Raw genomic sequence first — 134,374 nt, 5'->3', positions numbered from 1 at the left:
ACTGACTTCAGTAAAAAAGCTTTGAACTTAAGTTTCAGTGCAACAATGCCAGCACGTACTGTGGGTTTGTTCTGGGTATGTAAACAATATGTTATGTCATGGTTCTGGGTCCTTTTGACACAGCATTTTGAGCTTCATATGTTTTGATGTGAGTCTGTGTTATGGGTTATGTTCGGATTCTTTAGTTGTGCTGTGCTGATTATTATTATCCTATGTTTTGTTTCTGTTTTGTGTTTTCAGCCCTTCCTCTGTTCTGTGCCTACCCTGGTCCCACGACTCTGTGTTCCCTCTGTTGTCATGTCTGTGATGTCAGAGTGTCTGCTCGTGAGTCTGTGTCTGTAAGTTCAGTCAGTGTACTTCCTGTTTTACTTTGGTAGTCTTCAGTCTGTGTGCGTCAGGTTCTGTTTTGGTGTACTCCGTCTCGTTGTTGTGTCAGCCGTGTCTCCCAAGTGTTTGCTCTTTGCCCTGTTCCCCTTCTGTATTTAGTGTCTGCGTCTGCTCCTGCTTGTCGTCGCGTTGTAACCTCAAACTCGCCTGTGTGTTCCGTTTCAAGTTCAGTTCCTAGTATCACCAATTAAAGTTGTCTGTTCTGAGTTGTTTGAGTCTTTAAGTTTACTTTTGCCTCTGTGAGTCCTGCACTTGGGCCCTTCATCCTGCCTGTCTGCACACAGCCATGACATGTTATCAGTAACACATTCGACATCATATACCCAGCATTCTTCTTCAGCCATAACTCAACCATAAATGTCATTCCCTCCTCCAGTGAAAGTTCATGAAAAGAGCTGCCCTAGTTGCTGTTTCCCTCTCTGTCGTTGGTTTAGCTATGACTGAGACATTTTTGCTTTGCACCAGTGCATTTCTGGTCTATTCCTTGAGTGAACACATGAGCACTTGATGAATCATATGTGTGTGTGTGTGTGTGTGTGTGTGTGTGTGTGTGTGTGTGTGTGTGTGTGTGTGTGTGTGTTTGACATTATGATGTAAGTCACTCAGTGAAAACCTAAAGGACACAAACCCAATCTCAGCCTGTAGCAGATTTGCTGTTAGCTTTGTCACTACTCCTTTAAAAAAACATCAATGTTTGTTCCTTAAGGTTGATGTTTTAGTGAATACATTGTTACAGGGTTTTGTTTTCCTCTCTGTTATATATGCTGAAGATACATAATGGCTTTGTCATAACGGATGCTGTTGTATGATAATGACGTTTAAGTAAAATAAATAACATTAATTCTGACAATGCAACAATATCACGATTCTTAAAAAAAAATAAGAAAATGATGGTAAAATCAACAGGATAGTATACTGCAAATCAGTCTGTAACATGCACAATAAAAAGGCAGAAAACTAATTTTCTCCAGGCTCTGGTCTGCAACTCTAAAATTGCTTAATCTTTCAAATGAAGAAACATTAAAAGCTTGTCACAGCAGGAATATTTCCCATTTTCCTGTAGAATCTGGTGTCCTGGGATCTGTGCAAAATTAGAAGTTCAGCTAGTTTTCCTCCTCTCAGCCAGACAGTAAATTAGTAATGGCTGCCGTAACACATCAGGACGTTCTACACTAGACTGTTACATAACACTGCACCGGGGTGGTCATGAAAGATTCAGACACAACAGCGCATAAAAAACCCACTCTGACTTCCCACTAGCGAGCGTAACTGCACTGTTCACAAGGAGACAGTCTAGGATTTTCCACAGAGATTAGACTTTCAAAGCTACTGTCTTTTCAAATGAATAATTTTAATTAATACAATTTTAAACAATCCTATAGATTTCTTTTTAAGTTTATTCTATTTTTTACTTCAGCTCAGCGTGCTTTCTCAGGCGAGCTGATGAAATGCATGGAAAGCTTTTGGAAACCTCAGAGGCACAGAAACTGATTCCCTACAGCACACTGTGAGGACAGAAATGTCTGGGACCATCTGTGAATCTCCTGCATTTGTCAGGCCCACTGTGGAGCGTTAGAGAAGAAAAGAGAAAAACTGCACATGTGTTATTTTACTAAAGCCATTTAATAGATAAGAGGTGTGCCAATGCAGCCAAGAGTGTCTGTACACACACGATTGCCTTCCAGTGAGACACATACTAGGAACCATGATGTGTACTACTGAAAAATATATTTCACCAACTATAGCAAAAATGGTACACCTGCAACCATCTGCATAAATGATGTCTGTTTTCAATTTAACTGGTGCAGCAAAGTATTCATTAGCAAGCATATACATTTTTATTTATTTATTCTTGCACAAGAAAAAAACAGGAAAGTAAAAACTGATGCATTAACAGACCATGCTGATTTACTGCTTGGAGACCTAATTAGAGCTTTTGTTAAAGTTATTGGTACGTGTGTGTTTCCAGCAACTCACAATGTATGCAGTGAAAATGGGCCATGGAATAGCTGCAACAAACTGCTCTGTTACCTTAAAGTATGCAGGAAGTTAGATTTGCCAGCATTTTTTTTTTACAGTGCACCATCTACAATACCAGAAAAGCTGTTGCAGACTGTACACTAATACTTTTTAAAAAATGTCCTCTACTATATATCATGAACTCCTCAGCACAGCGCTTTCAGCTGTTTGGTTGACATTACAATGTTGTTTTAATATTTCTGTTCCAACCCCCATAAACAATATGTACCCAAAACATCTACCCAGGGTACAATCTGGACATGTCGCCAGTCTATTGCAGGGTAAACAGGACAACAGTTCACACTTAAAATTGGTCTATGGCCAATTTTAGACTCTCCTATTAACCTAACCCCATGCATGTCTTTGGACTGTGGGAGGAAGCCTGAGTACCTGGAGAGAACCCATGCAGGCACTGGAAGAACATGCTGTCTGCATAGAAAGACCGTGGCCATTTTAACCCAGGTTAGGGTTTGACTAACCTTCAGTCCTTCAAAGCAGAAGATGTGCCTGATGCTTAACCAAGACATTTTAAAAAGGCTGTATGAAAACATGTGGTGCAAATCACGTTTTCATAACTGATTCACTATCACTTGGTGTTGGCAAGTTGGTGTCTTCCATACGAACTGCAGGTGAGAACAGCAAAATTTTTAGCAACCAAAGCAACTGCAAGTGAGATTCAGTGCCTCTTTGTGACCAATTTCCCACTAGTGACTACACAAACCTCCATCAACCACTCACACAGTTAGCAGGGGATTTTTCCCATACAGGCCTCTCTTACTGAATCCTGACAAATTTTACATTACCATAATTTCTGCAAAGACTAAAAAATAAAACACTGTATTGTACTTGAAAAATATCAATATCTAGCTGTAAATATGTTTTCTTCTATTTCTACAGTGTTAAATTTATGGTTGTATCTCCGCAATAAACTGCAAGAAAACAATTTCATACATGTCCTTCTTCAGGTCCATCACGTTGTGGAATAGAGATGTAAGCTGGGGTTTCAAAGTCACATAATTCATATTTAATTTTTTCATAGTGCACCTTGATCCCTCCCATTTCCCTAACATCCTTCTGCAATGAATAAATGATATGAAGGCAGGTGCACATGCAAATAAAAGAGGTGTGGGTTAACGAATGTTTAGAGGATGGAAAAGGCAAAAATGTGCGTGTGTGTGTGTGTGTGTGTGTGTGTGTGTGTGTGTGTGTGTGTGTGTGTTATGTTGAGGGAGAAAGAGAGGATAGCGTGGAAATTTAGAGATGATTGTACACATGGAAAAAACTACTCATACATGAAACACTGCCCATGTCAGCGACTGGCAAGCTGTGTAGCATCACACTTTGTAACATGGATGGATAGATGGATGGAAGCAGTTAATAAAGAATTAAGCATAGAAAAATACATCTGGTTGTGTTATCTCAAAACTGAATGCAATCCCATACTGTTTTTCTTTTATTATGACCAATTTTAAGCTATCTGGTAGAACAAGCAAATACCCAAAAACCCTGCCACACGACAAAAGTCAATAATAGCAGAATTTCATTAGGGAAAACTGAGTTTGTTGGTATGAGACATTGCTCTCCGTTGCACCTGCACTTCATATCCAGGCCCACTGTGGCTGACAGCTGCTTGATGGAGCCCTATAACGATGATAAACCTGTCAAGTGGTTTTACCGAACAATATTGCAGATGTGCAAATGTAATCTGTGGAGGCTGTTTATGAAAATACTCAATGCTATTCATCTGCAGAGAAGGGCATGCTGTCTCTGTGATTATATTCAGGAATATATTTTATGAAATCACATTAACTAGCTCGAATTTTTATACCTCAGAAAGATTAAACAGATAATTTAACGCCTGGTAGAGTTTCAGTGCGATCAACCCGAGACCAGTAGTTTATCATATTTACCTTTCATGACAAAAAACACATTATCCAGGTATCATATTGTACCATGGATCCTCGGGCCATATGCATTACTGACCACAGAGCTGCATAGTCACGCCTGGGATTATTGAGAAGAGTTAGAAAAAAAATAGAAAAACAGACATTGCATAAAAGCTTCATGGTATATTACCACACAAGGCTGCAAAAACATCATTTTAACTCTTTCACCCCAACCAAATAAGGAGGTACACTCTTCTATTATTATAAACAACAGGTGGGTTTTGACATGGAACAAACTGGAGCAGCCAGAATGCCAGTCTCGCTGGCAAACAAACATCTTTATCTATCAACACAGATGAGATGATGCCGCAGAATAACACCAAGGACAGTTCACGTATGCATAACTCCTGTCGTATCCAATGATATCACATCTCACAAATTTGTTCTTAATTTAGTATGTCTTTCACACTTTAAATTTTGGGACCAGGAAAGAAGATAAGACAGGATTAGGTCTCTCACAACTCAAAAGCTGTGTTATTCTATGTTACATTTTGACAGGTGTGTTACTCGTCACTCTCATTTGTCCCTATAATTTTGCCTTGCATTTGGAGGAATGACTCAGAGGCTGTCAGATTATCTTCAAGACTTGTGTGCATAGCAATTTATTGAAGAGGATGGACAGACACACGGGACTAACAGTCCTGTGAAAAAACAATAGCCCTTTTCCAGTAGCACCTTCTTGGTTGGCTTGGTACCAGGTACTTTTTTAGTACCTATTGGCCTCAAGTTCCTAGCAATCTGAGGCAATCCAAAAATGTGACGCCAACTCATCAAATGACTGCTTGCCACTGATTGGCCAGTTAATGATGAGTCATTAAAGCGACTCATTTGAGAAAATTAAGGAAAACAAAGGAAATGGCTGCACAAAAACCCTGTGGTCCTCAAGTCTGACAAAAAGCCACAGACCAAGCAGCAGGTAAATCACCTCAACATCCTCCATTGCTGTGTTTTGTCACATGCAAAAGACCTTTCAGCTTGCAGTCAAGGTACTAAAAGGGCTATAAGTACACCCCATGATTCAGTAGAATGTAGAATTACTTTTATCAGCAATAACTTGGTGTAAGCAATTTTTCTATGACTTTGTCAGTCTTTTCCACTGTTGTTGAGGCATTTTTGGCCACTCGTCTTTAAGATGCTGTTTCAGTTCACTGAGGTTTGTTGCCATTCATTGATGAGGAGCTCTCTAGGAGTGCCACCACAGCATTTCAATCAGGTTAAGGTTCGGTCACTGGTCAATAATATGGTCACTGATTTAGAGGAGTGTATTTAACTGATTTTTTACTGATAATTGTTACGCCTTATTTTGTTTTTTATTCAACAGCTGCAGCAACAGTTGGTTTTTAAGGCTGGCCATTCAGATTATTTGCATTTTTTAAACACATGGCCCTTAATTTTAAACAGTGTAGGCAGCAAAAGCAAACTTCTGTTTCACTGTTGTTGAAATTTATTGCGGATTTCTATTTAAATACACAAAGAAATTCACATTATTATAATTACAAGAAATAAAGGTACTGTCTTTTTGACTGACTCATTTCAAAAGCTGACATCCTACACCCTGTATTTGAGGAGAATTTATGGGATTTCTAGTTAATAAGAGACCAGCAGCTTCAATTATAATTTCTCAGTAGTAGCTAAGGTGAAGATGCATTAGTGGTGTACTATTAACCCAACCAACTAAGACCATTCAAGTGTAAGCCTGATTTATATTTGGGGGAAGGCTTCAGCAGTCACTTTGAATAACAGTTACCACAGTGACAGCGTGACCTTTTCCCGGATCTCTCTGAGGATGGAAGAAGATTAGACAGGACAACTCAGAAGCCTCCTTCCTGTACTTCCTGTACAATATTGGACAACGTGCCTTGTGTGCACCCATGTCACTTTTTTTTAGCTATTAATATAACAACTACTTATAACTTAATAATTCTATTCTCCCTGGAGAAACAAAGAAGGAAATGAACAGTAAGTCTATTCACTCTTGCCCAGCACTTTATTATTCAGTTAATAAAATATGGTATTATATATCTTATTTAATGCTGTTGTGAATATTTGTAAAATCCAGGAGGACAGTGCATCGTGTTTGTCAAGACATATAAAGATTGAGGTGATCGCCAAAGTCAGACAGTGTGATGCTGTTTGAATTATGACTGTCTGTTTGCATTTTTGTGGCAAATCTATGTAACAGTTGCTTAAATTCAGTCTGGAAGTTGTATCAAATTGGCTGGGAGAAAGACAGCTCCATATACAACATGACATGCCCACTATGTGGATGGATGTTTATGACATGATTCAATGACCTTGGAAAAATCATGCATTTATTTATTTTAAATTATAATATAAAATATATACAATTTTAGCAGTTCATTTTGTTATACTTTAAATATAACTGAACTACAGGAAAAGGTGATGTGAAATAAACATGTCACAGCTTGTTGGGGGCTGATTTGATGACTTCAGGCAAGAGTGAAACCCCCCTTTTTAAAGTGAGAACAACCAAAGTATGCAAATGATCATCTCAGAAAACATTTATTAAATAAACCCTGAAGCAGATGGGCAGCAGCAGCAGAAGACCACACCTGGTGTACACCTTAGTATTATTTCTGACCATGTCCATCCCTTGGAGACAACAGTGTATTCTCTTCTGATAGCTGCTTACAGCAGGATAAAGTTTGTTATGAACTCTACAGTCACCAGATCTCAGTCTAGTCAAACAGCTTGGAGAACTGGATATTCCTATTACGGATGAGAGCATAATGGGACAACAAATCTACATTAACTATATGATGCAATCATGTCATTATGAACTGAAATCTATGTGTCTAGTTTCCAGCACTTTTTTAAATCTATGCCACGAAGAATAGGACAATTCTGAAGGCGAGTGGGTCCAGGCCAGTATTAGTGAGGTTTAACCAATGAAAGTCCCAGCTCCACAAAGATCAAAAGAGAAACTCATAAGTGAGGCAACATCATTAAAAGTTCTTGTGAATGATAACAAAAACAAAAACCCAACATGTATATTTTTTTATCGTGTTTTTAATAAAGAAAATGCTTATTAAGTCAGACCAGATGGCTCAGGAACAAATCCCTTCGTAAAAGGCTTAAGCACAAGAACAGAATATGAAAACAAAACTTTGCAAAATAGTCTCTAAAGCGTTAAAGCTATTCCAGACAAATGCTTTGTAATATGTTACTCACTGATTAAAAACATACCAATTTAAGAAAAATAAATAAATCAAGAATGAAGGAGTAATTTGATGTGGCTCCTGCTGTTTTCACAGTTTACTTTCTACAGTTTACTGGATGGTACAAAGGGGACCATAGCAACATAGTCGGCAAAACAGAGAGCTGGTGTGTTGCTCAAGAGTGTGGCAAGAAAAAGACAATCTGAGCGCAGTGGAGAGACTGGTGAGTATGAGCATTTACAGTACATAGCAACCAAAGATCAGAGTTCAGATCTGTAGATGGACGAAGAGAGAAAGCAGAAAAACAAGTTGTGATCAATGTTTGCAAAAATTGCTTATGAATCTAAAGTTTTCATATTACTGATGCAATTATTTTCATGTGTTTAACCAGCGTAACATTGAGTACTTACTCATTTTAATCACTGCTTTTGGCGCTTAGATGTTAATTTTGCTTCCCGTCCGTTAGTCTTTAATCATATCCTAATGACTTCTGCTTTGTAATATTTGTCATAATAATGTCTGTCATAATAATGAGATATATTTATAGCTGTTGGTGCTGCAGGTGGAGGTTGTATTTTAAGACCAGCACATTAGGTCGTTCAAGTCTAACCACTGCCATCTAAATTTGCTTCCAGTCCATTAAACAGATTGTTGCTGTCACTTCGCAGCACTGTTGGACATGTGTGATTAAACGCCCACATATCGCATGGAACTAAATAAATGCATGAGAGATATATTTATACTCGGTTGCCTGGTGAAGCATGAAAACTTCTATCAAATTATCACTTTTTATTCTTCTGTCACCTCTTTATCAACATATCAACAAGGAAAAAATGCACTTCCAGATTCTGCTGACATGCTAATTAACTATAGCAGTAAAGTAGAAGATTCAGCAAGGACAATTCACCATGTGCTACTCATCTATATGTGGGGGGTTTTTTTTGTGTAGTTGATTTTTTTTGGGGGGGGAGGGGTTGGGGGCGTTGCTCTTTTTATATAAATAATATATAATTTGTTATGTATAATTATTTATTTAAATGACTTAGGTAGGTGAAGCCAAAAATGCCTCGCAAAAATACGATATGGTTTCTTGAAAATAACTGAGTGGTTAAGGAAATTTACCTGTGAGTACAACTAGGAACTGCAACAATAATCAATAAGAAAAATAGTAACAGTAAGAGTAGGTTTTGATTTGGCAGAGTTGGCAGAGTTTTGTGTCAAGTGCCTTCCCCGTTTTTGGCCAGTGTAACTTACTAATTGAAACACTTTAATTTGAGTTTTCATAAACCATAGCTACTACAAGTAAAGGGTGTAATTTGATTACATCGGTTCTTTTTCACAGACTAATGTGACTACAGCTGTGGTCAAAGGTGACATGTTGGGCATGTTTTTGGAGTGACTGAGTAAGTCTTTGCAGCACACTGGAAAGTGCTGAGTTTGCTGGTAACGTATTTCACCAGTGCGGTCATTTTTTACCAGAGTTTGTTTCCAGTGAGTGAATATCTTTTTGACTTGCTCTCTGGATTTGTGATGTGTGTGTATGTGTCTGTGTCAAGCCAGCATGATCTTCATATAATTTCCCACATATATGTACAATTGAGTGAGCTTCTTCACAAACACATGCAGCTAAATGCCATTTACGACATTCAGATAATTCTAGCATGAGTATAGAAATCTGTGAAACCAGCTAAAGTGTGATTGATACCAACTTCTAGTCCTTAAAGTGAAACTTCATGCTTCTCATTTGGTGTTAATGTCTGAAATCTATGAAGTCTATTCGAGCTTCCTGGAAATAACACTTTTTGTTTTCACTTTACAAAGTCTGTGTGAAGCGATGGGCAGGTGGTCAGATGCACAAACATGCACACCGTTTGATCAAGGAGCCAAAGTTTGAGTCTTATCTGAGATTATTTTCAGTTATACTTTTACTTGCTGCTTGCATTCCAGAGTGCACAGGTTATATGTAATACGTCACCACTTGCAAAAACCATCTATAGAAAATTTTCTGAGTGCAGGTCTTTTCAATTGATATAATCTGCTAGCACACCAACTGTGTCTGCAAGACATAACTGCATTTCTATTTCTATTTAAATGAAGGCTATGCATGAAAACCCTAAATTAAACATAACTATAGCTTGACATTTACTGAAATTAAGATAATCAAGTCAATGTTAATAAAAGTTGTAATATATTTATATTTATTTTGTTGCAAAGCAGAAAGAAAGAAAGAAATAAAGAAAAATGATGAATAAATACATCCCATCATACGTGTCATTCCTCGCTTTTAAACAAAATTAGTAAAGATCTGAGCCCCCGAGCTCTCCACTTTAATAATTCACACTTTCAGATTCATAGGTGGTAATGACCAGCTATTTTAAACATCCCCTTTGGAGCAGAAGGGGATGGTTCGTGATTGGTCACGACTGGCGGGAAGTCAGTAAGAGAGTAACAGTCCCGCAGGGACATGCTCCACTAAGCATCTCTTTCTCCAGCCAAGAAGCAGCACTTGGCACCACAGATAGGAAATTGATCAGATCCATTGACTTGGGTGTGTAAATGATGGTTTAACCCTCTCAGGCTCAAATTAAACTTTTTGTTGCTAATGCACAACCAAGTCCTGCAGTGGTACTTCTGAGTAAAAAAAAACTCATAAAATATGTATGTGGGGTAATCAAGTTGTTAGTTTTTAAGTGTTGCAAATCGGCAATGCCTGCCTTTAGAGGGTTAAGACTTCAGCCTGTGTCCAGGGGGGCATGTAGTAAATGAGGGAGATGTAGTTGATGTGAAATATGGCCTTAAACTCCCACAAGGGCTTTAGCCTCTTGCTAAGCATGCAGCTCTGTCCCAGTCTATTTCCAGCGGTGACTTATGCAGTCTAGTGTAAGGTACACTGCGCTTCTGTAAGAAGACACTTCTGCTCTGACAAGCAAAAGGCTGCTATGGTGAATATACTGGCTGACAGCAGGACCCAGGTGCATCAGCTGTGGATTGTCTAATAAAGAGTTGTTCATATTTATTCACCTAATAAAAGTCTTCTGAGCAGACATACTCTCCCTCCTCCTTTGGCTGATTAGCAGTATCTCTGGATAATCTATGAGTAAGTGCCTGCCTCAGAGGTGCTTAAAGGAGAAAGGGCTCATTTACTTCTGCTTTCGCAACATTCTGGCTTTGCCTACATTTGCTGTTGCACTTACATCATATGCCATGCAGATAAATGAGCATGACATCATGTTATACCATAATAGATGTTGTTAGACTAAAAGCAATTTGTAATAGGTTATATTTGTACTTTATACAACATTTTAGGCTTAACATAGCTAGAGGTAACCTGTGTGCAGCATTGAATATGGTTAACCACAATATTTTACCAGAGACATTGTAACACACTGTTGGTTTTAAAGGAACTGCACTGCAGAGGTTTGAGTTGTATCTGTCTGATTCCAACACGTGTATGGAAATGTGGCGTCTCAGACATGAAAATTGCAAAGTTCCAGAGTGTGCTGTGCTGGGACGGATACTTTTTATATTGAACATGTGTCCCTGCATCCATTGTCATTGTTATGTAGATGATACCGAGCTTTATTTATCCATTAATCCAGATTATACAAGTCAACTATACAAGCATGTCTTAAAGACAAAGGCCTGGATGACCTTGTATGAAATTCATACAAAACTTATTGTTCTAAAAAAGAGCTTATTTTAGCTACCCTCTTATTCAATCAGAGGTCAACAAAGCAGTAGATCCACATACGTATTTTACACAATTATGCTAAGATGTTAAGTTCTTCGAAGTCTCAAACCAGGGAGCGGTCATGTGTTAGGTCAATGTGTTAACCACTACCCTATGGGCCACTGTGTAAACACTATGAGATCAAAAGGATTAATATTTTATGATAATAAAGGAATAATATACATTTCTTTCCCATTTCCATCCACATCATGGTCATGTGTGGGCTTGCAACCTGTCACAGAGCTAACGCATAGAGTCAAACTACTACACACCAATAAACCTAAACCAAAGCATGTCTATGGGAGGAAGCCACAGTATCCCAATGCAACCTTCACAGATGCAGGGAGAACACGCAAACTCCGCCAGGTCGGATTCCAATCCAAGACCTTTCAGCCCTGGGGTGACGGTGCACCACTGTCCTGCCTCATTCCCATGTGGGAATTAAGAAATATACAGAACAGGATGAGGCACAATGAAAAAATTATATATTTTGCAGTCATGACTATTCAGTATTCGTGAGACTTTAATGTGTAAATCTCGTTGTTTTTTCACCAGATTTTTTGTCAATGTTCTGCTGTTACTTTTGCAAAACTCATATTTTACGTATTCCTACAATGGTTAGCATGGTTGGTGTAGTTCTATGAAGGCTGCAACATCATTTCACCTGAGTTTAACTTCAATAAGAATCCAAGTCTCTCCTGAATGATGTAAGCAGGCAGCTACAGGGGTCAATTAATCAAGTTCAACAAATAATGAACAAATAATCATTATCATCAACCATACCTAAAGGTAGCTGGATTAAATGAACAAGCTGCATGACACAATAAAATGTAAATATGCCATAAGTGTCCACATGGACAGGTTATCCTGTAAGGTCTTCAAAGTTTCAGTTATTTCTGTGAGTTTGTGTGAAGATACATCAATTATGCTCAACACTGAAACTGGAATCATTGTATGATTACCTAATTTGGAAAATAATCTGATAACAGGTGACTGAATGCATGTTAATCCATAGTCTAGACTTCCAGATGAGTACTCCCCTGCATCTTTTCCCCCACATTCTCCATTATGGCTGCCTCTCTAAAGCATTCGTCCATGGGCAGCCATACTCGTGAGATGCCACAATTGAATGATCTATTAATTATTCAACTTGGCCTCACTGAATAATCTGTTCTTTTTTGCCTTTCTTCTTAAATGTCAAATGGGTAATACCACTCATCAATAACCCTAAGTGTGAAAGCTGCGACTGCATCCAGGAACCCCCAGTGTGGTGCCAAATTGCCCATCTGAAACCTTTCCCTCACTCCCCTCCTCCCACCATGCCCCTTCACACCCATGCACCACATATTCATTCAGTGTCATTATTTGGCAGACACCCACCTCCAGGGCAATCTCCTCTATCTGCAACTGCTTCATGGCACTGCGATTCCCATCCACATTTTTGTGGTAGTAAATCACCATTACGTCATACTTCTTCATGATGGACTTGTAGTTCTTGGCACTGAGTTCATGGACCCGGTCTTTGCCATCATACTCAGGGATCTCCAAGCCCTTCTCTCCCCAGCACAGGGTCCCCAAAGAAACGAAGACCCCTAAAAACACCCAGCACCATTTCATGGTTATCGTCACCTGTTCGTTGCAAGAACTCTTCTTCTCAATGCCTGGTGATAGCGGGGTAGAAGGGCAACTAAAATACTCTTAAAGAAGTTAATGTTGTCCCAAACACAACTTAGTGTCTTCTTCTTGTCCCGCAGGCTAGAGAAGAGCAGGCCTGACATTAATACCCTCCTTTTAAAACAGATTTGCACATGGTTTTGCTGATGTCACTAGCTAAAGAGGGTGGTACCATTTTCTGGGGCAGTAAAGGGGGCACAATACTGATCCTGCCCATCCGCAAGCCATTGGTTGTCTAAAATGTAGGAATGACAGTGGTGGGGTCAGTCAGGGTGGATAGTGCTCAGGAAAATAGCAAAGGGGGGGCAACATAGGAGGAGCCATGTTTAGGCTGTAGAGCCACCTGTTTGGAGCTAGAGCTATGAAAAGGGAAAACAGTGTTGCTGGCTGTTTGGAGAGCTGCAGATACCATCCTAGTGTATTTGAGGGCTGAAGGTATGGATAGATGTATGATGAGAGTGGGTAGAAAGGAGAGCTCTAAGATGCCTTTCCCATATTAAGTTTTGCAGAGGAGACACACTCTTTCTAAAAATAAGAGCTCTATTGGACAACACTCTGAACAACATGGTGTCCACAGAGTCCACATAGAGGGTCAGAGAGTAGTTGTCTTTAGAAAAACAGAGAAAATGGGGACACTTGTTTGTTTCTCAGAAAAATAACCTTTAATAGTTCTCCAATTTTCTAGCCACCCTCCACAACTGGTCTCAGTTATATTTGGTTCACTTATTTGGTTCATTTCCAACCATTCCCAATAGGTGGAAAGTCTGGCTTTTTCTCATTGTTCAAACACCAGAATGAACGAATTGTACACGTTAGCTCTACTAAAAATGACTGCTTTGACTTTAAATCAGCAAAGATTACTTCAGCACACATCAGGAAACCCCTTAGTATTTAAACAAATATGAGAGATGCTCTGTAGGAAGTGTTGACATACAGTGGGGCAAAAAAGTATTTAGTCAGCCACCGATTGTGCAAGTTCCCCCACTTAAAATGATGACAGAGGTCAGTAATTTGCACCAGAGGTACACTTCAACTGTGAGAGACAGAATGTGAAAAAAAAATCCATGAATTCACATGGTAGGATTTGTAAAGAATTTATTCGTAAATCAGGGTGGAAAATAAGTATTTGGTCAATAACAAAAATACAACTCAATACTTTGTAACATAACCTTTGTTGGCAATAACAGAGGTCAAACGTTTACTATAGGTCTTTACCAGGTTTGCACACACAGTAGCTGGTATTTTGGCCCATTCCTCCATGCAGATCTTCTTGAGAGCAGTGATGTTTTGGGGCTGTCGCCGAGCAACACGGACTTCCAACTCCCGCCACAGATTTTCTATGGGGTTGAGGTCTGGAGACTGGCTAGGCCACTCCAGGACTTTCAAATGCTTCTTACGGAGCCACTCCTTTGTTGCCCGGGTGGTGTGTTTTGGATCATTGTCATGTTGGAAGACCCAGCCTCGTTTCATCTTCAAAGTTCTCACTGATGGAAGGAGGTTTTGGCTCAAAATCTCACGATACATGGCCCCATTCATTCTGTCCTTAACACGGATCAGTCGTCCTGTCCCCTTGGCAGAAAAACAGACCCATAGCATGATGTTTCCACCCCCATGCTTCACAGTAGGTATGGTGTTCTTGGGATGCAACTCAGTATTCTTCTTCCTCCAAACACGACGAGTTGAGTTTATACCAAAAAGTTCTACTTTGGTTTCATCTGACCACATGACATTCTCCCAATCCTCTGCTGTATCATCCATGTGCTCTCTGGCAAACTTCAGACGGGCCTGGACATGCACTGGCTTCAGCAGCGGAACACGTCTGGCACTGCGGGATTTGATTCCCTGCCGTTGTAGTGTGTTACTGATGGTGACCTTTGTTACTTTGGTCCCAGCTCTCTGCAGGTCATTCACCAGGTCCCCCCGTGTGGTTCTGGGATCTTTGCTCACCGTTCTCATGATCATTTTGACCCCACGGGATGAGATCTTGCGTGGAGCCCCAGATGGAGGGAGATTATCAGTGGTCTTGTATGTCTTCCATTTTCTGATGATTGCTCCCACAGTTGATTTTTTCACACCAAGCTGCTTGCCTATTGTAGATTCACTCTTCCCAGTCTGGTGCAGGTCTACAATACTTTTCCTGGTGTCCTTCGAAAGCTCTTTGGTCTTGGCCATGGCGGAGTTTGGAGTCTGACTGTTTGAGGCTGTGGACAGGTGTCTTTTATACAGATGATGAGTTCAAACAGGTGCCATTCATACAGGTAACGAGTGGGGGACAGAAAAGCTTCTTACAAAAGACGTTACAGGTCTGTGAGAGCCAGAGATTTTCCTTGTTTGAGGTGACCAAATACTTATATTCCACCCTGATTTACGAATAAATTCTTTACGAATCCTACCATGTGAATTCATGGATTTTTTTTTCACATTCTGTCTCTCACAGTTGAAGTGTACCTCTGGTGCAAATTACTGACCTCTGTCATCATTTTAAGTGGGGGAACTTGCACAATCGGTGGCTGACTAAATACTTTTTTGCCCCACTGTAACAGGATTGCTCATGTGCAAAAAGTCCTGAACTCTCATCAATAAAACATCACAATTCATGACAGTTTATGTTTGACTGAAGACGGAGATGATATATTATAGCTACAGTGACTGGCTGACGCATGAGCGTGCTCTGAGCACACTCCTCTGGCCTGTGCGTCAGCTATATTTGAATTGGAGCAGAGAAATTAGATTTAATAGAGGAGTGGCACAGAGAGACTCAGATACAGTGTGAGAGCATGTCAGCTATTAGTTTACAATGAGAAAGGGGAGAGGGTGGCTATTAATAACAGTTTGTAATATGATCGCCCTTCTCATTCTGCCAGCATGGTGGGTCAGGCAGCATGTGTCTATTTAGATGCCAGTGAGGGCCGCCGTAGGGGTGCTGGCACAGCTAGGGCATCATCACAATGAGTTTTCAGATGTAAATATATTTGACTTCATATCTATTGGTGTGTGAAACACCCGATTTTCAGTTTATAAAGTAAGGAGTGGTGTAGGGACATTTTTAAATGTTGTTAAAAGGCTGACTACACTTAGGTATTGATGTTAAAACATTAACATAGAAGATATTAACATTATCTGTAAGTACATTTCTGTGTAAAAAGTCATGATCCACCCCTCATTTCTTTATATTTTGTGAGGAAAATGTGAACAGGTGCAGCGATTTATTGAAACATTGAACAAACATAGAAGTAGTATGCATGCAAAATACATGTACAGTTTGAATGAGCTTGAAAATCAATATTCAGCATGACCACCTTTATTTTTCAACACAGCCTTCTGTCTCTTAGGCAGCCTTATTCTAATTTCTTTAAGTAGTCTTCAGGAATAGTTCTCCGGGCTTCTTCAAGGACATTCAAAGCTCTTCTTTAGATGTCGGCTGCCTTGAAATGATCCCACACTCCTTAAGTAATGTTGAGGTCCGGGCTCTGGGGAGGCCAATCATGACTGGTGGTGTTTTTTTCTATGCAGGTCTGCTTTTACTGCATTGGCAGTGTGTTTGAGATCATTATCATGCTGAAAAAAAACAAGGCTGTTGCCATTCAGATGCTTTCCAGAAAGTATTGCATGGTTGATTATAATCTGACAGTACTTTTTCCATTTAAAATTCCATCAATTTAACAAGACCCAGCACCGCTGGCTGAAATGCAGCCCCAAATCATTATCAAACCTCCATCTGACCTGTTGTCACTGATTTTCAGTCCAGTTATTGTGTCATTTAGCATAGCTCAGCCTTTTCTCTTAGTTTGGTTTGGTTAGACACAACCTTGAGGTACACCTTTGAGATAGGTGAGGTCAGGTTCAGAACTGCAAATGATTGAAAAAGCAGTCAAAGTCCAGAGAATAACTTTGATAGACCTTCAAAGTTTGGCTCAATGGAAGCAAAACATAACTACATGAGGGGTGACTCAAGACTTTCTGCTCTTCAGTATTGCTTTCAATTAACCAGTGTTTTTGTTGAATTTAACAAAAATGTAAAAGCCACAGTTTCAAATTCGTTGGCTGTGGTACCTCGCCTGCCAAATACATAATGAGCAGTCTATTACTGCTTACAAGAGATCCACAGTAACAAAGCAACACAGTCATTAAAAATCCTTTAACGTTCCCACGAGGACGGTAAAATGCCAGACTTTAGCTAAAGGGAGACGTGTCCAATTTGTAGCGCGACAGCAGAGTAAATAATCAGTAAAATGCGCAGTAATACCACCTGACTGGAATATTCTACACACGAACTAGAACAGGTGTTATGTAATACTAGTGCAGCGCCTGCTGGTGTGGCCATATGCAGCTGTTGGTCACTGGCATCTCTGTGAGATCACTGGTGAGAGATGATGTCAGAGCATGCGAGGATTTAATGATGATGCCATCATCATCTGCACATTGATTGCTTACACTCTTAATGTGAGACTGCTTTTCACATGTGACACTGCACTCACTTTAGGTCCTAACAATACAGCTGCCTAGTCTGAAGTGGATCGGTCGAATACTAGTTAGGTTAAAAACATGTCAGGATTAACCTTAATTAATCACCCAACCTTAACTTCAAGAGATGTTGCCTGATGTCTTCATCTAAATACTTTGTTCTAAGACTGAGTTATTACTATACCCTATATAATACTATATTATTACTGTTACTATTAATAGTACATTCTTCCTCTTCATGCTCATCAGGAAGCACATAAAGGTCTGTTGATGAGCTTGGGTTACATTATTATTGATGGAAGATAGCTGCAGGATTTTATATTTCCTAAAGATTCATGTGAGAAGACGACGACAGACGCAGAGACACAAGCAGAGTGAGCGTCTCCTCTTCCTATTCGGCTTCCTGATCTATCATCAGGGAGAACAAGCACTGTAACAGGAACGAGACTCTCGCAGTCACTGAGAGCTTCCTGTTAAATATTAACAGGTGTGTGACTAAGACCATTAGCCCCTGCTGCCTCCTTCATTCAGCCCTAACTGTGTCTGCTAACTGTTGCACATCTGAGGACAGCTCCCTCCTCTGGCGGTTGCCCCAATAACCCTCATCTCTTTTTTGGCTTGTTACGTCCATCTTCTCCCTCTCAGCCCTCTTTAGATTGTCTCAAACAGGACGAGTAATAACAAGCAATCACACGGTTTGTGCCGAGGTCATTAAACTCTGCATGTGCTGTTGCTAAGGCGACTGGCAGGCTGACTCAAACAGCTTGTTTTGTGAGATGAAGAAGGATCACTGCAAATGTGGCTCATGCAGAGCTAAAGTAAATCCATCAGCTTCAGTTAATTATTTTCTTGTACCGATATGTCTCTGTTTGTGAAACAAAGAACCAAGAGTCATTTTCCCTCTTTCAGATTTAAAAAATGCTGTAACGATGTCCCCATTTAAGACTTTCATCGTTTCAGCACAGACTTTGCTGTACTTGTACTTTCAACTCCATATTGTGCGTCACCTCCTCCACCGTGGCAAGGGGTGAAAAGTATGACACATCCAAGTTGGGGTGCTAATGAGATCTAAAGGCTTGATCACAAGGAGAGAAAATGGAAGAAACAAGGGAGGTGAAAAGGTGTGATGGGTAATTTTAGGTGAGAGATCAAAGGATGGAAAAAAAGGTAAGTAACAAAAAGAGGAGGAAATGAATGACACATGGAGGAGAATAAGGACACTGACTCATATAGAAAGCAGGAAAATTAGCTATTGGGGCTAATAACAGGGGAGAATTTAATGTATGTAAAGAGTTATCACAATGGAATAAATATGCACAAACTCATCTGAGGCATAGTCATCCATAACAGCATCCAAGTCAGATGCCCAAATCACTGTCTAAGGGCCACCTAGTGTGCAGCCACACTGCACTTCTGTAAGTTAACCACCTGTGTTAGGTCTTTGTTGGACATGACTTTCAGACACTATTCATCTGCTGTTGATAGCCTTTTACGTGAGCTAATGCTATTTATGTCCTCCACTTATCGAGTTTCCACTCAATTTTAAGTATATACTACACAGCGTGCTGAGATATGCCAAGTTTTCAGATAATAGCTCTCTGGGAATCACCTTGTTGGTGCAAAAATAGTATTTATCATTATCCTCATCTTTTGTGTTTTTTTGCATATTCAGAAGAATCTACAAATAATAAATGAATCATATGTTTTTGCGGCACGCTGCTAGTAAAGTAAAGTGTCTGAAGCATGTGTTATGTGCATTTTTTTTTGTGCTTGAATGATTCATAGGTCAGTGTTAAGTGGCTTAACGAACCAAAAAATATTCCTCTGTAAATTTTTAGGTTTAACAGCTGGACTGAAAGTGATTTAAAAGGCAGCCACTGTCCAAGGAAATCAAACCTCACTTAGGCATAAGTAACAGCTCCCTGAAACACATCATCCAGTCTTCATTTAGTTTGTTGTGATCTCGTCACCCGACTGTAAAAGGAAAATTTAAAGAAATAAACTGAGGACTTTATAAGAAGAAGAATAAGTGCAACACTTGAATGTGACAAAGTAATGCTGTGTACAGTCAGTCAAGTAACATAAATCATAGGAAGGAGCCCAAAAAGCAGGCTCAATTAGAAATGCAATAAAAGGATATGATGGAAGCCGAACTCAGTAGACCCTATGTTTGTAAAACATCTCCATTAAGCATAGATTTATACGAAGATCAGAGTCAGAAAATTATGATGTGTGAATTGATATTTTAAGAAAATTTAAAGAAAATTAGCCAAGTAGAGATGAATTAAGAGGGCAGAAACAGCACTGTTGTTAATCATGCATGATTGCGTCAGAATTTTAAATGCACAAGGTGAAAGAAAAAATGCCAAAAGTTTAATAAAGGCAGAATGTGAAAACTTAATAAAGCATAAAGCAAAGATGGCTTTTTCTTATTGTATGGCAGTATCACAGTGTGTCAACTTAAGCACATTTCAGATGCACTATTGTGATGCCATATGTCCACCACAGCAGGTTATTTCAGATGCAGGTAATGTTTTTGTGCAGAATACCATATCCTCACACTCGACACATGTCAAAACCTCTGAGTGGGAAATGCTGATTTTGTTTTATGTTTTTTCTGTCAAAATATGTCACGATGAACACTGTGGAAATGAACAGCAGTGCAAGGTACTGCCAAATGAAGCTCAGTCTACTGCAAACTTTAACTCAGGGTTATTAGAAAACAGTCAGGTTTGACAAACTTTGATTGTAGGAATTCGTGTTATAATAGTAAATATACAACGTAACGCGTTGGCACCAGGTGAGAAATCACAAATACACATTTAAAGCTACACATTACAGGCACAAGGAGAGCAAACTCTACTCCTATACTAATATGAGGAATTTAATATTATAAACGTAAGACTGCTCCTACAGCCAAAGACAGAAAGAAAGGACCAAAAATAAAAACTGTGTGAGTTGTCTGGTGACCTTAAATGATCTTGGAAGCAAATAAGGAACGAATACAAGAAATGAATTAAAATCTGTAAGAGTGCTTTGCATGTCTGTATATCAAGGTCTACAAGTGCACATCTTTAATGCTGTCTGAGGATTATGTTGCTATAGGATAATTGTGCAATATAACAGGAATTAAGCAATAAAACAGTCTGTGAAAAAAAATTAAATGGGTTCACTGTCCAAGAGACTGATGAGTGGAAAGTTGTTTTGTGAAGATCTATTATCCCAAGTTATGTCTGCATCATAAGTTCCTGTTGGGATGGATGCACCTCAGTAAAACGTTAAGCCTGGCCAGCTGCTTATTAACAAAAATACTGAATCAGCCAATCATGTGGTAGCATCTCAGTGTAATCAGGCATGTAGAAATGGTTCAAACTGAGCACCAGAATGGGGAAGAAAAGTGATTTAAGTGACTCTGAATGTGGTATGGTTATTAGCACCAAAGGTGCTGGGATCTTCCCAAACAACCAGGAGGGAGTAGTGTTTTGAAAAATGAGGACATCTTTATTCCCCTTTATGTCTGACAGTAACACAAAGTGGAGAAAAAACTCAAAGTAGTGAAATATCTGAAAATTCTTAATGGTATCATAAATCTAGGGAATGGTAGAAGGAATGGAAAATGATATCTTTGGGGCTTTTTCCCTCCCTATTTCTGTTATAGATGGTTTATAATAATAGAAAATTTAAAAAGATAGCACAAAATATTTCGTCTTTAAGGTATTTCAGTGTTGCCTTCCAGCCACAGGGAGAAGATATTTAGAGATTGTAAGTGGGCGTAAACTCATGACATCCACCTGTTGCATGATTGCGGTCATATTTATTCATTTGTGAGTCACATCAACATGCAGCAGCAGAGCCGACCTGAGACATGTTTTGGCTAATAAGCTATCAGATCGAAATAATGTTCCAAATCAGACCCAAGTCGCAACCCTCCACACACCTCCTACCAGGACCAGTCTGGCCCTGGTACTCACTCCCTCTCTGTCCCACACCCACGGTCCGTATGCTGGTTTAAATGTTGCTAAGCGTCTCCTCACAAAGCTGGTGCTCTCTCCTTCTCTGACACGCGCACACACATGACCAAAGTTTAAGAAATTCACACAACAAGATGTATGAAAGCAGAACAACAGAAGTTTAACAAGACATGTATGTACAACACAAATACTCAAAATGAAACAACTATACACCCAGAGATTACACACATACACAAACACATTTCTTTTGGTAAAGTAGTGGGTTGGCTCTCTGCGTGAAACACTGGCCAGCCTTTGTGTTCTGGTGTCCAAGCAACTAGAGGGGGCAGAAACACACACAAACACAAACACACACACGCACACGCACACACACACACACACACACACACACACACACACACACACACACACACACACACTCACACACAGACTGATAGGAGGAGAGATTCTGCGATGTGCAGTTTAAATTATTAGGAGTTAAGCCCTTGACATTTCCAGAAGTAAAGGGAAATTGTGTTTGCCACATGGCCTTGAATGAGCCACATTTATTTTTTGTTACAGTTCAGAAATCACAGTCTTTCAGGTGAGGCCCTTTGAGTGGTTGACAGATTTCACCTGTCTCCCAGGATCTTAGCCAGCTGTGAAAGAAAGGCTCGTGAGGTTTGACTTTAGATTCAAATCTAAGTGTAGTTCATAAACAGAATAAGGCTGACAGAAAGAGTGATGGCATGCTGCAGGGGAAGAAGTAACTGAAATTAACATTTAATTTTCAAATTCCAAAAATAATGGGGAACATCGTCAGAGGAGTGGCTTGAAGTAAGGAACCGACAAAGAAATATCACCTCTGTGTGTATCTCTCATGAATCTGAAGGATGTGAGCTTTCTGGGCTGAACAGCCACAATTTTACTCACTTACTTCCACTTCATGGAGATACTTTTACCATAAAAAAATGTATATGTATCTTATCAGTAAAATAAAGGCAGCAGGGGTAACAGGGCAGTTCTGTCACCAGAATTAACAAAAACACCACCAACTTAAAAAGCATATACGTTATTCAAGAAATGATTTTAAAATTAGTCTCTAACACTTGATAATGCTGAGTAACATTTCAACAGAGACTAGAATGTGCTGTTGCTATTAAAGGAAATATGGTGCAGTGGTTTGAATTGTATCCGCCAGCTAGACCTTAATTTGTGCATTTAAACAGAGTATTCTTCACACGTGAATGTTAGTCACAGAGCCTTTTGGGATTCTGTGCTTGAACCAGTACTATTTATATTATTTGCTATTTGGGTTGGGCAATATTATCAAAAGAGAGTATATTTTTTCATTGCTATGCAGATGATACCTGATACCTCTGTCTATGGAGCCAAATGATACAACTCAACTAGTTAAACTACAGCCAAGTCTGAAACTGGGGGTCAGATAGAAATAAAGTCTGAAACTCCTCATTTGACTGGTGTCATCAGCGAGTGCTATTGAGGATGGCATCCTACCATGATGGACGCAGGCATGTTTCAGGTTCTTCTGACATGTTGCACATGTATTATGAGCACTAACCAGGGAACTCCAATGCTTCCTCCAATGACAGCTGCCTCCATGAAAATCATTGTGTTAAGTAAATATAAGTTATGTGAGCATACAGAAGACACTGTTTCCAGAAGCTGCCCTAATTAAACAACAAAATGCATCAAATCCTTTTTGTTCTCCATAAGAATGGTTTTCTAAAGTGCCCTTTCATGAAAGAGTGAGAGAAAACCTGAGGTGGAGCGATTTGAGATGCTAAGACAAGCTGAAGCATACTTGGCCCGGATCATTAAGTACAGTGTGAGTGCAGGCCAGCAGTGGAGTGGAGAGCAGGGACAATCATGCTCAGGTACGATACAAAGCAACTGTGCTTAGTTTGAGTACGTTCTTATTTAAAACCCCTTTTACATCTAGTCTTTCCTCCGGTTATGGGGACACAATGAAATTCTGCACTCTCAATCTCCCATGTTAGACAACAGGCTGCAGGCTGTCCTTGAAGCCTTCAGAGAGGCAAAACAGAATGCGCCAAACAGAAGATAATCAGGTCATTATGTTCCCAAAAGGCTTTAAGAAAAAGAGTGCACTAAAATGCACAACAGGCTGTTTTGAGCAAAAAATCTTTAAAACCCTTGTGTATTTTTCTAGATGGTTGAGAAGGAGCAAAGGGAGCATTATGCATTCATGTGACTAACAATACAGCGTTTTATCGTGTCCATGTTCCATAAATAGAACAACAAAAGTCAAAAAACAACCTTAATGACCTGAATTATTACAATTATTATTACAGTTTTTTACAGACGCTAGGACACATTTCTCAATACTTAGGTCACGTTTGCAAAACTCCTCACACAGTGAGCACAACAGAAGTCTATGTGGGCTAAACTGAGGACCAGTTATCATTGTTTTGACACAAAATGCATTCAATGACTACATCTCTCAAATTTCATGAATTATCTTCTCACTCAGACACAACAACTGCCAAAAATCTTTGTACATACAGGACATTTTGCATGTGCTTACATACTGTTTTCAAAACTGTTAAACTTATGGTCAAAACAATAACACAATGCAAAACTTGAAAAGACAGCAAAATCCAACAGCAATATTTTATTGAAACATATTTTAAATCTAAAATTGCAGTTTAACCAGCCACAGCTGATTCTCATTGTAGATGAACATCTATACAGATGTTACTCCTTCCATTTCATTACAAAAGGAGACAACTGCTGAATAGGTTTTTTTGTGATGTAAACATGGACCCAGCCAGAAATGGAGTAGATTAGCATTACTATTGTATGTGTATCAGTGGATGGTGTGTATACAAATTCTTGTATTTTGGGATTACTTAGTGCAAAAAAATAAAAATACAGAAACAAATATTACCGAATTCTGCATGATGTCTGATTCATTCCAGTAACATGTATTGAAATTATAAAGAGAGATGTGTCCTTGTTTTACACAAGAAAACACTGTGTAATGCTACATGTTGTTAGTGTTTTTTAGGTCATTGTTTTGTGGGTGACAAAGTGTGTTTGTCGGCTGTCAACCTTTGCTAGTGTTCTGGAAGAATGAGTTTATTTGAGACCTGAATGAAGTGTTTTGGTAGTTGTAGTGCATTTTGAATGTGAAATGAACTGCTTTGCCAAGCTGACGGTCAGTTAGGAGGATTGTGTGAAGTGTTTTGCAAAAGTGACCTAAGTATTGGGAAATGTGTCCTAGCGGCTGTAAAAAACTGTAATAACACATCTTTAATTATACATTTTACAACAGTTATTAGTGAAATGCATTTTTTTAGCTATGAAAAATGGCCAAGAACTGCTCAGGAAAAGGTTTAACATTACATTGTTCAATAGTAAAGGTTGTCTTTGAAAGTTCTGCACAGATAGCTCAGTGCAGTCGCTGCATGGTTGTCTTGTGTGGCCTGCTTTGTCAGGCATCGCCTAAACCACCTAAATTATTTCCAGAAAGTGACGCCTTTGAAGTGGATTACTTCCTGCAGTGTGCTACATGTGAGAAAAGAAAACTTGAGGCACTATCTCGACCTGATTCTTTTTTTAACAGAATTCATCCGTGCTCGTGGCTTTCCACCATCCACCAAAGTCCACACCACTGGCTTACTCTAGTTTCTACTACATGCTGTGGATTGGTAGGTAAAGATTGTTACACAGGCTAATAAGCCAATGCTCTTGGCTCATCACTCCTGTTCAGAGAAAATAAACAAAACACCTTTTGTGGCTCACTCAGTTTCCTTCATTATAAAAACAGAAGAAAAGGAAGCTTTTTCAGCTGCCTCCTTGTTCACTACAGCAGGTAGCTCCATTTAATCTTTTCCTGCATTGTGTTTGACTTTAAAAGCAAAATGGCATAACTGGTCCTAGACCTCCAGCCATTTTGTTGTTTTGACGCAGTAGTTGTAGCACAGCACTAAAAACTCCAAGCAGTAAGAAATATAGCCAGGGTGCTGCCATAATTTCCTGCTCCTTCGAGCTCTAACTTTCTACTCATTTTTTTTCTCACCCATAAAAGCAACAGACAGAATTCTCCAGTTTCAGCATCAGTCATGTTGGACCACAATGAAGCTCATTCATATTCACCATGAATCCTTTTAAGCCAGCGAATAAAATGTCGACATAGTCAAATGCAGAGAATGCACACAGAGATCTAATTAGAGGTGCTTTGGAGCCACTGCTGCTCATTTTTATGAATATTTGACAGTAGAGCAGAAGTTAATTTCTGACTCCAGTGTGTATGCACTGTGAGACCATTTAGTCTCTGTCAAGAAATGTCAATATGAAGAGACTCTTTGACAGCTGACTGATGACTGGAGGATGAGTGTTGCTAAGTAACCGAAAACCTGACAGACTAAGAGATCAAGCTTCAGACCGAACAGTTGGAGTGTGTAGGATGGGCATACATGCTGTAGTAAGTGTGTGTGTGTGTGTGTGTGTGTGTGTGTGTGTGTGTGTGTGTGTGTGTGTGTGTGTGTGTGTGTGTGTGTGTGTGTGTGTGTGTGTGTAAATCTGCAAGGGAGAATTAAAATGTCTGAGGCAGGGTCACTGGGTTCATCCTGTTTAGAGGGCGAAAGCAAACTGAAGCAGATGGTTATTTTCTTAATATTTTTTAATACTAAGTCTACCACTATTTTTTAGACATGACAATATAAAACACAATATGATGCTGTATAAAAATAATATGTGCACTGCACCCACAAGATGATGCAAGTATCTTTACAAAAACAAAAAATACACATATAAAAGTACGAAGAATAATCCAATAACTGTCTAGGGCTTCTTGTTTACACATCAAGGAACAACATCATGACTCACTTGCATGCACGTCTCCAGCCACCTGGCAAAATGAAGTCCAATATTCAATGTCTTCAAGCTATCTTTTTAGCCTACATCATCTCCAGAGGGATGTTTGAATCCAGCGAAATGTTCCATTTTGTTCACCAGCCAGGCACTTAGTGTTCCTTTGTCTTGTTTTTCAGTCAGCCCTTCTACTCAAACTAGACTTCCTGTTGTTTCTAAGTCACTAAACAGCTGCTCTCTAAAGCCCGAGTTATGCTACAGTGGGAAATCTACGACTTAGCCTCAACATATAGCCTTAATAAGTTCTAAATAATAATCACAAGAATACACAACTGTAAGCAGATTCCTAGATTGCAATGATAGTAAAGAAACTAAGCTACTAAAGAAACAGATTTCAGCACATATATGGTGCAGTAATCCTAAAAGATGCTGAAAAACCACGTCTGACTGCATGTTTGGTAATGGCATGTACGAAGCTTTGGTATCTCTGGGTCTGAAGATATCTTGTTCCCAGTAGACTGTTTGTAAAGAATGACCAGCACCAAAGAAGATTAATAGAGGGCTTTTGTTTTGGGATGCATCCAATTAAGCACTTTCACTGTTGCTTTCTTAGTGTTTCCAAACCAGATGTGACGAGCCAGGCCTGGATCTGACTGAGAAAATGAGAAACGCTGCATGTACAGTAGCGACATATCAGTCTTGTTTTATCTTTCTTCTTCTTTAACTCTAGTCAGGCTCATATTAACAAAAAATAGGTACATTTTTTTTCAAAAAGACTTGTGACTTCACTTGTTCACGTGTCAAGTGTTTACTGAGTTCAACTGAACTTCTTGCAGAGTCGCCACCTGCTGGTTATTGGAAACAAAACTTTGCACATCTTTCAAATATGTTATGCAGTTGTTAGCTTGTGTTAGCATGTATCTTTCCAAGTTGCTTGGAGACACTTTAAGTCAGTTGTTCACAGCAATGGGTAGTTGTGGGTGGTTTAGGAACAGTTTGCTCATTGCAGAAAGGTTCACACAATAATACTAAAGTAGATTTGTAAATGAAGAATTGTTACCTGCATGCTGACAGAGACTGAGATCATTTCAAGTATGTAAAAGAAGCATTTTCTTTTTTCTATCAGAAGATAATGCAGATAAGTTTTACACTGTTTGGTTAGTAACATAGCATAATGTTCCATGTCAATCAGTTATTCGTCTGGTAGTGGTTTTATGTTGTTTGTGCTATGTTGTTTTAGTAGGAAAAAATGTTTAAAAAAATCAATTTATTTTCACAGATGCTTTTATTTGGTTGTCTGGGATCATTTTTTTATTTCATTTTACAAACAAAGAATGCCTTTGCTTTGATTTTTAAAAGTTAATATCGATACACACAGTCGATCTCCCAAGGCGCTGCAAAAAGTCACGAATTTCATGATGAACAATACGTTTATGTTCATCATTTCATTCACTGCAGCATTTCTCCCTCTCTTTCTAACAAGACCATAAAGCGCAGCAGGCATTTTGTGTTGTGATTAATGAGCTGTAATCAATCCCTCTGCAGGTTTCTGAGCAACACCTAATGTAACAACCCCTTTAGGCTGTAATTTTGCCTCAACTAACGGGCCTTGGGAGGATGGTATAATTAAGAAACGGTGGGTAATGGAGACCAGTTTTCAGTGCACAGTTGTCTAAACCAGACCTAGCCTAATGTTCCCGAGAAGAGACATGGAGGCAGAAGAGTTACAAAAAGCAGAAGCACAAAAAGAAATACATGAAAAACTATTTTTACGTGCCCTTGTTGTCTTAAAATGCTCTTTATGGATATTTTGGGACTTATTTGATACATTAACTAAACAGATAAAATTTTAAAAAGTCTCAAATACAAAGAGGAAAAGATCCCAGGAGTTTACTTTTGCCTATTGTATGTACTGAAAGAGAAACCCTAGAGCGTTTCTCATTTTTATGTTAATATTATGTGCCATTTCCAATTGTATAATGTCCTGTGTGAAGAGCCCGTTTTGTGACATGGTACAAAAATAAAAAAGCCTTTGGTTTGTTCTGTCATTACTCATCATCGCACCAGTCAATGTGAGATGTAATTAACAGACTACATCGAGGAGTCACGACCATCTGTAACATCGGGACACATTTAGATGGGGCTGGAGTATTTCAGGAGCGCCGCAAACAAAGACCCGAATGACTCAAGTCACCCTGAGGAGATCAGGTTTTTGACTCATTGTTTAAGACTCTAGAATTTTACTCATCGGCTAAAATTGGAAAGAGTGGTTGGAATTAATTGTAAGACTTTGCTTTTTCTTATTTTGAAACTTTAAAAATTCATTGTAAAATGTCTACTTTTCTGCTTAGGGTCGATGCCTGCTATATTTTTCTGTCGTTTTCTTTAGTGGTAGATGACAAATGTTGGAGAGCTTATCTGTCGCACCTCAATTAAAGCTGAATTAATGATGCTTGGATGGTTCAAAGGCATTAAATACATCAATAAGCTGTCAGAAAATTATAGAGAGAATATTTAGGAAAACAAAAATTTCCACACACATGATACAGAACGTCAGGATCCATTTGATGTTGTGTTTTTGTCACATGTGCCTAAAGTTCAGTGGGAGATAGCTGGGTTTGGGTTGTTGTTAGCCGAGAGGAGGAAGCACACTTCTTGCTACTTGTCTTTATTTCTTTACAAACTGTAATCCAAGTACCAATCTCACTCTCAATAATTATATAACTAGTGCATACAGTACATACGCATGTTACTGTATTACTCTGTCTCTTCATTCTGTTGGTTAACTTATACTTAATCACACAGAGACAAGAAAATAGGGATAGTAAGATGGTGTTATAGAAGTAAATTGGAGACTGATTTCATAAAAAATTAGGGCATTTCTGCAATAGGTCCTGCTATGCAATACAAATATCATTTGAGTCTTTTGTCAAGGGTTTGCCAGGCAAATATATAGGCAATATAGGCATATATATTGTGTAACATATTATTCAGATTAGGTGGTTGTGAGGCTTTCACATAAATGTGAAAAATTAGGAATTTTAGGAATTTTCAGTAGGTGGTTACTGTGCAACATAGTCTCAGTTTCTTTTCAAAATAAGAGAGAACAAAGTGACACTAACCAATGTGTGACACTCTAGATGGCTTTCCTTTGAAAAGAATCTATGGAAATTCTACAAAGATGTGCCCACCCTACAGTTCCTGTGGTCGAGTGGTGTTTAGGGGAATAGGTTGATGCTTGACTCATGAGGAATGTTAACTGGTTGGCTTTACTCACAAGGAGTGAATCACAGGCACAGTAGGAACAGAGCCATTAGGTAATTAAAAAATATAAGGAAAACACGTATAAGCTTTAAAAAAAATGTTTATTCATTTACATTTTTCTTGATGCTTCTCATAATTATAACATAAATATCAAAGTGCGGTCCTGTCCAGTCAGTTAGGCAGCTTCTTCAGAGTGCTTGGTGACACCGCTGAACGTTCTGCTGCAGTTACACATTACTATTTTTCTTCAAATATTTAAGCTCTTTTGTAAACACTCAATTAAGGCTAAACAGAGCAGCCAAGTACAGGTCTTGCTATTCTGTGGCATGGTATTTGATGGCATGGCATCACAACAGTGTCTCGCTCTCCATGAAGCAGTTGAGCAGACAGCAGCAAAAGATACAAGCGGATATTTTAGGTCAATATTGAGCCCATTTCAAAGATAAACAGTAAAAGTGAAGTTTAGATCCACTGAAAACCAAAAATATTCATGTATAAATGGTAAATGTATATTATTAAGTGAAGAAAAAAACACACTAAGTACTGGTTGTGACATTTTTTTTCTTATGTGGAATAATTTAAAGCTAAATAAATGTCAAATACTGAATTATTTAATCAATTTTTAGCAAAAATAAGACAGCAAAAATAAATACAAATAGTAAAGCTTTCTAGATGCATTTGATGTATGTCAAGAAATGAACAACTCCTATCTCAGCATTTAAAACAACAATTCAGCCACATAATGTGAGAGTTTCAGCAACTTAGCACTGTCATTTTCTATGTTATGAACCATGATAATAGATAGGCAGGACCATAAAAACAAATTTCCCAAATCCAGAAAAACACTGACGTTCAAAATGCTCCAAGCCACTGCTGATTGGTCAGATGCAATTATGTCTCTCTGTGATCTATGCTGATTGGTTGGGAAAAGTTCACGGTTGGTTTTACAACCTGACAGAGATGCATGGTGAGGCCAGTGTTGATGTCCATTGAAGGTACCATTTATGGTTCCTTAAGAGAAAAACTCTAAACCCTGGGGCCAAGGGGGAAACTAAGATATATCTATGAATGGGTATAAAAAGGAGTTGAGTGTAAATCCAAAACAGTGAACTGACATATGGTGGAAATAATAATGATTACATATCAGAAGAACAGCAGACATTGTGGTTATTGTCTGCAAGCCATTTTCTGCACACCTCAATTATCTGTAATAACTTCTGCGTGTACAGGAAAATAACTATGGTAGACACATTATTTCAAAGTTGAACCACAATTCGATAAGTTAAATAAACTCTTTCCCTGCTAAATAAGTTTGACTGATCTGTGGCTTTGTTTGGTTACTGTAGCCTTTAATTTCCAGCCTGTTTCTTACCTGGTTTAATAATGTCACTTTGTTCTAGTAGCGTTGCAATCACGAAGCGTTATTATTACCTCCATGATTGAAAGCTAAAAGGAAAAAGTATGAAACTGAACCAGTTGCCTCAACAAGAATATAAATTATCATCTGTCTGAGCGACTTTTACACATTCTTATGTCAAAGCAACACATTCTTATGTCTTGTCCATCTGTGTGAGCCTTAATTGAAACTATTTAAAAGAGCATAATAATTACTATTATTGATGGATTTTCTGTAGTAGCAGTTGTAATAGCTGAGCTTTTAGTATTATTATTTAATCATAGGAAAGAGCCCAGCAGAAAGCATTAAATGGTCATGGTTTAATAACAAGGGAGGGCAGAGTTGTCTGTCTGCTGGCTGCTTTGTGGCATTTGTCATTACCGCTCTGATCTGGATGCCTATGTGTTTATAATAGGGTTGGATGCCCCGAGCTGTCGGCCTGCACTTAGTGCGGTTGGCGATTAGAGCTCAGCCTTTAATTTCTGCTACAGAGGCAGTGTCATCATGGGGAAGGGTGAGGAAATGAAAAACAGAGGGCAGGGATGACTACAGGACAGATGCTAAACCAGGAAGATAATGACAATGTGGAGGAGACGCTTCTTTAAAGCTGTGTTTACAAGGAGGAGGAAGTGCAGGTAGGCAGTGAGTGATGAGAGAAGGCAGGTGAGCTGGCAACATGACAAATGGGAAAAGATATAAGCTGGAGGACAACGCAGACTGAAAGAAACAGACAGAATCTGTGTTACATGTTGTAGTCTAAGGAGCTTGGAAAGAAAAGCGTCTGGACTTCTTTGAGTTGCTTGAAGACGTTTCACCTCTCATCCGAGAAGCTTCTTCAGTTCTAAGGTCAAATGGTGGAGAGTCCCAGATTTAAACCCAGTGGGAGTTTCCCCCCAAAGAGGGACAAAGGACCCCCTGATGATCCTCTACCTAATCACATGAGCCAAGGTGTGAAAGCGGGTGTGGGTCACAACCAGCCAGGGTTTAGGGTCTTTGGGGGGAAACTCCCACTGGGTTTAAATCAGGGACCTTGACATAAGTTCCAATTTAGTGACAAAAATAAAGGATATAACCTCGAAAGGATCCAAAATTATGAGTTTGTGCAGCTTGCTCTCAGTGATTAACAAAGATCAGACAACACTGAACATACTGCCATTAAAATCCAAAAAAACACACTTTAAACTGTGGTGAGTAAAGCTTTTAAAACAGCAGAAAAGAAAGTTTGGGAGGGTGAAAACAACAGAATATAAGATCTGAATAAAAGGGGTGCTGTGACTCTGCATTTTCATTGTTTCCCTTTCTACTGAATCATCCCTCTCAATAAGCACATTCACACACAGTGACACAAAAGTCCCTCGATATCCCCTCTCTCTGTGTCTCTGTGTCTCTCTCTGTCTCTGTTTCTCTCTGTCTCTGTCTGTTGTCTCTTCTTTCCATCCTTTCTCCATCTGAGTTTTGCTCTTTTTCCCCCTTTTTATCATCCAGTTCAGGTTTATTCAATTATATTTCTTGCATCTTTCTCCTCCTTCCTTTCTTCTTTCCTTCTTTTCACAGCAGCTGAACCCTCAGTTGTTTTATTTGGAGAAGCTTCCTTTCTGGGCTTTGGTCTCCCCTCAAATAAACAAGCCAGTCTTGTGATGGGAAGCAAGAACTTCCCTATTTTAGTTGTTCTGGGAAAAACACACATGCAAACAAAATCAGAAACACACACACACACACATGGGCACATAAATGCCCAGTTTCACACACGCATGCTGTACATTGCATGCATTTTTTTCTGTTAAATTGCAGCTTAACCCAAACCTCAGATTAGTGTTCTTGTGTGTGAGCCTTTTGTTTTTGATCTGGGTCCTGCCTGTCTGATGGCATGTGGAAGTGGCCCGACTGTGCATTTGTATGCTGATGATATTATTATGTTCAGTCTGCTGTTAAACTCACCAGTACTACTCTGAGTTATAATTTAACAACCAGAAATTGTTTCTCAATCCAGATAAAAGTAAACAGATCCCCCTCTTTTTAAAAAAAAAATTTGTTAATGCAACTACTTATTTAGCAACCGAATCCATCCAGACATGTCGACATGGTAAAGACGTCCTGCTGAAATTTAAACTGAGCATCAAAATGAGGAAGAAAGTTGATTTACAGTAACTCTGAACATTGCCGATGGGCTTCTCTGTCATGGTCCCCCTGTCTGCCCGGCCGGCTCCACAAGGCCACATGTGTTTGGTGTACATTCTCCTCTCTCCTCCCCGCCAGGGCGGAGCTCACTTCAGGCTCCCGCCCTTGGCACACACACCTCCGTCTCGTCAGGCTCTAATTATGGGTTCGACTCTTAAGGCCGGGACGCAGACAGCCTCACCGCTGGATGATTGTGCTAGACACGTCAGTAAACCTCAGCCTGGTATCCTTAAGCGTTGTGGACCTGCTGTGATCTCTGTGTAACCCTCTTTTCTTCTGTGCACAGTTTCCCCGGACCCGTGACCAACCTGTTGTTTGAACCGTTGTAAAGAAGAAGAGCTAGCGTGTATGTGACTCCTATCCCGGACTTCCCTTTCGGACCCAGGACTCTCGCTCCCCTCACTGTATATATCTGCACCTGGTGACTGTGTAAATAAACGTTGTTTTTCCCTGAACTGTGCTCTGCGCCTGAGTCCTACCACATCGCATGACATTCTCGTAGTATTTAAAAAACTGCTGATCTGCTGGGATTTTCACACGCAACCGTCTCTGGAGAGAGAATTGTTCAAAAAGGAGAAAATATTCAGTTAGCAGCAGTTCGCTGGGTGAAAACGTCAGAGGTCAGAGCAAAATGGCCAAACTGCTACAAGCTGATAGGAAGCCAACAGTAACTCAAATGAGCAGGCATTTCAACCAAAGTATGCTGAAGAGCATCGCTCAATATACATCATGTCAAAGCCTATGGACATGGACTAGGAAAAGGCAAAGACCGCCCTGGGTACTATTTATATCAGCTGAGAACAAGAAACTGAGTTTCGCTAAAATGAAACAACAGAAGACTGCAAAAATGGCCTGAGGAGTCTCGAAATCTGCTCCAACATTTGAATTATAGGATATTGAGTGTAGTCTATATGAAAGCATAGATCCATCCTGCTTTGTATCAATAGTCCAGGTGGTGTAATAATGTGGGGGGATATCAGCAGGCTTTGGGCCCTTTACTACCAACTGAGCATCATTTGAACACCACAGTCCACCTGAGTTTGTCCATCCCTTTAAGACTTAAAGGGATGGACAAACTCATCTTGTACCATCTTCTTCCTGCTTCCTGCAGGATAACACACCATGTCACGAAGCTCAAATCATCTCACACTGGTTTCTTGAACATTATAATGAGTTCTTTGTACTCAAGTGGCCTCCACAATAATTAATTCTTAATCTAAGAAAAGAGACCCTTTGGGGTGTAGTGGAAAATGAGATTCTCATCATGGATGTGCAGCCGCCACATCTGCAGCAACTGTGCAATGCAATCATGTCAATGTGGACTAGAATCTATGAGAAATGATTACAGCACTTTGTTGAATCTATGGAGAATTAAATATAAAGGAGATCCAATGCAATACTAGGAAGGGGATCCTAATAGCTGGCTGGTGAGTGTATGCTTTTTATGAATCCAGAAATAGTGATTATGATAATCTTATCATCTCTACCGAGAATGACTGAATCACTCTGCAGACTGTTTTCACCAATCTTGTTAAAGTCTAGTTTTACTCACTGTGCACCTGCAGCCTGGAGTAATGGGCAGATAAGTTAAAAGCTTGCCTCTTTTTATTTCCTTGCATAAATATAAATTGCATTTTAATTCTATTTTATTTCATTCTGAGCTCCGTAGTCGATACATGTATCTTAAAACTTTAGCTTTTTAAATATTCTTCACTGATATCTAACCAGCTTATTTTTACACCTACATCTTCTTTTCTTCAGCTGTGTTGTAAGTGAGAACTCATCCTTTAGGGATATAAGGTTGAACCAGAGTTTTATTTTTTGTGCTTTTAATGAACACTGAGAGATTTTTACCAGATATCTGAGGGGTAAAGGACAGGCTAATGGATCAATTCTCCTTTGTCAGGGGTTTTCCTTTTTTCACTGTAATAGCACTGTTATTTTAATACTTCAGTTTTTTTTCTTTACTTCAAACTCTCTGTGAAAGGATTTTGTTACCATGGCAAGCCCAAACAAGTGAGTTTGTGCTAACACTAATGTTTTTCATATATGTGGTGCATCCTTAGAGAAAAAATAAATCTCCTATATGCTACAGAGTTGACGCGTCCTTTAGAGATATTTCTAAGAATAAATGAGATGAGCTTTGGGTGCCTAGAAAAGCGCTATATAAATCTAATCCATTATTATTATAGAATTCTTGACATGGCAATGATTGAAAGGTTAACTCTTTATTGTTCCGCTACAGGAAGTTGGGGAGCTCATGTTGAGAATGCTTCCATAAATCCCAGTGCGCTAATCAACATATGGCCTCCAAGGCAACCAAAGATTGTCAACTGACTCATCCATCACCCACTGAGATCTATTTGAATATCTGACATGTGATGCAAGAGTTAGAAACACAAGCTGTTGTTTTCCACTCCTTTTGTATTTGTAAGCATTGACGTGTTCAGTTTTTGTTCATGAAAAATGGCTGAAGTTGAACCTCAGCTCTTTCAAGTAGAAAATACCTTAGATTAAACCCATAAAAAAGAAGTTTTGTTGTGCTGTTTTCTGTATCACTCTGAGTCCAAAGAGCACTGTCTCATTCTCCATTTCAGATGACTCTGTCCTTATTTGCATGCATTAACAACAGGAAGCCCATTGTTACAGTGAAACCTGATCTGGAGACGACTGACTGAGGTGGTGACAGGTACAGGAAATCTGGTGTCACTGTATTCACTGCTGTTTGCAATATAATGATGATCATAATTATATTTTATTTAATATTTTGTTTACTATATATATATATATATATATATATATATATATATATATATATATATATCGACAGGATGTTTGCAAAACATTTCATGGTTTTGCTTAAATATACATTCAGTTTTTACGTCCAAGTATGTTATTAGTGTTCCTTTCTTTAGCAGGTTTTTGCATGAACTGCTTCTTTGTTCATTGAATCAATATTAAGCCTATCCCAGCTGACTTAGGGTGAGAGGCAGGGTACACCCTGGACAGGTCGCCAGTCTGTTACAGGGCTAATACTTACTAATTAACCTATCCTCAATAATTGCACGAATGTGGGAGGAAGCCACAGTATCCAGAGAAAACCCAGGCAAACTCAACACAGAAAGACACTGGCCTGATCGTGGAATTGAACTCAGGACCTTCTTGCTGTGAGGCAACAGTGCTAACCACCATGCTGCCCCATTTAATTAACATTACACTGAAATAAACATTTTTAACTTTTCAATTCTTTTCTTGTCGTGTGGTCACTGATATTTAAGTGAGAAAGCGAGGTTCTGCTGATGTGTAAGGAATTTAATGCTGTTGGCATCAAGGCGAATTTACAGCACTAACTTAAGTGTTTATTTCAAGGCTACATGCACTTTCAAAAATGTACAGCTGATCTGTGTTTTAAAAAAGCATCCATTGGGTTTAAAAGACAGCAAAGAAGTGCACTGAAACAGTAATGGGCTAACTCACATGCTTCCCCTGAATCAATGCCAATTTAGGGTGTTGTTGATAGTGAAGACAATCTTTAGCAATCTGAAATAAGAAGGCATTCATCATTTTCAACGTTTTCAGCAAAATAAAGCTTAATCTTCATCTTTCATTCCAGAAAACTTTGCAAAAGAAAAGACAAACCAGTGTTTTCCATTCAATAAGGCCAACAAGTCAATGAAGTCATTGGAAAAAGTGCTCAAAACAGGATAAAATATATGTGTCTTTTTAATTTGTCTCCTCATCAGTCCAAACTTTTAAGTCAGGCGTCATGAACATCATGATTTTTTACAGGCATTAAATAGTCACTTTTATTAATAAATAAAGATGTAAACATAGTCATGATTACACCCTAGTGATCTTAAAAACTACTCAAATAATAGCCGGTGAGGCCTTAATGCAACTACAGCTCTGTTTAGTAAGACTGTAGTATTACAGTCTGTCATCACTCAGCATCACAAAGAATATAAATGCATTTAACCTCAGTAAATGTTATGCTTTGGTTCTTTGAATTGCAGCAGTTTTTCTGATTTTTAAGTAAAAGCAAATGGAAACTTTCCCAAGATCAGCGTTCTTAATCCAGTTCTTTTGCACCCTCGTGAGTGATCATGTGTACATGCTTGTGTATTAGTAAAAAAAGGGGACTTTTTCCAATGCCCGAGGTCAAAACCTGAGAAGAAAAGCGTTATTCATAACCTCCAGATTTGATGATCTGCATCACCATGAGTTACAGAGCAACTGCAAAGTCATAACAACACAACAAAATCATGAGATGCACTGTAAAATTTTGTAATTTAAAGGTTATTTTTATATTCTATATTATGAAATGTGTTTTATTTTAAATTTGGGGGCATTTTTTTCATGTCCGTCATAACATATTCCAAAATTATGTCAAAACACACTCACGCACTTCTGAGGTGTGTGAAGAGGCCATTAGCAGTTTATTCCAGCAGAATGATTTCTTTGAGTGATCTAAAGTTTAGTCGTCGGACATTTGATGTACGGCACCTGTTTTTGGATTTAAGTTACACTTTGCAAGAATGAACACAGCTGTGCGCTTCACACCCAGCTACGCGCACTTCTGAAGACCTTTGAAAAGTGAAGTGTAGAATGTCTCAAGCAGCTTTTAACAGGAAGCAATTCTTGTTTTCTTGGTGTAACCTGAAGATGGTTAAAAAAACAGGAAATGTGACATCACATATAAAGGTATTTCCACTACACATAGTCATTATTTTTAGTTGTCTGGACGTTTTACTCTAAGTTCCTGATGGTCGCAAAGACTGCTCAAAAAACGTACTTTACCTTACTTTACACTTAAAAGAGGGTTTGTGTTCTTTTCATCATCAAATATGTAGGACTAGCTGGAGTTAACGGGCTACTTCAACCGTTTATGCAGCAACAAAAGTTTAATCTCCAAAAAGGTTTTGTGGGGAAGCAAGGGAAAAATGGTAGTGCATGCCAACTTTGCTTTGACAGCTTACAGTAATTTTTATTTCGGCATTGTAGAGCCTATAGCATTTATGTGCTTCCCCTGCTGGACCGTTTTACTGTCAAAACACTAGTGAGCAGTAGAGCTTCTCTTGAAAATTATTAGCCATGAAAATTACGCTTAGAGTTACAAAAGAGTTTGCAGTTAAATAGTTCCAACTGTACAGTAACTGTGTGTTAGACATGGACGCTACTATCTACTACCAATCTAAACATATCTCCATGTTTCTGATGGTGATGACTTCTGACTGACTTTGAATGCAATTATCATTCCAATACTATGAGAAATAATAGCCTCGTTATAATCTATGGATGCATCTCGCTAACATAGTTGCTTTGTGTTGCAGAATGTGTAATGTGAAAGCAATGAAATAATATTTTATTCCCATTGAAAGAACAGACATCGGTCGTTTTTAAAGCAATTTTGTGACAGAAATATCTGAAATACAGACATAAACTCTATAATTGCAGCTGTTTTCCCACTTGTGTCCTTTTTCACTGTACTAAGGGGGAAACCTTTCTTTCGGAGGCCAGAGGGGAGAAACTAATGAATGCTTTAACTTCATTTGAGAGATCAGCACCCAGAAGCACAATTTCTGTTGGCTCGCTGTCACTTTTAAAAGAATGGAGTTGAAGCTGGGGGGGATGTTTGTGACAGAGAGAAAGGAACAGGAGGAGGGATTTGCAGACCGGATAGCGGCTCAGTGACATCAGCTTCGAAAAATGTGTGTGTGGAATTGAGAGAGTATGTGTGGAATCAGAGGGAAAATGGCGAATGGGAAGGAGCTCCCACTCTGCTCCTTTTACCGAGAACTAAAGAGAACACGAATGTGTGCTCGTCGTGTTATTCCTGCTGGTTGTTTGTTTCTTTAACTTTAAATTAACCCCACATGTATAACAAATATTTCTCTGGGTTATACTCCAAAAAGGCCCTATTTTAATAAGAGATCAATTGAAGAAATGCCCCAAGTTACCCAGTGATGCATGATAAAGCACGTGTCTGTGGATTCATCTTGCAGTGTCAAAGTGCTTTGAGGACTAAGTGAGTGCTAAACATTTAACAGTCCATATTACCATGGGCTAAACTAAAAGTAGGAGAAGGTAAAACACATAAAATATTTGGATGGAAAGAAGATTAGAGACTAGTGATCACTACTGTGAAGCTTGAGGGTCATTAATGGTGTTTTTAGATTGATTACATGACTAAGCCAATAAAAGAAAGCTAAACCAATAAAACAGCTTAGCACAATAGTCACATGACAGCAAGAAGCTCCCAGGTTTGAAGCTGTCCAAAGACTCTTGTCAGGTTAGCTGGTAAATCTAAAGTGGTGTTAATGTGACTTCAGTGGTTAGCCTGTCCATATGAACATCACATCTCAGCTAGGGTCCTGGATAAGTGCCCTAAACGAGAGTGCTGAGCCAAGGATAAAGCAGCATTCACACATCGGATACTTGAAATTTGTGCAAATGGCGAACAAATTGACATCGAGGGAATGCCTGAATCAGTGCTATCCAGAAGCTCTGAAGAAATGCAAGCTAAAGATGTCCCTTATTTATCCCCAAAAGCATTAATTGAAAGGAAATGAAGAGACATTAAGAAGATAAGATGACAGTGTGTTACAGGGAACACACTGTCAAGCTTCACAGCCCCCTGAAGTCCCTTCAAAAATCGAATTATTATTATTACTAGTAGTAGTACTAGTATTAGCATTAGTATTATTACTGCCATATATAGCGTCGTGTTATTGACAGAGTGAGGCGTTGTTTTCAACAGACGATCTCAGGGCGAATCAGACAGCGTGCTTAACCGTGACCGAGAGAGAGAGAGGAGGGCGCAGAGAGAGAGACAAAAGGCGTTTCCACGTTAGAGCAGCCAGTTTCAGAGGCGGATAGCGAAGCAAGCGGACATAGTGACACCTCACGAGCATCATACACCCCAAACTCGTGCTGACAGTTCGTCTAACCCAGGCACCGCTGCCGCGTTTTGCCACGCTGATGAATCACACTCAAGTTCATCACTGAGCGCCTTAAAACCACAAAAGTGAACCGAAACCAAGCGGGACTGACCAGGTGGACTTTTTTCCTCCCTCCTTGCACCACGTCTGCCGCCTCTGTCGGGCTGCTTTCTACGAGTTTTAGCGTTTTAGAGGAAATCGTCCCGCAGACTCACGCATCACTTCCATCTCTGTGTCTCTCTCCCTGCCTGTAGCTGACTCATTTTTGCTCCTCGGGGTGAGTACATCTCTTTCTAACTCTCCCTTCCTGTCTCCATCTTTTTTCTTTTTTTAAAAAAAAAAAAATCATGCTTTTTCTCACACGCCCGTGGGGGATTGTTGCTTTAAGACCCATTTCCCCCAGAGTGTACTTCATTCATTTGACCGTCATCCCGCTCTCCATTCATGGACACGGCTCATTTCTGTCATTGCATACCGTTACATGGAGGCTGTGTCGGAGACTCGCCTACTTCACAGCCTGCTGTCAATGAGAGTTGTTTTTTGTGAATTATAAAATAAACCTGAGACCCCTGTGAGGAGGACATACAACATTGGTCAGTTAAGTGATTCCACGGGGCGTTCGTCACAGTTGTTTCTTAACAATAAAATAAACACTTTTAAGAAGCTAAAATTGAAATAAGTGTATGTCCTTTACTCATTCATGGACTTTTAAATGGCAAATGGATGGATGTTTCATTCTCAAGAGTGCACTGAATACACCATTGATTAAACTAATTGGATTGAGTGTGGCTGTGGGCAGGCTATTCATGTATCTAGTGTCCTTTTCATTACACCCCTGCTGAATATCCCCACAGTTTTCCTTGTATAGGCTGGACGATTACAGTGCACTCTCCCACTGAATCCCAGCTATACTGTGTGATAAAAGTCTGTGGTGTTGGTTTAGTAGATCTGTATTCATGAGGATCACATGATCTGGAATATTCTGGCTCTAAACCAGAGGAGCAGATGATAAAGCACTGGTGACCACCTGTGACTGTCCCGGATGGCTGAGAGTGTGTGTGAGCGGATGGGGAAGGGGTGGGTCTTTTATGAATGAATTTGGGTGGATGGCCAACACTTTGTGCGTGCACATGGGTGGGGGTGAGCGGAAGTCTTCTTCCCCAACTGTAACAGACTTATCTCGACTAAGCTACTCTTCTTATTCCCCTGTGAACTTGTGAATAAGGGATCATGTTTGATTTGGCAGATTTTTAGCCAGATGCCTTTCCTGACACGACTGTTTTCTATAGGTGGCTTGCACATGTCACACCAGCATTTTTCTTTGAATGTTTGCAACAGTTTCTACTTAACTGTAAAAGACTTCACACAAACAAAAAGCTCCAGTGACAAAATTTAAACTATTGTTTTTAAATTCATAATGTTATTTATACATTTATAATACATAATGTGTAATTTCTAATATGTTCTTAAATCTATAGCTGGCCCATGTTACCGACGCATTGATTATGTTTTTCTTGTGTCAAAAGTGACGTCTGCACAGCTCTGTCCTGTTTAGTGCTGAGGAAGCGAGTGCTTTTTTTCAATATTCTTCTGAACGATGGGATAAAACTATCAAGTTGTCTCCACTCAGATAAAACCTTTACATCAGTGCTGGCATAAGAGGAAAGAACAGCAGGTATAATGGGACCATTATTAGCTACAGCCCTTAACTAATGTGTTTTGTTTTTGATAGAGGTTTGACATATGTAAAAACAGCCAAAAAGATTACGGTAATTAGAACTATAAAGAGATACAAAAAAAGTAAAAAAGAACAACGCAATTTTTGCGGATTTTACCATCAGTTGTTCTCCCAGTTTACTTTTAAGTCTGTTTTAAGCTAAAACATTTATTGCTGTATGTAAATTAAACCCATTTTATGTTTCCCTTTGCCACTTCTTAAGCCCGACATTGGTCGCGTTGCTTGCTAGCATAAACTCAAGCAGTCATTTTTTTATGGTCAAAAGTTAGAAACGCATCACGGTAAAGATGCTGGCACAGTATTTAGCATATTTATTAAAAAATGACATGAACAATTAGCCAAGTAGATCCTGATTAACTTTGTTGACATGTAGCTTCTGCTCTAATTTTAGCTATTTGTCATTAATTACTGCATATTCCCATTCATTCTGACCCCATCTGCCACACTCATACAGCACATTGCACTTTAGCGTGTAACAGATGCACAGTGTGACAGCTGTCAGTCCATTTCCTGTTAGGTCACATTCCACTCATTTTTATCCCTGAACACTGTCCAATCTTTGCAAGCTGTCGAACATTCCTGTGGACTTATAATACATCTTTGTGAGGACTTTTTTTTTTTAACTTTGCCTGAAGGTAAAGCTTAATTTTAGGTTATGAACAGAGCTTAAGGGTCCTCACAGTTATACAAATAGAGGCCTGTGTGTATGAGCCTTGACTAGGCTTTTTGGGAGCCGGTCTCCTCTCTTTTTTGATACATGTATACATCGATCTGTCGTTGTGCACACAGAGAAAAGAAATAAGTGGGACAGCAGAAATGTGCTTCCTCTCTCAGGTTCACTTCCTATATATGTGTGTGTGTGCGTCTGTTTGTGGTTTCGGATTTCCTCCTGCCGCCGACAGGGGAATGTTTGTGGTCGATTGTTTGCAGGCACCGAGACAAATACAGTATTTGGGAAAAGCGGTGTTAAACTGGCGCTTGAAATAATCAACACCAAAGGCACAATATGCTCTTTGATTTTGTTTATTTTTTCCATGCACTTTCGCAATTTCCTTTTCAACAAGCTGTTGGTTGTCGCACATTACAGACAATAGAAATCTAACAAACCCATTTGTGCAACAGCTCACAGCCTAACAGCCAAAGTGTTAAAAGGACCTGTTATTTTTGGTAGAACATTGCTTCACCACAAGTCGAAAGCCAAATGTGCACTCCATTTTAGGCTATATGAAAGCCCAGCGTTGAGTATGGCTATGTCTCAAACCACAGGAAATGAGGAATTGAAACTTTGCTGAGACAAATCTGGACTCACTAACATCCGATCCATTTCCTCTGTCCCCGCTTTTAGTTTCATTTGGTATGAGACACCACAAAGTGCAGTGCATTTCCTCCTCACATTCTCTTGCAGAAGTAAACTTGGCTTTATCTCATAGCAACAAACATTAATAAAAAGATCCATGTTCAATTCAATTCTATTCAATTCAGTTCAATTCAGTTCAATTCAATTCAATTCAATTCAATTTAATTTTATTTATATAGCGCCAAATCACAACTACAGTCACCTAAAGGCAATTTATATTGTAAGGTAGACCCTACGATAATACATACAGCGAAAAACCCAACAATCACATGACCCCTAAGAGCAAGCACTTTGGCGACAGTGGTAAGGAAAAACTCCCTTTTAACAGGAAGAAACCTCCAGCAGAACCATCTGCTGCGACCTGTTGGAGAAAGAGAAGGAAGACAGGATAAAAGACATGCTGTGGAAAAGAGCCAGAGATTTATAACCAGTGTTGGTCAAGTTACTTGAAAAAAGAAATCAGTAACTAATTACTGATTACTTCCCCCAAAAGTAATCCCGTTACTTTACTGATTACTTATTTTTAAAAGTAATTAATTACTTAGTTACTTAGTTACTTTTTAAAAACACGATTTACAACCTGAATAGGTAATAAAGCGATAGATCTTTCAGCCCAATTCTACTTTTTCTGCATAATCCATCATACAAAATGTAATCAAATGGAAAAGTCTCTTTTTAAAACTTGTTTTGTTAGTTTTAATCTTTTAACTTTATGCATCAAGCAAAAATTTAATTATATGCAACATTCTCTCACTGGAAGAAATTAGTTTAACCCTTTAGAGCCGATCGGAGCGGGCACGCTCTGTTTTGCGTAACTATTTTTAAATCCCGGTAGCACTGCAACCATGTAAGCTAGCGCAAAAATTTTTTTTGCATATGAAACCGGAGGAGTTGTACTTACATCTTATGCCATCAGCTTGTCCTAGGTCACGGTTTCCTTCCACATAAAGCTTTGCAAAAACTGCATAAAAAGCGCTTGCAGGAACAAAAACATAATATTCCAGAAACACGCTTTGCCGATCCGATCAGCTGTTCATAACACTTCCTACGTTGGAATAGATGTCAGCGCAAACTTTTGCATTTCCGCCATTACCTGCCCGAAACCGGAAGTGACGTCATTTTCGTGGAAATGTAGTCTTTTTTACCATCAGGGCCTCAGGGCCTATACTGGTCTTTTTAAAAGTTATCTTTGACTTTATGACTTTCTGTGTCGTTTCTGGGATGCTTAGGACTCATATTGCACTGCTGGAAATAGTTTATTTTGATGCATATGCTGCTTTTTTGCAAATTTGCAGTATAATATTTATTTTCGTTTTTCCTGCAGTGTATAAAAATTGGTGTATTTCAAAAATAAAACTATGAAGACACTCAAAATAAATTTCCTGTGGTGGGAAACTATTTTGAGCAACTTTTTTGTATTTACAGTTTTGAGGGATAAACCTCTTAAATTTCTCTAACTACAAATATATGTTAAAAAAGCAAAAACGATTTTCAATTTTTTTGTAGTTTATTGCACTTTTTTGCAATTTATGTAATTACTATGCACTTAATGAATACATATTATTAAAATCTGGGCTATAATGGTTGTATTGATGTATAGCAACTTGAAATGCTCCCAAAAATGGCTCCACAGCATGTAAAAATATAATATAAGCTCTGGCGGACTTGGTTCTATGGTAGGTCTTAAAGGGTTAACATTGAAACCTATTTTCTACACATTCCAGCACATAAAATAAAATATTTTTTGTGTTTACACTCACTCTTTCAAATAGATGCAAGTAAAACACAGCAGAAAATAAATAAAGTCAAAGACTCAGCGGTCCTGTTGCTCTATTTTCACCTGTAAAGCAGGAGTGGGGGTAGGCGGAGGTTTACCCTGGTGCAGGTGGTGCAGGTGTGCCGCGGTCAGTGGAAGAATCCGCGAGTTTCTCTGTGAATTTCCCATTACGTCGTTGCGCACTCGGTGCTTGCTTGGAAGTTTAGGGGTTTTTTTCGCTGTAAAAATAAGTTTTCTTCCCACACACAACGGACACTAATGTTTTTGTCACTTTTTATGGAATCAAACTCAAAGTAAGGTCAGTACTTCCACGCTTTAAACGCTGCACGCTCATACTCTCTCCCGCACTCGATATATTAACCATTGTTGATCTGCACACAGCTGTCGCCACGAACGTCGCACTTGCTTACGTCACTGTCATGAGACATTCTCGGTTTTAGTAACACAGTAACGCAGCGTTCCTACAGGTAAGTAACAGTAATCTAATTACCGTTTTTGCAATAGTAATCCCTTACTTTACTCGTTACTTTAAAAAAGTAATCGGATTACAGTAATGCGTTACAAGTAACGCGTTACTACCATCTCTGTTTATAACTAGTATGATTCAGTGCAGAGAGGTCTATTAACACATGCTGAGTGAGAAAGGTGACTGAAGAAGAAAGACTCAATGCATCATGGGAATCCCCCAGCAGCCTATGCCTGTTGCAGCATAACTAAGGGAGGATTCAGGGTCACCTGATCCACCCCTAACTATACTTTAGCAAAAATGAAGGTTTTAAGCCTAATCTTAAAAGTAGAGATAGTGTCTGTCTCCCGAATCCAATCTGGGAGTTGGTTCCACAGAAGATGGGCCTGAAAACTGAAGGCTCTGCCTCCCATTCTACTTTTAAATACTCTAGGAACAACAAGTAAGCCTGCAGTGCGAGAGCGAAGAAATGTTAACTGCCAGTTCTGAAAAAAAGTTGGGAGATGCTCTAATATGTAAATAAAAACAGAGTGCACTGATTTAATTAGATGTCCACCTGCAGTTCCTTTAGATCAGGTTTATTTCAGCTCTGTGGTTCGTCACACTCGAATCGTGTGTTTTCAGCTGCTGATGAACAATCACTAATTAGTCATCAGTCGTTTCCTTAAGTTTGCCAAACTTCAGATTTTTGTTCAGAATTTTGTTGGTGTCTCTCAGTGCAGAAAAGGAACCCACAGAAAACAGAAAATGTATAAACTGAGAAAATTTACAACTATTTAATGCATATTTTAGCCCATTTTCAATTTCAGGGCATTAACACATCTTCAAACAGTTGAGACAGGGCCATGTTTATCACTGTCTGGGATCCTCTTTTAACTAATAGTCATAAACAGAATCATGCCTGTTTTCACTGCAATACTTCCTGAGTGCCTGATGATCACGGGCATCCAAAACTGATTTTTGAATTTGTTTGATCATGATATCTACTGCCGATGATGAGATATTCCAAGTCTTCAAAATGTTTGATTAAGCAACATCATTCTTGAATTATTACAAATTTTTTGCAGATTGATGAACATCTGCCTATTTTTTCATCTGAGAAACTCCACCTCTCTAAAATGCTCTTTTTATACCCAATCATGTTACTGACCGATTAACATAATTAGCAAAACGTTCCTGCACTTGTTTCTTTTATTATCATTTACTTTGCTAGCCTTTGGTTGTTCTATCTCAAATTTTGAGACATGGTACTGCCATCAAACTCAAAACAATAAAAAAAAATGTAATTACATATTTTCTCAGTTTAAACATTTCATATCTTTTCAGTATTTTATTATTATTTATTAACAAGATATAGGTCCATGAGATCCTGTCAAATACAAACATTTTGAAGAAGAATGCTACGCTTTAACCACTCGTACAGCAGGCAGCCCCATACTTTACCCAAGATATTGAACTACAACCAAAACAAACTGCTAAAAAAAAACAAAGAAAAAATGCAAAAGTTGACATTTAATCTTTTACCATCCACCATTGAGATCGTGATGAAGCAACAACATGAGAACATTTTCAAAAAATTAGAAGAAGGTAGAACGTGACGTAGCCTTATGTATCAATTATCAGTTATTATTAACATTTTCATTTTTGTTTGTGAGCACACTTAAGGATATTTCATTTATTTTTTTCAAATCTCATTGTAGCTTTCTCTGCTACTAAAGTTTCCACGATCAGATATTTTTTTTAAATTTTATATCATTTTATTATTGCTTAGATTTAGAAGTTGTTAAAGAACTGCATTTTTAAGTGATTAAAAGTCTCTGACAAAGTAGATAAAAACCTCGGCTAACCTTCAGTTTCTCAGTGGCAGATGACACTGACAGCAGGTGACATCCATTATTTAATAAAAACCTTGTATAGGCTTGATCTGACAACAGTGCATGTCAACGCATTACGCTGGGTAATTAAGCTCACATTGTGCTGAAAACAAACACAGACGTGTGTGGTCTTAAAGTACAGACTCGGGTATCATGAAAAGCAACCTGTGTTTCGCAGCGAAGATGCCTCGCCGTCACTCTGGAGGGATCATTTCCTGCAGCAGGAGATCCTCTGACATGCCTCCCGGTTCACAGAGGGGAACATATATTTCACTGTCAGACTATCCCTGCCTTTTGTTTCCCATTGCCTCTCACCCTTCGGCTGCAGATTTATTTATTTTCACCATGTGTACACAGGGCTCCCCAGGAAGCTATGAGTTACAGAAGGTCACTGGTATTATGGCATGTTACATCACTGCCTGTAATCTGCACTACAGCTTGCAACGTCCTGCAGCCTACTTTTCTGAGCTGTGTTTAGGTGTCCACTGACAGATTAAACCCTAGGAGCAGATTCCACTTTCTATCCAAATTGGAATATTTCTGTCTATACAATCAGCAAATAATATAATCTTTTTCTTTTTAAAAATGCAACAAAATTTGCACTGGAAGCCTGCAACCCAAACCAAACTAATCTTCTGCAACAAATAAACACATCCAAGTAGTTTTGAGGATTTTTTCCGTTTTACTTTCTTTTAACGAGTTAAGTATCAAAGTTCAGCTGCAAATTAAAGTTGAATCTATGTCACTAATGTTTAACTGGGTAATTCTCTTAAATACTATTTCTTTCCATTTATCGTGGATGGATTTATGAAGCCTACCACCTAAACACCAATGAGTCATTCTGCACTCTGCTAGCAAACTCCTGTATTTTTCAATGTGGTTGGGTTTTTAGGTCAAGTTTGTAGAAGCAACATGTTTCATTTTGCAAGTCTTGCAGGTAAAACTTTTAATTTGTAATAATCCAATAATCTCTTTTCAGCTGTATTGAAGTAACCGTGTTATCTTCATACAAAACAGACACAACATTAAAATCCAATAAAAATAATTAAAACCTAAAACTGTTTCAAATACTGTTTTCTCTCTGCAAACGGTTAGGCTCCAGCCTCCCTTCAAGCCTAAATAAGTGAGTAAGAAAACAGATGGTTGGATGGATGGCAGCTGTGGCTCTCAAGGCAGAGCAGGTCATCTGCCAGTTGGAAAATTGGTGGATCAATTCCCATCTCGTCTAGGCTTCATGTTAACGTTTCCTTGAGTTTATGCTATGTGCATGGTTCAGAGTGTGTGAATGTTAGGTTAGGCACAAGCCTCACTATATAAATGTATGAGGCTTGTAGAAGAGAGAGCGTTGAGTGCTGAAATAGTCAAGTCCATGCCTTGATGTGACAGCTCTGCCAAGTCAAGGCATGGACCTGGGATTGTGTTGTTTTGCAGCAGCACCCCATTCTTTGAATGGGGTGGGGCCTCCATGCGTCACTCTTCTTCTGGTGCATAACACAGATGCTTGGGTCTGGGATCTGGAGAAGTTGAAGGCCGGGTCAGGACCCCAAGGTATTTGTCATGCTGCTCACCCAGTTTGTCGTGTGGCAAGGTGTATTGTCCTTCTGGGCGAGGTTGCTGCAGATGGACAGAGTCATTCCCGTTCTGGGGGTGATTGCTGTGCATCAATTTTTAGATGGTGGTTGTTGACGTATTAACATGAATGCTTGAGCCCAAGATTACTCATAACTGCACATCATCTGAAACAGTATGAAACCTTGGTCAGATGTCTCTGTTTCAGTCATTGGGGTCATAGAAAGTGATACCGCCAGCATGGCCGAGCAGTGGTCATGAGTGAAACCGGAACCCACAGCCAAGTTTACCACCCCCGCTGATTTAAAAAAATGTCAAACACTGTTTATTGTTTAAAATTTACCCCGAGCACGTCCGCTCCACTCTTTGGCAAACAGGATGCGATGCCTTGAAGGGGAAGTCTGCATTTCCAATTACATCACCAGATGTAGTCTGTTTTTACTCCCTGCTCTCTTGAATTCTCGATACATTGCAGATCACGCGTGGGTTACGTGGGTTTTGTCATTCAAAGCCACCCACATGCCTTCAGTATATCCTAATGTTCTGTCGTGTTTGCAGGTTAATGCGCTCGACAGATTGTCATTTTGATGTTTACCTTAAAATTTTGCACGATATCCTGTATATATGTTATTAGGGAAAAGAAGAGAAAGCGAGCAGCTGGCCATCATTAATCATGCATTCAAACTAAAAGACAGATTTACCTTGTGTATCTGTATGTGTGCTGTGATGTGTTTCAAAGTCACACATGTTAAGCGCTCTCGATGCAGCCAAAAATTTAAAGAAAAAAAAAAAAACACCACAGATTTAATCCCTCTGGCAACTGCTTGGTTGCGTGGTCGTTTGGTTGCTGTGCTACAAGTGACGCCTACACAGCTACTTTGTAATGCTTGCTGCTACTTTTGAAAATGTTCTTCTGCACTCCTCTGTGTAAGTGAAGCTATGCAAATAAAACACACCGCAGTTTTCCTCTTTTAGGGCGGAGCAGAAACGTGCTGGCTTGGTAGCAGGATGGTGTGATTTCAGCATGATTGTTGGTTAAACTAGAGTGATTCTGTTAATCGCTTTATTTATTTGTTAAAGGAGAGAGGGAGAAACACAGCAGGGGTGTTTTTCTGCTTTAACACAGCTGTGGAAGTGTTTCATAAGCCCAATCTGTGTGACTGGCAGTGTTTCACAGTGGCCACAGTAATGGATAAAATGATCTGCACACACACACACACACACACACACACACACACACACACACACACACACACACACACACACAGTACACCTAAGCCTACACAGACGGGCCAGAGTCACACAGACAGCAACAGCACAGACTGACACATGCACAAACACAAATGCTCTCTATCCCTCTGTTTTGCATGTATGCACAAACACACACTGATTAAAGCCATTCCTCTTCATCCGTGTGTATAATCTCCTCTGCTGCTTGACTCCAAATGAAACGCCTCAGTGGGTCTGATTGGATTTGATAAGACTTGATTCGATTGAAGCAGGAGAGGAAGAGAAGCAAAAACAACTCTCCCGTGTGTGTGTGTGTGTGTGTGTGTGTGTGTGTGTGTGTGTTTCAGGTGTTACAGGATATTATGTCAAAGGTCAGCTTGTATTGTTGTACCCGTTTCCACCCTTCTCTCTCTCACATGCAGATACTTGTTCCAAACCTTCTAACTGATTGCTGCTGTTGATCGAATGCATTTTAATAGTGTTGTGCAAAAGTCTTGAGCCATCTCTCACTTCTTTGCATTTTATTTGAAGCAGCCCGACTGTCTTGTAAATGTTTTAAAGTGCTCTTGACCAGCCTTTCTGAAAGTTTGTTTGCTTGCTACTCCCCTATGAACCATTTAAGCATAAAAAAGGCACCCAACTCAAGGTTGAACCAGTGTTGTGTCTACACATAAGAGAAAACTTAGCCAAGAGTTATTTTTAAATGATATCTTCAGGCACTTTGTTATAAGCAGCATGTCACAAAAACACAATTTGTTCCTTGTGTCCTTAAAAAAACTAACAAAAAAACTAAGAAACTGGAGAAGTGGAGAAGTGACAGACAGATGAAGAGCACATGATTAGTATCTAAAAGTCATGTACTTGAGAATGAGAAAAACGTCAAATTACACAAGAACTGGACTGAACATCTGTGCAACAGGTCTGACAGTGTGATGACTCCAATTTTGAAACTGTGTCTACAACCACCTATAAAGCACGATGGCGTCTTAGTCATGGTTGGGATGTTAATAGTGCTGAGGATCTCGTCAAAATTAATGGAAATTTGAACATAGAAAAGTGCCATAAGAATTTCATCCACCATACAGCATCATCTGGAAACCATCAGATTGACATTGGCTTCATTTTTCAGTGTGACAGTGATCCCAAACACACTTCCAATGCAGGGAAAATATTCCCAGATAGAAAAACACACAGTGGAACTCCATCAGCCATGGAGTGACCTCACCACAGCTCGAACCTCGACATTACTGAAGCAGTGTGGGATCATCTGAAGGCAGTCAACATCCAAAGAAGAGCTTTTCATGTCCTTCAAGAAGCCTGGAGAACTATACCCGAAAACTACTTAAAGAAATGACAAGAAAGTTGCCTAAGAGAGTTCAGACTGTGTTGGAGAATAAAACTTGACCTAACAACTATTGACTTTCAAGCTCATTAGATTTGTACAAACTGTGTTTTTGCCTCATATGTCGTTTTTACATGTTTGTACTTGTTTCACCATTTTCCTAAAATATAAAGAAATGTGGGCTGGCTCAAGACTTTTGCAGAGTACTGTATTTAACAAGAACATGTTGCTTGTTTCATTAGACGTGATGAGAGCTCAGTTATATTAATTTTGGTCGGGCAACAGGCTTGCCTTTGTGCTGAGCTAACGTTGTTGTGGCTGTAGCTTCACATTCACCTCATATAGTCTACTTATAACTGATATCAGTCTTCTCGACTTGGCAAGAAAGTGAATAAATGGATTTCTCAAAATGGCAAACTACTCCCCTGAAGTAGGAGATTTTAGAACACGCGTGTTACAATATTACAGACAATAAAAGCAAATAAGAGGTTCACTGTTTTATCCCACCTGCGGTTATTTCATCATTTAAGGTAAAAGTGAAAGTAATAACAATAAAAAACAATTCCTAAACCACAGTAACCTAGCTGAATGAGCTCATCTGTGTGTTTATGTGTGTCACAAGCAGCTAACTTTTTTATGGACAGTTTTTGTTTTTGTCTCGCAACAGACGAGGAGTCAGCCTGTGGCGCGTAGAGAAGCTGGCAGTGGCCGTCGGGGGGTCTGTTGTGTTTGTGCTTCTTCATCTGCTCGTTGGATGATGATGGGTCTTTGTGTGTGTGCGTCTAACTGTATGATGAAGAAGCTCGTGGCGTGGGTGGAAAGCACGGGTGTACAACAGTTGCTCTGATGAGCAATGAGCGGCTTGATGAGACACTTTGTGTTATTGAGGTGATTCAGAGCTGCAGCCGCCTTTTATCCTGCCCTGAGCTAGGCATAAACTGAACCAAATGTTGCCTTTATGCGCCTCCATGCTCTCGCAAGCTTTTGAAATACTGCTTTACTTTTAAATACCGTGATTTTTCACATACTTGTTTCCCCTGCTCACAGCTGTCTCAACTCTGATCATCCATCCACGTCTCAAAAAGGATGTTCGCCTCCTGAATGAATCAGTTAGAGCCCCCCGAACGTGTCTCTGAATGCCTTACTGCTGTTTCTTCTGTCTCCTTGTCAGCTGTTATGCATGTGTTCTTCATTGTGCGCGCACATACTTCACGTGCGGTTGAAAAGGCCTCGGGAATCAGGTTAACCTCCTTGCTGCAGAGATAAAAAATTCAGAGTACATGCGCACACACACGCGTACATATGGATGTAGCTTCTCTCCGCTTCAAATGAGACCGATAAAATGCGATGCAGGCGTCAAACTTGTTCTGGGTACGTTGTTTATGTAACCCTCTGGGGACCCGTGAGTCCACCTAGTGCTCGAGGTATTGCAGTCTGCACTAATGCATTGTACCATTACACAAAGACCCGGCTAGAAGCTTTTATGTAATACCTTTTCACGACTTTTTGGAGCCGATAAACACAAGGTGAGCAACGTGCTGCCTGCAAGCCACATCTGCCCTTGTTGTTTAGTTTTGGTCTGATCCCAGCACTTATTCAAAATTTAACAACCTCTTCAAATCGGTGAGTTACATGACATTTTTATTTATTAGTTGGAAGAATGTTTTCATAGAAACAGAAAAGTTCACATTTAAAAGAAGGAAAGCTGCATAAATCTCTATGGCTTTTTATTTTCAGTTACATGCACAACCTTGCAAAACTTATTGCCATTCTTCTGCTGGAAAATAAGTTTAATCCTCAGAGCTGCTGTAATCGCTTACTGGCCACATCATTAGGTACTCCTGTCCAACTCCTGAACATAATTAGCCAATCACATGGCAGCAATTCATGCATTTAGGCATGCAGAGATGGTCAAATCGACCTGCTGAAGTTTAAACTGAGCATCAGAATAAGGAAGAAAGGTGATTTAATTTGAAGTAACTGAACGTGACTTGTTTGTTAGTGGCACATGGGCTGGCCTGAATATTTGAGAAACTGCTGATTTGCTGGGATTTTCCCACACAACCATCTCCGCAGTTCTCTGTGATAAAACGTTTTGTTGATGTCAGAGGTTAGAGGAGAATGCCCTGTAACAGTACCTCAAGAGCATATCTGAATGCACAAGATGTCAAACCTTGAAGCAGAAGACCACACTGGGTGCCAGTCCTGTCAGCTAAGAACAGAAAACTGAGCCTACAATTTAAAAAAATTGGTCAATAGACGATTAGAAAAATGTTTCCTGGTCTGATGAGTAGACCAGGAAACAGGAAACAACATGAAAGGATGGATCCATCCTGCCTTGTGTCAACAGGTCAGGCTGCTGGTGGTGTAATGGTGGACAGGATATTTCCCTGTCTCTTTGAACTCGTTATTACCAACTGAGCATAATTTAAACACCACAGCCTACCTAAATTGTTGCTGTCCATGTCCATCCCTTTATGACCACAGTGTACTTATCTTCTAAAGGCTGCTTCCAGCAGGATAACACACCATGTCACAGTTCACTGTACTCAAATGGCCTCTACCATCAGCAAAAAAAAGCACCTTTGGTACGTGGTCGAACGGGAGATTCTCATCATGGATATGCAGCCGACAAATATGCAGCGACTGTGTTTTGCCACCATGTCAACATGGACGAAATTCTTTGAGGAATGTTTGCAGCAGCTTCTTGAATCTATGTCATGAAGGCTTGAGGCACTTCTGAAGGCAGAAGACGGTTCAACCCAGTACTAGCAAGGTGTTTGTAATGAAGTGTCCAGTGAATATAATGTGTTGATATCCTTACACGCTGAATGAATTATTTATTTAAATACAACTAACAGTAAATATTATATTTGCCCTTGTGTGGTACTCTAGAGAAAATCTGCAGGTATTTGCTTGTAATATAATTGCTGCAATATAATTTAATGAAGCAATTACACGTTCTTTCTCACGGAGGACTTATACCCACTAACTGAGCAATCTTGCTAGTTGTATATGCTCTTGATTGCAGAAAAATCAGTTTCCGCTTTGCTTTCGCGCCACTAAAGGATGTGAAATGGTTTAGAGTAATTTTTTACTTTTCACTTTGAGGCCCTGGGCTGTCATCCCAAATGTTGCCATGCCTTCAGATGTTGTCACAGAGATGTGCACAAGATGTCCTTTAGCGTTGGCGGTTCAATACACTGAGCCAAGATGTGAGCCTGACATGAGCCAAGACATGGCGGGCCTTTTTTATAAGGCCCAATAAACTTCACAGTAGGGGGGAATTTTTGATGGGTGTTTAGCAAGTTAGTCAGAACTCTGTCAGTGAGGAGACTGCGGTGCTGGCAGCGAAGGTTTTGGTACTTAAACTACTTGCTAAGTTTCATGTGCTACAGCATGCTCTTTTCCAACATTAACTATGCATCAACCTTGAAAACTGATGCCGAACCAGTGTGTTCAAAGATGACGCCGAGGGGTCTTTTTGCAAGCATCAATATGTAAGGAATGAGGAGTGGGTGAGTTTGCCCCCTAACTCATCTGATATGTGTTGGCTGCAATAAAATTTTCCACGATTCAGTTTTCAAACAGAACTGGCGTGTAAGTGGACTCTCGCTGTGTGTAGTTCACAGCCATAGTGACCTTATAGCTGGCCTCCAACATGCAGTTCAATATTTGTCTCACACTCCACTCTCTGTGCACTCCATTATCAGAATCAGAATCAGAATCAGAATCAGAATACTTTATTGATCCCTGGGGGAAATTATTTTTTGTTACAGTGCTCCATTTTAAACCAACATTAAGACAAGACAGACAATACGCTAACTAAGAATAGTACAATATATACATATATATACATACATACATACATAATTATTACAAACAAACAACCCTTTTAGTCATCAGCGCCATGCACTGCTGCTCATGTTGTGCGCAGGCTCTTAGCAGACAGCGTTTGGAAAGAAGTTGAACTATTGAGCGGTAAAGTCAATCTTACTAAACCATTAGCAGGAAAGGCAAAGCACAGACACGTCGTTGCTGCTGGGTTTCTGTGAATGAAAGCATCAACACAATCAGCCAATGAGAGACAGGCAATTAATAACCCTCCTATGTTCCTTTTTAAAGACCTTACACAGCATCTAGTCTCACATTAGGAGGACAACAAGCATGTGCAGGAGAGCAAATGGAACTTTAATGGTTGTATTGCATAAGCAGTAATTGAATCCAAGCAGTCTCCATGATGAAAGTTGTATTTCAATGATGCTGATAATTACAGCAAGAGCTGAGAGCTTTAAAGCAGGCGGTTTGGTAACCGAGGGACTATTTATCAATGTTTCATAATAATACTGCTACTTATCGTAGTTAACATGTGTTTTTTAATCAAGGGGGTTGAAGCAGCTGCTTCACTGTAATTCTGGATGCTTTGATGGCTGCATAGCTGCTCTTTATGTCCAAAAACTAAAGGGAGCACAGCCGATGAAGATGAAGCTTTTAAACATAGTAAAGAAATAATTACCTACTTTATTCAGAAGTTTTCTTAAAAATCGTGCTTGTAAAAAAAGTTCCCATTTAAAGTAAGACTTTTACTTTAAATATCAGTCAAATAAGTCAGTGCAGATTGAGATAGCTCAAGCGCTTCACCTTTTTTCATGAAATTTTGTATCAGATGATGAATTTAAATAACCCTTTCCAATGTTCCTAGTTTTTTCTAAGCCCTACACATATCTCCATTGGTGTCAGTAAGGTTCATCTGATTCAATTCAGTTTTATTTATATAGCACCAAATTACAACAGCAGCCACCTCAAGGTGCTTTTTACTATAAGACCCTACAATAATACAGAAAAGCCCAATAATCAAATTGGCGACTGTGGGAAGGAAAAACTCACGTTTAACAGGAAGAAGCCTCTGGCACAACCAGGCTCAGGAAGGTGCTGCTGTCTGCAGTGGGCGGTTAGGAGTGAGGAGAGGAAGACAGAATAAAAGACTTTTCAGTGTGCTGAGTGAAAGCATTAGGTTTGTGTTAGCACTTGTTTGCCTTAATAAAATTCTGCAATAAGTTGACGATTTTTCACCTTCCTCTTGCAACTGTGGGCACAAGTTTGATGACATTACTTTTTCTTTGTTTGTTTATGTGATATTTAGTTGATATGGGTTGAATGTGCCAGATCACAGGACATGTGTTAGCACATGTCACAAAGCTCTATTTACTAGCTTACAACAATAGCTATTGTATGCATTTCCTTGTAAAACCACTAGAGGTCTCCTGCATTTTTGCCTGATTACAGTGGATGATAACAGCCTGCTAAGTTGGCTACAAGTTAGAGGAGGGTGTGTACTTGTGATATGCATGGTAATTATAATGACTTATTAACGTAACGACTTTTTAGTAGATTTCCAATAAGGTGGATTTCCTCTGATTTCCCATCTATCGCCACCCTCACAGAGCATGATGTATTCAACAATAACTACCAGGTCGCAAGCACAACATGATTTTAAATATTTCTGTAGCTGCTGTAGTCTGGCTTTGCCAACTCATTTAAATGTTAGTTATTCCCTCAATAACGCGGATGAGAAACCCTAAATCCTAGAATTGCACTCAGGAGTTCTGCAGTGAATTCATATATTGTGTTGTTTTATTAGAGAAATCTATAATAACGCAGTAATGTGAAGAGGTGATGAGGGCTGGCAGGTAAAGTACCCCAGTCTTGCGTCTCCCCTGATGCAGGTTGATGGACTGAGTTTCATTTTCTCTGAATTGCACCCATCTTCCTCCCCAGTACCAGCACGCTTAATCCACTAATGGAACAATATAGCGAACTGAGTGATAGAAAGAAAGCCTGAAAGAGGCGGGGAAGAGGAGAGGAGGCAGACGAGCCGGCAGAGTAATTTGAAATTTTGAGTCACGCCTGGAGTCTGAAACATAGACTGAACAACTTGTTTAATCTCTAATGGACTGTTTGGGGACTCCAGCCCATTTGTGTGTGTGTAGGTGTGCGTGTGTGTGTGTGTGTGTGTGTGTGTGTGTGTGTGTGTGTGTGTGCATGAGGGGTCAGTGACTCCAATATAGACAGCCATTCCCCACAGTTCCTGACCATTTGACTCCATGTCCATGTTAGTGAAAGAGACAGGGAAGCTGCCATTAAAGATTTCCTCTCCTCTACTTCAGTGTGTTTCTGAGTGTGCGCACGTGTCTCTGTCTCTTCGCCACCGTTTGGCTTGTGGTTGTAACGGCCTATGACTCATACTATCCCCCACCTCCTCCCCTTCCTCCACCTGCACCTCATCCGGCACTTTTTAGTTTCCATCCTCTCTTTTCTTTTTACCTCTTCTCTGATGTTCACATCTTTTTTGCTACGAGATTCAGGGCTGCAGCAGCTTTTGTGTTTTTAGTTACAGTAACTGTTAAATTAGGATTTCCGAGATTTGTCCGAGATTAAGAGTAATCTGTATTTCTTCAGTGACACCACAGTCACACAGATGTGCACCTACCCCCACAGTAACCTCCAGTTGCTAGGGAAAAATATGTAATCACCAACTGGTAACTGGAGTTTGGCTGTTGCTGGGTGAAATCAGTTGCAGAGGACCAAAAATGTCCTTGTGCTTGTTTTGGTCACTTGCTCATAATTGAATGGAAGAGGCCAACTTATCCACAAACACTCACTCTGCAAACCACAAACGGAGAATGTTGGAGAAAGTAAAAGTTTCACCTTTTGAAATGTGTTGCAGTGGCAAGGAGCAACTTTCAATCTGAGTTTTTTTTTTTTTTTAATGCCTCAAGTGTTCGCAGACAAGCCATTGTCTTCCATGCAAGCTCAGTGGGCCATGGTAAACTGCTACCAAGTACAACTGTTGCTACCACTTTGCAATCAGTTTCACCAAACAACTATCAGAAGTCACTCACCAGGGAAATCATATTTTTCCCTAGCAACCAGAGGTTACCAGGGGCTCGCCAACCAGTCTGCAGACCTGTGTCAGTGAGGCCTTATCAGACTCATGCACAAACTTCATCGCTGAATTAAAACACAGTTTAATGGACACAAAAAAACAAAATCTAACCTGTCATAAATAAAACCTTGAAATTGAAAAGCCTGTTATGTTGGCTTTGCAGCACTGTTGTATCCTCTAAGATTAGAGCATTCTTACAACAGATAAAAGACAGATGAAAAATGTGATTCATGCCGCAGCCAGTAAACTTAAGGCTCCTGCAGGAAATCAAGGTGGCAGTTGTTATTATGTAACGCAAGTTCTCAGATCGGTGTTTGGTTTTTGTGCTTGCGAGATATGTTTGTGAGAAGAAACAAAAATGCACGAGGATCACGAACATTTTCTGGAAATATGCTCTTGCATCAGTGAGAAAGCTGAAGGTTGAAGGTAAACACCAAAATAAATCCTAGTAACTGAATGTAAATTTAAAAAAGATCTCATTAGGACCTCAGTTTCTCCCCTGCTGCGTTGAAGGATTGAGCCAGCTCTGGTACAGACCTATAAAAAGAGGCTTTTTGGCTTCCTCGCCTAAACGGGTCAGAACGGGGCGGAATAACATTCTTACTTCTCAGCGACAAATCCTCTCACACATCGCGGCTCCTCTGCCTTTCTTGTCATGCTGAAAATATAACAAAAGGCAGCTTCTCCTCCTCCCACTTCTCCGCCGTTTCCAGCTCCTCCACCACCCCTACTTTCTCCTCCTGTCACACAGTGGAGCTGCACGATTGCAGCCGACACTCCGTGAAGTGCGCTCCATGTGAGCGTGCGCATGAACGTGATGTTGACGTGCTCTTGCACCACTTCTGTCGTGTCTTTAATCGCATGCCCCTGCTTGTGGCTGTCTGTTTCTGTGTTTCATACATGCAAGCATCCATGCGGGTTGATGGTTGATGATGCTCTGGCCTGTGCGCTTCGGTGTGTGTATGTGTGTGAGCGTCTGCAGCTGTGGCTCTTGTCCACTGTGTGAGCCGAGGTTATGGCATCCTGTTCCTTTTCCTTTCTGCCTCTCCATCTGGAGGAGAGCCAGCCTCAGTGAACTGTGCATTACAGTGGGATACGGCCCCATTATCACTGTGGAGAATGCCAGCATCCGGACCCAGGCTGGCTGTTCAACTGTGCATCTGTGTTTGTGGGTGCAAACTCGTGTGTAGAGGACAGACTTTTGAGTTAAATTAACAGAAAAATCTGTATTTAAAAAACTATTTTACTGGAGTACGTCTTTATGTGCATATGTGTATGACTTTTGTGTGCCTGCCAGCGTGTTGTTTTCACTCCTGTAGTTTTATATCTGCGACAACCCAAAATTTTGAAAATCTGTTAGCCACTCTTCAAATCTTGTATTTGAGTTATTAAAACAATTAATTGGCATCTGTGATCCTTCTCTGTTTGAAAAACACAAATAAGATGTCATTGTTCTGCTGGAACTGGCATCGGATCGTGCGTGGTTCATGTTTTGATTCGTAGGACTATGCAAACATCATAGCAACCAAATGAAGCAGCCACAGCTCCTCATAATGAGGAAACTACACATGTTTTAGAGCTACCATTGAAGCCTTTAAACATTAAGGTGGTTGATGCAAAGAGTTTGGGTGAGCTGTATCTTCTGCTCAAACTCTTTTTATGCTTGGACTCAACTAGAGCTCAGGTTGATTGGCAGGATTCACAGTTCAAAATAGTCCCTGGTTATTTCCCTGTGATATATTGGCAAACTGGCCAGGGTGAGTCTGCACCAGCCTATCCCAACTGTTCCTCAGTATCCAGTTCCTCAGTAGCCTAAACTGGATAAGTGGAAGAAGATGGATGGATGGATGGATGGATGGATGAATGGATGGATGGATGGATGGATGGATGGACGGACCTTTTGCACTTCATTGCCTGAAACAAGCTTTTAGCTAGGTTTTATTTCCATTGGCTGCACCTCATAAACAGAACGTTTGAGCGGTGAGTGGGTGGGGCTTCTATGCTCAAAGCCAAAGTTGTCTATGACATCATCATGCCAAACCAAGACTAGTGTTTAAAGCATCCGGAGCTCTTGGCTCAAACAGGTTAATTGTAATAATATAAATATGATTAACATGTGATTCAAGAAGGACTAGTAGTACAGTGGTTAGCGCTTGCATATCACAGCAGGAAGGTTCTGGATTTAAAATCAGTTCAGTTGAGTTTTGTCTGCCTCTCGATGTATGACAGGAGGTTCCAGCCTAAAAATGGATAGTGATGAATATAAGCATCCACCACTGTAACTGTATTTATGTGACATCCAAGAAAAACTATCGTAGTAAACCATCGAGGTCAGGGAAACTTCATTATAAATATAGTAGATATATTCATGTGTTCATCACCTCTGTGCGGACACGTTCTAGTTTGACAGAAACTGAGTTAAATATAGTGAAAGCCCACTGAACACGCCGGGAGTCTCACGCTAATGCTCATGTCTAAACACGACATATGCTTCACAGTCATAAATACAACAGGCCAACAACAGGAAAGCCAACTTTTTTTTTTACAAAGGCATAATGTTCACACATTCATATCGGGCTGATAAAGGTGAGACTGTGGGTTTGTGCAGGTGTTTGTCAAATACACACACGAAAACATGCAAATACACCCACACAGTGGGACAGTGTGCAGCAGATGAAGTGTAGGATGCTAGCTGGAGAAAACCAGTATGTATTTTAGTGAATCCCAAGCAGAAAAAACCTTACAATTTGCCAGCTCGTTATATGCAAAGACATGAGCAACAAGCTTCTCTCTCCTGTCTTTCTTTACTACCTTGCCCAAATGCTCCAGCAGCATATTTCCATGTAGTTTCTCCGTTTGGGATCAGACAGGAGCCAAACAGGAACTGATCTTTTTTTTTTTCAGTCTGCAGCTTGGAGTTATTTATGCAAAGGTGCAGTGTGCAAAGTGAGTGGGGAACTTAGCCTGCACCATCAAAGTCAGAGTGGGCCTTTTATCAGCATTGCTTTGCATGTCTGCATAAGTGATTCTGACCCAGCGTGTGTGTCGCTTGGCCCCCGTGCTTGTTTCACTGCCTCTGTTTGCATATTGCTGAGAGAGACACAAAGAAGAGAGAGAGGAAGTGCACCGTATGTGTGGCGGAGGGCCTGGTGTTGCTTTTTAAAGGTAGAATAGCCACATCATGTCCAAAGCTGCGCTCGCCTCCAGATGCCTTCTGTTGTTCTAGAAGGCCTCCACAACAGAAATATCAGGGCAAGAATCTCATCCCACTTTGTTGTAGATTATGTGGGATGCAGCCTTTGAAGTGTTTTCACCAGCAGACAGAGGTGCTTTTGCTTCTTAAGTTTTTAAAACATAAAGAGCTCAAAGCCATCGTAGCAGCATTGTTGACATTTTACTGCCACAACTGACAAAGTGATGAATTGACTAGTTGCTGCTCTCAGACAAAAATATGCCCACCACTTCCTATAAAGCAAAAACATTTTTACACTTTGGTCTTCGTGCAAATCAAGAAAACAAAGTGCAATATTTTATGCTATGCTAAAGTAGACACACACTGACTGCCTGCACTGCAATGCTGTGTGTTTCATAGCTACACTGTACCTGAAGGGTTGCCTGGCCTTCTTTATGTGTGCACAATTGGTTGATACTTCACTGCACTGTTGCAGTGATAATGAAGTTGTGGGCAGTTAAACTCTCATGCCCATTATGCAGACACAAGTGTTGGGCTTCAGTTTGTAGCTTTGATCACCAGCCTGCATTTAAAACAACAAGTAGGAAGTGTGAACAAAGCATAAGAAATAATTCGTCTTGTTCTTTCACTGAATTCAGGCCACGGCTCAGGAGTTGGAGCAGGTTGTCTTCTACTCCAAAGGTTAGTTAAGGGATTTGGCAAGATCCTAAACAGTGTCAGGTGTAACTTGTTTAAGTAATCACATTACATTTTCAGTAACATGTTCAGTTTAGACCAATGCCTGAAAATGCTTCCATAAAGTTGAATGAACTGTGAGCAAGAAAGGAATTTTAGTCAAGATTAATGAAAGTTTTTGAAAACTACCATTCCCATAAAGACCTAGAGGAAATGTCAAGTAATAGAAGAAGCTTCAAGTTTCAACTTCTTGACCACAGCAGGCTCCACATGTTTGATTTTCAGGATATCTATGGCAGATTTGTGTCTTCTACCAGGATCAAATGTGTATGCATAAACCACTGCACTGTAGAGCTATTAGAAAAGCCACTATGTTGGAGGACAGACATTTATAAACATAAAGGTCAATTTGTTCATCACCATACAAACAAAAGACCTACACATAATATGAAGCATAAGTTTCTGTATTCAAATTTCTATCCTAAGGATTTGTTTTCTCTCAAAGGTGTAAAAATAATGCGAAGACTGTGTTTTTGAAAACGTTGGAGGAGGAAATAAAAGTATAATTGGTGAAAATACATGAGCAGCACAACATTAACAAAAGGAAAGTGATGGTGGAGTGAATGAGAAGGTGTAAATGGGTAAAGTAAAGAAATAAGAAGAGACGGCAACAAAAATGTGAGGACAGTGAGTCCATTATCAGGTCTGAGCCAGGCTGTTGTTATCCTCCTTTTTTCAGCCTTTATGTGGAGTTCATGATGTGAAAGCAGATGTTTTCATTAAAAAATGAAATAGAATAAAAAGAATAGGACCATACAAGCAAATATTAGAACTTGATTTTATCACAAAAAAAAGAAAAAGAAAAAGGGAAAAAAATCACTTGTGTTATTTTATTGGAGTTGACCAAATGTCTTTTTTCCATACAAAGAGGTTTCAGTCAAAGGAGACTTAACCAAAGGGAAGCTTTTTTATAAAATTTTATAAATTACGGATTTTATTCCTTTTAAACAAAAACCAAAAAAACCCCAACTGCATCTGACTGTAGATGCGTTCATTTTATCTTTGGTTGATACTGTTTTTCTTGATGTCCGTTTGGGCTGTTGTCCAGGTTTTAAAGATCCCTGCTATTGATGGAGCATTCCACTCTCACCCCAGGGGGAAGCCTACCGTCCACCACAAGTGGAAAGTTAACATTGATGGAATACCTCTTAACAAGAGCCAGTGTTTTCATGAACTCTGTTTAACTCGCTAAAATGAGGATCTAGGGTTTTTTAGGTGAAACATGACCGTGCTGTAAAGGCATTTTCAATTTTAATTGAAAAGCGAGTACCTTGGAGTGCTTTGATCATTTAGCCTACTGTTCGAGATGGTTTGGGGTTGAAGCATATATATTAGTTAGGTAAGATCAACACATGGTTAGGGTCAACTTAAGTTTAGGAGAAAGAGAGACTACGACAACAGAACAGTAATATTTTACAACGAAAGGGCACTGAGCTAAGTCGGGCTGGCAGCAGTCAGCGCCAGTTTCATACAGCAAGGTGATGCGTTTGAGGTGTTTTTGTTAGTTTCCATATTATTCATACAACGCCTGTATGAGCAGCTGTCACGCTGCCTTGATGGACTTCTACTACTGTTGAGTACCACCTCAAATAGCTGTTATTAGGACTTGGCATGAGTCGACTTTTTTTAGTCCAAAGATAATACGATGAGGTGTTTGTCTGATGCTGAGCTTGAGCAGCAGTTTGGAGATGAGGCACGGTGTGAAGAGATTATTACCAACTGCTTTTCTCAATAACCGAGAAGAAAGAAAGGTTCAGGAGCGCAGCTGTTACATCAAGATGGTTCATAATGTGTTTCATATCGCAATCGGAATTTATAAACTGCACTTACTGGGAAATCTGGGGTCCTCGGTGGGGATTTCAAGATTAAAGGAGACTTTAAAAATTATTAGAGTCTTCTAGTTCTTCCTCACCTCTTAACTCTTCCAATAATGAGTTCATGCTGTGTGACCTTTAACCTCTTGAGGAAATGAGGCACCAATAAAGTAGCCGTTCTGCTGTCCTACACATAAACGTGTCCTACACATAAGTCACAGCGTCTCAGCACTGCCTGGTCCCTCTTTTATCCCCTCCTCTCTACCTCTTCCTCTTCATCCTCTTGTCCCTCAGGTCTTACTCCGCTTGTCTTTTTAATTCTGTGCTCACGACTCAGTACACACACACACACACACACACACACACACACACACACACACACACAGAAATGCACAGTCAGACACATCAGCAGCTGAATGTAAGAAAGCAGCCAGACTTCTGTCTGATTTTCTTGATTATTGGACAACCAATCAAAACATCTGACAGTGTTTCGCTGCAGGCTGACTGTGTCTGAACAGTTCTGGCTCTTAATTAAATTTCCTGCTTGAGTACCCAGCCACCTGTTTCTCTAGCTTTCTCAGAGGAAGAACTGCACCTTTTGGGGCAAAATTCACAATCCTGTTTATTTGTCATTTTTCTGGATTTGATGTGAACCTCAAGAAACCCCTCTGGTGGTTTCTGCATGTCTTATCTTAGCATACGATCCAAATATTTCCATCATTCTTGAACTACATGAACCAAAGCTTTGTAAAACATACTGTGTTTTATAGATGGCTGTAGACACCCAGTCAGAAGTGTTGCCACTGATTTTGAGTCCAAATCTCGTGTAATTTGGTATCCTCTAGCTCTGAGGGCCCGTGTCAGGTCTTTGCTCGATTTTTTTTTTTTTTCCATTTCTTAAGGACATGACTTTCAGATACTGTTCCTCTGCTGTAGTTTTTATACCTTCCACTTCATCTTTGTCCTCCACTTGTCCAGGCTTTCAGCTTGCAGCTCTTTGTTGGTCCAAAAAATACTATTTTATACTGTCAAACTCTGTTATCTTTGGCATTTTTCATAGATTCAGTGAAACACATATTGGACACTGGGCACACATGGCATGCTTTTGTAACAGGCTGCTAAGTGCCTAAAAATACAATTCAAAATTGGTTCTGTACTGAATTGTCTGTTATGTTTAGACACAACTCTGGTTCATCCGTTGAGTTAGGTGCCTTTTAATGCCAGAGTGATTCGTAGGTCAGTGAGAAGGGCTTTACCAAACAAAATCATTCTTCTAAAAATGAGTTTCCCCTACATATATAAGAAGAGTCTGAACAAATGAAGTGAAAGGCGTACAACTGCCTTTCACTTCATGCAAGGTGACTGCTGCTGACACACCTGTGTATTTTTACCTTTAATGCGATTGAGGTTTTGTTCACCCCATCACTCGCCTTGTAACAGGATTTTGCTCTTCTTTGAGTGTCCAGGACTGAAATAGTCCATCATTTTGGAGCCTTTTCAGCTCAAGCAACAATTTTAGACATTAAAGCTGGTGGGTAAAAAAAGTGGTTTCTACACCATAATTTTCCTGCATGTCACAGTGAAATGAATGGATCTGAAATTGGTTCAATTTGGTATAATGATACTCAGTTTAGTCCTTTCATTTAGTCAGAACAGGTCTAAAAGGTGCATGTGTGATACAGTTTTCCTGTATTTGTGCTTAACAGCTTTTTGCACAGGTTTAAAAATCTGGGATATTTGAAGGTATTTAAGCTAAATGGTTTAATAAAAATTGAAATGTATATGGATATGATTAGACCGAATCACCTTTTTTTTTCAAATTTTAGCTACAGAGTTGCTTTTTTCCCCCTGTTTCATCCTCACCGGCATGTTTTCATGCACTGCTGCATACATTCTCACAAAAGCCTGCAGTGTTGTTTTGATGAAGGAGCAGGAGGAAGAAGTGAGGAGGATAGTGTGTGTGAAGGTGGCGGCGATGAGGTGAGGAGATATATCTGACTTGACTTCACAGTCGAGTGTCTGAAGTGGCTGACGTCAGCTCGTGGTTTTGCACCCTTTGTCACATTATTTTTTTTTTTTGCCTGGAAGTTTTGCTCTGAACGACGTGGCTGTTACAACCCCGGTCGTGCACAAACACACAGACTGACATTTGCAGGAGGAGAGGAAAAAAAAACCCCTATGCATCCTGATTTCATCTCCTCACACACACACATTGATGCACACACTCTGCCCCTCCCCTCCTCGTCCTCTCTCCTCCCAGAGGCACAGAGATATTTTTATCTCCCGTAAAGCCCTAACGCTAATGAAGCATCGACGACACAAATACATTTCCATGATTTTTCATATCTGGCTTCTGCCGCCGATGTCGTGACACACCAGAGGATTTGTGCCTGTGAACTTGTCACAGCACGTGACGTACCAGATTGTTCTGCTGCATTTCAGTGATAATTTTACATTTAAAAATCGCCATTTAATCGTGTATTCAGGCCTAAAACCTCATTAGGTGAGAGAGGCAGCGAAGCGAGATTATTCCACTTATTTCCAGTCCATTTACTCGTTTGGAGCTTTTTTATAAAACACTTCACAGTGTCAGAAAATAAGACCCACAGTTCTTCCAGCACATTGTGACAATTGGATGTAACCAACACAAGTGCCTGATTTGCTCTTGTTTTCAAAGGTTAAGGGGGAAAATTTAGCTACAGCTAAAAAATACAATACAATCTTGAAATATTGACTTTATTTGCTGTGTTATAAGATTGGAAATGCCCTCAAATCCTAAATTTGTCACCTGAGGCACAAGCCCAGACTCACAAACTCAGAGCTGTATCATGTTATTGCTATCGAGGGATGTGCTCTCGGTCTGCATGATGCAAGAGGCTGTCATCAAGTCTGACGTTTGGAGGCAGTTTAAGTCGTCGGCCTTGTAGCCGGACCACGCAGCTACATCCTACTGAAGGCATCCTGGCAGCACATGCCGCATTCAGTGATACGGTATACATGGTTATCTAACATCATAATCCCCTCCTGCAAATATACAGTATGTGTGGTGCAGTGGGTCATGGATAACCTAAAAGCAGTGGATCCAAAAAGTCTTCTACTCACTCTGCTCTTGCTGTGTGAATCAGTTAATTCCTACAAAGTAAGAATTAATAAGCCGTGTGGTTTCTAATCCTAATGCTGTACAATTTTCCAAGGTAGAATGTAATTAACTCAAGTATTATACTTACTAAGAGTGTTAAATTACTTTTGCTTAGATTGTTTTTCTTGAATTTTTATTTTGTTTGACAGCTGACAGTTTCAGATATACACAAGATGACATGACTGCAGATGATGGACTGTTAGAGCTTAATGCAGACAGACAGGACAGAATCGGCCATAGACAAAGGCTTCTATTGTTATGCAGTCAGTAACAGTAAAGTAAGTAAACTGACATCAAAGTGATGATTATTAGTCATTTGAACAAATATTTATTATTTCAAGCTTCTCAGAAATGAAGCTGTTCTGATTTTCTGTCTTATATGACTCAAATTTGTTCTTTCATTTGTTTTTATGTTGCTGGATTTGTAAGTCCACTCGGAAGGTTGTAGGTATGACGTTTTTATAACCTATGAAGAGCTGTTTCAATATAATATAATGTACTAATAAATGCTGAAAACTGTCAGAAATGTCAAAAAATTAGCTGGCATTGAAAATATGCCATATTCTTAGTCTTGTTTACTAAACTATATGGATCGCAGTACTGGACCACCTACACATTAGCCCTACAGGAACTGCTCGGCATTGAAACTCATGTCATGAAGCTCCCGGTGCACAGTTGTTGTGCTGATGTTAGTGGAGCTCATTCTTTCACAAATGTTTGTAAAGGCAGACGTGCATGGCTAGGTTGCTTCACTTTATACACCTGTGGCAATGGGACTGAAAACACCCAACTTCCTCCCATCCCCCCAACTGGTCACGGCAGATGGCTGTCTGGTTCTGCCGGAGGTTTCTTCTTGTTAAAATGATTTTTTTCCTTCCCAACTGCTTGCTCAACGGGAGCGTTGTTTGATTCTTTACATCTTCTATGTATTACTGTAGGGTCTTTACATTACAATATAAAGCATTCTAAAGGGATGTTGTTGTGATTTGGTGCTATATTAATAAAATAAAATAAAATGCAGTTGAATAAATTAAGAGGTGTTGCCTAATACTTTTGTTCACATACTGCAACTTTGATTATATACTTCTAAAAAAATGTGCTTTGACGTGGCGCTTCTTTGCATTAATGAAAAGATCCATAAAACTACACCACATTATGCACAGATTTTCAAACTCTGTCAACAGACTTGTCACTGCATTTGCTTTTATAAAGAAAACATAATAATCATATGACAGATTCAGTATTTTTATGTAAGCAAACCTGTGAATGCAATTTGAATCTTGCATATGGAGAATGGCTCTAATAATGCTCCCATTTGAATAAATATTCCACCAGAGACGATTTGTCTGGTACCGTCAACAGAACGGGAAATTAGCAAAACAAAATGCCCCTTCATCTCCAAACCAGCTTCGCTGAACAGATGATGATGATAAACCATTAGCATACTTTGGCTGCAGCTAACAGAGTCTCAGCCCAATGACATTATGCAGGTCATTATGTGCGCAATTATGTTAATAATTTTCAAATGATAATGTCTGTCAAGTCCACTGATCGCATGCAACAGAAGAGCCAAATTACATCTACAGTGGTTTGTTTTGCTAATATTTAGCGCCTCCTTGATTCTTTTAGTAGATGCTGAGCTTTCTCGCTGTCAGGCATAAGCACCTTTTTTTTTTTTTTTATCAAACCTGTGACAAAATGGACGTAAATATCTATTTTTAACCTCAAACCTGATTTGTTTTCCTTTTTTTACATTTTGATTTATCATTTATCTGTTTTCTTGTAAAGAGTTTTAAGAGAAGATACCACCGATATACCCTTTTGCTAGCTGCCAGATGGCTAACTATGAAGCCAGTAGGTGTTTTTATTATTATTATTAACCTTTATTTAACCAGGAAAAGTCCCATTGAGATTAAAAACCTCTTTTGCAAGGGAGTCCTGGCCAAGAGGCGACAACACGTTGAAATTACAAAGTTACATACATATTATAAATAACAATTACATTTTAAAAACATTTTTCTCTGGCTCTCTCAATCTGGACTTAAAAGCATTTAATGAAATAAGATCTGCTATCTTCCAGTCTTTTTGCATCATGTTCCATGTGAAAGGGGCAGCATAAGTAAAAGCCCTCTTTCCCAGTTCAGTTCTGGCAAATGGAACATTGAGCAATAAAAGATCGCTTGAACGCAGGCTGTAAGAAACAGTACTTCTCCGTGTGAGCAGATCGCAAATGTAGGTGGGCATTTGTCCAAGCAGGACCTTATAAATAAAGATGCACCAGTGAGCAAACCTCCTGGAGGACAACGAAGGCCATCCCACTCGAGCGTACAGATCACAACAATGGGTCAAGGCCCTACAGTTTGTAATAAACCGTAAGGAGGCATGATAAACTGAGTCAATCTTATGAAGACACTGGGCGGAAGCATTCATGTACAGCAGATCACCATAATCTAAAACAGATAAAAATGTAGCATTTACAAGACGCTTTTTTGTCTCAAAAGAAAAGCAAAATTTGTTTCGAAAGAAAAATCCCAATTTTAGTTTGAGTTTTTTCACAAGATTGTCTATGTGAGGTTTAAAGGTCAGAGAATCATCAATTAAAAAGCCAAGATATTTATACGTATGCACCACTTCTATGAGGTTTCCCTCAAGAGTGGACACCAAGGGGACAGTTTGAGGAAATCTCTTCATGTTTGAAAACAACATTAGCTTTGTCTTTTCAGCATTGAGAACCAATTTCAGCTCCAGAAGTGTGTGCTGAACCACGTTTTGTTGTTGTTGTTTTATGTTATTCATACAGAAATGTATAAGAAAAACACATAACATATAACAGTTAATTTATTGTCTCTATTTTTATGCTAAACTAAAGCAAGCTAACTTGAATTATCATTATTTTATTTTATTTTTTAAATAAAAGCTAGAACCAGAATTTATATTCCGAAGCAGAGGAGCCATGTTCAGAATAATGCTTCTGACAGGTGCAGTTAACAACACACCCAACAAAAGAAAATGACACTACTACCAGCTCTACCGGCAGCTTAGAACCACACTAAAGCATAAACGGCTTGTAATGACTGTTGACTGTGCCGACTTAAGGGGTGCTGAAGGTAACTGACTTGCTTAAGGTAGCTCAGCCACATGGAAGCAGGGTTTTAATGGATTAGAGAATTAGAGCTGACGGCGGCTCAGCATTGTGGCGGTGTGTCGTGTGAGATCGTGCTTTTGTCGCCGTGCTTGGATGACTGCTGCCTGCAGCAGGGTCACTGGGTCATGAGGTACGTCTTGACTTTGGTTCGAAGTAGCACAACTGTGCCTTTGTGTGATCGTGGGGACTCGATAATCCACTCTTGGTATTTCTGCAGATGCTCTGATTATTACCTTTACCTCATCTCGTCCATCTTCATTTCTTGTTGACTCCTACTGGCTGTATCTCTCTTTGCATGTCTTCATACCACATCTTTTTTTGGTCTCTCTCTTTCTGGTTTTAGTCATGGCCATCTGGTCTTTCCCTGCAGCCACAATGAAACGTTTGCCATTTAGAATTTAGATTAAGTGGAAGGCAGCTCCCTTGACGGGAAGAAGCACTCCCTCTTTCTCTCTCTCTCACTCTGTTTTTTCTTTCTGTGACTCCTGACCACCCTGGAGGGGTTGGATGGTGATGCACGTACAATAAAACGCTGTTAGCATTCAGGTTGTAGCTGATGGATGGAAAAGCTCTTACTCACAGTTTTTCAGACTCATTGTGGATTTATAATCTGACTGTCTTTGGCAGATCTAGCACTTAACCTTTTGGTTAATTTTGTGAATTTTAACACAGCAGGGAAAATAATAGTTGGCTGTGGCCGTTCTGTGTGGAGTTTGCATGTTGTGATAAAGGTTAGCCCACTTGGGTTACTTCCCGGTAATCTGGCTTCTTCCCACAGTCCAAAGACATCTTTGGTTCATTGGCAATTCAAAATTGTGTGTGTGTGGATGTGAGCGTGAATAGTTGTCTGTCTTTGCCCTGCAAAAGACTAGCAACCTGCCCAATGATGGTTTCCAGATCTCCCCCCGAGGTCATGAACTGGTGAAGCGACAAAAATGGATGGATGGACAACTATAGACAATATCTGGATTTTTATAATCTTGCTGGTATAGTTGTTGTAACTTATATGTCTGTCACATGTTTTTACTCCAGTGTGACGACTAACAATCTCAGATGAGAGAGAGATTAAAAATAGACTTCTGTTTCTCATTTCACTAGGCTGTCGGGATTTAAATTTCATTACCATTTGATTGTTGATGCACTTCAACTTGGTACTGAACTTTATTATTGATCTATGTGATGTCCAATACACATCCTTTTCTACTTGTTTTAAAACAAGACAGAAAAAGATGCATGCAGCAATTTAGAAACAGTGTATGTCTAGCAGACTCTATACAACTCCATTCTTCACAAACAATCTGCACACTGTCTGTAGCACATGTACCAGAGGCCTGATGAATAGAAGCTGGTCTATATTATATATCATCCAACTGTTTTACAGCAGTGTCGATCACTTTATACAAGCTGTTGAAATACAGCATTGCCTGCAGTAAAAAGGGGGCTTTAAAAGACTGTATATCATGTAATGTGATAGATGGTTTCCTCTGCACAGAATTAAAGGTTCATTTCCAGTCTTTATCTAAAAATAATCTGCTACCACTCAAAGTCTTATGTTCTGCCTAAACTTGTGCCTTTGGATGTTTTTGAAGCATCTTCATCAGTGCAGTGTGACAAGCGTGGTCCAAGATCCGCCTTCTTCATAATATGTCCTCATAAAAAAACAAGCCGGTGGGAAATAGGAGACACTGAACAAACATATGGGATTAACTCCAGTTTTAATTCCGATGAGAAGTCCAGCAGCTGCTTTTTCTTCTTTTTGTCCTCCCTATGTCTTTTCTACTCTCCTATTTTCACTCTCTTCATCATTCTTTCCTTCTTTATTTTTCTGTCTGCACTCTCCCTTGGCGGCAGTGGTTTTCTTTTTCCATTGCACCAAACCCAGGGCCAGGAAGTGTGTCCATGGTGACGGCAGGAAGTAAAGCTTAGACTGGTCAGTCCAAGCCAGGTCTCTGCAGCACACAACACACTGTCTTGAACTCTTTGAGATGCCTTGTTTTCGCATTCATCTGAAAGCCTCAGACCGCTTTAACGCTTGCATCTCTGACACTTTATGAAAAGTGGCAATGGATTCCTTTCAGTCTGCTCTAATATACCGTAATTATTTCCTCACTCACAGATATGGTGCTGTGATAATGCTGTGTATGTCTGCATGTATGCATTTGCTATCATTAGGTTTGCATGCGTACACTTACCAGTGTGTATGTTTGAGAAAACAGCATCTGGTCAGTCTCTTTTACCAGTGAACAACAAATGCAGCTGCATGCAGCAATTCTCACATTTTCACATTCTGAATTTCTCCCAGTATTCACTCACCAAAAACTCAGTTTATTTGTCTCCTGTGCTTTTCGGTTTGGTGACCTTCACCCTGTGGCTTTACGCAATCTTGAGCCAAAAAATAAGGAGTATCTGTATGCAGGACACATCCACACTGTGCCCACAGAGTGTGTGTGTGTGTCACTTGGGAGGCTTGATTGTTGGTTCTGCCCACTCAAACTCTCTCTAGTGCTGTTCTTCTGTAGAAGAATAGGAAGTAAAAACACCAACATACACATAAATATATAAATGCATACGTGTAGATACAAATGCAAATTTGTGTACATTCAAAAAGTACAAAGTTGTGTTGCACATGGATAAAAAGGTTCAAGGATTTTTGTTTGGATGCTTTTGATAAATTGTTGTGTTCAGCCTTAGCACGTGTGCTAAAGTGCGAATGTTTGTGTTGTTAAGAAGTAAATCATAATACTGGACGCAAAATTAGATTTTCTGTGAAGCTTAATCAGTTTGTGCAAATTTTGTGAAAAAATGTATACGTGTGTGTGAGTGAGTGAGAGAGAGAGTGAGAGGGAAATCAAAATAGCGGTTTGGAGTGATCGCTTTGGATTATCCAGAGTAAACGGAGGATTATTTAAGGAGTATTAGATGAAATTTTTGAGGGTTGTGGAGGACACGAACAAAAAGTCGGTTGATCCGGGCAAAGAAAAACCAAAACTATATTTAGTTTAAATACTTTTTCATTTGCATTTTCGGGGAATTGACTCGTTAGACTTCAGCACAATCCAGCCCAGACAACTAATAAAGCTCCTTCTTTCTTAATCCTATTACCGTTATTAACGGTGAAATGCTAGATGGAAGGAGATCTTCCAGGAAACGGGTGTAAAATGTTGTTGTTAGATTTGTTTTTTTCACATAGCAGGTTTAATAACACTCCAGCAGATTTAACCATCAGGCCAGGAAGCAAAAAGCTTTAATCAGCTTCATATTCTTCTCGTCATGAAGTCTCATTCAGGTTGGACATGTTGTTTGAAGGTTTGATTTTGCAACAGTTTAATCAGAGAATGTGTTCTCTGAGGCGCACTGTAGATTCAATTTCCTCATTTTTTATCAAATCTGTTGGCTTTAACACATACAGACCAGTTGCGTGGTAACCTTAACAGCTGAGGATTTAATGCAAGGCTGAGAGTGGGCTTTATTTTACTTGACAGTAACAATCTCACCATTCAAGAGTTTGTGAGTCAGCTTCCATTCATATTTTCAGAGGTTTTGTCTATTTTGACTTGAAGAGACAAAATAAAAGATGTACATGGCCACCAGGACGTCACTCATTGGTAGTATGTGATAAAGGAAGGGGGGCAGGTGTGACTGAGACACTCATCAGCTGGTAGCCAGTGATCATTCCCTGTTTTGTCCTTCTTTCTGACTCTTATTAATGACCTTAGTTTACAAAACTTCATGTTTAATTCTATATAATCAAAAACTTTCAATTGAGACCAAGAAATTGTTTTCTGGCGTCACTGAGCGAGAGACTTGAGGACTTTTCTTTCCACAGACTTTGCTAGAATATATGCTATATATTTTGGCCTTACTTTTCAGACATGGGAGCTATGTCCATCAGTTATATTGTCTACCTCATGCCTAAAAACCAAGATCTGCTCTTTTTTTTTTAACAGATAAATTAAAACACTGCAATGCCAGGCTCACAGCTAGAGGTGTGGTTTTTAAATTATAAATTCTTTTTTTTTCTCTTACAAAACAGCTCAATGCTTCTCATGTTAAACTTTTTGTTACCTATTTGCAACATTTTACCAAGCACATCAGCTGAGAAGTTATTGACACTCATTCTAATCCATCAACTATGTTGTATCAAATGTAGAAAAAAAACCTAGCATCTGAGAAATGCCTAAGATTTTGAGACCTACCTGCTTCATAAGCCACCTGAAAATGCTGAGGATTTTTGTTGAAATTAAGACAACGTGTTCAAAATCATCTTCAGGTCTCAATTCAATTCATTTCAATTTTATTTATATAGCGCCAAATCACAACAACAGTCACCCCAAAGCCCTTCATATTGTAAGGTAGAGCCTACAATAATACATACAGAGAAAAACCCAACAATCATATGACCCCCCTATGAGCAAGCACTTTGGCAACAGTGGGAAGGAAAAACTCCCTTTTAACAGGAAGAAACCTCCGGCAGAACCAGGCTCAGGGAGGGGCGGGGCCATCTGCTGCGACCAGTTGGGTAGAGAGAAGGAAAACAGGATGAAACACATGCTGTGGAAGAGAGACAGAGGTTAATAACAGGTATGATTCAGTGCAGAGAGGTCTACTAACACAGTGAGTGAGAAAGGTGACTGAAGAAGAAATACTCAGTGCAGGTGGATTCACCAACTTATATCAGTGAGAAAAGGGTAGTTAAAACATTAAGACAAACTGACGGACTGTTTAAAAAAAGATATTGAAATCAGCTGTGCTATTTTTACACTCGGCAAATCTTCTTTTCTCCTCAATGAAAATGGGCCAGTGGCCTATATTCTCTGGCGTTTCACTGCTTCTCTCCAGATTAGTGCTTCCTCCTTTCCTCCATTTCTCTCCCCTTCTTTCTCCATCTCTCTTGCTCTGGGCTTTTGAACTGATAAGTGCTGGCAGTGCCCGCTGCCTCATTGGACATGAGGCCGTCTGTGAGGAAGAGAAGCGAGTGTTCTTCTTTTTTCTCTATCCTTCTTTATTTTTACCGCTCTCATCCAATAATTCCATTCACATTATCAGTCTTTGCGTTCTTCGTTTTCAGTTATGCATGCCTGTTTTCACCGTCCAACCTGTGTTGTGAATGGTGAGAGTGCAATGAGGGAATATGACTGACCAGAGGATGCTTAATCTTATGTTGAAGTGGTGGGATTCACTCCAAAGCACGCAAAAACAAACAGGACATCTGAGAGAGAAACAGTTGGACTCGCACAAGATGAGAAAAAACAAACGAGCCAAGCGTTTGAAGGAGGGATCAGACATGAGTGATGGTGTGCACGAGGTGTTTTATTTGGTGAGGTACATGGGCAATGTTCCCAGCAAAAGAGACATCAAAGTAAGATTAACGGTCAGAAATCAATTCTAATGTTTCCCGGCAGCAAGATGATCCTGTGATGGTGACGACTTCAAAGACTATCATGTGTCTGTGCCATAAAGAGCACTTGGAGGCCTAAAAAAAGTATGTAGTCGCTAAGTGAAAAGTAAGGACAGAGTGGCAACGAAGGACAGGGAAACTGAGACAAGGACAGAGAAAGAATCAGAGATGGGTGAGAAAGATGTGGGTGTAGAAAGGGGATGGATGGCACAACCTTGGAGCACTGTGTTTGACCTTTCAGTGGAAGGATTGTATTTTAATTTAAGGTGTGTGTGTGTGTGTGTGTGTGTGTGTGTGTGTGTGTGTGTGTGTGTGTGTGTGTGTATCAGTTGGCAGTGCCACTCTTGGCCATAAAAAATAATCTCTGTAGAAGCCACATAAATGTCATCTTGGTTTAAAATCTGCTTTCCTTTTCGAAAAGAGGAAAAATCAGTTTTTAATTGGATTAAGAGACACAGGGTGCTTCACCATTAGACTGTTATCTTACAGTGTCTGCTATGAATAAAACATATGTCCATTACTGAATCCATTTCATATTTGAAATGTGATCAGAATCCATGTCAGCAAAATGTATAATATTTGCTGACTTTAAAGGCACATTATCAGAGCTCGGACGTTTTACTCAAGAGATATACTTTAACCTGAATAAATATTGAACTTTGCACACGTATTATTGTACTAATTGTAAAAAAATATTTTACTTATTATTAATTTAGTTATCTATACAGTTGAGTACATATAGCTTGTATTAGGTTTAAAATGATACCCATATCTCTGTTGTTTTTTTAAAGCAGGTTGAAGAATATCTCGTAACATCATTGCAGTTTAACTGTGGTACATATACATGGGCCATGCTATAGTAAGTGTAGCTTCAGTTAACTGGAGCGACCAGTCTGCAAAGTCTGTCAGTGGATAGTCGCATAGAAATAATATCAGCCATTTGACACCTGGCAAGTTAACCTTACATTGTGTGCTAATGCGCTTGTGCTTTGACATATGCAAAAGTCATGAATCGGCATGGCTTATATATCCTCAGTCATACAGAACAGGAGACCAGTCAGCGACTTCCTGGCAACCTCTTGTTGCTAGGGAAAAATGTGTTTTCCTTAACTGATTGTTTGAGATTGGTGTTAGCCGCTTTTGGAAAATGGCTGAATGGTTACGCTATGACAGCAGACTTTAGCACACATATATTAACCACAGAATACATGTTGTCAGGTTGTGGGATTAAAGTTCTGAATAGGGCTGGGCGATATGGCCTAAAATCCATATTGCGGTATAATTTGAAGCACGTGCGGTAACGATATATATCGCGATATATTCTTTTCTTCTGTATAACGTATTTTCCACACTATAAGGCACACTTAAAATCCTTTAATTTTCTCAAAAATCGAGAGTGTGCCTTATGTATGAATTCTGGTTGTGCTTACTGACCTCGAACCGATTTCTGCGTGCAGAAATCTGTTAATAAATGTTTTAGTACAACTTTGGTAAGCCGCACTGCTTGATGGATTGTCAGAGCATTACGGCTGCCGTAGTGAGGAGCTTCGTGGAGTAACCTGGATCCAAAACTCCGTCCATTTCAGGTCCCAAAGTCAAACGAACACTAAGAGTTAAAAACAGTCTAAATTCTTTCATCTTTAATAAAATCATCAGCGATGCTGCTTTACCAGGTGTAATAATTAAGTTTAACATCCATGCATCCATGAAAACAGAATTTATTAAATTTAACGGAGTTACAAGTTAAGAGGAAGTTAGCTCGCTAGTTTACACCTAAACATTTCATACCATGTTCTGACTGAGAGATTTTTGAAACTAATTAAAACGTACAGCTCTGTTATCACTTCCAACATAAATGAAGACAGAAAACTAAACAGCAGTGGTGTTTGCAGGGTTACTGAAGTTGGACTACCTGGTATATAGAGCTGGGCGATATAAGATTTTTTCATATCACGATATGTTTTTTTCATTTCAGGCGATAACGATATCTATCACGATATAAGCCAAATAACTATATTTGTAAGATTTAAATGTGCTGTTGCTCACAAGTAAAATGTGAAATAATCAGCAACTTGTTTTGATTTAAATATTTATTTCCCATAATAAGTTCAACAGGGCAGATGTACTTAAAATGAGGCTTCAGTTTCAGATAAATAAAGGCAAATATTACAAACTACACAAAAGCTAGCCGCTAAAGCGTTTAAGTTTCAAAATAGAACAAACGAAACAGACTACTAAATTGTCAATTCCACTTAGAAACAAAATATTAATTCTAAAAATAAATCTTAGTTTATTTTACAGAAGAAGAGACAAAATTGACTAACTTATTTAATATTGCTTTGGAAGCCCTGTCTGAGAGAAATGTTTATGCCCAAGGAGTTGGTAACGAGGATCCATTACCTTAATTAGCTGCTTGAATCCTTCATTATCGTTCATTATGTTGCTATGTCTCTTAGCTTTTTTGTCCTATGATAAGACGCTGGAGAAAGCCGACTCAATTGACTGTTGCTGCTTCACAGGGATTCCCTTGGTTGTTTTCGATGACGAATTAGCACTTTCAGTCAGAGATTGAGCGTGCTCTAGTGGGTGGCACTGCTTCAGGTGATAAAAAAGGTTTGTTGTATTTCCAGACTTTGTGGGAACATGCTTTCGGCACAATTTACAGTGCACGTTACTTTGTTTTTTGTCAGACTTCAAATAGCCGAAATACCTCCACACTACAGAACTTCTCTGGCCTTTCCTTTCGACAATCTCTCCGGCATTGGAACCATCATCTGTGTTCTCTTCAGTAACCTGGTCACCCAAGCTCTCGGTTGATTTTTCTCTAGTCAGCACACTCATTTCCTCCATTACCCGGCCACACGGCGGCTGGCTGCTTCCCAAACAAATACACATGTGCGGCTTGGCACTTGAGCTGTACGTAACAAGTTACGTGACACTGCGGCTATGATTGGTTCGGCTCTGTGCTGCTTAATTTGTATTGGCTATTCATTTTTTTATAAGAGAGGAAGAGAGAGAGAGATGAGGTCTATCGCAATAGTTTCATTTTTCTATCAAGAAAAAGTTATTTCGCAATACATATCGTTATCGTTCTATCGCCCAGCTCTACTGGTATATAATGTTGTGCTACCTGATTGCTAGCGACACAGCTATGTTAGCATAACATTAGCACAGTGAAGCTGGAGGATGAACGCCAACTTTTTTTCCACTTGATAAAAGTTAACGTGAGGGATTCTGGTGGTCAGGGACAAATGCAATCGCATAGCAGGATGCCATACACGGAGCAAACGTCAGTCAGGAGAACAACTGAGATTATTAGGTTAGGTTAGTTATTAATATACTGCAACAACACGGGAATAGAGAGAGAATTCAACATTAATGAATCAATGTTACTGAAGTGGGGGAAGCGCAGTTTTTGGCTTTCCCCATATTTCAACAGTGCTTCATCTCTTTGCTATGACTGTCGCCCGCCATAATTTGCAGATGATAATGGTTGTAGCTGCTGCAATGCTTTCAACCAAAACAGGCGCAGCTTGATGACGCCATCAACATGTGCTATTGCGATAGAGCGGTATAGTCAAAATCTCTATCGTTGGCCAAATTTATATCGTTTCTATCGTATATCGTTTATATCGCCCACCCCTAGTTCTGAGACCCTTTACAAGTACTTTAACTTCAAAGGTAAATCTGTTTCTGCTTCAGTAAATACTTAGCTATCATTTAGAGCAGGGGTGCTCAATACGTCGATCGCGATCGACCAGTCGATCGCAAAGGTAGTATTGGTAGATCGCATGGCATTAAAAAAAAATAGATGCCAGCCTATCATCCATCCCGTCACTTGATTGATACAGGGAAGCCAGTCAGATGACAGCAGATTTTTTCTGACGCTTAGGTCGCTGCGCATGCGCAAACAGCAGCGCGAAGTGTAGTAAAACTGACAAGCTAGTCAGCGAGTTAACTCCAATTTTTAGCTCCCGGTTTTTTCTCTTAAACCTGGCCGTCAGCAGCTACTGTCCGGACTATGCATCCCTGGCTGATTCAATTCAGTGCAAGTCATCAGAGTAAACTCAGGTAATGACAAAAAATTTACATAGTTAATTGTGTTGTGAAATATTGGATATTGCGGTTATGCATGTATATACATTGTAGATATAAAGAATCCTCAATATATTTATAAATAAGTATATGTTTTGGATTTTTGTAGTGGGTAGATCATTTTGACTTGGTCATTTTATAAGTAGCTCACATGCGGAAAAAGTGTGAGCACCCCTGATTTAGAGAGTAGCTGGGATTATGAATAAAGTGATGAAATTGGATATCTATGCAAAAGAATTACCAGTGTGTCACCCATCTGATCATCAGCCTTTTTAATTATCTACATGTTGCAACATGTGGCTCATATGTTCATTACTGATTGGGAAACACTGGGAACAGTAGATTTGCAACAACTGTTTGATCAAACAGGAACCAAAATGAGCACAGTTGGAGAATTACTACTAAAGTTGCCCACAACTACCTCAGTAAAAATGAAACAAAGGGAGGAACAGCCGCGTGTTAACAGTACGGTATCATTCTGTAGCTCAACAGGATGCTGCAGTGTAGCAGCGGTGGATCAAGCTGTTGTATGGCGATGCGAAGCGAACGCTGGGTGATCCCTGCAGTGACCGGACAGCTTTTCCTCCTTATTTGATTGCCATCTGCCGGGGATGGCCGTTTGTTGTTTAATATTGGATAAGAAACATGCAGAGAGGCAGACTGGCTCAGTTTAATGCCTGTGGCATCGAACACTGATCAATTTCTGACTTCTTACTCGCCATAGAGATTCTGCAGTGGCTCATAGAGGCTTTACAGCATGAGACTTTTATTGTGTGCTGGCACATTCTTTGTAGTTACTTCCTGAGTAACCTTTTGAGCAAGTTTAAGACAGGTCATTAGGTTTGTATTTATGTGATTCATAACAGTCATGTTGGATATAAAGTGGCAGCCTTCCTTTCCAATCATGAAGCTGTATAATGACAGTTTTTTTTTTGTATACTTAGTATTTAGTGTCTGATTTCTTTATGATGTTTATATGTATATATGTTTTTATAAAGAGAAAAAGGCATGTTCTGGAGCTCTCCGTGCCACAAAGTTTTGTTGGTATGGCCATGACTACAGTAAAAGCAGTTGTAACCACTGACATGAACTCTCAGCTGCCCAGTTTGTCAGCCTTGGTTTTCTTTAAAGTCATTTTTGCTGATTTTGGGAGCTCTTTTGTTTTCTTGTTGTGCTTAGTCCTGTCTCTCACTGTAATAGTTTCTTGCAGGCAGACAATAGTTTATCTATAAATGTAAGACTCAATGTAAAAGATGGATGTAGTTACCGCATCCGAGCTTAATCTTGCATTCGCTCTCATGGACATCAGGGGGTGTCTCCTGCGGTTACTAAATTCAAATTGTAAATCTGCTCACTCAATAAACAACAAATTGCTTCATGTTTAAATGATGTTAAATAGAACATTATGTTTATTTTGTTAATAATAGTCTCGATTAAAGTCAAAAAATGAGAATAAAGTAGGCTTTGTACAGGGAGTGCAGAATTATTAGGCAAGTTGTATTTTTGAGGAATAATTTTATTATTGAACAACAACCATGTTCTCAATGAACCCAAAAAACTCATTAATATCAAAGCTGAATGTTTTTGGAAGTAGTTTGTAGTTTGTTTTTAGTTTTAGCTATTTTAGGGGGATATCTGTGTGTGCAGGTGACTATTACTGTGCATAATTATTAGGCAACTTAACAAAAAACAAATATATACCCATTTCAATTATTTATTTTTACCAGTGAAACCAATATAACATCTCCACATTCACAAATATACATTTCTTTTTTTTTTTTCTTTTTTTTTTTTTTTACATTTCTGACATTCAAAAACAAAACAAAAACAAATCAGCGACCAATATAGCCACCTTTCTTTGCAAGGACACTCAAAAGCATGCCATCCATGGATTCTGTCAGTGTTTTGATCTGTTCACCATCAACATTGCGTGCAGCAGCAACCACAGCCTCCCAGACACTGTTCAGAGAGGTGTACTGTTTTCCCTCCTTGTAAATCTCACATTTGATGATGGACCACAGGTTCTCAATGGGGTTCAGATCAGGTGAACAAGGAGGCCATGTCATTAGTTTTTCTTCTTTTATACCCTTTCTTGCCAGCCACGCTGTGGAGTACTTGGACGCGTGTGATGGAGCATTGTCCTGCATGAAAATCATGTTTTTCTTGAAGGATGCAGACTTCTTCCTGTACCACTGCTTGAAGAAGGTGTCTTCCAGAAACTGGCAGTAGGACTGGGAGTTGAGCTTGACTCCATCCTCAACCCGAAAAGGCCCCACAAGCTCATCTTTGATGATACCAGCCCAAACCAGTACTCCACCTCCACCTTGCTGGCGTCTGAGTCGGACTGGAGCTCTCTGCCCTTTACCAATCCAGCCACGGGCCCATCCATCTGGCCCATCAAGACTCACTCTCATTTCATCAGTCCATAAAACCTTAGAAAAACCAGTCTTGACGTTTCAGCTTGTGTGTCTTGTTCAGTGGTGGTCGTCTTTCAGCCTTTCTTACCTTGGCCATGCCTCTGAGTATTGCACACCTTGTGCTTTTGGGCACTCCAGTGATGTTGCAGCTCTGAAATATGGCCAAACTGGTGGCAAGTGGCATCTTGGCAGCTGCATGCTTGACTTTTCTCAGTTCATGGGCAGTTATTTTGCGCCTTGGTTTTTCCACACGCTTCTTGCGACCCTGTTGACTATTTTGAATGAAACGCTTGATTGTTCGATGATCACGCTTCAGAAGCTTTGCAATTTTGAGACTGCTGCATCCCTCTGCAAGATATCTCACTATTTTTGACTTTTCTGAGCCAGTCAAGTCCTTCTTTTGACCCATTTTGCCAAAGGAAAGGACATTGCCTAATAATTATGCACACCTGATATAGGGTGTTGATGTCATTAGACCACACCCCTTCTCATTACAGAGATGCACATCACCTAATATGCTTAATTGGTAGTAGGCTTTCGAGCCTATACAGCTTGGAGTAAGACAACATGCATGAAGAGGATGATGTGGACAAAATACTCATTTGCCTAATAATTCTGCACTCCCTGTATATCTTGTATATAAGATATTAATGTTAATTCTAAAATAAGAATCGATAGTTTTCAATTGGATTCACTATTACATCATAGGAGAATAGCTGAGTTTTTCGGGTGTTTTTTTTGTGCCATCCCTACTAAAAAGCTTCTGCAGGCACCACTGGTGATGACAAATACCAGAAACCACATCCAGTAAAATACTAAAACAAACAGAAAAGCTACTTTGTTTCTGTCTCCACTCAAAATGACTTCATCACTCCGCTCACATGAGGAAACATCTTTCATACATATGTAAAACCTGCTTTCACAAGAATTGAGAGCACAAGTAGCTGCTAATCAAATGCACTAAAATAACTGATCATCAGCTCTGCTTAGGTTTGCAAAAATGCATGATAACAAACCACAAGACTTCTGGAACAATGCCCTTTGGAAGGATGAGACCAAAGTGGAGATTTGGCCATAATGCACAGCACCATCTTTGGAGAAAGCCAAACACAACATATCAACACAAACTGAGCATGATGGTGGAGGAGTGATGATTTTTTTGGCTTGTTTTACAGCCACTGGACCTGGACACCTTTCAGTCACTCATCTGACTATAAATATCTCTGTAGATTAAAGTATCCAAGAAGCAAATGTGAGGCCATCTGTCTGGTTGAAATTGACCCAGTGATCAGGACAATGATCCCAAGCACAGCAGCAAATCTACAACAGAATGACTGAAACAGAAAAGAATCAGTGGCCTGATCAAAAACCAACTTCAGCCTGACTCAAAAGCTGTATTAGGACCTGCATAAACAAATGCCAGCAAACCTCAAGAAAGTGAAGCACTGTTGTAAAGAAGAGTGGCTCCATCTGTGTGACAGGCTAAAGGTGGTTCTACACGCTGCTGAATCATCGGGTCTACTTATTTTTATTTTTGTTTTTGTTCATATGACTGCATCTATTATATTTGAACATAATGTTAAACTTGTACAGTCCCACAGGACCCTGTCTTGATAAATGCAACACAAGAATCAAAACTGATTGTAAACAGTGTGTGAGGCCTAATAATGAGCGCATGCTTTAGCACCTGCTTATTGTTGGTAACATATGTCGTCACTTCAGTAAATAGGTTGATTTGCACTGGGAAATCAGCCAATGGCAACATAAGAATGAGTGCAAATTTGTACACCGGAAACAACGGATTAAATAATTGTGCCCACATTCCTCTGCATATTTCTTTATTAATGTTTTTACATTTTAATCCATAGTTAGTGAGTGCAGATATATAGGAATAAAAACACACCAACACCAAAGCAGGTGGGTTGAAGTGAAATGCTTGAAAGACAAAGTAATTAGCTATGTGCTCAGAGATGCTAATTTATATCTGTTTTGGGTGGGAGGGAGATTTCTGACCTGAGATGTAGATTTTGGAGGCGGACATTTGCTGTGACCTGCAACTGTGAGCTCTTCTGCCTCCCACTCCCTGATCCCTTACCTCCTCCTGCTCATATGAGACGGAAGATGCTTTACTGTACTGAGAGATGTGGAAAAAAAAAAACAAGCAAGATATACAGAGAGGGAAAAACAATATGAAAGAAATGCATTTAAGCTCACTTAAACCTTGATATGCTTTAAAGTAGCATTGCTCAAATTAGACAGAGATTACGTCATGTAATTATATAATTTTTGGAATAAGAGCCGTTGTTCTGTCAGAATAGGCGCTGCTCTACGTGGAGCGCAGAAGAGATTTTTGTAAAGTCGTTTATGAGAGATTTAAAGATGGAGAGTGGGCGGGACTCCTACTCTCTGCCTCTCAGTGCATCTGAGTGAAATAGAAAAAAGTCCTGAGAGAGAGAAAGCGATGAGGGGAGGTCCTGAAAGGTCAGGGTAATGAACAAGACTGAAACCAGCTCTTCTGCCTCCCTGAGTAAAACAAGATGATAAGATAAGTGATAGCAATTAATATTTTTTTTTTTTTTTATTATATTTGTGTCCCTGCCACTCTGGTTTCTAGGAGGGGACCAGAGGTTTCTGAGGGGTGGGTGAGTTTGCTGGTTGTTGCTGCCGGAGGTCATAAAGAGGGTGGTACACAAAAAAACCTCCTTGTGACCTTGGTTTGGTCACTAGCAAATTGCCGCAGTCACCAATTGTTTATGCGGAAAACACAATTTTATGTGCAAATACTCAATAATGGTTAGGGAAATGGGAAATCTTTACTTTCAAAGTAAAAGTTGTCCCTTGTGGCTGAAACTAACACACATTCAAAGGCAGCTTTGAAGGTGAGCGGGCTCTGTGTCTAACTTGTGTTGCACCTTTCACTGTTTCACTACCATTTAGCAAGTAGCTGGTGGGTGTTTATAAGCCAGACCTTCTCCTTGGCATCCATGCAAACTATTGATGACAAGGTTTTTGGTACTGCATTGTGTATCGCTTTGCAACTAATTTCACCTTGTGACTCACAGCAACCACTCTCAGTTGGGCAATACTGCTTAACAGCTGATGCTTGCTAGCTTGTCGTCAACTGGTCTGGAGGCCTAAAGTTTGACAAGGAATGACTGACAACCTACTTTGCAATATGATCTTTGGGAAACTAACTTAAGAATTGCAAACATAGACGTTACAACTGGAGAGAAAGATGCTAATGTACTGTATCGTAATTTCAGAAGCATATTTATTTGATAGATGAAAGATTAATATTCAAAAGTAATCTTTCACATCAACTAAGAGTTGCCAAGAGTTGGATGACTGTAATGTCTGCACAGTGAATTTGACACTAGCAGACAACAAGTTCTTGGCTTGGTGTAGGTAACAACATCTACAAACGTGGAACTACTTCACTTACTTCAAATATCTCATGTGTGTAACCTGCGGCTGTGTATCTTGTGGCTGAACAGATTTGCCAGAGCATAGATGGTGGTCTGATCTCCACACTTTCCAGCGCAGGAATGGTTGCAGAGCAAAGTGATTATTAGAATTACTGCATTGCCACCAACAAGTTAAACTGAAGTTGATATCATGTCAGCCCAGACTAATATTTGTCTGTGTGTTTGTGTTCAAGTATTGTTGCTTTTTTTTTGCAGTCTCCATGACCATGAGTAAACTACTTTAACGGGACGTATATTTATTGTCTGCAGCACTTATATTCAGACAAAAAGAGATGCACGATCATGGCAACCAAGAAAACAGCTTTAAAAGAATTTAAATAAACCACGATCTTTTTCTACTCGCAGGCATGTAAGATGTTTTGAATTAATAACAGATTGAAAATAATACAAATGATGTGTAAAAATCCGTGATGTGTATGACTCGTTCAACTTGGCGTGAACACTGAAATGATTCAGTCCTCCACCAACCTCTCCAACCTCCAAATGTGAATGTTTTCTCCTTTTAAAACTGTAAAATAGATTTTTTTTTTTTATTCTATGGACACGATTTAGCATTTATGAACTGAAAAACTAACTTCTGAGATACAAATCAATAGAAAACAGACCATGAGTGTATCACGTAGTGCCCTGAGAGTGCCTTGACTCATATGACTCATACTAATTAAAAAACTAGTTCAGGATGTCTGTTTGGGATCTGTGAGATTTTGATGTGCAAGTGTCGATAATTTTCTTTGAGCTCATCTTTCTGAAAGGCCAATGAGCTTATGCCTTGGGAGTCAGGGTCTTTACCCAAATTGTGCTCAAAGCTGGGGTCACATTTGTTATTTTAAGCTGCGAGAAACCTGGAAACCGATGGACCATGAGCTGGTTGAGCTAATATATCACTGGCATTGTGGTTTATTCAAAAGATTTAAATATTCATGTTAAAATTTAATTTAAATATTTGATCAAGTGACACGGACACGTTATTTTATAATGACAATATTAATTAGTTGCAATCCAAAGGTTTGAGATGTATCATTTACTTATTACCATCTGGCAAACTCACAAGCTAACAGTGAGTTTATTGCAGCATTTACACACCAGCAGTCATCGCGATTTCATTAGTGTTAACATATTAAAAAACATTCAGTAGAAAAAAACAAACGAAAGAATGTGAAGTATTTTAATATTAATACACTCTGTACAGGGGTAACCAATTCATACACCTGATGAAGATGTAGGGGGACTAACAGCAATAAAGACAAAAGGCAATATCTGTGTGAGGGAGCAGGAGAGCAGGGGTGGGGGAGGAAATGGAGTGCTGGCAAAGATAAACCAGTTGCACAGTTTGAATAAATTGCATAGAGCGGAGTCTGTTTCTTGTTCCAGATCTCTGTCAGAAAGATTTTGAGCTGCAATCCTTGTGGTTCGGTTGCTATGGTAAAATCTAAAGGCTTGTCTCCAAGCTGAAGTCCAGCACAGTTGTGTGTGCGCTGTGTTTGTGCCTGCGTGTGTATTTGAAAGAGAGATGGACAGAGTGTGTGTGTGTTTATTTGCCTTTGATACAAGGAGCCACACAGGAGACGTGTGTGTCATGTCTATTGATCGTATGACTGTCACAAGGTCACAGTCAAGATGAGCATCCTCACGATGTCTCTTTGAGCTCACTTGTATGTGTCTGAATGCATAGTGCTAAGTTTTTCCCCTGTATTGTATTGGTCGCTGTTTCTGTATTTCAAGTGGACTAAAAACATTAACTTTTGAAGGTTTTTTTTCTTAACAAGTCGATCACCCCTGTGATTTTGTGGGCTTTTATTCTGAAAGAGACTTTGTCTCTCTGTAATATTTTAAGGTCTTTACCTTCCAATATAAAGTGCCTTGGGATAAATGACATCGTTATGAATTGGTACTATAAAAAAAAATTTAATTCAATGTACGAACTGAGTTGAAGCAGAGGAGGGGGAGAGGGGGTCTCGGCCCTGTCGCTAGGTAACAGTCTCCAGGCCTAAAGGCAAAGCCAGGCTTGGTTTCCATGGTGATGTCATTGGTGAATGGAGTTTGGGTGGTTGTGGTATACATATACAGTATACGTGTGTGTGTGTGTGTGTGTGTGTGTGTGTGTGTGTGTGTGTGTGTGTGTGTGTGTGTGTCCTAAACAAAGGGAGCAAATGTAAAAAAAAGAGAAAGAGGAAGAAAATGAGGCCTGTAATGGAAATCATAGCAGCAGCTTTCAGTTCATGGTCTTCTGCGTTTGTATCAGTCGTTATCTTTGTCTTCTCACATGCTGCCTCGTGTTTTGGTACAAGATACCGATCAGCTGCTGCTGTGTCTACTCCAGGACAAATCGTGCGCACGCATGTTGTCGAACATTTATGGGGGGAGAAAGAGAAACAGTAGTAGTGGGTGAGCAGTATGTTGTGTCTGAATGGATAATGACCTGATTGCACAGCAGACTATGGGAGGTGGGCAGGAAGAGGGGGTTAACAGTTAACCGTAATGAAGTGGAAGAAGCCTTGCTGCTTGGCTTCTATTCACACTGAGAGCTGTGGGAGAGCAGTCAGGACCAAACTATGGCTTGAATTGTTTTTGTATAGATTCAGTAAACACTGAGAAGGGACATCAGCTGCCAAAAATGCATCCTTGACTGCAAGTTTGTCCATTGCTATAGCTAAAAGAAGAATCCTTCCATATGAGGCCATTTATATTGTGCGCTGTGATTGAATTTAATCATTATTAATCTTTGGTTCTCTTCCAAAATGTGTCTCTTATCCTGCCTTCCTCCCCTCTATGAGCCTGGTTCTGCTGGAGGCTTCTTCCTCTTAAGTTTTTTTTAGCGTTTTTCCTTCCCACTGTTGCCAAAGCGCTTACTCATAGGAGGTTCATCTGATTGTTGGAGTTTTCTCTCTATTATTGTAGGGTCTTTACCTTACCCTATAAAGCACCTTGAGGCAACTGATGTTGTGATTTGGCGCTATAGAAACAGACTTTAATTAAATTTAATTGTAGCTGTAAAATAAGTAAAGAACACACATCAGGCACAGCACAGACACTCTAAAGGAACTTACATCTGGTGGCGCGCATGAGATCTGCCAATTGGATGGGTAGAAGGGTATAAGCTGAGTCATCGGCACAGAGATCAGCTGATCTGCTGGTATCGTAGATGAGCTTCACTTCACGACTTGCCTCAACTCTCAAAATAGAAGTGTCTTTCTTCTCTACAGCTCTAGGACGCTGCAGCGTGCATCGCGCTCTCCAGACACTTGGAAACAAAACAAGGTGCAACGTTTTGAAATTCATGCAAAATTCAGTGACGGCTGAACGCTCTGGACTTTTGGCTACACATGTCTGCATACAGGATAAGAGAGCCTGTGTCACTAGATACGACTAAGCTCCGGGGCCTCCTTTGCACAGTGTTTTCAAAGTTGCCTAGTTTGGATGATTGCACACATGAACAGCCATAGGGTAAAATAATCCGCTCTGTCTACTGAATAATCTCAGACTGCTCCTGTAATTTGTTTATATGCCTCAAATGATTGTTTTGCATTTCCTGTGACAGGCTTGTTTTGCTGTCCACGGAAAAAAAAAACAGAGCCAGGAGCCAGTTAGGTTAGCTCAACTCAGACTGGAAACGGGGGAATTGAATGCAGTGACTTAGTAAGCATAAAAGTGAAGGCAGGCAGATTTCTTGGCAGTGATACTGATGCAACGCGTTCTCAACATGTTCAGCTATTCATGTAATAACAAACAATATTAATGCAATGTAACTTTTAATAACATAAGCTCCAAACCTCCTTTTGCAAGTCCAAATCTTCCCTTTGCATAGTTGATTACAGCTAAATTAGATTTGCTGCTCATTCAAATGTTTTGCCACTAATTACTTTCCATATATTCGCAATATAACTTGAGTTTTAATTCCAAAAATACCGTCAGACAACCTATGTCTAGCTTTCTGTTCCAGAAATCAGTTTTTCTTGTTCAAGATCGCCTGCAGGCCTCTTTAACAATTAAGTGTAGTGACAGTGCACACTGCAAATAAGCTGACAGAGCTATTGGACTTTGTAATTATAATTTCAGTGACAGCTCTTCCTCCTGCTCGCGCTTTCACATGCAAACACTCGGGCAGAGCAAGAGTGAGCGAGAGGCAGCAGACAGAGGAACGAGCAGACAAAAGCATGTTTGTGTTCATGAGAATGTGAAGCACAGTGGGTCTCTATGTATGGAAGCAGTGTCAGGCTCGTCCCAGAGAAACCAAGCAAAAAGGGGAGGGGTTGCAGTCAGGGAGGCTTTAACAGACTCTTGTGGTTGGAGCATGGTTGCAATACTACACATATATAAATGAAAAACAGTCTTTTACTCTTTTACAGGGAAATCAGGGACTCGTCAGTGGCAGAAAACTGATCTTTTGTGGCATTCAGCTCAGTAGTGGTGGTTTCATTCATCGTCATGGTTTCTGTATCAGTTGTCAGGCAACAACGAGCCTCGATGCTCTGACCAAGAAAGCAGTGTCATCCTTAGTTAATAAAAAAGCGTGACATGTTCATTGAGACTTTTTATTTTTTTATTTATCCAGCAATTGAAAAACATGTAATTGAGACCATTTGACATCTGCAGACTTTCAGCTTCAATTTAAGCAGTTTTATGTTACAATATGTATGCATTGAAGCAGTTGTGTTTTATATACAGTCCCTCGTTTTCAGACACTCAAAAATAATTTGAAAAACTAACAAAAATTTTAATCAAAAACAATTATGTTTAATGCAATGGCTGCCTGAAGTCTAGATCCCATGTACCACTGTTCACATGAGTACTGGACCTACCTATACAACAATTAGAGTGCAAGATAGGTCATGCATACTATACTGTTATAATCAGCTGCAAAAAGTTAATAAATTTGGCACAATTTTTACAATATTAGGAAAGTTAACTATCTTGCATAAAGTAAAAGAAATGAGCTTCCATAGTTGAACGAACATAAGGTGGTGATCGCTGAGAGCACAGAGGGAGCTAAAAAGAGAAAGAAAAGATATTAGGGAAAGTAAGAAGGGCACACATCAATAAAACGACAATATTCAATATTCCTTTATTTGTCTGTAGCAAGCCCAAGACTGCACATTTTCAGTAGGAATAAGAGTTAAAGGCAGCAGAGAGTCAGAGGAATGTAAACGGGGTGATGGGATAGAAACACTAAATGTAGCCACTCCATCCATTCTTGTTTTGTTTTGCCATTCTCATATAAAAGTACACAAAAGCAGCGCCAGTCCATTGTGGTGCAAAACAGGGAGCAGGCAGGGCGACCTGGGTCGAGAGAGGAGGCTCAGACACACACACACACACACACACACACAACTACAACCTTCATTCTTTCAATCAGCTTCCCTCTGTCATGGGCACAATTCACAAGCTCATGAGCTGAAGCATACAAGCATGCATTCACTTGAGCACACACACACACACACACACACAAACACACACAGACATACACACACACACAGTATTGAGACCCTCATTGTATTCAGTGGAGTTAAGGTGCATATTCCTGCTCTCTCCCACGCAGAGCTTTGTGTTGATTGAGCAAGTTGCTCTGGTTGGAGAGGAGATGAATATGACATTTAAGACTGAAATAACACACACACACACACACACACAAGCATGCACGCACTGTAGAAATGCTCTGTCATCATTGTGCTCTCGCCCCGAGGCTGAGATCAGGGTTCTAATCCAAATGCAACCATTAGCCATTAGAGACAAACAAATGTGACCTTAAATCAGCCTCTGGGACGATTACATTAGCCATCATATTTGCTCTGAGGCTCTGCGTTGGCCCACACATCGAGTGCTGATTTGAAGACTTAGTCGCTCTGTCAGTATCTGTTCATCAAGTCACCAGCTGTTGACTCTACTTTTTTTTCTTCTAGTGTGCATAAAAGGTAACAGGTTACTTTCTGAATGATCGAGCTTAGAAAGTAGTGCATGTGGTGTTGTAGTTTCAGGCACAAATATAACGCCCCCTTTGATGAGGCTAGGATGATATTGCTGTGCAGTGAGATGCTATTGCTTGAGCAAGCAAAGCTGCCTCTACGCTATGTAACGCTCCACAGCGAGTGGGGGCCCTCTGGTGGCAGCGGTAGGCAGCAGCACCGTTATATAGGTCACGCCGCTGATCATGGAGCTCTTCTGGGCTCTCTGTATGCTGTGTTCACTGTGATGAGACTGAGGGGATCAGAGGCAGACAGACCTGCGTGCCAGTGCCCATGATGCACTGCACAGAGCTGCTGCTTCTCGCCAGCTGCATGTATCCCAGGGACAAGCGACCGGGGGGGATGGGACAGAAAGATATCAAATGAACAGTTCATGTTTAATTTTAAGTATAATTATGTTGCACTTGTAGGATTTATAGAAGGCCCTGCTACAACTTGTCTAACTCCCCAAAGTTGCCCAAAGTGTCCCAGAGCAAAACAACAGATCCTGTCGAGTTCCCAGAGAGACTTTTTTTTGGTTTGTTTTTTAGGTGACCTTAATCATTTCAACAAAGCTAATCTGCAGCCTCAGTAAACTCTCTCAGGGACGAAGGAATCTCTCCAGGACTTTGGAAATCCTGAGGCAGCCATGTGATTGGTTGGAAAATGCTGGAAAAATTAGCATTGGCAGCTCACTATGTCTCAGCCCCTCTATCTTTGTCACCAGACTTCACAGTGCAAACCAGGGAGAATTAAGTGTGTGTGTGTGTGTGTGTGTGTGTGTGTGTGTGTGTGTGTGGCATTTAAAAATGTCAAACCATGTTATAAGTAAGCTGCAACAATTAAGAGTGAGCTTACTTGTGACAACTTTAGTTTACCTAAGAATTAAGATGATACAATCATCATTTGTTTAATCAGGACAAAAATAATATGTGTATGTTAAAATATATATAATGTGAAATGAATGCTTTTCCAGTTTAAGGTCTGGAGCTTCCATGGTGTCAAAGGCTGAGAGGCACGTTACACCCTGGACTGGCTGCTAAACTATTGTGGGGATAACACTTAAAGACAGACAACTATTTACATTCGCATTCACACCTACAGACACACCTGCCTGTGGGAGGCAGGAGGATTATCTGGAGGGAACATGCAAGCTCCAGATAGGAGGACCTGCTTGGTGAAGTGCTAAGCGCTTCACCACTGTGCTCCCAAAAAAACAGATTCATGAATATAAATATAAATGATTTAACACAGCACCTGCAAAAATATGTCTGTTTGCTCCTCCCTCTCTCTTCACCTCATGCAGATCATCGCTACACAGTCATCTGAATATGAAAGTGCGTGCAAATCCCTCGACCCAAATATGATAAACCCGAGATATGATTTACAGTCTCACTATAAAAGCTTGCATTTGACCTCATGGTGCACTTTCTTTGCTTCCTCTAAACCAGCGGCGCTGAGCGGAGCAAACAGGCTGCGCAACATGTCTGACACACTGTCAGTTTATGCCTCTGTTTTACTTTGTGTGTGTGTGTGTGTGTGTGTGGGGGGGGGGGGGGGGGGGGGGGGGGGGGTGTCCCTTTTTTCACCCACTCCTACACACTGACACACACAAAAACAAATACCCTCATACTATGTCTTTGTAAGAACAACCTTAACCCTAAAATCCTTAAAATGCACGCTCCTTTGCCGCTGGTGTGATCTCTGACCACAGCATGCCTGTGTACTGAATCTTCTGACCACTGCTTACATTTCACGTCAAAGCTGAAAAGAAGCAGATGTTAGGAGAAGGAAAAATTGTGAGTCAAAACTGTTAGCCTCAAAATCTGTTATTCAAACTGGTATTGAAGTAAAACATAAGGAAACACAGCTTTATTTAAGTGTAAATAGAGATGTAAAAAATTACTGTTTTGACTCTGTTTATAGAATTTCACGTTATCCCCCCAGAATGAATATTTATTACATCGTAGCTCCAGTGGATTACATAATAATGTGTGTCAGCTGTTCCCAAAGTGTGTGCTGCCGTCCCCTTGTGGATCATGATTTCACAGCAAACGATTCATAAGATGATGTCCTCTACTTCTGATCTGGAGCTTATATCTTATATTGGGTGGGGGGGATGGAGCTCTGGCTGTCATTTCAGTGCCAGGACATTTTCCTTTCAAATCTGGGTATACACTATAAGCCATAATATTAGGTACACCTGCTCAACCCCTCTTCTCTCTGAGTTTCTGCAGAAGACGACCCCAGGTGCCACTCCTGTCAGCTCAGAACAGCAAACAAAAGCTGTAATGAACACAGGATCGTGAAAACTAGGCAACAGATGATCTGAAAAAACGTTGCCCGGTCTCATTCTCGATTTGTTTCTCCTGTGACGTTCAGATGGTAGAATCACAGTTTAGTGTACAACATCAAAGCATGAACAGGAGATCCACATCATGGATGTGCAGCTGACAAATCTGCAACAGATTGTGATGCTGTCATGTCAACTGGGACCGAACTCTGAGGAGTATTTGCAGCATATTGTTGAGTCTTTGCCATGAAATGTTAGGACAGTTCTGAAGGCAAAAGGAGGACCACGGTGGTATTTGCAAGGTGTACCTATTTCTCTGGCCAGTGAATGTAGAATCCTGCTCACAAACTGTTTTTTTTTTCCCCTCTGGTCTCCTCCCCAGTCGAAACCAGGAGTCACATGTTTAGCCGCAACAATTTCAAAGTCCTGAAATTGTTGGGTTTTCTCTGTTTTCCTTGAATAAGTGCAGGGTCTTTACCTTACAATATAAAGTGCCTTGAGGTGACTGCTGTTGTGGCTTGGCGATGTATTCATAAAATTGAATTGAATTGAACTGAAACACACAGAAAAGCCAACAAACAAAGAAACTGTCATTTTCAGTCATTTCACTAGGGGGAGACAGTCACAAAGGTTTGCATAAGCAGGAGTAAGAAGTGCTTTTGTTTTGCATCCATATTTTACACCCTGCAAGAAGAAGCTGGTGTTGACCCCGAATAAAATGCAGTGCCCATATTCATTGTTATCATTACATGTCAGATATCTTCATTTATGATATTCTCTGATGTATTTTTAATCGTTTTCTGGACAAATGGGAGATCTGCGAAACCTATATGAAATAAAAAGATTATCAAAATAAATCCATCGACTTGTGGTGGAGAAAAATAGACTGAATGTTAAATAAAATCCTCCTCTGGGTTAAAAGATCTTCCCTTTGGGGCCTTCTTGTTATGGTTAAAAGTCTGTGTTTTGTCCAGATTGGTCCTGTTTTTTCTCTTCAGTCAGTCTCCTCTTCCAACTCTCTGCTAAAAACCAAACTCTGGCAGCAAATGACCTTAAAGAAAGGAGATGACTCTGTGTCTTTGTGCTTTTCCATCCCACCCTGACGGTATGCTATTGTCATCAGCTAAGTTTTTCTCGCTGTTTTCCATTGTGAAGTCTGGGAAGTAGGTGGGCTGCTTGCTGCTGCTGCACACAGCAATATTAGATTGAGATAATTTAGGAACCTCTTTCTCTCATCACTGTAGATTTTGTTCTTTCGCGCTGCCATCGTTGCAACTTAACATTATTTCAATTCTCACCTTTCTTTCTCTTCCCTCTTCCCGTGACCAGACCATGGCGGAGTACAGCTCTCTGCTCAGCGACCTGTCTGAAAACATCACCAACGAGGACTTGGAGCAGCTCAAATCTGCCTGCAAGGAGGACATCCCTGAGGACCAGAGCAACAACATCACCTCCTCCAAAGAGTGGTTCAGCTACCTGGAGAAGAATGACAAGCTGGCCCAGGGTGAGAGACATAAATTAGATCCACTTCTTGTTATGGTTCTTTTCATATGTGGCTTAAATTGATGTCAGAAACACCTTTATGAGCCAAAAAATCTCCTCTAATAATGCTTCCTAATGCAGATAACCTGTCGTACATCGAACACATCTTTGAGATCTCACGGCGACCGGACCTGCTGACAAGGGTGATCGAGTATCGCACCAAAGTGCTCAAGATTTCTGAGGATGATGAGATCGACACCAAGCTCACACGCATCCCTTCGGCCAAGAAATACAAAGGTAGCACGCTCTGTCTTAAAAATTGAGAAAGTTGAATTTGTTTATTTGAAAGATTGTTCCCTGTTTGGTTTAATGTTCTCCCAAATCTGATCTAGTTCTGCTCTCTAGTGGCTCAACCGAATAACTGCCTGAACAACAGTGATCTTCATTCTCAGTAAATGTATGAAACGGGCTGATCTGCTCATAAAATAGATTAAAAAGAAATCGTGTTTTACATGGTTATACTTGATGTTGTAATCATTAACCAGTAATATGTAAAGTCACAACTAAAGCTTCAGCATTACTGGAAGACCAATATGTGAGAAATAAAGTAATTATTATGTCGTATCAGCCGCATTTCAGTTTCCTCCGTTTCCCCTTTTTTATTTTTAAATTAAATCTCATGTTTTACTTTCAACATTTTAGACACAGATTTAATTATGAGGTTGAAATATACTGCTGGTATTAAACAGACTGCAATTTCCAATAGACTGCAATAACCTGTCAGCTTTTGAGAGGTTAAATTAATTCAGAGGCTTCATGTTGAACTGAAAATGTTCATTTCCATTCTCTACCTATTCATTTATTTAGTTTTTTGTTTAGTTTATTACAATATTTTTGTCTTGTAATAGAGTGAGGTTATAACAACATAAAAATGTGAGGACAATGGTCAAATAAGTCTTGTTGTTTCCTCGTCATCATCATCATTCTTTATCTTTCCATCGAAGTTTGTTCATCTTGTTTAATTACTAATAATCAAAGTGCTACAAAAATGTGACACTGACATAACTAATGATTTTATCAGGCAAAAGAAGAAGAAAAATGTAATCTTTTCAGATCGTTGCTGTAATGAAACTTTTAAATTACAATAAAAAGTTAAAAAATTAAATTAAAAACAAAAATTTAAAGCTTTCAGCTGCTGCCAATTGCCTTCAAATATGTCCTTTAATTCAATATTTTTCTCTTTTCTGGATGTTACTTAGTAAAAATAAAAGGCACCAAAAATGTCATGAATGTTCTTAGTCCTGCTGTTTGTATAGTGATGAACAAATTCATTAAACTGACACATAATGTAAGGACATAATGTTAAGACACTAACTGACATTAGCTGCCCTTAATTGGCAGTACTCATTTACTAAGTACAAAATTAGATTTTTAAAGATAGAACATAACTAACATTGTTATTAGGGAGTTTTCAATTTTAGCACTTTGCAAAAAAAAGTAAATCACATTAGAATCTTTTAGAAAAAAGCAACTTTTGTTTGCTAACTTTTAACAGCTGCTTGCTAACTTGTGTTATTACTAGAGAATAGAGACAGAAGAACAGGAATCAGAGAGAGGAGCAATCCCACAGGGAGACAGATGTGAGGACATGGACAGCTTGTTTTTGCTGGTTTTTATGACGGTGCATGTCACAAACACAAGAAAACGCAAATACTTTAGAAATCTTTTTAAAAATTAGTTGAAAACTAAAAATTATACTGTTTTGCATTAGGCAAATAGCAAACTGAATTCACATTCGTATGCCCAAATTTGAGCTGGCACACTGGACTTCAAACATAACATTTAACAAGTTTCTGGTGGAAAATCTTTCTAGCGTTGTCGGCACATTTTTGATGAGAAATCAAAGTTTATTCTGATGCTGTGTATTGTGTTAACGCGAAGCAGCAGAAAACGTTCCTTATGCCTGAAACTGAGTCTAGTCTTAACAATAGCTATAAACAGCTATAAATCGAGCTGTGTGAGTCGGATATCTGTAGAAGCATTTACTTTACGTGAGAAAAGACTTAAATCATTTGTTTTTAATGTGCTGTCTTATACTTGTTGTCTTGCACCTTTTGAAAGACCAGGTTTCTTATGATTACCCTTTCTTTCTCTCAACTCTCTTTTTCCAACATTTCACCCCTCCGCTGTGAAATAAAGACATCATCCGCCAGCCATCTGAAGATGAGATCATCAAGTTGGCCCCACCCCCTAAAAAAGCATGAGGTCACGAAGTCCAGCCCTGATCTTGGCACCTTGATTTCTTCACTCCTGGCACTCCAGTTATCCAATCAACCGTCTTTGGCCAGCCCTTCCTTCTTCACCCCTTCGCACATCCAGCCACGTACCCCCACCCCCTTTCCCTGCATTACCACATACCAGAACCACGCAGGCCGCCACCAACACAAGCAACCAATCCGATCATAGTGACGCAGACTCTTCCCAAGCTGTGGAGAGACTGGAAGCTGCAGAAAAAAAGACATTACATGAAGAAATCTGGAGACGGACCAACAGAGTATGTGTGTGGAGAGAGAGAGAGAGAGAGAGAGAGAGAGAGAGAGAGAGCCAAAGTCTGCCCCCGATTAAGGCACTGAGTGGGTCAGTTCAGAATGAGTGTGATCTTTGATACTGTGTTTATTGCAACCATCTGTGTGTGCATGACAGTCAAGGTTGTCAAATTTAAAACAAAGACTACATCCTCCCAAGAGGAAGCAGAAATTACAACCCCCTGCCTCTAAACTAAACAATGGCTCATTTATTTTTTCCAAAATCTAATTTTAAAGAAGAAGAAACAGAAATACTAAAGGTGTATATGGATTATAGGTATAATGCAATATACTTAGACTAACAGAATTAACCACTAGTTAAATGTTTCTATTGTTTTTTTTGCCTTGAATGTGCAAATTAGCCAAAATGTCACAAACAATTGTGTAAAAACTACTGAACTACCATGTAAGAAATGTAAACAGTAATCTGCATTATCAGAAGTAATTTTAAAATCAAAACTGCAGCGATTAAAGCAATTAAATATTAAAAGTAATCATACATAACATATTCCTCTGGTTCATTTCTGTGACAGGGTTCATGTAATGTGCAGCTTAAGCTGCTTAAAAGAAGATTAGCATTAGCATAAAGACTGGGAATACTGGAGTGGACAGCCTGTCTATAGCCTAACAAATTAAATTTAAAATCCTTCGAAGAACTTTTTGACAGAGTCAGACTGGATGTTTCAGTCTCTTTCAGATCTTTAAGATAAGTTAAGCTAATCAAACCCAGTGTTAGCTATACATGAATCCGGCAGCCGATTTGTTCCGCCAGCTAGCTAGGTCACTGCTACAAATGCCTCCATGTTACACAAATGAATCAGCAGCACCAGTTATTTAACATTTGGCATGTGCATACCAGGTTTTATTTTGTTCTATTTGCCGACTTTTTTAACCCATGCTCAAGAGAAGTCAACCTTAGAGAAGTCATAGTAGCAGTGGTTCTCAGGTACTACTGAAGGTACCTTATAGAGAGGGTGATCTTATTGCACATATTCTGTTTGTGGCATTACCTTTGTGGTTTTTATGTTGTTCTATAAAGCACAACAGTGAGGCCACGGAGTAAAAATCCCATTCATATTCTCCATAGTGGGTTTGAGTACGAGCCATAAAGATGGAACACACCAAAGGAGGCTTACCTTGAGGTACAAGTATGAAACAATGGTGTGTGCTCCTGTAGGAACAGGAAGTCTGTATTACATCAACTTTGTTTCAATAGAAACTGCTTTATTCAAGATGTCATGGAAAAGAGATACTTGTTGGTGTTTAAACCCATGAACATCAGGTTCCTTACTGAGTAACACAAAATTTAAGAAAGCACCAGGACAGTTATTGCAATCAGGAACAAAGTACTCTTCCAAGCTATGCTAACCGACAAAAAATGAATAAGAATACATTTGAGAAGACTAGAAGGTTTTTTTGAGTGAAATCTATGGAGAAAATGAATGAGAAATTCACTTCCAGAAATTGGGTATGTTGTTACTGTTGACCTCTATTTAGAGCAGCTAACATTGTGTCATCTAATGTCATAATAAGGTGATTGAATTTATTCTGTGCAACCATGGCAACCCATAGACAATATCTTAGCCTAATAACATTAGGTAGATAAGCAGCACTGGTGCTGTTTCAAAGAAGCAAGGAATCAAGGTAGACGTTTGCATACTAATTACCGTCAAACTGGCTAATGAAAATCTTATTATTATAATTCTCAATTCACTTCTGGTTAGCATTTCGTAGGGACGCTACACTGCAACCTGGATTTGTGAATGGCTTCAAAAATTTGGGGAGAAACCGTGAAAAACGAAACACCGTATTTCCACAGATGTGTAACTATTGCCTTTGAATATATCATAGTTTATTAAAAACAACAGTTATCAAGTTACCACATTGTTGCCATTTTAGAAACAAATCCAGAAAAAAGTACTTAATTGACTATTATTCAGCTAACGGTTTTATATTCATTCCCTTTCAGCCCCGTCCACACAGGAAACAACCATAGAAAGTCACATTCAGAGACTCAAAGTGGGAAAAAAAGGAGGAAAAAGTGCTTGCTGCACAAAGTGGGCAGGTCTTAAGTTAAACTTGTCTCAGTTTAGCTCAAGCTCAAGATATCACTGTTTGACATGCTGACTGCCAGCGACCAATCATCAGTAAATCGCCTCCTGTGTGGATGGAGCTATACTGTTAAATAAATCATTATTTATCATTTTTCATGAAGTCTTAGTATTTTAGAGGAAGCTTTATGAAGTTGATTTACATAGGAAAAGCCAATATCTGCCTTTAGCTCACAGTCATAGCAAGAGTTATTTAGATATAAAATCTATAGCAGTCATTTCTATATTATTGAAGTTTTTTTCCATCACCTGTTAGCATGAAAATCTTTTGTATGAGCTGATTAGAGACGTTGATATACAAATAATATATTACAATATAATATAGCAGAAATAATATATTGAGAGCTCGACTCTAGCAGCAAATTTCCACTGTCTGTGCCGACTTTCACCCTAATTTTAAGTAATCAGTATCATGAGTTGAAAGTAAGATGAAAGACAAACTTTGGACTACTCTAGAAAACTGAAAAGTATATTTTAACAGAATATATAAGATATCATATATACTATGTAAAAAGATTCCCATGCGGTATTTATACATACAAGTAATTTTTTTTCGTTTCATTTGTTGCACAGGAAATAACTGACCCGCATGTGATTTCTCTCCGACTGGTAGACAAGTTAAGGCCTCTGGGAAAAATAAAGGTTCAAGTCAAGGTGCAGAATGGCAGAAAGCATCAGAAAGAAAGACAAAAAAACATGGCATGTGACAGTAACACATACATTTATTTAAGTGTACATAATTGTGACAAGGATCTCTAATGCACACAGCGGCTCATAACCTAACCTAAGCTGACTATGCCTCTCCTGCCATGCACCAAACACAATCGCTAGCAAGACTGTTGAAACTAAACTATAATAACTGCTCTTTTGAACACTGTGTATCTCTTATCCCCACGATGAAGCCTTAGCAGACTTTGTGTTTACCCCTAAAAATTTTCCAGAACTGTGAGAGTTTGTGTGCGAGGCGCACGCACGTCAAGTCGATCACCAAACGGCTCTCACTTTTTTTAGAGAGTGACGCTACTTTTATTCTGAAATTTGCTAAGGACTTCAGTGTTAGTGTGTACAGAATGTTTGTGGTCTGTTTCTGCACCTGTCTTTGTTGTCCTCACAGCTGTAGGATCCAAAAATGAGGCAACCATATATAAATCTTATCAGTGTATGACTAGTTATTTATTCCAGCCCCGCTACCGCCCCGCTTCCCTTCCACTCCGACCCCCAGTGCCAATGACCAAGACTTTTATTTCGATCACAGTTTTTGTGATCTGCTTCTGTTCTATTTCTCCTTTTCTTTTTGTATTGCTTGACGTTTATTGTAGTGTTTGACTGATTTGTATCCTATGCATTTATGTCTGTAGGAAAACTGCACTGTAACATAACCTCCCAACAAACCGCTTAATCTAAGGAACTGAGCTCTTTAATTGTGACTAGTCAGGGTGTTTGACAAAGATCCTGATATTCTTGTGTTGACATTGCATGATGTATGTACTGGATGGAGTGGCACTTTTAAGGAACTGTGCAGTGTTTGGAAAGAAAAGTGTTTGTTTTCCAATGTTCATTGTTTGAAACTGGGGAATTATACCTTGTTAGACCAACTATACTGTAAAGCTCTCATTCTGCTCTTTAGCAAGCCAAGTCTTAGTCAAAAGTCCTTTAATGAATGCAATCATATGCTGAGGTTAACCACCAACGCTGGACATTTATTTTTTATATATAAAGCATCCAGCTAATCAAGGCCAGATCAAGCTTTTTATAGTACTGGAATAATCCACCTTTAAATACTTTAACACTGTTATAGATACGCTACGTGTTAAATCGATCTGAGGTTTAGCTTTTATGCGTTCAGTCCCGTTCACCAGTTGGGTCCATAGTAAAGTATATCAATACTTATTGAACTGATTGACAGGAAATCTGGTGCACACACTCAAGTTCACCCGAGGATTGTGGCCCCATTCCAACATGAAACTTATGACACTGACATTATTGTGAACACGTTTTAATTTATTTTTTATTTTTTTTTGGTTGGGGGGGGGGGGTTATAATTATTCAACAGTGGATGGTCATGAACATTGTCTAAAACTTGTAATCAGTTTTCAATCATTGATTCTGCTTAGTTTTCACTCTGTGTGTGCAGTGCTGTGATATATCGGCCAACCAATATTGACAGATAATGGCTGTTTGTATGGTGGCCCTGAGCAGTCAAATGCACTGAAACTCAAGAAGACAACAGGAAACAGAAGAAAAAACTCTAAATCTAAGGAGCATGGGAAGAAAAGCATCTGGAAAAGCTCCTGGTGGAGAGTCTGGATTTAAATCTGGGGCTCTCCACCATTTGACCCTAGAACTGAAGAAGCTTCTCGAATGACCATACCATATTAGCACAGTAACTTATGATAGTGACTTCTACATTTTTGACTTTTTGACAACATCAGCCGGTTTCTGAGTTAACAAAAAACCCTCACTGGTTGTATTGCTTTAAACTCAAACCTTCACACAAGGAGAAAGTAAAGTAGACGTGTTTTTGGTAAACTTTTTCTTAAATGAATAGTATCACCAAATGGATTTTAGTTGAACAGTGTCAAAGTATTTCTGGGTGGATTTTCCCCTCAGAGTCCAGACTAGGCCGGACCCCAAGTGAAGCGGTGGCTGCCCTCCTGATTTAGCCTGTTGAACACAAAGTGGGACCACTGCATCTATCAGACCTGAACCATGAGCATTTTGTCAGGCAAGGGGAGGCAGTTGTACTCACTGCTATGACCTGTGGGTAATGGTCTTTCAGTGTTAAATTGAGTGAAATTATCGGCCATGAATGTTTAATCGCCACTTACCATTTCCTGTGAAGAGATCTTTTTTTTTTTTTTTTTGGCATGTGTTTCCACTGTTGTTCAAAAAAAGTCAGCAAACGAAGATTAGAAGATTTTTTTTTCTCTTTATTTATTTTTCAACTGCTTTTTCAACAGCAGTTTGTGGATTTAGATGTATGTGACTAAGTGGCTTTTGTTTTTTTCCTCACTCTCAGAATTTAAGTAAGCAATGGAAATAAAACTATGTGGTAGTTTGTTAGTAGTTTGAAATAAAAAAATCAAACTGTCTGATGATCTAGCTCCTGATTATAGCTTAATTTAAATGTTTTAATTGGGGTTATTCATAGTCAGCAACCGAAATGTTGCTGTGCTGCACCCTTTTGTTGTTTTTGTGCTTTGTTTTTTTCTTTTCCCTTAGCTTTTTCCTTTGTAGCCACCGGCACATAGTATTTTAACATATCAGTCACAAATGATGTCAGATTTGGATTTCCATGTACCAAGTGCATATCAACTTACTAAATGCTGCAAAAGTTTTAGCCTACTAAAATACTTGTCTATTTATAGAAAATTCACAATTATATACATTAGTATGAGTGAGCTCAGAAAAGAGGTGGACATTGTGAAAGTTTTCAGCATGAAATGCTAACAGTCAATTAAAATTTATTCAAGAAACTTTTTCCCTTTAGGACTTATTTTTTTTGTCTCTCTCTCTTTTATTTTAATAGGTTGTAAATATGTATTTTGAATATATATCACTGTGTTGGGATTTAAATTGATTAATTTATTCAATGCCTATATATTGTTGTTGTTTTTACATATCCTGATTTTGTTTTACTAACTGGAAACAAACCAAGGGGATGAACACATTGTGCTTAGTTAAGGAGATCACGCATCAACGTTTTTTTTTTCTAATTCGTGTTATTCTCTTCATTTATGTTTTGCTGTTACAGCTTTGGGTGAAGTTTTTATATATTAAAAAGTGATATTCATTTAATTGTATTTACTGATATGTAACATTATGTTTTACTGTGTTGTAATTGATCAGGTGTGTTGTGGTCACTGCTTGTAAAATAATTTGATTCAGAGAGTTTCCAAATCATGACAAAAGACAAAGGTCACAGTATCACATTCTGCCATTTTGTTCACGTGAGGTATGTTGTCACTTCGAAGTTGCAACACGAGCAGGACATATAAAAGGTGCGGACATATGTAAATGTAGGTGTATACAAATTTTACAAATGTAGACCCGAGTTTTGTGAGTTATCCTCTCATGAGGGAAGTAGAATGAAGCTAATTAGCCCAGCAACTTACCTAGATCTACTATTTGGTTTAACCAATCAAATTGTTCTTTGTGATATTATTTAATTCTACTCACAAAAAGCAAATAAACAAAAAAAACTTGGTGTGAAAAACAGCTGGAAACTGTCATCAGAACAAACAGCAGCTACTGTAGTTTTTTATGCAATTGGCTCGATCAGAATTCCTGTTTCTGCCATAGCCAATGAAAATTGACTACATTTAACAGCTCTGTGTAACAACCTGGTGACATATGATTGGCTGCAAGGGAATTTTAAGCAAAGATTTCTATAAATATAATGAGTCAAAAGATATATAACATCATGATGAGGTGATAATGTATGTTACATTCATATTTTATACAACGTAGTTTTTCATTTATATCAAATAATGGTCTGTTAACCTATTTAATGTTCACCATGTGAGGCTCCTGAGTTTTATTTCCTTTTTTATGTTTAAAGTCAAGTTTTAATGAAGGGTTAAAGGTGCTTTTGTGGGGTGATAGATGGAGAAGGTGCACAGTAGTTAGTGTAAGTAGTGAGGAGTAGCTTGGTGGTTTGTAGCTGTTTAAGATAAAATGCAGAAGTGTGAGCACATCTAAATATGTAGGTTCATATTTGATGAAGCATCTCGGGGGGAGGGTGTGCAACTCATGTCCACATCTAGTTCTATCAGATCACTCTGAATGTGGCACGTGTTGCACAAGAATGCTGTACAGAGGTGAGATGTCGTTAATGACAATGAGGCTGTTGTTACTGTAGGAATGCTGAATGTACGGTGAGTGATGTAATGAAGTTGTGCAGCAATGTTTTCTTTGTTGTTGTTTTCCATTGTACCTTTGAACTGTCACTAGAAGAATGAGTTGCATTAAGTTTGGCTTTCCTGAAAACTGTGCTTAAGTTTTGTTTTTTGTTTTTAACCTCGTGTGCTGCATTTCTCTAGAGCTGCACAACAAAAACATGTTTTTGCTTTTGTTGAGACAAATAAAGTTTACATTTCATGCATAAAAATGTTCCCATCTTAGGTAAAAGTGCCAACTTGATTCAGTTGCAAACTGCTGGAGTGAATGAACTTGAAATTGTGACGTGACTTTGAGCAATTTTCCATGATGTTCATCCTGAACAATCTTTATCTCTAGGCATGTGTGTTTTGTAGTAGCAGACAATGGAGGTTAAGCACTGAAGTAATGGAGTCCTTTCCTGCTCCACTGTGGGTAAAGGTCTAACTTACAGCTAAGAAAGCTTCCTACGGTTTTAGTTTGGCTTTTGTAGGCTTCTAACAGTTCAAGCTGACATGAAAGGTTTTGGCATTTTTTATTTTTATTTTTTACAAATTCTATCAGTAGTGTCATACCTTTAACTTATTATTAACCTCCATAATAAATATTCATTTCTCCAGGTATCTAGTTTGGATCCATTACCACAGGAAGAAAATGTAAACATTTAAATTGATGTGTTTCTCAGTTAATTGTTGGGCTCTGTGAGTTGCCTGTGTGTTACTGCCTTTTGAGTCAGTCGGTCTGTCAGTGGGATGTTTTGTCTCATATTCTGCATTTATCTAATTTTTGTAAAGTGCATAGTTCTTACTTGATGTTACAAGTGGCAGGTGTGGCTGTTTCATAGTTGATCTAATTCATTACATTTGTCAAGAACTGTTGCTCTTTAATAGATACGATTAAGAGTTCTGCCTGTTATGTGAGACATTGAAGTGATCTAGTGTGACACTGACCTTAAGAGTGCAGTGAGGAGCATCATTATAACCATTAAATATTTCAGCTCACATAAGTAACCCTGTTGGATCCTATGGGCTCAATGCTGTTAGACACTTTTGCTAAGGATTTCCTCTCATGGGGCAAGGAGTACTTCAGGATTCATGATTTATTTTGCAATGACTGCAGCAAAACATCATGAGGTATTCAAACACATATAAAGGTGTGGCTTTTTGTCATGATTTAAATGAGACTGAACTGAAATTATGCCATTTTGTCATTGTGCTAAAATGAATATACTATTATATATTAAAATATATTTGCTAACCAACTCTGTGTTGCCCGGACGTCTCCTTCAAAGACAACTAAGAAGTTATAAAATCTGAAGATGGAGAGGTGAAAATGTCACTGGACTAGTACCAAATGCTTTATTTGTCTTCATGCTGAGTGCAAATAATCCTCAGCAACTTGTAATTTCTGTTACCACAATCCAATTTTAGGATGAATACATGTCCATCCTAGAGATTTTTAATGATAAAACCTGTAGACTTTTGTCTGTAAATATTGACTGTTGAGACAGTCAGCAGCAGTGTTAGTGTTACGGCTGGGCACCCGGTGTGTTTGAAGAGCAGACCCAACCCCAGATGCAAAACTGAAGTGTAACGAAAAGCGAGCTGTTTATGCAGGATAATAGCAAAAAACAAAACAAAGGCAAAGACTAAATGATAACCTAAACTGGGAATAACTAGAACAAAACATGGAAACTATGACATGAACATGAACCTGAACATTATGAAACTATAACATGAGCACAACATGAGCATATCTAAACCTGAGACTCTAAGTGACATGAGAATCCATGGACATGAAGCGAGATAGACAGATAACCTGACACTGAACCAAGGAAGACAGAGAACTTGAATACACACAAGGATAATGAGAGAAGTGGAAACAACTGGGGAAACACAGCTGACACAAATGAACCACAGGAGAAATACAACTAAACACACTGAACATGGCAACACAAGACTTTCAAAAAAAAAACAGGAAACATGGTGAGACGTAGGCATAACAGCACAAATTTGACTATAGGATTTGGAACACACAGACATGAAATACACGACAGACTGGGGAAACAGAAAGGAATACAAGGAGAGGAACATGGCTACAGCTAAGGGCTGCAAGACACAGACATAACTAAAAGTTATACATAGAGGACAAGACAGAAATGACACATAAACCAGAGAGCATGAATGACAATGTTAACTAGACTAAACCTACTAATAATAACACTAGAACTGAACATTATCCACAATACATCATAAGAAATCAAAAATGCAAAATAACTCAATAGGCTGAGTCTCAGGCGCTGACAGGTAGGTTTCATTATGAGAATGAAGGAGAGCTTAAATACCTTACAGTAACTATGCTAATAGCACTTTCTTCTTTCACATGGTATTTGGCCTGTTGCCAGTGAGTTCATATAGGGGGTGAATGTCCAACCTTTCCAGTAAAACGATACTGCTGGATCAAAATAAGAAAAAACTGACCCAAAATATTGTATACAAGGAGGGATATTAGAAGGGGTTTATGACCCGCACATGTCACGTGATTAAAAAAACTGTTAAAATTTATGGCATGCCATACAGCTGTAATAATTAATTAATAACTAATTAAAAACTAATTAGAGTTTTGGATTATTAATCAAACGATAAGTATTTAAGAACTAAATGGATATAAATGTAAGATTATATTTGAGTTATGTAATATTTTGTTCAGAAATTGGATAAATCATTAATGTTTTTTAGAATTTATATGTGTGTGTGTGTTGTTAATATGTTATTTATAATTAAGTGAGAGTGTGATATACTTGTCGACTATACTTAATGGAAATCTCTATTTCATTTTACTTGTGTATGTTTAATATGAAAAAAATCACAATCAGAAAGAAGGTCTCACTTCTTCTTGTTCGACGTCGTCACCATTGTCATTGGCGTGAGTGAACATATTGCTGTCAGATTTCTTGATAACTTAGTTTTGAATTTCAAGGTGGATGATGTGGTGAGATTTAGATCCAGAGTTAGAGATGACAAATAAAAACGCTGATGAACTTTACACTAAAAATGAATAAATTCCTCGCATGCCCCTGTTTGTAAACTTCAAAATTACAAAAGTAAAGTTATTAAGTGCAATTTTTACAAGGAAGAAAACTTGCCGATGGAGACATCAGAGGAAGAAATGAAAAAGAAGGATTTGTGACTGAGCCACTCGAACAATAACCTAAATAACTGAAGTACTTGGCCATTTCTTGATATTACTCTCCTGCTTGGTCCAGTGGCTTCCAAAAAGGTAGCCTAAACCCATCTGCAGCAGTTATATTTAAATACATTTTGGAGACATTTTCAGCATTACGTTTTTTCTTGGAATAGTATTGTTTGGTTCTTCTGGTAACTAAGCAATCCTAAAAACATCCTCCAGTTTGCCTCCAGGACCTAAACAAAAACCTCTGTCAGTACCAGAAAACCCAGCAGGCAGGTTTACAGGTTAACAGTAAGAACTGAAAGTGAAGAAATGCAGTTATAGGTTTTGTTATGACAATGAAAGAAAGTCAAAGAAATTAAATAAAAGTAGAAAAAACATGTTTTAATAACATGGAAAAATGAAACTTTACTTCACTGAGTATTTTTTTTCTTTTTCTTTTTCTTTTTTTTACAGTTACAGTGTTACAAATATTAACATTTCCATGGCCTCTTGTCAGTAACATTTCTCTTCAAATGAATTCACTTCAACCTTTTACGGGTTAATCACCAACCTTGTCAGTACACAAGATTTATTGTAACTGATAAAACCAGACAGACAGGCCTACAGAGACAGTCAGAATCAGTGTTGAAGAAATGCAGTGATAGGTTTCATTATGAGAGAGAACAAAAATATTAAATTCCTTACAACAAACATGTTAATAGAACTTTTTTTTCAATTTAGTCGTAGTTTCAAATGAATTTACTAGTTGACCTTCATTTTTTACACTGTACTTACTGTGTTACAAAGTTATGGGTAAAGAATGTAACTGGCCTGTTGCCAGTAAAATTTCTGTTCATATGAACTCACCCCACCCTTTACCAGAAATGTCCAACCTTTGCAGTAAAAAGAGATTGCTGCAAGAAAGTGAGAAAACAATAGCCTAAGTCAATGTAGACATTCTTCCTCATGAAGTTCGAGGGACATCAAGTATACAATATTATACTCTTAACATAGTCCCTAATTTTTCTTTATTAGCTTCATTCTTAATTTTCTTCCATCTAAATATCTTAAATATACCCCATTCCCATTTACCTTTTTATGTGACCATATATATTACCTAAAATGATTCCTTCTAATATTTTGATCATAGCATACTACTCACTTTGATTTTCACATTCTACGGGTCTTTTGGTGGGTGTATACATATACCCACAAACGTTTCCTGGGTGTGGCATGTGGCTGTATACTATATATAGCAGCTACCTGGTACCCAGGTTATGGAACATAGTTACCAGTCACAGATCAGCAGAACATTTGAGAGGAGCTCAGCTACATTTGCAACAACTGAAAGACAAGGCAAGAAAAATCTGTATGAATTTTCATCTGCAACAATGTTAAACTTTTTATGAATGTGATGCTGTAAATGTATATCTTGACATAAAGAGTGCTGCAGATAGTACGGTCACTCTGTAGTTGCACATGGAATAATTCCAGGGTTTAGGAGATTCCTAAAGATTTTATAAATACAACAATGCATTGAGATATTGCCATATGATTAGCTGACAAGATGTTCATTTTAACAAGCAGTTGAACAGGTGTACCTGAAAATCCAGTCAGTGAGTGAATGTTTTGTGTATGAAGGTAAATTTAGGGGTTGATATTGTGGCTTCATATACAAGTGCTTCACATTTCATAGGGTCAATGTGCAACCCCAGCATACAAAACTCTTATTAATGTTGTGTCTGCTACTATCTAGACTACTCCTTTAGGATCAAATAACAGTTCAAACTAAATTACTTTCATTTTCTAAAACTTATTACAGCACAGGACAGCTAAAGCTAAAGATGGCAAACGGACCAGCCCTGTCCACTGCTAAAGGTGGGGAAGTATATGTACGGAGTGAATTCAGAGATTCCTGCACAATGTTGCATGTTCTCCATGCAAATCAGTTTGAAGAAATTTTTGATCCAGCACTCACTGGGAAGACAGAAGAGAATTTTTACAGAGGGGCCCCACCTCAGTGGTTAAACTTCTACATCAGTGAACAGGCAAAGTCCCTTGGGACTGCTTTTATCAAAAGAGATGGATATGAGAAACTCAGAGAACAAATTCAGAAAAAGATAACATTTCCAGGGATATCAGCTGTAAAACTGACACACCAACCAGGATGTGGGGGAACTACAATGGCCATGCAGGTGTTGTGGGATTTGAGAAAAACCTTCAGGTGTGCTGTTTTAACTGGCTCCACCTCAGACATGGCAAAAGTTGCAAAAGAGGTTGTCCAACTTTTCACAGCAGGCAGTCGAAACAACCAGAACACTGTGCTGTTGTTAGTGAATGAAAAGAAAATCCTGGAAGATCTTGAAATCAACATTATGATGACAGTTGCTGAGCAGAAGATAGTTACTCGTATGCCTGTAGTCATTTTCCTCAGCTGTGTGAGAAACAATGCACCTCAACAGAGTGACCACGTTGTCCTAAAGAACACACTCTCAGACAAGGAAGGAAACACTCAATGTGAGAAGGAAACACTCAATGAGAAGAAAAATTTTGATAAGAAAAAGGAAGAGCTTCAAAAGAGGTACAAAGATAAATGTGAACAATTTCATGGCTTTAACATAATGCAAAGTAATTTCTCTCAGGACTACGTCAGGAAGGCATGTGCTGCATTAGAAAACAGCAAAAAAACAAATAAACCTCAGAAGACGCAGCTTGCTGCCTTCCTGTGCCTGCTGAATGCCTATGTACCAGGTTCATATCTCCTGGAGTCTCAGTGCCTGGACTTCCTCAGACATGAAGACTACGATGACCTTTCACTGGAGGATCAAATGCAGCCTTTCAGTCATCTCATCATCACATTCCAAGAAGATGGAAGAGCTGAGAAAAAAGTCCGCATGGCTCACACTATGATAGCACAATATTGTACTGAACTGTTGGCAAAGGCAGGTGTGACCAGAAGTGACACAACAAGAAACTTCTTGAACAGTTTTTGCAGAGATAAGGAAGATGATTTTTTGTCCAGTTCCATCAAAGACATGCTAACCAAAAGAGAAATGAAAATCACAGAGGACCCAACTGAAGGCAGAGATGTTAAAGAAGAAAAACCTTTGTTTTCTAAACTTATTCTAGATATTAAAGAGAAGGAGAGAATTAACAGAGATAAAAACGATGGTAAACGTCAGAGTGTGTCAGTTTTAAAAGTGGCCTCAAATACATTTGGTCAAAATCCATTTTTTCCACAAGCTCTTGCTCGTTTTTATTATATAGAACTAAAAGACTACAATCAGGCAGAAATGTGGGCACAGAGAGCAATAGAAAGAGATCCTCAAAATTCATTTGTTGCTGACACACTTGGCCAAGTCCATAAAAACCACCTAATGAACAATGAGGTTTCTGAACCAAGAGACATTTTGAGACTGGCCAAAAAAGCCATTAAAGCTTTTGAAGATGAAGAAAAACTTGCTGAAGATGAAGATGGACCAGACATGAAAAAACATGGCAATATAAAAGTTTCACCTTTTTATAACTTCAGAGGGCAGTTTGGTTACCTGCAGGTCTGCAAAACTCTGCATAAGAAACTTGTCAGTCAAAATGAAACCTGGGAAAAAGTTCTCACCAAAAAAGTATCGATGGGCTCTGTCCTCGAATTACTTGGAGACAACAAACTCCAAAGATTCAATGATCTCATATTAAGCCTGCAAGATGACATTGAGAGAAAATGCATGTTTTTGGAAAAATTTCAGACTTACTCAAAGCCTAAAATGGAGAAAGATGATCCTGAATATATATCTGAAGACACCTCAGAGTGCTACCAGAAGTATGTTGACAACACAACTGCAAAACAACTCATCCAGATGTTTCAGGAGGGAAACCTAGATGACCAGTCTGTGGAAGTGCTGTCATTTCTTGTCAAACAATACACTCAATCAGAGCTCGAAGACATATCTACAAAGTGTAGAGAAATGTGTCCAAGTGCAGATTCAGAAGCAGCTCTGGTCAACAACATCCTCACACTATTTATAGGGAAAATGCCATCGAGCAAGAAAGACCCACCTGAGCTGCACATGTTCTCCCTCCTCTGGTACTGGGCTGGAAATCAAGGCCAATGTGATTATGACCTCAGTGAGTTAACTCAGCAAATGTACAAGTCTTATGAAAATACATATAAGAAGTACTTTCGAAACAGATACCTCCTTCCTGTGTTTTTCATTGGGAAAGGTGAAGGTGTGAAGAGAATTGTTCACAGAAATGTTATTGAGAAACATCTGAAAGTGATTGAAGCAGATTGGAGCGATAACTGGAAGAAAGAAGAAATCTTCAGAAATCCTGCTGTTCAAGAGCTCCTTCTCAGACTTGATGGAGAAGTAAGAAACTACAAAGTGTATACAAGAGTTGGTGGCAAAGAGATTGAGATCGATGCCAATGTGAGAAACAAAATTTGGAAACCACGCTCAGTTACCTTTTACCTTGGATTTACCATCAGAGGTCCTGTGGCCTTTGACATTCAGCGCAAAACTGCAGACACAGGTAAGAAAGCATAACAGTTGAAACTACAGTGAACTGTAGCTGCTTGTTATTAGTTTATAGTTCTATAGTGATCGTGTTTGTATTATGGTCTTGAAGACATCATTTTTCAGGTTGAAAAATTATTTTCGAAACACATTTTGTAAAACTACCAGTTTAACCAACATCATGTATTTATTTGCAAAACAACCAGCAAGTCCAGGAAATTACTCTTCTTATGAATATTGGTACATATAAAATAAAAGTCCTGTCCCCTCGCCATTAGTGTTTTGTTGCTCTTAATAGCAATAATATATGTTTGGAAGGAAACATATACCAAACAGACAACTTTTTATATATCAGCAGAAAGACACCTTGGACATTAATGTAACAGCAAGTTCTAAATATTAACATGCAAATATGTTTACTAACACATTATATCTACTAAGATTACAACATCAGCTTGTATACACCTTAGTTTCTGTTGTGGAATAAGATTTTTTTAACATCCATTATTGTGTTTTTCAACTTATTTTATTTTTACTGATTGCCTCAGATCACAGTGTCATGGATCTCAGTGGAACAGCCCTGACCAACGATGTGAAAGACACCAAAGATAATGAGGGACATTAAAGTTTGTGCTCAGTTACCCCATGGGAAGGTGATTCTGAGACTTTTCTTTGTGTTTATGTGTTTACATGTAGGGGCAAAAACGAAAGGAAAGGGCTCTGTAATGTTTAAAACCAATGCAAAAGAAGTATGTGTTATGGTCATTTTTCCTGCTGCCACAGTTTTAGTCATAAATATATTATTTCTGCTAACACCTTAGATTAAACAACAGACAAACAACAAAAAGTTGAGTTCCTAAAACTTTTTTGCCAAGTGTCTATTTAATACTTTGTTAGTGGATTTGTCACATCTATGTAAGCTTTTATGTAGTGAAGTTTAGAAACTTTGTGAAGAAACGTCTCAAATGATTTTTTACATTGTTGTTTAATTGTTTTAATTGGAAGTTTTAAAAACATGATATTACAGAATTGTTTTGTCATTTATAACATGACACGAGTGAAGCATAACCAATGAAAATGTTTGACATATTTTAGTTGCTGCTTGATATATTGTACTGTTTTGATTTTTTTTCTAAAACAGTAGATTTATGAGATATAAGTTTATTTGTTGTTTTATTTGTGCATTAAAATGCAGTTCCGTGTATGTGCTATTACCTTCATGGATTTATTAGGGATTTATGCAATTTTAAAAATAGAAAATAGGGTTTCTTTGTTCTTATTGTGTTGCATTGTGTTGTGAGGTTTTTTTTTCACATTTTTAATCAGACCTTTGTAGTTTTATCTTTGTTTAAATTAAGATGACTATTGCTGAATTTATCATTACTCAGTAGGTAATGTTTTGTTTCTGCAGCACAGAATCCATTTGAAAATTTGCATACTCAAATTTGATTATGTGAATCAATATTAAAGTTACATACATAGCCACCTTTGTATAATAATATTGTTTTGCATTAATTTCAAATGTGTTTACTGGCTGTTAGTGAAAATGAAACAATTACTTTTAAATGTTTTAAATGTACACTCGGTTTTGCATTTGATGGTTTTTGGGGGTATTTTAAAGGGTGTATCTATAGCTGTGGCATACCATTAAAACATTACATTACATCGTTATTGTTGTTGTTGTTATTATTATTATTAGTAGTAGTAGTAGTAGTAGTAGTATGGTCAACTTTTAGAGAATTGCCAACTATCTCTCAATTTATTTGTCAAAAAACTAAAAAAGAAAGACATAAATTCTGCATTAAATATCAGAAAAACCTAATTTGCTTGAATACTTTTGTCCATGGTGATCCCTCAGTGAAACTATGCCATCTGACAGCATAATAAACATATAGTTGCACTTTGTCTGTTGATTTGAATAAACAGAGTAGCTTGAAAAGGAATCAAACTCTTGGCCTGATTATTTTTTTTATTTGTTTTATTTTTATTTTTTTTTGTCAACCACCGTCTGATGCCTATAATTACGTGACAATTGTGTATGGGATAGGTATAAATGTGTGTATGAATTTCCACTTTTGGTGCAGCTCTCTGACTGTAAACATAAACATAGAGCTTGTCTGGCATATACTAAATTATCCAAAATATATTATAAACTTCCAAGTACACACGTCTTTGATAAGACGATGCTTGATGTTTAAGAAAAAAACATTTACAACATAAGAAGAGATTTAAAGAATTAAATAACACTATTTGGAAAGTAAAGGAGGGCTTTATTATCCAATGGTGACAAAAAAAAACCCTTAAGTGAATGTGAACAGTTACAACAGTCATAACTGACCTGAACAATGTGTGGAAGTAAAAACCTCAAGTCACAATCTACTTCTGCTCTTTTTTATTTGAAAAATGAAAATTAAAAAAAAGTTTACAAGAACAGATCGTGCAGAAGAACTGAGCATGATTAAGTGAGCTACAGAATTCAGTAAGGCTATCTGACAATTAGACTCCAGTGACCCATCATAGAAGAATGAGATCCCAGTAGTGAGAGGAGAGCAAAGCACCCCCTGGAGTCTAGATGCTGGTGGCAGTCAAGATGAAGATGAGGAGGAGCCTGGTTGCATGAATGACAGTCTGAAAGACAGAATGACAGAAGACCACTGAGATTTTAAACACAGAGAGAAGGCAGGGAAGAAAATGATTGGACCAGAGTAATGATGTTAGCATTGAGTTTGCAGCCCAATGAGTGATTACAGATGTTCCTTACTGAACTTACACATGAGCCTCACTTTTACCGAGGACCAGAAATATGTGGCGCTCAACTCCCAGCATGCTGGGTGAGGACTGTTTGATAAGGGTAAGGTTTTGAGCTGATTTGTTTTGTTGTTTTGTTTTTTCACACAGAGGACTGTGAAAAAAGACAGTTTTGCCACTGCACTCACAGCTGTGAACATTACACATGCATCAGTTACACTGATGAAAATGTTTTGATAAGAAGAACTAAAGAAAAAATAAAGAAAATTGAGAAGAAATAAACAGCCTTGAAGAAGGTGCTTTTATTGGTTCACTGTAAATTTGGTCACATCCTGCACTCTAGAGCCTACATCAAAAACACTACTTTAATATCATAAATGAAACATTCTTTAACCCGACAGAGCCGCTGGTCCATTGAGTGGATGTCATGCTTTGACTCTCCTTCTATGCAACGTAGGATTAAGCTGTATGGTTGATATGTATTTATGTGTAAATGTGTTAGTAATGTTTCTTTAAAAGTTGGCTCTGACTGTTTTCATGATGCTTTAAACTAATTTTTAAGCTCTTTCGGTACTGAAAAGCATGCATGTTAATTTGATACCTATAGACGAGGCAAAGCATAACATCCACACAATAGACCAGCTGGCCTATTATACAGTTTGCTATGATATCAGGTTGCATTTTCTTTATGAGGCACTATATTCACAACCCCCTTGAATTACTAAGGTTTTTTGAAGTTTCACTTTTTCCACAAACTCTCGCTCGTTTTATTATATTGAACTAAAAGACTACTACAACACAGAAATTTGGGTAAAGGAAGCAAAGCGGAGGGCTCACTGAAGTTCATTTGTTGCAGATACACTAGGCCAAGTCCATAAGAGCCACCTGGAGAACACAACCATTTCTGCCACATCAAGAGAAATTTTGAGACTGGCCCAGAGAGGATTGAAGCTTTTGAAGATGAAGAAAAACCTGCTAAAAATGAACATGTCAAAGGCAAACAAGAAAGTGCTGCTTGGTTACCTGTGGTATGACCATCTTATCAGACAATGAACAACAATGAACTTTGGAAGAAAGTTCTCACCAAAACCATGTGACTGGACTCTGTCCTGAAATCCCCCAGAGATGAGAAACTTTTCATGTTTATGGAGCTAGTAAACAGTCTCAGAGATATGGTTATGAAAAGGTTTGAAATGTTTTGACAGTTTCAGATTTTGTTTTGAAAAAAGATGATTCAGCCTACATTTCACAAAAAAAACCATCAGAATGTCTGCAAAAGGTATGTTGTGCCAAGCCAAATGATCACATCCAGAAAGCCTTCCACAAACTTAAACAAAACCTGTCTGTCACTTCTCCGGGAGTACTTTCCTGTCTCGAAAGATGGACTAAATCAGACACCAAGGACATTGAACTATGTCAACATAAAGACTCTGTTGTACATGTCTTACCCAGCTACATTCAGGCCAATATCATGCTGATTAATATGAAAGAAACGTTTGTGTTTCTCCCTGAAAGCAGATGAGTTTTTATTGAGATATTTTAATGAGTTTACGTATGATTTTATATCTCATCAAATAATAAGAATAATCAGATACATTTTTTGTTTTTACACACACCAAAAAATAGAAGCTTTAATGTCAAAAACATCACTGATTCATATCCTGGCGCCTCTCGTTGGCTGGAAGCAGCAAGTACGCCACCTGTCGAAACAGGCGTGAAACACACAACAACGTCGGAGTTTGTCGTGGTCACGTGACCTGGGTGTTTTCAACCGCACTTTGGAACTGGGTTTCGAAATATCTGTGCCTCGGTGGCTCAATACCAATGACCGTAGATACTCAATACGGTATCGAAACGTCAATATTGAGCTTCCCGTTGGCAGCACATAACGGTTTTGAAACCCTTTATTCAGGCTTGGATATGCGCATGCGTAGGAGGGTTTTACACGGTCGATCGAAGCACGCGCTTGTGAGTCTTCATTACACACAAATCATTGTACACGTTTGTAAATCATCATGTCGTTATATCGTACTCGTTCGTAACACTTGACTTTATCTCTATATGAACTTGAATAACAGGTTAACTCAACCACAAGCGCGAACTAGTGACGGAATAAAATAATCTTCCGTCATGAACGCGTTCATAGTGAAACGTCAGTATTTCCTGTTGTGATGAACGTTTCCTTATCAAATTAACTTATGAATACAATACCGCTTTGAAGAAGTGCACGTAATGTTTGAATATAGGACAAAATTAACATATAACACCTATTTTATTATTTGTGCTGGATAAATTTGCAAATTTCCACTATTTGGCTTCTAATTGTGCAATATTTGACTTGTTTATCGACTGAACGAGTCAAGTGTAGCCCCTGCCTTTAAAAAAAAAAAAAAACTTTAAGCAGGAAGGAAATGCGCCTGGGATTGTTTTAGAACTGCTCTGACATTCAAAGTGTAGAGGTGTCCATGTTTGTAAGGGATTATCTCTTCCTGCTTTGGGTGTGTCTACTACCTCCTGGGTTACAGTACACATCCACGGTCCCAGCGCTTGAACACATGGCATGATAGCAGATCGCTAGAGCTGTCCGCGACATTTTAGAGGAGGTAAGATAAATTCCGTTAAGATCTGAAAGTTTTTGTTGAAGTTATTGTTTGGTCCTTTACATGGAGAAGGCTATATATGCGTGTACTCCACCAGCAATGAAATGGCTATTTAAATATATCACATTCCATAAAGTGAATGTAAGAGCTTAATTTACAAATAGTTTAAGCTAAGACACAAGACTAAAAAATGTTTGTGTTTTGTTTTTACATTCATTACCATGAAGTAAAGTGAAAGTGTGAAGATGGCAAACAGACCAGCCCTGCCCACTGCTGAAGGTGGAGAAGCAGATGCAAGGAGTAAAATTAGTGATTCCTTCTCATTTTTGGATGTCCTCCATGCCAATCAGTTTGAAGGAGAGTTTGTTGAACCTCAACACGCTGAGCAAGTGGAGGAAAACTTTTACAGAGGGGCCCCACCGAACTGGTTAAACTTCTATATCAGTGAACAAGCAGTGTCAGATGGCAATGCAACTCCTTTTATCAAACGAGATGGATATGAAACCCTTAAAGAACAAATTCACCTGAGAAGAAAAGGCCCTGGGACATCAACAATTAAACTGTTTCATCAACAAGGATGTGGGGGAACCACACTGGCTATGCAGGTGCTGTGGGACTTGAGGAAAACCTTCAGATGTGCTGTTTTGACAGGCTCAACATTAGATATCACAAAAGTTGCGCAAGATGTGGTCAGCCTTTTTACAGCAGGTAGCCATGGCCACCAGAAAACGGTACTGTTGTTACTAAATGATGAGTTCATATTGGACATCCTCCAGGACAGGATTATGGATGAGATTGCTGAACAGGATTTAGAAATTGATTTGCCTGTGGTAATTTTACTGAACTGTGTGAGAAGCAGTGACGGGATTATCCACCAAAAGGCGCGTTCTTATGAACTGAGACAAAAGTTCAAGAGGAAAATGAGAAAATCTATTATTCTCAAAAAATCTCTCTCAGACAGAGAGCAAGCAGACTTTGATATGAAAAAAGAAGAGCTTGGCAGAAGATTTGGTGATCGGTGCAAGCAGTTTCATGGTTTTAACATTCTGCAGTCTAATTTCTCTCAAGCCTACATCAGGAACGCATGTGCTACATTAGAACATATCAAAAGAACAAATAAGCCACTGAAGATGCAGCTTGCTGCCTTCCTGTGTCTGCTGAACGCCTACGTACCAGGTTCATATCTCCTGGAGTCTCAGTGCCTGGACTTCCTCAGAAGAGACAAGTTTGGTCACCTTTCACTGGAGGATCAAATGCAGCCTTTCAGTCATCTGATCGTCACCTTCCAACAAGGTGAAAGATCTGAAAAAAAGGTTTGCATGGCTCACAATATGATAGCTCAGTGTTGTACTGAACTGTTGGCTAATGCGGGTGTGACCAGAAGTGACACAACAAGACACTTCTTGAACAGTTTTTGCAGAAGTTATGTTCCTCCATATTTACTTCGGTTTATCAAAGACATGCTAAATAAAAGAGAAATTACGGTAATAGAGGACCCAACTCATGGCATTAAAGAATGGAAAGAAAAGTTTTCCAGACTGATTCAAGATATTACAAAGAGAGAAGATGAGGGCAACAGTCTGTCAGTTTTGATCATGGCCTCAAATAAGTTTTATGAAGTTTCACTTTTTCCACAGACTCTTGCTCGTTTTTATTATATTCAACTAGAAGACTACTACAATGCAGAAATCTGGGCAAAAGAAGCAAAGCGGAGGGCTCCTTGGAGTTCATTTGTTGCAGATACACTAGGCCAAGTCCATAAGAGCCACCTAAAGAAGATGCTCGTTTATACCAGACCAAGCGAAATTTTGCAACTGGCCCAAAAAGCCATTGAAGCTTTTGAAGATGAAGAAAAACTTGCTAAAAATGAACATGCAAAGGGCAAACAAGGAGATGGGAATGTAAAAGTCTTGCGTGCGTTAAACACCAGAGGGCTGTTTGGTTATCTGGAAGTTTGCACCCTGTTGTATGACCATCTTATCAGACATGATGAACTTTGGAAGCAAGTTCTCACAAGAACCATGTCACTGGACTCTGTCCTGAAATCCACCGGAGATAGGAACATTGTCAGGTTTAAGGAGCTAATAAACAGCCTCAGAGATTTGGTTGAGAAAAGATTTGAATTTTTTGACACGTTTTTAACGTATTCATATTCTGTTGTTAAAAGAGACGATTCATCCTACATGTCCAGAAAGACAATAGAATGCTACAAAAAGTATGTTGGAGTCGCAGAACCAAATGATCAACTCCAGACAGCCTTCCACAAACTTAAACAAAAACTGGCTGTCACTTCTCCGGGAGTACTTTCATGTCTTGAAAGATGCACTAGATCAGACACCAAGGACATTGCTGTATGGTGGAGAGAAATCTGCCAACACAAACATTCTGCTACACATGCCTTACTCAACTACGTTCTGGCCAATATCATGCTGATAAATCTGAAAGAACCTCCGTCCAGCTCCGACTACCAAAGCAGCTTTAGAGAGAAAATGCCATTGGCTCCTGAGATGCAACCCGAGTTTCACATGTTAGCTCTGCTGTTGTGTTGGCCTACAGATGGTGAACACGAATTGGCCTCTGACCTCCCTCATTTAATCCAAAATATTCTGCAATCCTATGAACAAGAATATAAGTCACTCTTTCAGTCAAGGTACCTTCGACCCATATTTTTTCTTGGACCGGGTCAGGGTCTGAACAGATTTGTTCACAGACGCAACCTTGAAATCTTGTGGACCCAAGATGCACTGGAAGACCCAAAAACAAACTGGAGGAATGACGATATTTTCACTGATCCGACAGTCCAAGGCAAACTCCTCAGAATTGAAGGTATAGTGCAAGATTACAGGCTGTATGCAACATTTGGTGACACAGAGATCGAGTTAGATGCCAACCGAAAAGACAGCCTCTGGAAAAAAGGCCATGTGTTCTTTTATCTTGGATTTACAATCGGAGGTCCTGTTGCTTACAACGTTCACAGAGCTGAGGGTAAGAGAATTAAGTTACTAAAGTCCTCATCTTTACAAATGTCATATGTTTTAATAATACACATTTTGTACTGTCATTATCAAAGTGAGTTAGTGCTGCGTACAAAGTTTTCCTGTACTAAACTGGTTTTATTGTTACACTTAAAGATTCTAACAATAGAAAATAGATATCTTATATGTACTTAATGTAATTTTGTTATGTAGAAATCTCACACAAGATAGCACTTGTGGTAAAGGGGAAAAAACCAATGTGTCTGAATGATATGTTGTTGGCCAGCTCTTTAAAATTTAACTTTGCTTTACAAGAACCATCAGAGAGACTTCTGGAGACTTTTGACAATGAAACAGTAAGTTTCTACTTCTCTGGGATTTTGTTTGTTTCTCATATATTGTATGTCACATAACAATTCTAAAGTCATAATGTAAATGTATAATTATGTTGTAAAAATATAATGAAAAAAATATCTTGTACAACAGGACTCCAGTCAGTGGACGAAGCTGAAACCTGAAGTTGAGATAATGGAGGAGGTTCATACTTACAGGTAAAGGTTATCGATAACTACAAGACAGAACATAAAGTAATTCATTACAAGTGCCTTTTTATATTATTTGCTTTGCAGTTTTGCTGTTTCTGTTCGTGCATGTGAACAGAGCATAACAGAGCATTTTGTCTTGTCTATTCAAATTCAGCCTGCAGTCTGAAAGTGGCAAATATGAATGCAGCGAGTCTGCCTTGCGGTGGGTTTGTAAGGAAACCGTCAGCTTCAGATACCAGTTTAGCTCATGGGAGCGATTCATGAGGAAACCTGTATGCATGGACTACATACCAGCAGGACCCCTAATGGACATCAAAGTCACAGATGGGAAGCTAGAGGAAGTCCGTCTGCCGCACTGGATCTGTACAGGTGAGCAGTCGTAAAACACATATGATTGTTTTATTACAGTAATAAAGATATTTATGCACACATGACTGTTTGTGCTTTGCAGGTGAAAATGCAGCGATGTCAGACATATTTCGAGTTCTGCATGTGGACAGCAGTGGAGGTTATTTGGAGCAAGTGTCTGAAATGACATCATCCCATGTGAAGTTAAACAAGCCGGAGTTCTCTCTAAGAGGAGCCATGATCCTAAAGAAACTGGGCCTATATCTAAAAGTTTTTGCTGATGTCTTGATATACATGCAAATCACATCTGGCCTCACTCTGCATGTTTACCTGGTCCCACATGATCCTCTAATACAACAGGTAATACAATGCCACGTACTGGAGCAACAATATAAAGTAGAAATGAGGAAAAATATATAATAACACAGAGAAATAAAATGCTCTCATTGATAAATACAAAAACACAGTGACACTACAAGGCAACAAATTAATAGAGTTTGGTCTCTAAATGTTTTGACAACCCAACTGACAACATTACTGACTTTCAGGCAGAGAAAACTGCATTAAAAGTTAAGAACTTACAGCCATCTTTATGCTAATGTAATTTAATCATTCTTTCAAAAGCTGTTTTTTGAACAGCTTTGAGCTTTTTTTAACTTTGTAGTTGTTACTTGTGTTTTCTTAGCATTTTCCCTTTTCAGTTTCATGGATTGCAGTAGTGCAAATCAATGTTCTCATCTTGATATAAACACAAACACATATGTTCATTAAAGACATGAATAGATGTGAACACGATTCCCAAAGATTTCCAATCATTACTTGTATGTGAAGAATGGTCCATTTTTCCATGTTTCAGGAAGTGGAGAAGAAGGAGAAATCTGACGGATTCAGACAAATCCGAAAGACAAGTCCTGTTGACCCTGTACAGCTGGAGAGTTATTTCTACCTCTCAACAGACTGGGACACAGCACAAATCTGCCCTGAGGTTTGGACTAAGCTGCACTTCTGTTCATTGCACCATAACATAGAAACAGCAAAAATCCTCAAGTTTCCATAAAATGTTTTCTCTGCAGAAACAGCAGTTCATGTTGGAGTGGAGCGACACTAATTTCTTTGAGGTGGTCATTGGAAATGAAAAAAGCGACTTCGGAAACTTGAAACTGAAACTTGAAGTTGAGCGCAGGGGAGGAAAGGAAAAGGACACCGTGTGGACGTGCGCTATCGGAACAGGTTAGTGTTTTATATGTTGTTACCCTAACGCAGCTCATCTAAACTATAAACAGCCACCATCTGACCAGCTTGAACCCTTTTATTCCAGATGACTATTAAACTCAAGCATTCACCAAGAACAGGGTAAGAGGTTCGTTTTAATCCATTATTATTAGATTATTATTGTTATCAAAGTAGATCCCTTTAAAAAAATAGTCATGAAAAAGAAGGTACACCACTTTTTTATTCTAAGGTTTTACTTATCCAGCTATAATTTGAAGGGGAAAAAAACATCTGGTTCCAATCGGATTCTGAAAGAATCTAAATACAAACCTGAGATGAGGAATGTGTTTATATTTATTCATTTAACAAAACTAGGCCAAAGTGCAGAAGTAGTGTGTGAAAAACTAAGCACAACACAAGATTTAGTGGCTTGTAAAACCACATTTAGCAACAATAAGAAGCAATCAGTGTTACTTTATCAGTCTCTCACATCATTGTGGAGGTATTTTGGTTCACACTTCTTTACAGCACCGCTTCAGTTCATTGAACTTTGCTGTCATTCATTTACACACAGCTGTCTGAAAAAGCATTTCAGTCCGGTTGAGGTCTGTACTTTGACTGCTCCATTCTCCTGTGCTTGGGATCATTGTCCTGCTTCATGATTTAATTTCAGCCAAGCTTTATCTGTCAGCAGATGCCCTTGCATTTTTCTCTTGAAAACTTTGGTATACCGAGAAGTTCAACTCAATGACTGCGGAGTGTTTAGTTCCTGTGGCTGCAAAACGAGAAGAGAACATGTGAAGAGACTTTCTTCAACATATAACATGCTAATTGAGGCCTTTAGGGTCTTTTGGGGTTTTTGTAGCTTCCCTGAGCATTGCACGGTCTGACATTTACTGGGATGGTGACTCGTGTGAACAGACTGTTGGGCATCAACACTTGTTTCTTTAAAATTATTACTACTTTCTTCCCTGGAAATCTGTCAGCTGTGGTGATTTCTTGTAAAAGAAAAGAGAGCAGCTTCGTAGCTTTGTTTAGTTTGCAGCACCAGGCTGCTATTTACCCTCTGTATTAATGGAAGCATTAAAGTCTATTTAGTTTTTCAGCGTTTTGCCATAATTTTCATTAAAAAATGAGTGAGTTGATCTTTTACAACCTGATAAGGACAAAGCGATATTTATTATATTCTGATAAGTAAAACCTTAGAACTGAAAAAAGGATTTACTTCTTTTCTCACAACTATAATCCTAATATAGATCATCACTGTCTAGTATTCAACAGTGATGATCTGAACACTAGACTTTTTTTTCTTTTTAAATTTTCACCAACTTCCTCCGCTCAGGATTTCGTGGTTTGCCATTGGACAGCTCTGACTGGCAGAGCGAGTGAGGCAGCAGCTGTTGTAGACGAGCTTCAGGAAAAGGATGTGATCTCTGAGGACAAACATGGTGATGAGAGAAGTTCAAATGCAACATGAGACCAAATGAGAGAGATTGTTTAGTCTGTGACGCTGACACAACAGAGCAGAGATGTCTATAAAATCCTGAGAGGGATGAAGTCTGAGGTTTCTCATGTATGAGCTTGAAGGATCTCAGTGAAAGAACATGACTGTAATGACTGCTTAGAAAATGGAGCCGATCTGTACATTTGATTAACATGCGGCCTTTCCGTACCTCCTGTGCAAGAATATGATGTGAAAGAATGATTAAACGTAATTTTATCTAGTTAGTGGCATAAAAATTAAGGGTTAAATCTATTGTTTAAAGTATATAAACCTATGAACATTGCAGAATCTTGTTTTCGCAACCAAATAATTGTTTTTTTTTCTTTTTTCAAAAATTTTAAAAATGCCTTTTTTAAATAATATTTTACCTTTTTTTGTCTTTGTAATTTTATGTGTTTTATGTTTTCTACAAGATGGGAAATGGAAGTTAATCTTTATGCAGAAGATGAGAAAATATTTAAATAAACACACTTAATTATAATAACTCACATTTTATTATAACTAGTTTGTTTTAATTAAAAGTGAAAAATGATATCGTGCCTACGTTTGGTGTTCAAACTTTTCAATGAAGCAGAATAATTTGTAGATTAAATAATAAAAAAAAAAAGTTTTGAGCTGGAAAAAAAGTGAGTATGGTTTTATTTCCCCCAATAAGACAAATAGAAATGTGCACACGTTTGTTTTTCTTAAAGCAGAAAATCAGTTTTTACGGGATGTTATTGAGGAATGAGCAATGCGCTATAAATTAGTTGTCGTACAAGTACTGTAGTGTTGATACTCGGTGAAGGTTATTGGTTCATCTGAGCGATGAGCCCCTCCAGCTCCGGACGCGCCTTGAACCGTGCTTGGAAATCATCTTCGGTGTGCTGAGAGGTTCAGAGGGAGAGAAGTGGATTAGTTTTAAAAATTATGATATGACTAAAAACTACACATGCACATTGCTTTTAAGAGTAAGATGGAGTTTGGTTTGTTATAGTGAGCACTTCTAATGTTCTTCAACAGTTATGGACTAAAAGATGAACATGCAACAGCTTCCTCACACGGGACACAGCGCGGCGTTCAGAGTGCTCAGCTGGACACTGTTAACAGTTAGGTCTTTAAAACCTCTCAGTACACCTGCAGTTTGAGCTGAAAGCACAAACAAAACCCCAAAAAACACAACAAGCCAGGTCTTACCTGAACGACTCGGTGGTGAGTCTTGAGGACAGCATCGACGTACGTCTTGGTGCCTTGCTCCTGCATCAGCATGACCTCTGTGCTCTTTCTTGGTAAAGCATAGCTGTACTTGGGAAGCATTAAAGAGTATTAAAGCTAAATTTTCAGTCTACTACAAAGGAAAAAAAACCCAAAAAACAACAAACTTGTTGTAATATATTTGTCAGATGAGAATTGGGCAGGTTATCTGTATCCATGAATCTTTTCACATTTGTTTAGAAGCACTTACATTTTCAGAGCGCTTTCTTCTTCATCTCTATTTGTAAACAGAAAAATACCAGGGCTTTTTGTTCTCTTAACTTATGATGATGAATTTCTGAGGAGTGAAATATCATAAAAAAAGCTCATTCAAGAGAACAAGAGTGGGATTTTTTTTAAGTTTTCGTCTTACACACTGAGGCAATGCAGAGGAACTCTGCTGCCACCTAGTGACCAATGTCTGAAATATATCAAGGTTTAAAACTTGATCGCCTACCATCATTACTGTGGCTTTGACAGTTTAACGTTTTTGATAACTACGTCAGCGCCTTCATGTAAAACACATCTAAATTAATTTTTATTCCTCCCTTTAGAGGGAGAAAAACAACTTTTACAAACCTGCAGTTCATCCTGGCTAAATGTTTCTATCTGCTATAAACACACAGAACCTGCCCCATTCTGGTCATCAGCTATCATTCTTGCATATTTTGTCTCTGTAAAAACAACAACAACCACCAATAGAAAAAAGGCATGTATGTGTACAGCAACAACTAGTCAAAATCTGTGTGAGAGTGTGTGTGACTGGTATTCTGGGTATTCCCTTATGTAGTTTTGTTGGTATTGCTATTTGGTTGTAATGTGGTATCGAGGATATGATGCTGCTGCTAGTAGTGTGAACTTTAATTCTTTTGTTAGACCACCCACCCAGCTGCCACTGCTCTTAATTAATTTGTCTAAAAATGAAAGAGAAACCCTTCTGAAGTAAATATCAGACCAACATAATTTCATAAATATTTTGTCCATAGTGATACTTCAGTGAAAATGTGATATATGACAGCATAACAAGCAACTGGAATTTGTCTACTTAGCCTGATGATTTGTATAAACAGAGCAGACTAAATAGGAATCAAACTCTCGGCCTGAATTATTTTTTTAGTGCCCATCTGCTGTCGACACTTACCGTAACACTTCCAGGGATGTGTCTGAATAGAAATTTGGTGTCTATAAGGAGACAAATGCCACATTAGTAATTTCCACTTTTGGTGGTCATGGACAGTTCATGCAGAAGAAGTGAGCGTGATTCATCGAGCTATAGAATTCATTTAGGCTATTTGGCAATTAGACATCAGTGACCCATCATAGCAGAATGAGATCCCAGCAGTGGGAGGAGTGAGGATTACCCCCTGGAGTCTAGATGCTGGTGGTAGTGAATATAAAGATGAGGAGGAGGTGGGAGGCATCAATGGAAGTCTGAAAGACAGAATAATGGAAAAGCACTAAGATTTCAAACACAGAGAACAGAAGACAGGCAGGAAAATGATTGGACCAGAGTAATGATGTCAGCACTGAGTTTGCAGGCCGATGAGTGATTACAGATGTTCCTTACTCAAGTTACACTTGAGCTTCATTATTACTGAAGACCAGAAATATGTGGAGCTCAACTCCCAGAGGACTGTGTGAAAAAAGACAGTTTTGCCACTGCGCTCACAGCTGTGAACATTACACCTGCATCAGTTACACCGATCAAAATAAAAATAACAAAATAAACCTGTTGTTTTCAAAAGAAGAAATAAACAGCCTTAAAGAAGGTGCTGTTATTGGTTCACTGTAAATGTGGTCACATCCTGCCCTCTAGAGCCTACATCAAAAAACACTACATTAATATCATATATGAAACATTCTCTAACCCGACAGAGCCGCTGGTCCATTGAGTGGATGTCACGCTTTGCCTCTCCCAGGCGTGAAATTGACACGTGTACCAGCAGAGGTCTGTAATTTATTTAAAGCTAACAAGACACTTCTGAGAAAGGATGTTATGAAGTACACTCCAGGCTCCTTCTATGTCACATTATGATTAAGCTAAATGGCTGATATGTATTTACGTGTAAATGTGTTCGTAATGTTTCTTTAAGTTTAAGTTTCCCCTGACTGTTTTCGTGATGCTTTAAATACATTTTTAACCTCTGCTGGTTCTGCAAAGTACTGTAGCTTAAGCATGCATAGGCGAGGCAAAGCATGACATCCACACAATAGTCCAGCTGGCCTATTACACACTTTGTAGTGACATTGGGTTGCATGCTCCTTATGAGGCACTATATTCACAAAGTGCAAAAAAAAGTCTTTTATATTACAGACAGTCTGGACCCATTGTGCAAACACAAACCAATGAAAGCAGAATAAACAGGCTTTAAGTGACTGTAACGTCACCACACAAATGTGATCAATACTGTATTGTAAGCCCCAAATGTGAGAAACTAAATAAATACATTTTTATGACATTAACTTCTTCATTAGTTTAATTATGTAGTGGAAATATCGGTCAATCCTAAATAAAATATGAATGTAACTCCAGTACCTCTGTGCTGTGCTGGTTATTTCCAACTGCTGCAGTCATTCCTCCTGTGTTGTTTTTAGAATAAATGATCTAAATTTAAGAATTAATAAACATTTCTAGAAAAAATCTAAAAAGTTATCAATTAAATGATCTCATAATGAGTTAGATGATTTATGCTACATTCATGTGTTCAGAATGTTTTTATATCAGTTTCATTTGCTTTCTATGTGTTAATATACAAACGTAATACCTTAGACATAATTTAAGTGTCTAAGGTTAAGATTAATCGTTATTAGATGCTTTGTGGAGTGATACAGGGCCATGAAATGATGAGTTACAACAGTGGAATGTGGCGGGTCTTGCAGAAGAATGCGATGTTGAGATGCCGGTGACGACAACGAGAATGTTGCAAATGTAGGAATGCTGAATGTGAGATGAGATGACGTGCAGCAATGTTGTTTGTTTTGTGTCTTTGAACTGTCAAAGGGAGGCTGAGTTGAATGAAACTGGACTTTCTTCAATGTTGTGTTTTGCTTCTGTACTTCATGTGATTGCATTTTTCTAGAGGTGCACAGCAAAAATATAAAATATAAAAGTACTTTTCATTGAGACTAATATTCTCATGCACACAAAAAGTCCCAACTGGATTTAGTTACAAACTGCTGGTGTGGAGGACCCATGTGTCATGACGTGTTTGACGATAAGGAATTTCTGGTGATGTTTGAAATGATCAAAGTTCATTTCTAGGCATGTATGTTTTGCTGTAGCAGGCAATAGAGGCATCTTTGAAACATTTTTAATATTAATGTTATCAGTCTTAGCGTATAGCAGCTATGGCGCCATAAGAATGGCGTCCTATGGCTTTGATTTTGCTTTCATAATAATGATATGTATTATTATAATAATACATATGAAAGCATTCTAAATAAGATAGAACTTTATTAATCCCTCGGGTGGGTTCCTCTGGGAAATTCGATTTCCAAAAAAAGCACAGCACCGACAGAAGTTACAGAGTTATACACACACACATATATATAAATACAGAGACAATATAAATAAAATATACGAAGGGGATAAATAGAATAAATAGGAATAAAAATAAAAATACAAGTGAATTGCACATTTCAAGTATTGAGTCTATTGCACCGTTGACTATTTACAAAAGTATTGCACAAGGTATTGTACAGTGAGGTGAAGAGGCACTACAGCTTAGTTGTTCCCTCCTTTGTCCTCCTGTTTCCCCTCCCTCTCCCCTCCAGAGAGGAGTTAAACAGTTTGATGGCGTGCGGGACAAAGGAGTTTTTAAGTCTGTTAGTTCTTGTCTTTGGGAGAAGCAACCTGTCACTGAACAGACTCTTCTGGTTGTTAATGGCCGTGTGCAGAGGATGCCTGGCATTGTCCATAATGTCCATCAGTTTCTTTAATGTCCTTTTCTCTGCCACTGTCACCAGAGTGTCCAGCTTCATGCCGACCACAGAGCTAGCCCTCCTGATCAGTTTCTCCAGCCTGGATGAGTCCTTCTTTGCTGTGCTGCTCCCCCAGCACACCACAGCATAGAAAAGTACTCCAGCAACCACCGACTGGTAAAACATCCTCAGGAGCTTCCTGCAGATGTTAAAAGACCTCAGCCTCCTGAGGAAGTACAGTCGGCTTTGGGCTTTTTTATACAGGTGCTCTGTGTTGCATGACCAGTCCAGTTTATTGTCCACCCACAGCCCGAGGTACTTGTACTTGTTGACCACCTCCACCTCCTCCCCCTCTATCTGAACCGGCAGTGGACCTGCTCTAGACCTCCCGAAGTCCACAACCAGTTCCTTAGTCTTTGAGGTGTTGAGTTGCAGGTGGTTTGTGTGACTCCATGCGACAAAGTTCCTCACCAGACTTCTGTACTCCTCTTCCTGATCATCCCAGATACACCCCATGATGGCTGTGTCGTCTGCAAACTTCTGAATGTGGCATAATTCAGAGTTGTAGCAGAAGTCAGAGGTGTACAGGGTGAAGAGAAGAGGGGACAGCACAGTTCCCTGTGGTGCTCCTGTGCTGCTGACCACAGTGTCAGACGTGATGTCCTTCAGCCTGACGTACTGTGGTCTGTCGGTGAGGTAGTCGGAGATCCAAGCCACCAGGCAGGGGTCAGTTTTTCTTGAAGCATACAGGGCCGGATGGTATTAAAGGCACTGGAAAAGTCAAGAAACAGTATCCTGACCGTGCCTTTTCCCCCATCCAGGTGTGAGTGGGCTCTGTGTAGGAGGTACAGGATGGCATCCTCCACTCCGACACCCGCCTTGTATGCAAACTGTAGTGGGTCCTGGGCATGTTGTACCTGTGGTCGGAGGAGGTTGAGGAAGAGCCGCTCTAGAGTCTTCATAAGATGTGACGTCAGTGCCACCGGTCGGAAGTCATTCAGCTCATTGGGCCGGTTCTTTTTGGGGACCGGGACGATGCAGGATGTCTTCCATAGGGCGGGCACTCTCCCCAGTCGCAGACTGAGGTTGAAGACTCGTTGTAGCGGCTCCCCAAGTTCAGCAGCACACGCCTTTAGCATCCTAGGACACACCTTGTCTGGGCCTGCTGCCTTTCTGGGGCGAAGCTTCCTCAGTTGTCTCCTGACCTGATCCACTGTGACACTGGGAGATGTTTAAATAGAGTTAGCATGAAAGAACATGCACAGTAGACAAGTGTTTACTTGTTTCCAGCACTTAAAAAAAATCTTATTCTGTTCAGTAACTGTGTGTTACTGTCTTTTGAGTCAGTCAGTGGGATGTTTTGTCTAATATTCATATGGCCTCTTATTTTTGTAAAGCACACAGTTCTTAAATAATGTGGCAGGTGTGGTTGTTTCATAGTTGATCCACCTCGTTATGTTTGTCAAGAATTGTTGCTCTTAAATAGATCAGATTACGAGTTACGCCTGTTATTGTGCACATGGTTAAATTTAGTTTGAGCCTGAAGTGAAGTGAAGAGATTGAGCGCACTTGCCCTGAGGAATTAACCATTTTAGTTGCAACATTAACAACATGTTTTAGCACACTTACACAACATGTTGAGTCCGCCTGGATGTAGAACTCATGCATTGTTAATTTAGGCAAGAAGTATTTCTGGATTCATGATTTATTTTGGACTGACTCCAGCAAAATATCATGGATATTTAGACAAATATAAGGATTTGGCGTTTTGTCACAATTTAAATGAGACTGAACTAAAATTGTGTCACTTTTTCACTGTACTAAAATTACACATCAAAACACAGTCTGGCTCAAAAGTTGAAGACCACTTGAAAAATGGTCTTGAGCATGCAATTTATTAAAAACAACACTTAAACTGAAACAGGCTGTTTTACAGCTGATCAAAAGTTTAGGACCTTTAAAAGGTCAAATCTGTGCAAAAATGTGGATTCATTGTCATTTTCTGTCAGGTAGCCAGATTGTAATGACGTTCTGATGGCAAAGGCAAAATAAAACGTGGTTCACGTTGTGAACGTGGTCGGTCTGTTGAACTGCATAAGCAGGCTCTCTTGCAACATGGCAGGACTAGAACATAAATAAAACATTTCCTTTGTTTTCTTCATATATAACTTTATTCTTTCAGTGGCAAAAGTAAAACTGCTCCTGCTTATTCCTCACTTAGAAGAAAAATATAAAATTAAAAAAAGGCACCAAAACCTATATCAACAGGGCTTCTTTCACATTTTTCTATATTACTGCTAATTAACCTCTGCAGATCTATGAGATCCATATTTAGCTGGACAAGAGTGCATTTAATAGAAATAAAATTTAAACTCTTTCACTCCATTCATCTACATGACAGATGGGACTAAACTCGTAGAAAAGTACTCGACAGCTGTGGGATCCTTCTACATTTCCCCTTTTCAGCTGGTTGAAAAAATTGTCAGTTTAGTTCTCTGCACAGACACACATTATTTAAAAATCAAGCATTTCCACACGTTGTGCCAGACATTTTGTTTTTTGTTGTTCTGATTTTTGGCAGTGTTACTTGTACTGACAAGTCCAGGAAACTTCAAGCTGTGTGATGCAATGAACAGCTGTGCGTGTGTGGTACATGAAAGCTTGTGATCAGGCATCGTTTAGGGAGTACTTAATCTGCTTTTGCTTTGTTTTTTAAATAACAGATCATTTTCAAGATTGTGTTAATTTAATCGTGGGAAGCCAAAATTGTGATCAAGGTTACATTTCGTGGAGCCCTGTCATTTAGTTGTAATAACCAAAAGATCCTAAAAATGTCCTTATTAAGCATTATATGCACATCTGCAACCTTAAAAGTGCATTACACCGCACTCCAATGTCAGCATGACTATGTCATAACCTAAAAAACACTGGTAACATTTGACAGTCAGATAGTAAGAACAGAAAACATTGCAGTGGTACGTTTCATTATCAGAAAAAGGAAACTTAAAATGCCTTTGAAAGAAATGAAATGAAAGAAGAAAGAAATGAAGGAAACAAAGCATGTTAGAATATGAAAGAAACTGTTGACAGTGTTACAAAGTTTACAGTTGCATGGCCTCTTGTCAGTAACATATCTGTTGATCTCACCCCCACGCTTTTCCTGGAAATGTTCAATCTTTGTCGCACAATAATACTGCTGCGTCAAAGTAAGAAAACAATAACCTCAAACATTGAAGACATTTTTTTTTTACATTTTCCCTGATCTTTCATTGATAGCTTCTTCTAGATTTTCCATCTGAATATCTTTAATAGGCTTTATTCCAATCTGCCTTTTTCTCAGAAACAAGTAAATATAAAGTCCTAATGATTCCTTCAAACATTTTGAACATATCTTACTACTACCTCATCTGGTCAGTGTGTGCTGAGTATCTACTCCCACACCTACCTGGGTGTGACAAGTGGCTGTATACTATATATAACTCCAGCACAAAAGTCACTAGTCACTAATACATGTAAGATATGAGAGGACATCAAACACATTTGCATCAAGTAGAACACAAGGTAAGAGAAATCTTTATGGAGTTTTTGAGAAGTTACACTTGTAAATCTCTGTCCTGACACAAAAAGTGCTACATATACAACAGCAGTGATTACATCTTAAATCAACACAGACTTTCTGCTCAACAGTCTCAGAGTTTGGTATGAAAATTGATCAGATTTGTTTTTCTCAGAAAAATATATATTGAAAAGTATTTTATGTATGAATGTAAAATTTCACACCAATCATTATATACATGTTTAAAAAAGTTGAAGATGCTTGAGCAGATTTTTTTGTAAAGATTTGATGATATGAGATGGAATGACCCTACAGTCAATCTGTGGTTAGACCTGGGAAAAACTGCTTGGACATAATGATTCCAGGTTTTAGAAGATTCCAGGGGCTTGTAAAAGTACAATACATAAAATATATTTAGTGGATGAAGATAACTTTAGGGGTCAGAATTACAAGTTTGATGTAGAAGTACTTATCTCCAAGTCTGCTTTATTTTCTAAAACACTACTACATGCCAAATTTTAATTAACCCTTTAAACCAGGGGTCCCCAATCCCAGTCCATGAGGGCCGGTGTCCCTGCAGGTTTTAGATGTGTCCTTGATATAACACAGCTGATTTAAATGGCTTAATGACCTCCTCAACATGTCTTGAAGTTCTCCAGACGCCTGGTAATGAACTAATCATGTGATTCAGGTGTGTTGACTCAGGGTGAGATCTAAAACCTGCAGGGACACCGGCCCTCGAGGCCTGGAGTTTCCTACCCTTGCTAAAAATGCTAACCGTCACTGGTGATGGGTTAGGGTTTAAAGCAGGGGTCCCCAATCCGAGTCCACGAGGGCCGGTGTCCCTCCAGGTTTTAGATCTCACCCTGAGTCAACACACCTGAATCACATGATTAGTTCATTACCAGGCCTCTGGAGAACTTCAAGACATGTTGAGGAACTTCAAGACAGCTGTGTTATATCAAGGACACATCTAGAACCTGCAGGACACCGGCCCTTGAGGCCTGGAGTTGCCTACCCCTGGTTTAAAGGCTAAATTAGGTCAGCGTTTAAAGGG

General features: G+C 39.1%; 3 protein-coding genes across 6 annotated transcripts; all 3 read left to right on the top strand.

The window, feature by feature from the left end:
- Nucleotides 1–39,883: 39,883 nt before the first annotated feature.
- Nucleotides 39,884–97,735, top strand: pea15 (proliferation and apoptosis adaptor protein 15). Its single transcript, XM_085350698.1, has 4 exons — nucleotides 39,884–40,262; nucleotides 95,267–95,441; nucleotides 95,561–95,716; nucleotides 97,619–97,735. The coding sequence occupies exons 2-4, from the start codon at nucleotides 95,270–95,272 to the stop codon at nucleotides 97,681–97,683; spliced, it is 393 nt and encodes a 130-aa protein (XP_085206824.1). The 5' UTR covers nucleotides 39,884–40,262; nucleotides 95,267–95,269; the 3' UTR covers nucleotides 97,684–97,735.
- Nucleotides 97,736–110,008: 12,273 nt separating this feature from the next.
- On the top strand, nucleotides 110,009–113,300 carry LOC146636080 (sterile alpha motif domain-containing protein 9-like). The gene is made up of 2 exons (XM_085350260.1): nucleotides 110,009–112,691; nucleotides 113,224–113,300. The coding sequence occupies exons 1-2, from the start codon at nucleotides 110,009–110,011 to the stop codon at nucleotides 113,298–113,300; spliced, it is 2,760 nt and encodes a 919-aa protein (XP_085206386.1).
- A 3,890-nt stretch (nucleotides 113,301–117,190) lies between these two features.
- On the top strand, nucleotides 117,191–125,072 carry LOC146636079 (sterile alpha motif domain-containing protein 9-like). 4 transcript variants are annotated; one of them, XM_085349437.1, is made up of 11 exons: nucleotides 117,191–117,391; nucleotides 117,949–118,026; nucleotides 118,251–121,008; nucleotides 121,314–121,354; nucleotides 121,485–121,549; nucleotides 121,698–121,912; nucleotides 121,995–122,251; nucleotides 122,748–122,876; nucleotides 122,965–123,121; nucleotides 123,210–123,244; nucleotides 124,446–125,072. In XM_085349437.1, exons 3-10 carry the CDS (start codon nucleotides 118,269–118,271, stop codon nucleotides 123,218–123,220), a joined length of 3,615 nt encoding a protein of 1,204 aa, XP_085205563.1. In that variant the 5' UTR covers nucleotides 117,191–117,391; nucleotides 117,949–118,026; nucleotides 118,251–118,268; the 3' UTR covers nucleotides 123,221–123,244; nucleotides 124,446–125,072. The 4 variants fall into 4 exon arrangements, with proteins under 4 accessions (XP_085205563.1, XP_085205566.1, XP_085205562.1 ...); XM_085349440.1 differs by lacking the exon at nucleotides 117,949–118,026; XM_085349436.1 differs by lacking the exon at nucleotides 117,191–117,391 and having other exon boundaries at nucleotides 117,769–118,026.
- The last annotated feature ends 9,302 nt before the right edge of the window (nucleotides 125,073–134,374 follow it).

This window comes from Diplotaxodon limnothrissa, linkage group LG3 (assembly GCF_057381915.1).
Source record: "Diplotaxodon limnothrissa isolate DT_005_m linkage group LG3, D_limnothrissa_male_GT1.1, whole genome shotgun sequence".
In the NCBI taxonomy this organism is placed as follows: Eukaryota; Metazoa; Chordata; class Actinopteri; order Cichliformes; family Cichlidae; genus Diplotaxodon; species Diplotaxodon limnothrissa.
The sequence above is the reverse complement of the archived record's forward strand: the minus strand, read 5'-3'. Positions and strand labels throughout refer to the sequence as shown.

Coding starts and splice junctions, on each gene's coding strand:
- pea15 (XM_085350698.1), top strand. CDS start 95,270: ATGGCGGAGTACAGCTCTCTGCTCAGCGACCTGTCTGAAAACATCACC. Junction 95,442..95,560: donor GAATGACAAGCTGGCCCAGG/GTGAGAGACATA, acceptor TTCCTAATGCAG/ATAACCTGTCGTACATCGAA. Junction 95,717..97,618: donor TTCGGCCAAGAAATACAAAG/GTAGCACGCTCT, acceptor TGTGAAATAAAG/ACATCATCCGCCAGCCATCT.
- LOC146636080 (XM_085350260.1), top strand. CDS start 110,009: ATGGCAAACGGACCAGCCCTGTCCACTGCTAAAGGTGGGGAAGTATAT. Junction 112,692..113,223: donor GCGCAAAACTGCAGACACAG/GTAAGAAAGCAT, acceptor TGATTGCCTCAG/ATCACAGTGTCATGGATCTC.
- LOC146636079 (XM_085349440.1), top strand. CDS start 118,269: ATGGCAAACAGACCAGCCCTGCCCACTGCTGAAGGTGGAGAAGCAGAT. Junction 121,913..121,994: donor GCCGCACTGGATCTGTACAG/GTGAGCAGTCGT, acceptor TGTGCTTTGCAG/GTGAAAATGCAGCGATGTCA. Junction 122,252..122,747: donor ATGATCCTCTAATACAACAG/GTAATACAATGC, acceptor TCCATGTTTCAG/GAAGTGGAGAAGAAGGAGAA.